This window comes from Patella vulgata, chromosome 4 (assembly GCF_932274485.2).
Source record: "Patella vulgata chromosome 4, xgPatVulg1.2, whole genome shotgun sequence".
NCBI classification, from domain to species: Eukaryota; Metazoa; Mollusca; class Gastropoda; family Patellidae; genus Patella; species Patella vulgata.
The window spans coordinates 11,914,459-12,058,637 of record NC_065882.2 but is presented as its reverse complement, the minus strand read 5'-3'; the positions used below and the strand labels follow the sequence as shown (position 1 = coordinate 12,058,637).

The following is a 144,179-nucleotide window of genomic DNA, read 5'->3' as shown; positions in this document are numbered from 1 at the left end:
CCCATGAAGTACATGTTAGGCTACTCTACCGATGCTCAGTAGTCTTGATTTGATCTCGGACTGAGCTTAATGTCCTAGGAAAGAACCAGTAGTGAATAAGAGAACTGTGTAGCGTAGGTTGGAGAAAAATGAGCCTTCCATTGGCTTAGATTTCCTTAATTAAAGGCATAATCGTGCCCGTTAAGATACAGTGTCCAAAGATGGTAACCATTTATAGACGCATTCCAAAGGTGCTCAGGAAAGATGATTCTTATCGATGATGACCGTTTTCGCAGACAGACATTACCGGAACACAAATTTTATGGCCATATTATCAAGCCAATGATTGATTCTCACAAAATGTGTGTTCTGTTAATATTTTTTGACCTTCTATTTTGTTCTCCATTTATTTCTTTTGGTTGGTATTTTTCAGAAAATGGAGTTCTTGGACAACTATTGGGATATAGCTGATATTACTATACAGGCGATCCTCTCCATGTTGATTATTTTGACCAATTCTGTGGTTGTTTACACTCTTTCAACAACCCACTGTCTCACTTCCAATGCTAACATAATAATTATAAGTCTTGCTGTAGCTGATTTATTAGTAGGAATATGCCGTCCTTTCAGTTTTGTGTTTGAATTACAAATTCTAGATTCAATACCCGGATGTTTAGCGGCGTACATCGTAGTAATTCTACTAACAGAAGTGTCCATGCACCAATTATTTCTAGTGAGTCTTGATCGTTATTTACTTGTAACCCGGCCATTACGATACGAAAGTATCGTTACGTCTTTTAGATGTAAGGTGTGTATCGCTCTGTCTTGGACAGTCTCGACATTCTTTGCTGCCCTGCCGTTAATGGGTGCTGGACTAAAAACTGAATTAGGACGATTGTGTGTTGCGGAAGATCTGTTTGAACTTTGGTACATTTTTATGCTGTATTTGGTGAATTTTCAGACTGCCGTGTTGCTTATTATGTACATGTATTACAAGATGTATATGATATCTAGAAAACACAGACGTCAGATCCAATCAGAGTTTCAATATCTTTCGCCAAATACCAAACTTAATCTCAAATCTGCTAAAATTTTGTGTGTTATGTGTCTTTATTTCTTGTTGTCATGGACACCGTATTTTTTGATAGTGTTTATAAATATGTTTCGAGGTGAATCTCCAAAGATATGGCTTCTTGATCGCCTTTCTATAAGTTTGGCTTTCGCAAACTCACTCGGTAATCCGCTTCTTTACGCCATTTGCAATAAAAATGTTCGGAAAGCTGTTAAAAAGAAACTTTACTGGATCTGCTGCAGAAAATTTATTTAGTAGACCATGGAGGATAACTGTTGGAACAAAACCAGACAGGACAAACAACGGAACACAAACGGCGGTTAGTTCGCTGAAAATCCAAATATGTAATGGGTATTGTCTTGTAGTCTGTTGTGTATATGTTATGCCATAATTGTTTGAAACCTGGTTGCCAGACAACGAAACATATAAATTTGAAACGGTCTTAAATGCATAGTTTAAAAAATGGAACATGACCTTAAAGTAGCTAAGTCTCTAACTCAATATCATCCAAAATCTTCGACATTGAAAACACGATTTATTTGTCGGTTTAAATCAACATTGATGTTGTGATCTTACCGGGAAAAGATGGGCTTCTGATATCCAATATTTAAGACAAAATAAACATTTTACAATTGGTACACAAATCGTGTACCATAATGCGTTTCAGCGCTATTTGTAATAAGGGACTCGAAAACCGAGGCTAGGCATATTCCACAAGTCATGTCAAACGGTGACGCTATATTCTTATTTGGAGAGCATGCCCAATAAATACTATCGGCGTAGACTGGAATAACCAGAAGCTAGAGATTGAAATTCGATTGAGAAAACTCGCGTATTTCGCCGAACCTAACTGATTAGAAATTACAGTAAAAACAGAAACGATTGAATGTAAATCAATGCCGAAAGAATCATCAAACTATGAACATGTTGACTTTTTAATGTTTTATGACGAATATTTTAATCACAGACTGTTATACAGAGGACGGGTATTTTTTGACGTATATTTTAATCACGGACTGTTATACCGAGGACGGGTATTTTATGATGCATATTTTAATCACGAACTTTTATGTGGAGGACGGGTAATTTATGACGTATATTTTAATCACAGAATGTTATACAGAGGACGGGTATTTTATGACGTATATTGTAATCACGGACTGTTATACGGAGGACGGGTGTTCTATGACGTATATTTTAATCACAGACTGTTTTGCCGAGGACTTGTATTTTATGACATATATTTTAATCACGGACTGTTATAATTTAATAAACAATTACTTACTCTATATGGTTAATAACGAAAATCTCCCAACGACGATGTATATTATTATTATGTTATAAATATGAGTATATTCTGTTTGGGGGGGGGGGGGTTGTCACTGGGTCAAATGTTGTTGATTATAAATATATCCAGATTTTCGATTATTATTAATGAGTTTTATATAGAGTAATTATTGTCCATTGCACATGAAATAAATTATTATTATTATTATTAATATTATTATTATAACACCAACCACCACCAACAACAAAGCCATTTTGCGCACAGAGGTCCATAATACTGATTTGTAATGCGGTTCTTCTCCGTTTCACATCTGTCGTACGCACAAAGAGTAAATAAACTTTTTCAATTTTATTAAATGGAGGTAGAATAAATACTTAACAAAATTCTCGATGTATACTAAAAATGTCGGTCAACTAGCTTAGTGTCTGTTCTCAAGCGGAGATAACTATAGACAGGCAGCCCAAGCAACAAAGCCAGTCTAGCCCCCTCGTATAGATCATATTGACCTTTCAAATGGCATATCTAGGTTTAGTATATGGATCGATACCTTTGGGCCATGGTGACTCGGTAGGTATGGCACTGACCCATATTAACCAGGAGGTCCCGGGTTTGATTCCGGTGTTGTCCGAGAAAATTCCTTTTGTAGTGGTACAAAACGGGGGTCCGACAATGAAAAACGCTGGCGTGTGTCCAGAGGGGGCGAGGGGTCAAGGGGGTCCAAAGAGTGGGTGGAAACGCCACAGTCCTTGTAAAATCGTTACTTACTCTTAACACCGTACCAATAATATGTGTCGTTACATCGTGTTTTAAATGCAAGGTGTTTATCGCTCTGTCAATGTCATGGACATATGCAGTCTCGACATTCAGTGGTGCAGTAAGTGGGAAGGACAACTCTCTAGTCGTTCGGATGGGACTGATCGCCGAGAACCTATTATAGCTACGAGAACGTAGCTAAAAACGTTGTATTTCACTACAAAGACCATAGGCGGCAGGTCATGCCTTACTTAGTCTAACGATCATTTGGAAAAAATCGATGAATGTGAACTTCATTTCATTTTGTCATTTGTTTCTTCGTCAGTTTCATTAGGTGACTTTAATAACACTTAAAAATCAAATATCCCCTACTTTTTTTGAATAGTATATAAGCTTATAAGTTTTCCTATTCTGCAGCTTTGAATCACTTCCCTTCCCTCACGCCTTTGCTTAGCCCATTCACTCCCACAATCTATTGTGATTATTGTTCTCATTGTTTGTTTATTATAATAATTTTATTACCACATAATATAAGCTTGTAGATATCTCTAACAGGAGTCAAATGCCATTAGATCTAGATTTATTGCGAACACATCCCTCCCCTTACTCATATGCTTAGTCTTTTATTCCCCATTTCTCTTCCATTTAGTTATCTATAGGTATTATAGTTCCCAGTGTTTATTATACATAAACTTGTTGGCACTTTGCGTGTCCAAACAGATTTTGATTTGTTTTCGCACCATATCACTCACCATAAGTTATATACATTTCCTTGTTTATATGTGAATTTTTGTTTGTTTTTGTTCTACTTTTTTTTATCCTTAATCTGAAGTGTTGCCAAGCTATTGGTCTAATCTATACTGGGCATTGCTTGTATTATTATAGCCCATTTTGTTAATTGTCTTGTCACATGACTTAGCCTCTGCTGTATTAGAAGTAGTGAGTTTTTAGATTTACATTCTGTTACTACATGTAAGTGCATGCCAGTTTATCATTATTATTTGTCTTTATTATTATTGTTGAATGAACTAGTCATGGTGTTAAGTGTAGGGTTCTGGAACATCAATGGCCTCTTGTCGAAGTTAAATAATGACAAAACGCATAATGATCTATTTCAAATGATAAAAAGTTTAGACATAGTATGTTTTGTAGAAACATGGACCAACTTTGAACAAACTGATGTTGGAGTTTTCGATAGTGCTTTCAAAGGATATTCAGGTCTAACCTTTAGTAGGAAAATAACAGGGATAGGGTCAACAGTTTCAAGGGGGGGGGGGGCTGTGCTATTTTTGTTAAAACCTATCTTAAAAACAAAATCCAATTACTAGACCAAAAAGATGGGGACATTATCTGGATTAAAGTACCAAAAGATATTGCAAATTTACCAAAGGATCTTTACATAGCAACTGTGTACATTCCTCCCCAAAATTCCAAAATATGGCTGAGTAAAAACTACAACCCATTTGACATTCTTGAGCAAGATATCTCAAAATACCAAGTTCTTGGTGATACCCTTCTTGGGGGAGATTTCAATGCCCGTACATATAATGTTGAAGACATTGTGTTTTCTGACAGTAATTCATCTAACCTGAATCTACCATACCCAAACATAATCAACGAAAACTCCAACGTCAATTTTCTCAAAATTAGAAATAACAATGACAAAAAAACTAATCTATGGGGTAGACATCTGATCAATTTATGCAATAGTACTAACACGTGTATTTTAAATGGCAGGTGCGTCGGGGATTTACTTGGAGCATACACTTGCGTAAACTACAACGGGTGTAGTGCGGTTGATTACATTCTAACTGGCGTATCGAACTTCGACCAAATTTCAAGTATGCAGGTATCGCCACTAACATATTTGTCTGACCACTGTTTTGTTTCTTGCAAAATTAAAACTAATAATATCCGTCCAACCGAGGTTAAACCGAAAGTGAATAAACCTATTTCTCCCAAAAAGCAAGATTATATAATAGGGAAAAAGAAGTTAGTTAAAAAATTTGTCTGGCAGGAAAACTCAGATCAAGCCTTCTTGATTGAGCTACATAAACCAAACTCCTGTACATCTATTAACCAATTCATGGTGACGGATCTAAAACCTAATCAAGATGACATACAGCTGGCAACCTCCAATATCAATAATATTCTTATTAATGCCAGTAGGGCCTGTGTTAAATTAGTAACCATAAAGAAACGGCGAAAAAAAAATAAATGGTTTGACCGTGATTGCGAACGATTAAGACATGATATGATGACCGCACAAATTAAACTAAACGATAACCCAACTGACAATATATTAAGAAAGATTTACTATAGTAGGAAAAAAATGTACAAGAGAATTACCAAATTTAAAAGTCGCCAAGCCAAAAATAGTATTTTAGAAAAACTTAATGAAATTCAGAGTCAAAACCCGAAAGAATACTGGAAACTAATAAACTCGTTAATTAAAGAAAACCCCGGGGATGATAAGAATGAGGGCATATCCATTGATAGTTGGGAAAGACACTTTAAAACTCTATTCGAAGATAAAACCATGTCAAACAAACAATGTGAAGAAACAGATGATGCTATCAATTTACTTCTAGAATCAAACAAAACTAATAAGGAAATAAACTCAAAGATAACTGCAATTGAAGTTCGAAAAGCTTTTACGGGACTAAAGAGGAATAAGTCTAGTGGGCCCGACTTAATACTAAATGAGATGCTTCTTGCATCATGTGAGTACATGATTGATGTGTATATAAAATTCTTCAATCTAATTCTTGAATCTGGGAGCTTTCCCGAACAGTGGCGCGAATCGTTCATAGTCCCAATACATAAGAAGGGGAGCATAGAGGACGCTTGTAACTATCGCGGAATTGTGCTAGCCAGCTGCTTGAGTAAATGCTTTTTATCCATTTTAAATAACCGTATATCTAAATATATTGAATATAATAACCTTTTTGACCAAGCACAAAGCGGATTCCGAGCGGGCCGTAGGACGGTGGATAATGTTTTCATTCTTAAGACTTTAATCAACAAATACAAGAAACTTAAGAAACCTCTATATTTATGCTTTGTCGATTTCTCAAAAGCATTTGATTCAGTTTGGCGCAAAGGTCTCCTTCTTAAATTATTGAAACATGACATTAACGGGAAAATATTTGAATTGATTAAATCTATGTATAAAAATACATCCTATGTGGTAAAACACAACAACTCCATTTCAAATAATATTGATTCTACCATGGGAGTTAAGCAAGGATGTGTTTTAAGTCCTACATTTTTTTAATATTTACATCAATGATTTAAACCAATACTTAGACAATTCTACAGACAGTGATAATTATCCTATATTAAATACTACTGGTCTATCCCATCTGCTCTTTGCTGACGATCTTGTGCTGATGTCAGCTACCGAAATAGGATTACAGAACAACCTTGATAATCTAAAACGTTTCTGTGATGACTGGAAACTTGACCTCAATAAAGATAAAAGCAAAGTTATGATCTTTAAAAACAATAATTTGTCTTTGGCCACGTCAATTTAGATATTGTAAAATCTTATCTTTACCTAGGCATTTTCATAAATGATAACGGATCTTTTAAATCAGCTATTGTGAATTTGGAAAAGGCTAGGAGAGCCTGGTTTGGCTTAAGACATAAAGTCTGTACATCTAATCGCCTTCCAACACATGTTCTGATAAAACTTTATGAATCAGTCGTGAAACAAATAGCTTTATATGGTTCAGAGGTTTGGGGGGATAATTTAGTGTTCAGTAAGAACTTTGAGATAGAAAATTGGGATAAAATAAATACGAATAAAATGACCATTAAAATATGTAAATCTATTCTTACACAGCCATTAAAATCATCAAATATAGGCTGCTTGGCCGAATTAGGAATTTTTCCTGTTAATATCGATATATTCCAAAGAATGGCTATGTACTATAAAAGACTAAACGAAAATAGCAATAACTTAAGTAACTCATTACTGAATTCTGCATACCAGGAAGACATAAAAATTTCGCAATCAAACCCAAAACTCTCCTGGTATGCGGCTATCCAAAATATCTTCAAAAAATATGACATTCCTCCAACAACAATTTCGAGACAGAATATTAAAAGTTCAATAGAAAGTAAGTTTAACGATCTCCTTGCTGAATCTTGCGGGCCGAACCAAAAACTCAGAACCTTCGGATTATTCAAAAAGAAATTCACTAACACTCCAAAATATCTAGAGGTTGTTAATAATAAGAAGTTCAAAATTGCGATGTCAAGCCTACGATTAAGTACTCACCAGCTTGCCATTGAAAGGGGTAGATATCTTAAGATACCACTCCAAGATCGTTTCTGTAAAAAATGCAATGCAGGCAAAATTGAATCTGAAAAACATTTTCTTATGGAATGCCAAAATTATGAAGATTTAAGAAAACAATATATATATCAAACCCTTGACAATACTCGTCTAACCTTTTCATTTGAAAACCTATTCGACCCACCGAGTATTATAGCCACAAGTGTCGCAGCCTTTGTCTACCTCTCTTTTCTTAGGAGAGACATCTGTTAAATATGCATGATATTTTATTTTCTTTTATGTGCGCACGCTTTGTTTTGTATTTTGATATATTATGTACCCTGTATGTGGGTCTTATACTGTCGAGTTATGTGATTTAATACTTTGTACATTTTGTTCCATATGCAGGTTTCATACTGTTTATTTATGAGTGCTTTAAATTTATGTCCGTCCATATTTGTGTATCCGTCCATTTTTTTGCACCTGTGTATATTGTATGTTGTCCTCAAGGGAGGTTCCGATGCAATATTGTGTGTCTTGTGTAATAATTGTCATATCGTTATAATCTTTATGTACACAATTATATTGTATGCTGTTCTAAATGGATGTTTCGATGCAATAAAATCTTATCTTATCTTATCTTATATAATATAGGCCTAATATATAGTTGCGTCTGACACACTACAATATCTCTAAAAACATCGTGGGGTAATCATGCAGGCAACGCAAAGTTGGCAATCTGCGCACCAGCTAAATCATAAGCGCAGATTGCAACCTGCGCGCGCGGAGTGCAATCTGCGCAGGACGACACGCAGATTGCAATCTGCGCGAGGGATGAAGATTGCGCCTAACATATACATTACATTCGCATGCACGTAAAAGATCCCTTGTAAGGCAGTTGGAATTCAATATAAGAGCTAGTAGGCCATAGTGCCGCTGCTCGGGGAAAAAATTTCCTCATCATGTCACACTGTATGGCGTAGGCATATGCCCGTCTTCATTAGCCCAGTATTATTAATTTATGAGTTTTGGAGCAGAACAGTGGGACGTTAAACCCCATTTTATTTCATTTCCGTACATAGTTGAGGGGAGGTAATTCAAAGTAGTAATTTGGAGTTATTTGCCCTTTGTTTATTAAAAATAATTTAATAGTCGACTAAACCGGGAGAGATTCCAGTTGGAATTCAATGGTTTTAGAAAGAGATGGACGTTCACCTTTTGAAACAACTCCAAAGAGATCAACTGGCGCACATGCTGGAGTCGGTGAGCATAAATTATCACCGTGTCATTATCATGAATGTCATTTTACTCCATTTACTGCCTGAACCATCATATCATTCATTCAATCCTTGGCATCAGTCGACTGATTTCATTACATTAGGATTATGTAATCATAGGTTTCGATCTACTCCAAAACTGTGTAGAATCTTTTTTAAAACACTTGCAACTGGTTATCCCCACAAATCTATAAATTCATCTAATGTGAACGCATACGAAACCAATCTGATTTTCAGTAAAAATAGATGTGTGAAATTGTTTTTTTTTTATTTGTGTGTTTTTTTTTTTTTATGACAATCTGCCCTGATTGGTACATATAGTTGGTAATATTAGACTATTTTTACGAATTTTCAAACAAAGATTTGATATGGAATGAATGTGAAAAAAAATAATGACTAAATACGCAAGATCAGATAAAAGAATACCCGGGTTACACTTACAGTAGTGAACAGTCAGGGAATGAGTCAGAAGTTCTATATACCAGTACCGGTATGTCAAGGAAAGTGATAAGAAGATCTGTTTATTTCCAGGAACCGGGGAAGAAAGATTTTGTGATAGATCCATGTTTTACTAAATTATTAGACAGAATAGCAGGAGCAACATTTCTAAAGGTAAGCCACCACAGTTTATTATGATAGATTGCAATGTAAGTTTATACGCAAGATTGGACATAAGGCACCTGTCACGGGAGAAGGGGATTGACATAAGGAACCTGACACGGGGGAAGGGGGTTGACATAAATGTGTATTGAATTTGAAATTAACCTGAAACAAGGTGAATCTTTTCCCCACCCACAGTGTTAGTTCTATCTACACTGATGACACCAAACATCAGTCAGCTGGACTTCCTGTTTTAACTCAAATATTAACCATAATGTGGGTTATATAACAACACGGGGGATCACGTGGCTAAGTGGGTAAGACGCTGGCTCGCTAGCCTGGAGGTCGGGTGTTCGATCCCTGCATTGGCCGAGAAAGTTCATTCAGATTTTACGGCGTGGTTTCCCCTTGTCAGTGATGCAGGATGGAGGGCCTGACAAGGACAGCTGTCTAGTCGTTCGGATGGGGCGAAAAACAGAGGTCCCGTGTACCCATTTGCGTGCACGTAAAAGATCCCTTGCCAGTTTTAATTTGATATAAGAGTAGGCCGTAGCGCCGCTGCCCGGGCAAAATTTCACTCATAGCACACTGTATGGCGTATGCCCGTCTTCATTAGCCCAGGTTAGGAGCAGAACAGTAGGACATTAAACCCCATTTCATTTCATTTTATATAACAACACTTCCAGATCCTAGTGTAGTAAAGACAAGTAAAACGAAATTTTGAACTAAAAATAAAACGAAACAGAATAGGATGTGTGTTTTAATCAGATTGAAGTGTGATTTATTGTATTTATTATATTCACAGGATCATGGAGTGGATAAAATCTATAAATTGGATCCTTCACAGAAATCATTGGCTGGTACTGACATGTAAGTTTGATTAGATTTCTTGGGTCTACTACTAGGTACGTACATACAGCTTGACGTACAAGGTCGTTAATCTTGAGAGACAGAGAGAAATAGGATTTAACATCAACTTGATTTTAAATACCAGGTCATTTTGGGACTAACATGAGGTACAGTTTTATTTCGATAATTCGCTTGCATGTAGGGACAGGGCTTGCCACGAGCAAATTGGAGGCGAGTAGATGACTACTCACGCAAATATAGACTTGCGCGAGTGAGGCGAGTACATGTATTTACTCACGCAGAATGATGTGCGTGAGTAGCCATTTAAATTTCATGTGCCTAATGGCAATGCTCTTGTCACTTCGGTGGAAGCGGACGTTGAATAAAGCTATTTCACACACAATGACAATGCATACTCTTTTATTTCCTTGGCAGTAATATTATCTGTAAATCGTCTTTCCATGGAACGTTGCAAGAGAAACTGGGCTACCCTTTGCCATCGTTGGCGTGCTGAGGGGATTCGGGTAAAGCTTAGAAAGGTAAAAGAACAGGCAAAACAATTTCAATCCCATCAATTTGCAGAAAAGATGCGGGATCGAAAGAATTGCTATTAATAGAAACGACAACATCCGCTCAATGTTTGATTATCCAGACACGGCAAAGGACATCCGCTTAAAAACCGCCTGGCAGTACGCGTCTCAAAGTATTTTTAGTAACAACAGTTGGCACTGGAAAGACACGCCGCGTGCGCAATAGTGCATCGATATGAAGGCATACAAATTGTTTACGGCTTTTTATATTACGATATTCAATTATTTCTGATTAAATTATTTTTTATATTTGCGCGAGTACTTAATCACTCACGTAAATTTGGTTTTACGCGAGCGTAGCGTGCGCGCGAGTAATTACTCGCGTCTCGTGGCAAGCCCTGAGGGATATTTAGCAGTTGGGGTTGGGACTTCAGGGGAAACCGGAGGACCCAGATGATCACCCCACCCACCCTTGGCCTTGTGATCCAGATCACTCGGCCACCTAAATCCCCTTCTTGGGGATAAGGGTCTGACATAGGCATTTTACCTGTTCCTCAATCTCCCATTCATTTACAGTGAATAAAATATCTCTTGAAAAAAACCCAAACCAAACACCCCTGCATCAGAGACAGTGCGAAAGGAATTATATGTACATAAAGAAGAAATTTAATCTTGTGCCATGTTGTATTTGAAGAAGAACCCAGCAACAATTTTAAAACATGTACTTATCACAGGTTATGTACATTTCTATACCTCGGCCACGCCTTTGTCTTTTCGTTCACCCACTTGTATGTGACAAGGAGTATGGTCGCTTGTCCAACCTCATGGGTTTTCTCTTGATCCTCCGGTTTCCCCCCACTACCCTATGCGCAAATGAATTATTGAAATTAAATTGAACCATATGTTAGTCCCAAAATGACCTAGTTTGTGTTGAGTGGATGTTAAACTCCCTATAGACAAATATTGTATCTCGTACTGTACTCTATTTCAATTTCAAATGTTGTATCTCGTACTCTAGTATTAATGCCTTATCTGTTTTTTTCCAGACGATTTTATTTTGTGCGGCCTGCAATTCCAACAATAAAACTGATAGCTAATCATATCAATGCTGAGAAATCCAGCCACGGTTTGAGGAAATATAAAATAATTATGGTTCCACGCAAGGTAAAGTTTTTCTTTTTAAAATGTAGATTGTAGCATTTTCAGGATGTAGAATGTAGATAATAGGAGATTAGATCCACCGTTCGAAACTAGAGCTGTAAAGGGCAGAGGTCAGAAATACATCCCCAAAATCCAGTATGTAGATCAGTTGTTCTCAACCTTTTTTCACCAACGGCACATCTTGGGACACATGAAAAAAAAATGGCACACCTGGCTAAATATATATGAAAAATATTTGAATTTTGCAAAATAAAAACATGGCAAGTCATAGACGACATGCAACCTTAGACAGAGACTAGACACATAGAATGACTCAAACTAAATAAAGAAAAAACACAGCTATGAACTTATTTTATTGTAGTGTTTCGAATTTCATCAGTCCAATAGCTGGCTTCTTTAGTGAGAAATTTTCTTAGTGTGCCGTTCAAAATTTCTCGGCGCACACTGGTTGAGAATCACTGATGTAGATGCTTTACTTTGGCAGTAGTGGCTTACTTATCATGAGGTTCGAGGGCTCGATCTTGGTTTTGACCGAGACAGTTTCCTTGCATCTTCGAGCTTGGTTTCCCATTGCAATTGGTGAAGGATGGAGGGTCTGGTAAGAAACAGTGTCTAGTCATTCAGATAGGATGGAAAATTGAGGTTCCTTGTATATGTTGTCGTGCATGTAAAAGAACCCTTGACAGTTGAAATTCTGTTGCTGTTATAGCACACTGTGTGATGCATGCCCATCTGCATTAACCCAGTTGATTCCAAAAGTAGGATGTTAAACCCCATTATATTCAATCCTTTGGCAGTAATGGTTTTAGTCCACTGCGGTTTGGAGGGTTGAATGGCCAAATGGTTAGCGCGTGTTGTATCATAATGTCTGTCATTGAGTCAGCTGGCGTTGTACGTGATAAGGAGTAGGGTTGCCTGTCCAACCTTGTGGGTTTTCTCTGGGTCCTCCGGTTTCCTCCCACTACGCAAGCAAATTATTGAAATAAAATTGAACTATTTGTTAGTCCCGAAATGACCTGGTTTGTGTCGAGTGGACGTTAAACCCCACCTCTCTCTCTCTCTCTCTCTCTGTAAAACAGTCCGTGTTTAAAATATGCATCATAAAATACCCGTCCTCTGTATAACAGTTCGCAATTAAAATATACGACATATATTAAACCAATCAAAAAGTAGTTAGATCTTATATACAGTACACAACAATATATCTAAGTCAAAATGATTTTAACAGATATAATATTGAAATTCAGCAATTTTAAGTTGAACAGCATTAATAAATTTGTATTATTATTTTTTATGTAGCTTCATGTTTGTGAAAAGATTTTAGAATCGGAAGGGGTTTATGGATCGATTTCTATAGAAGATTTTAATTTAGAGTTAGTTACTTTAGATAATGACATCCTGTCGCTAGAATTACCAGATTTTCTACGTAATTTCTACTTGGTGAGTTTAAAACTAATTTAGTTTTTTTTATAAAGAGAGACCTACGGTCTCTAACTGAATTCAAATTTCTTGTGGAGGCTGCTCCAGCATAGCTTGGTGTTTAGAATATTGGACTCATGACTTAGGGCGAGCTAACTCAATATATACGTGATACGTTTTCAAACACCTTAAACCTGTCAGTCTTCATCTGGAAATGGAGACCGGTGTCCCAAGCTGTATTATATGGTGTCTGGATATAAAACCAGACTTTTATTTTATAAAAATAATGTGTAGGTGAAATTTACCTTTGTAATCAAGTACAGCACGTGGGTCAAGCACTGTATAGACCTCTAACAGCATGGCAAGAGATTATCAGGTCACCCAACGAAAAAATTGACCCGAAATCTTAAAAGGGTTACGCGTCTGGATAAGCTGATTTGATGTTCACGTCCAAATGACTCAATATTTTGAGCTGAAATTTTAGGACAAGGTTAATACACCATTTTCCTATATTTTGGCATTTAAATTTCGTACATACACAGATCTGAGACTTGGGATGGTCCCTTTAAATGCCACATCACATCACCTACAGATCAATTTTTTTTTTGAAGTATTTGAAAAATAAATAAAGGTGTTGGAAGTATATCTAGATAAAAAATATTTCCTATTTAGTGTAGATTGGTATATAAAATGAGTGAAAGGCATCATTCTGCCCAAACCAGTTGATGTTATGTAAATAATGTACGCCCCCACAAGTAATTGACCGCATGGGATGTGATGTCACATGTAGAATGCATTTGATCTTATAAAGGTCAATCATCTTATACAGAGGTATAGGAAGCCGCTTTCATAACTCTGTGAAACAGATTGGACTCCTGCATGCAACTAATTATTGAAATACACAAATTAGTCCCAAACTGACCCTAGTTTAATTGTGTTTTGTGGACATTAAACCCCATTTCTGTCTACCTATACTCTACAGTCTATGCATGCCTGTACCACTTGAATGTCCGGTGTCATGGGCTTTTCTAGAACATTAGTATTTAAAAATTTTATTTTTCTATTATTTTAGGATGGGGACCAAACATGGCTTCATACCGTTGCTTCATCAATTGTACATTTAGAGAATTTATATGGTAACATTCCAAATGTTTATTGTCTTGGTAAAGGTGCTCAGGTAGGTTGTTTCAGTTACCGTATTATTTACAATTTTATTGTTCCGAGTTCTAGTTTGTTTTTTATAAACAATATTTTATTCAGATTTGTATTAGAATAGGGATTGGGGAACAGGCATAGCCTATATTAGACCCCTCTCCCTCTCTATTTTCTTGACAACTCTGTCTCTGTGGCAAGTAGAAAAAGGAAAATATAAAATTCTTTCATGGTTTTCCTCTCCACTCTTAGCTTCCCAAAACCTAATCTGAGGTTTCTGTTTTCAAAAAGGTGGGGTTGGATGGCCGAATGGTTAGCACCTGCGCGCTGTATCATAAGGCCTATCATTGAGTCAACTGGCTTGGTTTCGAATCCCCGGTTGTATGTGACAAGGAGTAGGGTCGCCTGTCCAACCTCGTGTGTTTTCTCCGGGTCCTCCGGTTTCTTCCCTCTGCTAAGGACCCCTACATGCAAGCGAATTATTGAAATAAAATTAAACCATATGTTAGTCCCGAAATGACCTAGTTTGTGTTGAGCGGACGTTAAACCGCATCTCTCTCTCTCTCTCTCTCTCTCTCTCTCTCTCTCTCTCCCTCTGTTTTCAAAAAAAAATACTTCATTGCCATTTTCAAGGTTACCCAGTAAAGCGTTAAAGGCCAATGATCCCCTTTTTACTTAAATCTATATGTATATCAGTTATCACACAGTTAATTGTGATTGGCTAATAATTAAGCTGGGGTCAAACTGATTCCTAATCCACAAAATTTATTGCCTACAGGAAGCTTCAAAAAATCATTTCACATTGGTAGCAAATAATTATTAACTAACAAAATGACATTGATGCATGATTTGTCAAATACAAATATTTTGATGAATTTGACAGGATTAAGTACATGTACTGTACACAGGCATATTGCCATTTGTAAATAGATTAATATCAACAATTCGAGCCTCTCTCAATGTTGAAAAGATTTACCACCCAATTCAAATCTCTACTTGTTAATTGTAGATGACCTTTGACCTGATAAATCTGTTGTCAGATAAACCAAGAGAAGAGAGTGTAGAGAAGGGAGATAATCAGAATATAGGTCATCTGTTTATAATTGATAGAGGTAAATAGGATATTTGTTTGTCCGTCTGCCAAATAAATATATCCAAAGTCGAGGGTAACCATCACAGACCTGGCCTAGACCACAACAGAAATATGAACATGGGCTCCGAATTTAACTACAATAATACTTATAATACAGTTTATTATAACAGTTCAACGACTTCACAAAGTTACAGTTTACTAGCCTACGTACAGTGGCATGTCAAAACGTGGTTTGCTAATAACCAGTCAACAATTGGGTTTATATACAAAAGTTACCGTAACACTACATTTTACACTGACACAATGTCATCTCTCCTATTCTAACAGGATGGCTAACAGCCGAAAACTACTGCATACCGGTACTATCACAATATCGATAAACATAAAGGCTAGACTGCCTGGCACACGCGCCATGTTTTCTACCCGGAACGCTCCCTTCTCCCTGCAAAAAAACATCATGAGACTCATTATTATTCATTATACCGTTATGATTGCATCATCTGGCAACTAAAAATAGATTAGTTACCGGACAGAGGTCTCACAGTAACCATGATGACTCGGTGAGTAAGGTGCTCGCTTACTAACCCAAAGGTCCCATGCACGATCCTGTTGTTGAGGAAAAGTTTCTTAGATTTATCTAGCCTGGTTTTTCCCTTGTCAGTGCAGGATGAAAAACAGGTCTCATTTACACGTTTGCTTGAACACAAAAAGAACCATTCACAAATGGAAGGCAGAAATGCCTGTGTAAAGTTTCTTCATAGCACACTACATGGCGTATGTCCATCTTCATTATTTTTGTTGGGACCAAAATGTAGATTTTAAACCCCATTTCATTTCCAGGAGTCAAAACAGAGGGTAGGGTTTTTAAGGAATCCTTAAGGAGAGGTGGTGGGGGGGGGGATTCAAATTTTCTTTGAAATACCTTCTTTTGACATGATTGTATTATTTTTCAGATATAGATTTTGTAACACCATTGTGTGCACCTGTGACCTATGAGGCGTTATTAGATGAAATTTATGGAATAGAATGTGGTAAGATCATTGATGTACATATTTTAGATAAATTATTTTCTGAATTCATGACTCCATTTCTGAAAATTTGAATTCTAATCAAACTGGGCAAAGACAGATGACGAGCCCTGGGGAACAACGATCTAAGTCACTTTTTCAACGAACCCCAGTTAATGGCACCATCTGTTAGCAAATTGTATAAGCTTTCTGTGCAGCAATCAATTTCAGGTAAAAATGATTGCAGTCACACGGAACCAGACCCCTTCTGAAATGGCCCCCCGGACAAATACAAGTTCATCGTACCCTTTATTTGACCTTAATTTGGCTGAAAAGTGGAAGTCGGTTGTTGTACTGGTAATTATGATTCGTATTAAACATCATTTTGAAGTTGTAATTAAACCCACTCGTTCTGTTCGCGTCAATCATTCTCATCCAAAAGTCTGTTTTGCCTTTTATGCGAAAAGACAAAAAAGTGACTTAGATCGTTCTTCCCCGGGGCTCTTCAGATGTTTTCCAGTTGGTAAAATATCAGGGATATTGTTACACTGTAAATTCTTTTAAATATGTAATTTATTTGAAATTGGTTTCTTCCATTCTTTTCTAAATTATGAAAAATATGAATCGTCTTGAAATGAATTTGTTGCGAAATAAATGTATTGTAAAACAAATGTTTTGTGAAATGAATTTGTGATATGAAATGAATGTGATATGAAATGAATGTGATATGAAATGATTGTGATATGAAATGAATGTTGTATGAAATGATTGTGATATGAAATGATTGTGATATGAAATGATTGTGATATGAAATGAAATGAATGTTATATGAAATGAATGTATTTTGAAATGAATGTGATATGAAATGAATGTGATATGAAATGAATCTAAATATGAATTTGTCTTGTAATGAATGTATCATGAAATGATTGTTATACATAATATTTATTATGTTTGATATATTTGTGTATTATTATAGAGGTGGGTGGGTGGAGTCTTTCATTAGCTTATTCCCACTTCAGCCAAAACACCCGGTAATATAACAACTCTTCTAAATCCTAGTCTTCTCTCAAAACTTTATGTCCAATCCCCGGTTGTACGTGGCAAGGAGTAGGGTCGCCTGTCCAACCTCGTGGGTTTTCTCCGGGTCCTCCGGTTTCCTCCCACTGCTAAAGACCCCTACGCGCAAGCGAATTATTGAAATAAAATTAAACCATATGTTAGTCCCGAAATGACCTAGTTTGTGTCAAGTGGACGTTAAACCCCATTTCTCTCTCTCTCTCTCAAAACTTTATGTGAAAGATAAACAAGTGTTGAGATGTAACGGAATCTTATAGGATTGGGGCGAATGATCTAATGTGTGCTCTTTAGATCATAAGGTCTTTCATTGAGTCATGTGGCGTGGTGTCGATTCCCAGCTTGTATGTGACAAGGAATAGCGTCACCTGTCCAACCTCATGGGTTTTCTCCGGGGTCCCTCCTGCTGCTGAAGACCCCTACGCGCCAACAAGAGAAAGAGAAATGGGGTTTAATGTCCACTTGACACAAACTAGGCCAGTTCTGTTTGATTTCAATAATTCAGTCGCGCGTAGTGGTCTTTAGCAGTGGGAAGAAAGCGTAGGTCCCGGAGAAAACTCGTAAGGTTGGACAAGCGACTCTACTCCTTGTCACATACAAGCGAGGAATCGATACCATGCCACTTGATTCAATGACAGACCTTATGATCCAACACGCATGCGTTAACTGTTAACCACCCAACCCCCTATGCGCAAACAAAGTATTGAAATAATTGTTATTATACCCTTGAAGACCCCTATACACAAACAAAATGAAATGAAATGGGGTTTAACATCCTACTGTTCTGCTCCTAAACTGGGCTAATGAAGATGGGCATATGCCATACAGTGTGCTATGAGGGAAATTTTGCCCGGGCAGAGGCGCTACGGCCTACTCTTATATCGAATTCCAACTACTAAGGGGTCTTTTACGTGCACGCCAATATGTACACGGGACCTCGGTTTTTCGTCCCATCCAAACGACTAGACAGCTGTCCTTGTCAGGCCCTCCGTCCTGCATCACTGACAAGGGGAAACCACGCCGTAAAATCTGGATGAACTTTCTCGGCCAATACAGGGATCGAACACCCGACCTTCAGGCTAGCGAGCCAGCGTCTAACACACTTAGCCACGTGATCCCCCTATACACGAACGAAGTATTGAAATAATTGTTATACATACTGTTGTATATAATATATATTGTAGGTATTATTGATCTAACTAACCCTGACAGTACCAGTAACACACCTGGTAAATTACTACTTACTGCAGAGAATGAGGTAATTCTTATATACGCCCACATTTAAAGTATTGCAGCATGATTTACATTTTTGGGAAAATATCAAATGCTTAATCCATGCTAATATTGATTATTTAAACATACATTATGCAAGAGCTAAATCTGTCTATTGTAGGTCTTTCTTATGGGCTTGAAATGTTATCTAAATTATTAATTAGACATTAATTAACATATCTAGACCATAATCAACTCTAGATGGCATCGCTAGCCTGCGATCTTTAGCGGATTGTGAGCCGATTTACTGCATAACTTTCCTTCTCGATTAAACGATTAAATAGATAATCGAGACTATGCTGTTTATCGTACTAACTTTAGTAATGATGACCGAGGCTAGGCAGAAATTTCATTCGCTTAGATCTCGGTTCATAGTGGATCAATTTGAATGAAATTTTCAGCAAATTGCCTTTACGTTATCTAGTTTTTAATTATTATAGTGAGAACTGCCAACTCTTTATCGAATCTCCCATAATGTATCTTTAACGTTTAATTAAGAAAACAAAATCAAAATACCAATGCTAGATAATCTCCTGGCTTGGATTCATTCAGATTTAAAACAGGCTCATCAATGCTGTTCACCCACAACAAAATGGTGGTTGGCCTATTACATAACAAGTAGCATAGATCAATGAAATTTCGATTTGTCATACAGCTGAACGGAATTGAACCATTTTTTGGACCGATATTACAATTAGATATTCATCTTTCACATTATTGTAGTTTACAAAGGATTCTTTATATTGCTAAAACAAATGTTTGGTCAAAACTAGTTTTCAGAATATTATGACAGTTACATATTTTTGACTATTATTTGGATGTTTATTGTTGTCACCTTCATCTGTAATTCAATATAAGACCAAATTATTTCTTTGTATTTCTTTTTTGAAGATTTTTCAGATGATAAGAAACCGCCATTTTAGCTATGTTTTTGCATATATCAGTGACAAGGCTAAAGAGCTGAAACTAGTTCATGATGTAAGTTATGATTTTATGTAATTTTAAATTCATTAAAAATTAAGTATTATAACGCGACAGATTCACAATATATAATATTACGGTTCATTATATTTTTATTGAAGAGTTAATATTGCCCGTAAAATCGAATCTTACAGACATTTTGGGTGAAGAAATGAAATGAAATTGAGTTTAACATTATACTGTTCTGCTCCGACTGGGCTAATGAAGACAGGATTTTAGGTGAAGAAACAGTTTGACAAAACGGTTAATCATTGGCAGATGTTAAAGTTTTAAAACTGATCTTTAGTAATTATTGAATAATTGGGAGCCATGGTGGCTAAGTGGGTAAGACGCTGGCTCGCTAGCCTGGAGATCACGTGTTCGATCCCTGCAATGACCGAGAAAGTTCATCAAGATTTTCCAACGTGGTCTCCGCTTGTCAGTGGTGCAGGACAGAGGGCTTGACAAGGGCAGCTGTCTAGTTGTTAGGATGGGACAGAAAACCGATGTCCTGTGAATACATCGGCGTGCACATAAAAGATCCCCTGGCAGTTGGAATTCGATATAAAAGTAGGTCATAATGTCGCTGCCTGGGCAAAATTTTCCTCATAGCACACTGTATGGCGTGTGCCTGTCTTTATTAGCCCAGAATAGGAGCAGAATAGTAGGACGTTAAACAATCCCTAACAAACCCCCTTACATTTTTATAGAAAAAAGATGATTTAAAGAGTGTAAAAGATATGCGACATTTTGTTTCGAATGATTTACGAAGTTTAAAACAACAACAGAAACTTTTAGCACAGCGTAAGTATGTATTGTATATTGAATTGGAAAATAATATTCTCAGACTAATGTCAAAAATTTACTCAACTTTCTATCACTATTTATGATAAATACATGTAGCTTTGATCCACTTTGCATAGTTTCTTATTGATGGATTCTCAACCAGTATGCTGCGGCACAGCCGCAAGATCTTCCTGTGTGTGCCACAAAATTTTGAACGCCACTCTAAGAAAATGTGAAAAACCATGTGATCCCAATTGAGTATTTACTGGTGTCTACTGATAAGTTCATAGCTGTGTTTTTCTTTATTTAGTTTGAATGACTAGTCTCCGTCTACGGTTGTATTCCACCTGACTTACCATGTTTTTATTTTGCAAAATTCAAATATTTTTCATATATATTTAGCCAGGTGTGCCGCAATTTTTTCATATGTTCCAAGGTGTGCCGTTGGGAAAAAAACCACTGCATTAAAAGAACAATGGGCTATATTTTTGTTAAATAATGCGAACAATTTTGAGTAAATACTAAACTTAAGTCTGAGAATTCTTGGAGCCTTGTTCTCCAGTTTCCTCCCACTGCTAAAGACCCGTACGTGCAAGCAAACTACCGAAATAAAATTGTACCATATGTTAGTCCTGAAATGACCTAGTTTGTGTCGAGTGGATGTTAAACCCCATTTCTCTCTCTATCTCTTGCAGATATTGGTGCTTGCGAGTATATAATGAGTACAAAATCAAAAGGCAGCTTTGAAGAGTTTACACATGTAGAACATTGTAAGTAAATACATTTTGTGGAATATAATACAATTTTGTTTTAATTTCACTTGTGTGACTTAAGAGGTCTAAAGCAATGCACTAGGTCTGCCATGGATTCTATTCCATTGTCGCCCGTCTCACATTATCTTTTTTCCCCTGTTAGAGCATCATAACAGTACTGTTTAACTTGATTAGATGATCAATCACATGTCTCATTACTCAATTCTTTCAAAATATTACGCATAATTTTATGAATGGCAGGTTTTGATTGGATGTTTGATCCTGGGGTTGACCAATGACAATCTTTGCTTTATTCTGACCCCTAAGACACAAGAGAATGTATTCTGACCCTTAGGAGACAAGAAAATGTATTCTGACCCATAGAACACAAGAGAATGTATTCCGATCCCTAGGACACAAGAGAATGTATTCTGACCCCTAGGACACAAGAGAATGTATTTTGACCTCTAGAACACAAAGAATGTATTCTGACCCGTAGAACAGAAGAGAATGTAATCTGACCTCTAGAACACAAGAGAATGTATTCTGACCTCAAGAACACAAGAGAATGTATTCTGACCCATAGAACACAAGAGAATGTATTCTGACGCCTAGAACTATCTATAAAGGGTGTTTATTTTTCACATTTATTTAAGGTTTATTACAAGGGAGTGATACGAAGGAATGTATTAATTTTATAGAAGAATGTTTATATAAACAGGTAATTACATATAATCCTTGTGTGTCATTTAGTGATTGAGCACATTAAAAAACACAACACAATTTATATGGGAGAGAGAGAGAGAGAAATGGGGTTTAACGTCCACTCGACAAAAAATATGTCATGGTGGGACCAACATATGGTTTAATTTTATTTCAATAATTCGCTTGCGCGTAGGGGTCTTTAGCAGTGGGAGAAAACCGGAGGACCCGGAGAAAACCCACGAGGTTGGACAGGCGACCCTACTCCTTGTCACGTACAACCAGGGATTCGAAACCACGCCAGTTGACTCAATGACAGGCTTCATGATACAGCACACACATGCTAACCATTCGGACATCCAACCCCCCAATTTATATGGAATACTATCAATGGTTTATACACATATAGCACGATGTTTGTACTTGATGACGATAAGAGAATTCATGTCGAAACTTCGTGCTATATGTGTACACATCAGTGATTGGATTCGAGAAAAAACTATTTAAACATCCTCCAAAATACATCCCTGTAACCATTGTTGTTTGAGAACTCACTGATTTGTACACATACGTCATACGAGCATATAGCACAACGTTATGACATTTGTACTTGATAACGATAAAAGAACTCTTGTCGAAACATTGTGCTATATTTGTACACACCATTGACAGTTCAAATTCAAAGAACAGCAGCCAGAAATGGACGGGGAACAATCGTATGGTAAATAAAACTATCAAAACGCAAAACCAGAGAGGCAAGTCTATATTTCTCGCGAGTTGGCTGGAGAAGTGGCCTAATGCGTGCGTATTTCATTATTCTCTAATTATTTCCTTTTAGCAGCGTATTTTCTGTCTGACTCCATTATGCTTATAATATTATATGGTAGGGGGAGTTGTGGTTGGTAGGGGGAGTGGTCGATTATTGAGAGGGGTTTGGTAGGGAGAGTGGTCTGCCATTGAGGGAGGGATGGGGATAGGGGGAGTGGTCTGTAATTGAGTCAAGTGGACATTAAACCCCATTTCTCTCTCTCTCTCTTTGTATCTTTTATTTGTTTATTTTCAGACAAATTGGTTGACAGTTTTACGCTTAATCTGTTTACTGTCGTTAACAGAAGACGGAATCCAGTCCAAGGATTATAAATCTCTACGCACCAAATTCTTACATGTAAATAAATATTTTATTTTTGTCATGTGATTAACTTTCATTGACATTTTAAAAAGTAATATTGATACGTATTTGAATGTTTTATTCAATTTGAAAAGTTTGCATAGCTTACAGATTTTAGATAAACTTTATTTTGAAATTGAATGAATTAGAAGATGTGAGATGTATTTTTAGCCCATTGACTAGTCCGTTGTCCATTTGACAGAACCACAGATTCTAACCACATGTGATTGGTCAAGACTTTGGAACACAATAACCCTGCCTTTAATTGAGATAGAACATTCTTCACCTCAGTATCTTAGAAACCTTCTCAACACCAATAAACCTTGCAGAACCCTTCGATTACAATCAGACAACCTCTTTATTGGCAAGCAGTCAGTGCTCCGAAGTTATGGAATTCAACATCGAAACCAAAAGCACAAATTCTATTAAAGGTTTTAAAAAGTATCTTAAAACTGAATTTTTTAATCAAATATACAACTGAGAGGAGAGGAGAGGGATAATTCGCTTGCGCGTATTGGTCTTTAGCAGTGGGAAGAAACCAGAGGACCCAGAGAATACCCACGAGGTTGGGCAGGCGACCCTACTCCTTGTCACATACAAGCGGGGAATCAAAACCATGCCAAATGACTCAATGATGAACCTTATGATACAGCGCACATGCTAACCGCTCGGCCATCCAACCCCCCCTGGATTGAGGTGAGGGATATCAGCCCCACTGTTGGCTTGTTTAACATAATATTTATTTTGTAATATATTTTATAGAGCCATGGGTTTGATTTGATGCCTTCATGGTTCAATTTAAAAAAGCTGGGAATTTTAACAGAATATGAATTACCTCAAGTCAATAAACCACTAGGAAAAATGGCATCCATCACTCGACGCGGTCAGTTTAAATCTCTTAGTAAAAGACTCAATTTGGTGAGTAACTATTAAAATATTTCTTGAAAATGTGGCTCAGTGAGTGAGGTGCTGGCCCACTAACCAGGAGGCCTTGGGTTAGATCCTGGTGTTGGCCGAGACATTTTGTCCGGATTTTCCAGCCTGGTTTTCTTCTTGTCATTTGGAATTGGGGCAAAATTTCCTTCATAGCACACTGCATAGTGTATGACCATCTCCATAAGTTCTGTTGGATTTTCCAACGTAAACTGATGTTCAGGAAACAAGAAAAAGTACCTGCAGGTAGTTATTTGAATGGGACCAAAATCCGAGCCACAGTGTACGGAATATTATTGACATAAATTTGAATACCGTAGGGGAATTAAACATGAAAAATAACGAGGTGCACTTATCTTTTATTACGTATGAATTTGAATATTTTGTTGACACATGATTCTTAATTGTGGTTTGAAAATGCCTGCTTAAATAATGATAAGAGTTATGTCCCTTTATTTTCAAGAAAAAATGTCCGACAAGAAAAATTTTGAAATCCCATCACTGGTGTACACTATTATTAATGTGTTAATAAAGATCCTGGGAAAAATTTCTCATATGCCCCATCTTCATTAGGAAGCCACAGTGGCTAAAAGGGTAAGACACTGGCTCGCTAGCCTATGCTACACGGGGATCACATGGCTAAGTGGGTAAGATGCTGGCTCGCTATCCTGGAGGTCGGGTGTTCGATCCCTGCATTGGCCGAGAAAGTTCATCCAGATTTTCCGGTGTGGTTCCCCCTTGTCAGTGATGCAGGACGGAGGGCCTGACAAGGACAGCTGTCTAGTCCTTTGGATGAGACGAAAAACCGAGTGCCGTGTATATATTGGAATGCACGTAAAAGATCCTCTGGCAGTTGGAATTCCATATAAGAGTAGGCGATAGTGCCGCTGCCCGGGCAAAATTTACCTCATAGCACACTGTGTGGCGTATGCCCTTCTTCATTAGCCCAGTATAGGAGCAGAACAGTAGGATGTTAAACCCCATTTCATTTCATTTCATTTCCTATGCTACACAGCTGTCAAGCATGATTCACATTTCACGAGCATCTAAAATTTTGTCAGATGAATTTTTCATGTACTAATTACAGGTGCCGAAAGTATCTGAGAATGTTGATTTACGAACACCAAATGATATGTCGTATGTTTTTAGTGGAGCATACACGCCATTAGCTTGTAAATTAGTTGATCTAGTAAGTACTGGCGAAGTTTTATCTTACGTCTGCTTTCTCATCTCTTTTCATTAAATACACATGAAGAGTCCAGGGGAAGAACGATCGAAGTCACATTTTTGTATTTTTGTATAAAAGGCAAAACAGACTTTTGGGCGAGAATGCTTGGCGCGAACAGAACAACGAGTGGGTTTAATTACAACTTCAATATGATGTTTAATACGATTCATAATTACCTGTACAACAACTGACTTCCACTTTTCAGCCAAATTAGGGTCAAATAAATATGATGGACTTGTATTTGTCCGGGAGGCCATTTCAGAACGGCCTTGGTTCGATGTGACTCCGATCGTTTTTACCTGAAATTGATTGCTCCACAGAAAGCTTATCGATTTGCTACCAGATGGCGCCATTAACTTGGTTTCGTTGAAAAAGTGACTTAGATCGTTCTTCCTCGGGGCTCTTCACATGTGACAATTCTGTTGAATACCATTACTGTTAATTACTGAGCGACATTTCGACTTGGATTCTCTAGTCATTATCAAACATCTGATTGAAACTTCTCTCAGTTATAAGCAGTTTAAAGGAGCTAAATCGCTATTCTTTGGCACCTAAAAATTGTCATAAATGGGTTGCAATGTATACAATAATGTAATATGAATGTATATAAATTGATTTATATTCAACCGTTTCTGTTTTTACTGTAATTTCTAATCGGTTATGTTCGGTGAAATACGCGAAGAGTCCAAATTGAATAGCAGTCTTTGGCATCTGGTTATTCCAATCTACATCGGTAGTATGTTTAGCCTTGTTCATCGAGTCACTTCATACAAGTGGCGCTTGAAAGCATTCTGGCTATAATAGTTCATAAATAGATAATGAAATATGAATTTTATCTGAGATATTCGCCCAACTTGAATTTTTAAATTTTTATTTTCAGATATTGAGTCGTGAAAGTTTGATTAGTTTAGATGATGTTTTGAAACTAATACCAGGCGGTGTCAAATGTGACATGCGTCTTAAACCTGCATCTAAAGGTATGGTTTATTATATATACACCATAGATCATTCATGCGCATTAGATCATAAGGTCTGTCAGTGAGTCACATGACATTATTTCGATCCCACACTTGTACGTGACAAGGAGTAGGGTCATCTGTTCAACCTCGTGGGTTTTCTCTAGGTTCTTAGGTTTCCTCCCACTGCTAATTAAAGACCCCTATATGCACGCAAATTATTGAAATAACATTGTACCATATGCTATTCCTGAAATGACCCAATTTGTGTTGAGTAGACATCAAACCCCATCTCTATTTCTCTCTATAGATCAACATGTTTCAAATTCCTCTTCTACTGCACTAACAGTATATGCTTCGTTGCTGGTAAAAGATCCATCAGCACTTGGCAGTAAAAAAAAAAGAGTAACGTGAAGCGCCGTTGAAGTGTCAAAATCTCCCCCTGACACTGCAAATGTAACTTAAATATACATTATGGGAGATAAGATAAAGTGATGGCAGTTCTCACTATAATAGTTAAAAACTAGATAGTGTAAAGGCAATTTACTGAAAATATCAGTCAAATTGATCCACTATGAACCGAGAATTAAGCGACTGAAATTCGGCCTAGCCTCTATCATCATTACTAAAGTCTGTACGATAAAAAACATAGTCTTGATCATCCATTTCATGATTAAATTATGAATAGTAGTCGAGCAGCAAATGGGATCATAATCCAGTAAATATCACAGGCTAGCGATGCCATCGAGAGTTGATTATGGTCTGGATAAGTTAATTAATGTCTAATTAATAATTTAGAAAGGCCTGCAATAGGCAGATTTAGCACTTGCATAATGTATGTTTAAGAAAAGAAATTACCTATATAAAGTGGTGATGAGACGTTAAACCAGTACCATTCGTTATGGTTGAATTAGCCTCTGTTATTCAGATATATATATGATGCCTATAATCTCTCAATGAATATATAATTCTATAAAGGCGTTAGATTCAAGACTTTCAAACTTTTCAAATAAAACAGTTATAAATTGGTGTCATGGACTAATGATGACAGGAGGTGTCATGCTTTCTAGTATTTCAGAAGCTTTAATTATATGTGGACGAACAGCTTAGTAACCTCTATTTGCGTACTTTGAAGTCTGGCACTCATCAAGGGTGGCGTAAGCGCGATGACAAGGAAAGTGTGAATAGTCATTCGAATGGGATAAAGACCACTGTTGATCTGTGTACACATTGGGGTTTTTAGTGACACCATGGCAACAACTAGAAAAAGTGTATAAACTCATAAATGGAAAGTGAAGATATCATTATCTCACTGTTTGATTGACAGATTTGTCTCAAGTTTTGCACACAATCCAATTTGAATATACCCGATGTAAAAGTATAGTCAAATCACATCAAATCGTAAAAATTGGCAAAGACATTAGTTTTTGTTTCACTTGTAAGTTGAAAATATATATTAATTAATTATGATCCTGTATTTTACAGCCAGGGGAGGTCACTCCATTCCTTCTTCCCCAGCAGCCAAAGTGGTTTTAGTTTATTTTCTGGGTGGATGTACATTTTCTGAAATAGCAGCATTGAGATATTTAGCAAGAAGAGAAGGTAATTCTACAATATTGAAAATAAGAATCCCCTTTTACTGAAATAGTTTATGCGTGTCTCGTATCCTCTTTTAGTGAAATAGTTTATGGGTGGCACATATCCTATTTTACTGATGGGTGGGTTTTTTCTTGGTCCTCCAGTTTCACCCACAGCTAAAAACCCCTACACGCAAGCAAATAAAATTGAACCATGTGCTAGTCCCGAAATGTCCTAGTTTGTGTCAAGTGGACCCCATCTCTCTCTCTTTTTTACTGATGGGGCAATTGGATGGCTGAATGGTTAGCGTGTGTGCGTTGTATCAAAAGGTCGGTCATTGCATCAACTGGCGGGGTTTCGATTTCCCGACTGTACGTGACAAGAAGTAGTGTCACCTTTCCAACCTTGTGGGTTTTCTCCGGGTGCTCTGGTTTCCTCCCACTGCTAAAGACCCCTACTCGCAAGCAAATTATTGAAATAAAATTGAACAATGTGCTAGTCCCGAAATGACCTGGTTTGTGTCAAGTGGACGTTAAACCCCATTTCTCTCTCTTTCTCCTTTACTGATGTTGTCTTTATGGGTGTCTTGCATGATCCCACCTTCATTAGCCAGGTTCGTGCAGAAAAGTAAGATGTTGAACCACTTTTCATTTTGTCTTCCATGATATTGGGTTCTAGGAAATACATAATCTAATTATGTGACAGCTCTATATTGAGATTGATAAAATTGAAATGTTTTCATTTTTTGCATTTAAAATTTGTTTATATGTTTCCAGGATACAAGATCACCATAGCAACCACAGCCATTATTACAGGAAATAGTTTTGTAGAATCAGTGATGGAGAGAAAACCAATATGATGATAAATATGTATTTTATAATTTTATAATTTATTTTTTTTTTATTTTGTAATTTTCTCAATAAAAATATGAGGAATTGTTAAATGGTTGTGGCAGAAATTGAATTGGTTGTCAAATAGTCAATGCAGCTTTAAAAGTGGCTTAGTGAGTATAGTGCCCACTCACTAACCAGGAGATCTCAAGTTCATTCGGGGGATTGGATGGCGGAATGGTTAGCACATGCGCGCTGTATCATACGGCCTGTCATTGAGTCAACTGGCGTGGTTTCGAATCCCCGGTTGTACGTGACAAGGAGTAGGGTCGCCTGTCCAACCTCGTGGGTTTTCTCCGGGTCCTCCGGTTTCCTCCCACTGCTAAAGACTCCCATGGATTTTCCAGCCTGGTTTCCCCTTTTCAGTGGTGCAGATCGATCGGTCTGGCAAGGGAAAGTGTCATGTCATAGGGATGGGACAAAAAAGCAAACTCACTCTAAGGTCCCACGCATACTACTGACAATATGTTCAAGATTCCTTGAAAACTGGAAATCCAATTTGTTAAAGTTAACTTATAGTAAGCCAACATTTCTCTTGCATAGGGGAGGGAAACAAGCAACCCATTCAAAGGTAGTCGGGGCATTGGACACTCCAAATGACATGACATTTTATTTTGTACTTTCTCTTCTACAAAAGTATTTTAATGTTGATATACAACCAAATACTATTTATTTATCAGTAGTAGAGTAAAGCCGAAAATACATATGAAGAATAAATACAGACAGGTAACTGGATTGATCAAACAAAATCAAAGGCAAAACTAGACCTTTTGAGTGAAGCAACTCCATTTATGCATTAATAACCATGTCTGGAAATAAGCCACCTGACACAGACATTGTAAGACACTATCCCCCTGGTGGTCCAACGTGGGCACTTTAGATCCTAAGATCTGTTCTTGATTTAAGTGGGGGGTTGGATGGCCGAATGGTTAGTGCATGCGCATTGTATCACAAGGTCTGTCATTGAGTCAACTGACGTGGTTTTGATTCCCCAGTTGTACATGACAAGGAGTAGGGTCGCCTGTTCAACCTCGTGGGTTTTCTCTGTGTCCTCCCACTGCCAAAGACCTTGACGCACAAGCGAATTATTATAATAAAATTGAACCATGTGTTAGTCCCGAAATGACCTACTTTGTGTCAAGTGGACATTAAACCCCATTTCTCTCCCTCTCTCTCCGACTCAAGTGGCTTGGTTTTGATCCAAGGTTTGTAAATGATAAGGAGCCGATTCCCCTGCCTAGCCATTTTCCTGTAGTGCAAGTCTTCCGATTCCCTTCCACCCTAAAGACTCATACGCGCAAATGAATTATTAAAATAAAATTGCACAAACTGTTACTGCCCAAATTACCTAGTTTGCAGTTCCTCATTTCTTATCTTCTCTCTATTGAGCATCAGGACATGATCAATCAATTAAAATGGTGAGAATCTTCAAAGATGAATAAAGGAAAAAAATAACAAACCACTCAAAATAAATTTTAAGATAAATATCTTTAATATTAAAATACAATTTGAAAAACTTTGAATAATAATTTTTTGTTGTAAAAATTCTTTAACACAGATTTAATACCATTAAATGTAGTAGACTAGCTTATACCGAAAATTTTACATTATCTCACTGAATTATTACATTTTAAGAGACAAAATTATAATAATGGAATAGTTTTGAGCAAAATATAGAATTAATAATTCATGGAAGTTTGAGTTTTCTTACCTATATCATAATCCAAAATGGGAGGAAAATGATTCCTGGTTAGGTACTTCTGAATGTGGAAGTCACACATAGAAACATGTATTTTATTTTTATTAAAAAGTTTACTATTTTTAAAATTTATGTTGAAAATCGGAATTATTAAAAAAAATAAAGAAATATACTTGTGTTTATGGCTACCTGACGGACCCTATATTTTTTAGTCGACCAACCCTGTAAGTAGCCGTAAACATAGGTATTATTTCTTTGGCTTTATATAGTATAGAATGTAATCTGACATTACAGCATTTTAAAACAGAAATCATTTTATCTATTGCTTTCAGTACAATGTACAGGGATCGGTACATTCATTTGTAACAAACTTGACACATAAAACATGAAATTTGCCCTTTTTCCTTAATACCTATATAATATAAATAATTGAGCATCAGAGACAACCTTAAACTTGTAAGTTTTAAAGTGAAAGTAGCATGAGCATCAGACAACCTTAAACTTGCAAGTTTTAAAGTGAAAGTAGCATGAGCATTAGACAACCTTAAACTTGCAAGTTTTAAAGTGAAAGTAGCATGAGCATGTGCTGATTTGTGAGGTAGTCAGTTAATTGTTCACTAGAGTTTAATAGAAAGAGGCCTGGACTGTGTTTTGGACTGTTTTCTAATTTTTGAAAACTTTAGCAAGGTCTGTTGTCTAGGTGGGCTCTCGAATTATTGAACACAAGATGGAGCCTATGGCCTGTTTGTTGTGACTACTTCCACAGATAATCAAAATATGTCGACCTGTTGAAGCCGTCAAAATAAACACAGCTAAAGCCTAAACATATTAACATCCTGTGAAAGGAGGGTTTTTTTTTTCTTGGCTGTGAGATATATGCCACTAAAAATTGTATGAAAAAATACCATAATTTATTTCCCAAATGCATTGAAGCAAACCCCTGGAGTTAATCTACTATTGAAATGAAAGTACAATTTTATAATAATATTATTTAATTTGAAATTTTCTTGTCCAGTCCTCTTAAAAATACTATGTAGTGAAAATACATTTAATTTATAGGAAGTGGATTTCAATATCACTAAAAACTAGGGTTAAATTCTAGATACAGTAACAAAGCCAGCTGGGGCAAGTCTAACACTATAAAAAGAGTAATCACCAATGAATCACCCAAGGTGGAAGCAGACGTGAAACCCCACGAATGAATGTAAATCTACATTTAGACTAAGATACATGGAAGCAGTCAGTCAGACAGAATCTATATTTAATCTGAAATATCATCTTAGGAGGAAGCGAATGTTAACCCCTGATTAATTTTATCTCCTAGTTAATTCTGTATGTGACATAGCTTAATTTAATGTCTGTTTCCACCTAAGTGATATGGTCAACAACCTATGTGGTGTAATTCAACTGTAGTAAGATAATTATAACCAATCAAACAGCAAGTAGCTGGTATGGTTATGGGCACTAAAGTTGCCCAACAAGAACATCAAAGTGGAACAGACTAATACATTATAATTTATGATAATTATTTTAGGAATAAATATTATATATTTAAACTACAACATTAAAGCACTTTTCAATAACTATTGATCTCTAATGTTGAAAACCAAATAAGGCATATCATCTATATCAGATAGTACATACTGGGGCTTCACTATAAGGCTGATGCAGGGCTTTCAAAGAATTTTTAAGCATTATCCTATTCTTATTATGTTCTATATATTTTCAAATATTTTACACATAAACATTCTGACCCTAGCCTATAGAAAGGCATCTTCAATTGAGGTCTTGATCTCATTTTAACTATGTACATCTTATCAAGGCCTTCACGTAATAGCCTGCATATTGCGGCACTAATTTCGATTGGGTACAAGCCCAACTTATGAGCCTATCAGATTCCTCGATAATCGCGAATACCAAGTCTCGCGCTTTCTAGCTAAAATGTCTACCTTGGATAATCGAGTTGCAAAGTTAAAGATTCATTCAATGTCAAGATTTCTGTGGAGGTCGCGATGTCACAACCTCTGATTGGACACTACTGCTCAGGTGTCTGTAGATAACATAGCTATAAGTTTGGGAATTTCGAAGTAAACAAGCAACGGCCAGATGTTTGGCCAGATGTTGTGAAACTCGCAGTCGTTGCTTCAGGAACATGACAGAAAGGTCCCTATATATTTTCACCGCTGGTTAAGACATTCTGACCGTAGCCTTCGAGCGAACTGCCTATAATGAGTTCCCTATATATTTTCACCTTCTGACCATAGCCTTCAAGCGAACTGCCTATAGTGAAGTCCCTATATATTTACACCACTGATGTAATACATTCTAACCCCTGCCCTAAAGTGTATTAATAGAATCCTAGTTGTTAAAAGGTCATAACAGAAAAGAAATTGTTAAAATAATGTTTACACCATACATGTATATATATATATATATATATTAAGTGTTAATTCATTAATATAAGTTTAACCTCAAAGTCTCTGAGTGTCATTTGCATTTTTTGGAAAATATAAAATTAGTCCATGACTTAATTCCTCAAACTGATTATTGAACAACTAATTAAGAAAACAAAATCAAAATGTCACCGGTAGATAATCTCATGGTTTGGATTTAAAGTTACAATTTCATATTTTCTAAGAAAGTCAAAACATAATTATTTCTATGTCTTTTGCTCAATAGGTTGTCAACTCACTATTATACGATCATAGGTTATCTTTCTCACACTTAAAAATCTTTACACTGGAAATACTAACACAATTACCTCCCTTGTTTTCCTATTCTCAACCATGGAATAGCTATCTTCAAACGGTTTTGAAGTTGAAAATGATATTTTTGCTAATTTCTCAACTGGCAATAGTGAATTATAGGATTTATAGGATTATTCTTTAGGGCTTTATTTTAATACATTTTAAAAATATAACTTAAAAATATGAAATTGTAACTTTAAGCGTATATTATAGATAGTACTAGCTTGGTGTTTTTTTTACTTTTTTATACCTTAACATATTTTTATGATCTACAGAGAGGATGTTGAATGTTGAAACATTTTCTGTTCATCACATCTTTGTAAATACTGAATGAAATTGAATCATTTTTGAACTGATCTTACTCTCGGAGATTAACGTTCACAACTATCACTTTGAGGGATTGGATGGCCGAATAGTTGGCACGTGCGCGTTGTATTATAAGGTCTGTCATTGAGTCAATTGGCATGGTTTCGATTCCCCGGTTGTATGCGACAAGAAGTAGGGTCGCCTGTCCAACCTCATGTGTTTTTTCAAGGTCCCCCGGGTTTCCTCTCACTGCTAAAGATGCCTATGCGTAAGCTAATTCATGAAATAGAATTTAATTATATGTTAGTCCTGAAAAGACCTAGTTTGTGTCGAGTGAACGTCAAACCCCATTTCTTTCTCTTTCCCTCATAAATAACACTCAGAGACCTTAATCTTGTTGTAAGTAATAAGTAAATAACTATAATAATCTGTCTATATCTATATATTTATATTTTATAATATCAATCTAGGTAATAAAATAAATATAACTCTAATTTATCAAATATAACTATATATATATTACATACATTTACTATATATGGATATAGATCGCAACAGTTTGACAGTAAATCTTTTACAAATTGGCTTCATATTTCTTGTGGGTAAAAAATGAGCTCAAAGCTAAACACTTTGTTGGTCTTCTCATATGTTTTTGGTTCAAGTTAGTAAGTTTTGAAATCTTAAAGAAACTTCTGTTCTTCAGATTTGAGTAACTATTTTTTTATCAATACCCAGAAAAACAAAAAACTAAGTTATTTTGGCTTTAGCTTGCTATTTTTAAAGATGCATTATGTAAGAGATAAACCTGCCTATTGTGGGGTCTTTCTTTTTGTCTCAAATGTTATAATTAATTAGACAATTATTCACATGGCAAACCAATAATGAACTCTCTAGAACATCCGATGGTGGTGATTTTTTAATGGATTTAAACACAGTCGCCATTTAATCAAGACTTTGTTTATTATCGTAACTATGGTATCAAAGGCTATCGGCTACTTCTTATCAAAACTACAAACATTAATAACTTCGTTCAGAATAAAGTAATTTGACTGGAATTTTCAATATGTTCCTTTTTCATTATCTGTTTTTAAACTATTATAGCGAGAACTGCCAGCTCTCTATCTAAATCTTACATAATGCATCTTTTAAACCCCAAAGAAACAAAAAATTGAAATTAATTACAGCTAAATAAAATGTTATCACCTGAATCCTCCTCTGAAATAATGAGAGAAAAGTGACCTGTGTCATTCAATTTCGGAATCTGCCAGAAACTACTGCTCTCAAGTCTCATGTTATATCTTCTAGATCTGTAGACAATAATTCTGACATCATCATCAGGATTAATAACAATTATTAGTATAATAACATTATATTAAAATCTATTTAATTTATATTTCAATATACAAATAACAAATATACAGCCATAAATCACCAACAAGCTCATCTTCAAAATATCAAGATATTACGACACAATTCTAATACATTTGTACCTTGACTTATTAGCTGACTTCGTTGTAATATGACCAGGCATAATGACTAGTCAGTTTTAGACAGTATTTAATGTGTCATGGTTAATGTCAATCAGGGTAGTAGCTAATTAGTTAAGTATTTAATCCATTATTGTTTATTTATGTTAATATCTCTAGGGATAATCCTGTATAGTAAATGTTTTGATATCAACACTTGAGCTTAGGCCACACAAAATAAATGTCTTGTTTCTCGGGGGCAACTGACAGCTGAAACTGTAGGGAGGGAGGGCGGTTTCTTTTTTTTTTTTACTCATTGATGGTGCAAAATAAAATTTGGCTATTGCTGAAAATTGTTGGGGCGGGAGGGCGGTCTTTCTTTTTTTTTTTAAATGAGAAAGTCATTACTTGTTTACGTTTTTGCTTTCCGTTATATTCAACTTTATTGTACATACTTAAAACATAAACCCAAAATCAAGTCTACTAAAACACTGAGACTGAACACTGACTGAAAGGAAAATAATTTTCCATATTTAATTCACATAATTATATTCTATTCCATTAATAGTTAGAATATAAAAAGGCTAATGTACATCAAAAGGCAAGTCATGAGGTCGCCCGACTTCGTAACAGCTATGTTGGTTGGCCAATGTGCCATACGTGTGATGTACATTGTATGTATTGAATTATCATCATTTGTCATGCATATGTAACCCGTAAGTTCCAGTAATTCAAAGATTGAAGAAATGAAATGAAATGGGGTTTAACATCCTACTGTTCTGCTCCGACGGCGCTAATGAAGACTGGCATACACCATGCAGTGAAATTTTGCTCAGACACTACCACTATGGCCTACTCTTGTATCGAAATGCAACTGCCAAGGGATCTTTTACGTGCATGCCAATGTGTACACAGGGCCTCAGTTTATCGTTCCATTTAAATGACTAGACAGCTGACCTTGTCATACCCTCAGTCCTGCACCACTGACAAGGGAAAGCCATGCCAGAAAATCCTGAGGAACTTTCTCAAGTCAACACCTGGAGAGAACCCGTGACCTCCGGGCTAGCGACCTAGTGGTTATAGTAATACATCAACTTTGGTCATTAGAGTTTGTTTTCGTGATCTTCTTCATTAGCCTAGATCGAGCACAAAAATAGGACGTTAAAATGCCATTTCATTTCATTTTTTCCATGAATACTGTTACATAATGAAGATGCAACAAACTTGGGTACACATAACAGTATTTTGTTATTAAATTCAACAAAACATATTGTACTATACAACCATATGCTAGCCCAAATATTGTTATCACTTAATAAAAACCCCAGAGCTCTGTAAAAGGAGACCACACCCAGTCTTTGCATGGAGTTAAATTAATAAATAAATATTGTCTAATTTCTAGTTAGAGCACAAGCAAAATTTCGATTTGTAAACCAGATTGAATAGACAGAACAGGCCACGAGTTCACAAAGCATTCTCAGACTTAAGTTACGCAAAATTGTTTGCCGTATTTGAACTAAAATATAACCCTTTATAAAACTTTCGTTGTTTTAATGTATCAAATACATCAATAAGAAATTATGTGCAAATTTTTGTATTTCATGGATAAAAGATATTTCTCATAAACAGTGATTAAAAGTTGAGTAAATTATTAACTTAAGTCTGAGAAGGCTTTGTGAACTTGGTGACAAGACATTTGCTGAAGAATATGTGTCTCAGTTACTGGTAATATTAAAAAAAAACCAACACAAAACACAAAGCAACAAATAAAAATGAAAAATGGCGTTGAAATAATAAAATAAAAAAAAAAATGAATATGAAAATGGAAGAACACTGATCCATGAAATATAATATATACATAATGCACAATGATTATTTGATACTGAATGCTCACAAACAACCAATCAAGATTCTACAAGTCTGTTAGTTACGTTGTTTTACATATCTTGCTGTCTAGTCTAAAACAACCAATCAAGATTCTACAAGTCTGTTAGTTACGTAGTTTTACATATCTTGCTGTCTAGTCTAAAACAACCAATCAAGATTCTACAAGTCTGTTAGTTACGTAGTTTTACATATCTTGCTGTCTAGTCTAAAACAACCAATCAAGATTCTACAAGTCTGTTAGTTACGTAGTTTTACATATCTTGCTGTCTAGTCTAAAACAACCAATCAAGATTCTACAAGTCTGTTAGTTACGTAGTTTTACATATCTTGCTGTCTAGTCTAAAACAACCAATCAAGATTCTACAAGTCTGTTAGTTACGTAGTTTTACATATCTTGCTGTCTAGTCTAAAATACAGATCTATATTTCGTTTCGTTTTTTTTTTATACTTTTGATGGCCTCTACTACATGAAGATCTGACCGGTTGTAGTGGAAAGTCTTGTCAGAGGTCATACAAGAAGCTTTTGACCCTATGATATCAGACATTTGATTAACCAATCAGCGTTGATGTTTCTAGTGGGTTAGCCACAGTTCCGTGCACATCACGCCAAAAACATGCCGTAACAGATCGTTTCATTGGCTAATCCCTTATATCATCCAGAACAAGAGTTATATAATTAGTCTTCTAGATCCTAGTGTAGAAAAGACAAGTAGAACGAAATTTTGAACTATAAGAAATGAAAAGAAAAAGGATCTGTGATAAATCGGATTGAATCATCACTTATTTTTACGCATCTTGCCGTCTGTTTTGTTTCTGTGGCTAAGGATTAATGACGTCATGAAAAAACAAAATACATGTACAGTGTATGCACAATCAACATTGAAGGTCTGTAATCTTAAAGAGTTCCAGCTTAGACTAAGATAGAAATGAATACAAAGGAATCTACCACAGTGAAATGTATCTTGGTAGTCACATTTCTATGGAATACAATTACTGCTTATCACTGAGCGGCTCTAGTCAGTAATAAGCAGTGATTGTATTCAATAGAATTGTGACCTGTATACTCCATTTCAATTACTAAATGCCATTGAAACAATTTATCTTGGTAGAGGTTTGACAGTTATATGTACCAAATCTGACAAATCTGAACAACTAACTGTGCTAATTTTCAAATATCAAAATCAGCCGATTAAGATCCCTGGGCTGTATATACCAAAATGAATACCACCATTCCAATTACCCTTATTAAACACTGCAATGAACAAGGGTTTTGACCAAAGTCCAATTTGCTCTGCTGGTCAATTTTAAATCCAGCCCATTAATGACCGGCAAAAGTCATCAAAAGGAGACGCTTGTCCTACACTGATCTAAAATCAGTTGCACAAAAGAGACTACTTTGTATTAGAGTGCAATCCCATAGGCATCAATCGTATGAAATCTGGTTTCATTTGAACACTTGATCCGTCTTCATTTCATTTTATCTTACTTGACTTTGTTTGACGAAGGATGCATTTCAATCGACGCCAGTGAGCCTCATGTTTTACGATAAAATTGATGAATTGAAACAATAAATACAGAGTAATGCCTAGTTGGGTTGACTAATATAAACATTGGAAAGAATGAAATAATTTTGAGGCAGTTAATTGATTTTAATTGAAAAGAAAAATCTTATTCGATCTAGCAGGATTCAATTTATCGAGCGGGAATCGGGGTTTAAGGCCCAATTGCCATAACTTTGTATGATCAAGAAAATGTTTCAAATATCAGACAAAATCAGATTTTCTTTTTAAATCCCATCATAATAAATTAATGTAACACTCCCTTTACTAGCTTTAACATCAAAACCCCCCCAAAAAAACAATCCTTTAAAAAATTACCCACGTATAAATTCACAACCTCATCAGGAAAACAAAAATCGTAAAATTATTGCAAAAATCCTTGGAAATAAACAGATCACCCATGTTGAAATTCACAACTGTATAATTTAAACAAAATTCTTAAAATTATTGCAAAATCTTTGGAAAAATAACAAAATTCACAACTGTGTCATCTGAGCAAAACCCTCTTTTTTCAGCTCCTTGCACTATTTTCACAACTAGAGTAAATCGGTCAATGATAAATTTGGAAGCTGATCACATGTTGATGTTGTATCCAATCGCTATGAATTTGATTCTTTTTTTATCGTGGACACTATTTGTTCATGGAGTTCATAAAGTTCCGTCACTTTGTGACCTAGTTGTTCCTGTAACTTGATTAGATCACTGTTTTCACGATCTTGAGATACGCGAGATTCGCCCAATAATCTCTGCAGATCTTCAACTTTGACTGATAAATCGTGATTTTCTTCTTCAAGTGTCTGAAAAATATAAATATGGGTTGCCAGGCAACAAAACATACGCCCACAGCAGCTAAGTCAACTAAGCCGTCGATAAAGATTGTCTATTTTACACTTTTGTTGGTAGTGGGTGCATTTACAAGACACTAACAAACTTAGGAAAGAGTCTTTTATAATCAACATCAAGTAGTTCATCAAGCTGATGTTGATCTTAAAAAAAGCATTCCTAATCGCTGAAAATCAATAGGATTCTTCATTTCATGACCATCAACACTATATATAAATTTAAAGTCAATTGGGTAATAAATGTAGCCTCTAGAGCATCAACAAACAATTGTGGACGTTGATGGATGTGCAGGGGTGATGACAATGTGGGGGTATAAAACTGAATAAAATCAAATAATAATGTTAAATGTAATTGCTACCTTTGTAGTCTAGTAATTTAAGAGAGAGAGAGAGAGAGAGGAGAGAGAGAGAGAGAGTTAGTTTAACATCCACTCAACACAAACCAGGTCATTTCAGGACTAACATATGGTTCAATCCTATCTCAATAATTTGCTTGCGTGTACAGGTCTTTAGCAGTGGGAGGAAACCGGAGGACCCAGAGAAACCGCTCGAGGTGGGACAGGCGACCCTATTTCTTGTCACATACAACCGGGAAATCGCTACCACGGCAGTTGACTCAATGACAGACCTTATGATACAACGCGCACATGCTAACCATTTGGCCATCCGCGCCCCCCCATCCCCTTAGTATAAGACAAGGTTCCCTGTGATATAATTTTAAAATATCTTACCTGAATACGAGATTGTAACGCTGTATTGCTATCGTCTGTACTACTCATATTGTTGAATTTTAACACTAACTCATCTATCTCCTGAAACATAAACAACAAAAAACAAATTATACAAAAAAAAACCTAAATTTTTAATCCTCCATGTGTAATGGAGATCGAGGCTAGCCTAAAATTCAAAAGCTAATATCTCGGTTCAGAATGGATCAATTTGACTGAATTTTTAAGCATATTCTATTTACGTTATCTAGTTTTTAACTATTATAGTGAGAACTGTCAACTCTTTATCTAATCTCCCATAATGCCCTTTTAACTTATTTTCTCGTTTATCTTAATTACTAACCTTATCTTTCGACTGTTGTATCTGCTGTAACTGCTCAACTTCCTGTTGTAATGACTTCACTTCCTGTTGTAATTTTTGCTGGTGACTTTCTTCCATTTCTAACATCTATAAAGATATAAAATAATTAAATTATGAGACAAATTGTACAAAATTTATCATACTAATTGGCTCACCCACCCAGGCCAGGGGTTCGATCCTGGTGATGGCCGCGAAAGTTCCTAAGGACTGACTTTCCAGCGTAATTTACATGAATCTGATTATCAATAGCCTTCATGACCACAATGATTCACGCCATATTTGAAAAAAAATATGTAAAGTACTAGCCTCCATCACATTCACAAACCATGTTGTTGGATGGACGGACAGGGAGATGACTGTATACACCCAAACTACATGTGTGTGTATAAAAAGTAGTTATTATAAAGTTATGTCAGAATTCATAACTTCAAATGTTTGGAATCTTATAACGAATGCACCATACATAGTTAGATTAAAACTAGTAATTGAATTGCAAATACACAAGGTTGATAAAGGCTAATACACAAGGTTGATAAAGGCAAATACACAAGCTTGATAAAGGCTAATACACAAACTTGATAAAGGTTAATACACAAGCTTGATAAAGGCAAATACACAAGCTTGATAAAGGCTAATACACAAGCTTGATAAAGGTTAATACACCAGCTTGATAAAGGCTGATATAAAAACTAGTATGCAATCAAATCCTGGTGGAAGCGGACGTAAAATACAACTAACTAACAACAACAACAAATCCTGGTGGAAATGTCAATCAGTATAGAGACACTAAGGGTGATATCGTAGACAAAAGCAAGCATTAATTGTCAATTTCATCATTAAATACTGCACCCACAGAACCACAAACTCTTTCTTTAATACATGTAGAGATAGATTAAGAAAAAACTAGTTTAAAATTGTTTCAATGTAATTTCATAATTGAAGTGCAAACACACAAGCTTGATAAAGACCAGAGAATCCTAGTATTATAAACATTAATTGTATTCCATGAAATTATGTCCTAATAAGTTAAATGTCAATTTCATCATTAAAAACTCCCCACAGACTCCCCCCCCCCCCAATAACTTTCTCTTTTATAGATTAAAAATAACTAGTTTAAAATTGTATTCCATGAAAATGCATCCTAATAATTATTAATAAGCTAATTGTCAATGTCATCATTAAATACTCCCTACAGACACACACAATTTTTTTTTCTCTTTGATAGATTTAAAAAACTAGTTTAAAATTGTTTCCATGTAAACAGCAAATATACAAGCTCCATAAGTACTACTTGAGAAATCAGTCGTTTGATAAAGGCTAGAGAATAGAGAAGCCTAGTCGAAACACGGCTCAGTATAATTAACAGTAATTGTACCCCATAGAATTGTGTCCATTGTATAAAACAAACTGACAAGCTTTACAAGATAAAAACAAATTAGAGCTACCCACTAATTCTCCCCACGAACTGAAAAGATTTACGCGACAAAAACAAGTTAGACCACTCACCTACATCACTAATGCTATAACTCCATGTGAAAAATTAACACCAACTTCCCAAAAGTTTACACGGCACTGAGGACATGGTAGTTAGTTAGTGAACTTGTCGATCAGTAACAGGGTTCTTATAAAACTTTCTGACACATCGGCTAAAACTCATGTTCGAATCGAGTCTTTGTTTTCCAGTATGATCGTTCAATATTTCATTGTTTGTCTCGCTGTTGTCAGTGTGTACCTCTTAACTCCTAAACCCATTCACAGACTCGTTGAACTGTTTACACACTTCTATGTTTCGGTCGGAAAACAATCACCTCTTGTAAAACTCAGGTCTTAAATCCCGTGGTTTTAAATCAAAACAAACAACTTTTCTTGTTTTATTTATACTACCGAGGAATGTTTTGAAAACTAACTCCCTCAAAAGCCGACAAGATTAAAACCATTCTCTGAAGTTATCTTGCAATTCTCTCAAAAAACAGCTTTTAGACTTTTAAGCAAAGATAAAAACTGTTTCCAATCACTTAACGCAGATACAAGTAGGCCTAGAGTATTAAACTCAAAGTGTTAAAAAATATCGCGAAAATGTTTAAAGAAATTCTAGACACAGTCTTATGGTACATGTAGATGCGAGTCAAATGAATGGAATTTGCTTTAAGGTCTCGTCAGGACTTTATCAAGGTTATTTTGAGACTAACATATGGCAATTTTAGGCAGCCATTTGTAAACAGGTTAGTCCACTTAAAGATATTTTAACCGGTCATTTTATATCCGGGTCAATTACAAACCGGGTAGTCCACTTAACAATATTTTAACCGGTTATTTTATACCCGGGTCAATTACAAACCGGGTGGTCCACTTAACAATATTTTAACCGGTCATTTTATACCCGGGTCATTACAAACAGGTTAGTCCACTTAACGATATTTTAACCGGTCATTTTATACCCGGGTCAATTACAAACCGGGTAGTCCACTTAACAATATTTTAACCGGTTATTTTATACCCGGGTCAATTACAAACAGGTTAGTCCACTTAACGATATTTTAACAATAACCGAAGATTTAAAATCAAATGGGGTTTAAAGTAGCTAAGTCTCTAACTCAATATCATCCAAAATCTTTGACATTGAAAAAACAAATTATTTGTCAATTTAAATGAACATTGATGTTGTCATCTTACCGGGAAAAGATGGACTTCTGATATCCAATATTTAAGACATAATAAACATTATACCATTCAGAATGCGTTTCGACGCCATTTGTAACAAGAGACTTGAAGAACGAGGCTAGGCATATTCCACAAGTCATGTCAAATTCTTATCTGGAAAGCATATTCATATTCTTATCTGGAAAGCATGCGCAATAAATACTATCGGGGTCAGCGCTCACGCTGTCGATCGCCATTTCTGCCAATTGCGATAAAAATATAATTTTGGCGATAAAATATTCAATTTGGCGAAATTTTTGGCGATAACTTTTTGCTGTATGGCGATTCTTTTTTACTCGTGGCGATAAATTTTTCTTGTCACAAAGCTTTGATTTCCACACTGTGCATACGCGTTACAGTCTATTGCACTTGGCTGAGACAGTTATCAATCAATTATAGACCTATCTTTTGTCTCTTGGTCAATCTCGGATTAGTGTTGATAAGTATTTGAAGTAAGAGTAGTAATAAACTAATTAAGAGACAAAAGATTTAATTATTTGTTTTCAAATACGAATCGGTTTCTCTTTTGATGGTTTCTATATATTCATAATGGCAGACACTGTGAACACTACTCGATCGATTTGTTTGGGACTATTGGATTATGACGGCTGTTTAGGTCTTTTGCTTACTAAAGTTGCCGGTATAGTTAATAAATGAAGCCAGGTATATGTTGTTACAGTTTATAAATTGCGTATATAATCTTGGGGTTGTCCTAGAAAGTCAATTATTATCAAATCGTATGCCATGGGTCGTAAGCGAAAAATTGAACAGTCGTCGTCAACGTCCGATAGAAGATTATGCGAATTTGTTGAAACTCGATACTTGTACCTTGTCCGAAGAAGTTATGGCATTTCGAAATTATGTTCAATTGTCTGACTTAGGTGATGTTACTATTACTGCCATTTGTAAATTTGCCGTAACCAAAGATGATTCCCAAGTGTTTGTGATATCAGTAAGCGCTTGCTTACAATTCCCGTGGCAACTGCGGAGTGTGAAAGGGGATTTAGTAGGCAAAATATTATAAAAAACAAATTCCGAAATTCATTAAAAGCCAATACATTGTGCAATTTAATGGTACTTAGTATTGGAAAAGTGGTTATCCTTGATTTTGAAAAAGTGTTCAAAAAATGTTCCTCTGCAAAGCAGAGAAGAGAATTGTAAATTGTAATATTTATATTGTATGTATTTATGTAAATAAAAAAGTTTTTAAAAAAAAAACTGATTTTTTTTTTTAAATTTTGGCGGAAGAAATATATGGCTAATAAATTAAATTGAAAAATTGGCAGAAAAAAAATGGAACCCAGAGTGAGCACTGATCGGGGTAGACTGGAATAACCAGATGCTAGAGGTTGCCATTCGATTGAGACTTCTTGTGTATTTAGCCGAACATAAATGATTTGAAATTAGAGTAAAAACGGAAACGATTGAATGTAAATCAGTTTATATACATTCATATTACATTATTATATGCGTTGCAACCCATTTGTGTCAATTTCTAGGTCCCAAATATTAGCGATTCAGCTCTTTTAACGTCCTACTTTTCATATTAACGTGTACATGGTACAAGAGATTTATTTTGTTCCATCCAATGGTTTAGTCATACATATATAAATTACACAATGTCATCAGACACTAATGAACTAAATCCAGACAATTTGGACTTTGTGCCAGAAACGTATAAATAAATCATTAAAACATGGATAAAATACATATCCATTATTCCATGCCGTATAAAATGACAAACATCAGATTAAAGATACATTATGGACGATTAGATAAAGAGCTGGTAGTTCTCATTATAATAGTTAAAAACTAGATAATGTAAAGGCAATTTGCTGAAAATTTCAGTCAAATTGATCCACTCTGAACCGAGAATTTAGCAATTGAATTTTAGGCCTAGCCTCGATCATCCTTACTAAAGCCGGTACGATAAAAAAACATAGTCATGATTATCCATTTTTTGATTTAATCATGAATGAGCATTGAGTAGCAGATCGGATCCTAATCTAGTAAAAATCGCAGGCTTGAAATGACATCAAGAGTTGATCATGGTCTGGATAAGTCAATTAATGTCTAATTAATAATTTAGATAACATTTCAGGCCTAAAGAAAGACCTGCAATAGACAGATTTAGCTCTTGCATAATGTATGTTGAAATATATAAGAATATAAATTAGTCAAGTTATTTCATTCACTGCAAGTGGAAATGAATAATAGCACCATTTAAATCTGGATAAAACATGAAAAATAGCGCAACCATTTTAGTAACCAATTGTTTAGTCAATGGTTATCTGGTGTAACCAAAGAAAATGGTTACGGAGAGCATAAACCTGCAACCATTTTTCTGGTTACGCCAAAATTTGAAATTTCGTGGCCTGTGTTTAGCTGTGCCTGACATTGTCTGTGACAGGTGCCTTATTTCCAGGCTTGATTATTACACATCTCAAGAGAATCCTGTATAGGAAAATTCAATTTTTCAATAATTCTTCAGGAAAGAAGTCGTAACCCATACAATATTGATATCAAGTGCCTAGAAGCATTTATTGGCACACTTCTAAAAATGTTTCCCCATTCAAACATGCTTGGCAAATGTTTGTCTTTCTATTGTGGATCATGTGGTATGTTTTTTTTTAATTTCAAGTTACAAAGATTATAAATTACCCCAAAACTAACATGGTCTCTTCAGGTCTCCAGGTAGACTGGCCTATTAATAAAATATTAGTTCAGCGATTTTTTGTCTTTCTTTGTCTTCTTTTGTTTTTCCTAGTCATTTTTTTTTTGTGTCTTTCTAGGTAATTTTTTGTCTTTCTTTTCACAGTTTTAGACTCGATCAAAACAATAGAAATCAAATCCATAATTGGTTAACATTCTGCACGTGTCACTTTTCTGTGAGCAGCTCGAGAATTTTGTAAGGGGGGTTGGATGGCGAAATGGTTAGCAGTGTGTGTGTCGAGTGGAGATTAAACTCTCTCTCTCTCTCTCTCTCTCTCTCAGCAATAACTGGGGACAGCTATGCAGGAAGTCGCGATTTAGATTACTTATAGCCTAGCAATTGGTATTTTTTTCTGTATAAATAGTATTAAATACAGTTAGGGATTTTTGAACTATATTGATCTACAATCGCTCGTTAGATCTGATTGACTTTAAAAACTGATTTTATGATTCCTAGCTTATTAGATGCTGGATTCCAGGCCTATCATATCAAACTGACAACATGTATATGCCCAACAGAAAGAATTTTAAAAAAAAATCAAATATCTTAAAGCATCTACGTCATAAATGTCAGGGTTCCATGGTAACCGATGGTAACCAATGGTGATAATCAATGTTATGAGAAGTTTAAGCTTTCGTAAACAATCAACTCAGTAGATATTTGATATTTTTTTCAATAATCATTTAAAATAATTTGTTTTGTGAAATACCGATTGTTATTCTAGAGAAATAATGTTTAAACAAGACAATGACAGAAGGCCAATAACAAATTTCATTTTTATATTAAACAAAAGCAATGATTGTAACCTTATAGAAGATGAAATCAAAGTTTAATGTTCTATTTTTCTGCACCAACTGGGCATGCACCATGAAATGTGCTATGATTGGGGAAATTGACTAGAACCAGGCATTGTTGTTTTAATGTATCAAATACATCAATAAGAAACTATGTGCAAAGTTTTGTGTTTCTGGATCAAAGATATTTCTCATAAACAGTGACTGAAAGTTGAGTAAATTCTTAAGTCTGAGAATGCCAGTTCCTTACTCCATCCCTTACGAGCTGCACCAATGATAAGGGGGAAACCATGCTGTAAAAAAATCTTCTTGGTCAACCAGCTAGGGCCTTACTCAAGGAGCCACGGTGGATCCTATGGTATTAAGAATCAATAAAAAGCCTATTTGAAGAAATAAGATTTAGATTTAATAACAAATTGTGATTTCCGAATAAAATGAGATAATTTGTTCAAGAATAGAGCTGCGAAGATGGTTTGTTCTCGGAGTGCTGGCCGACTGTTAATACATTGATTAATCAGAAATCTATATCTGGTTAAAATTTGTCGCTCAGGTATAATAACGAGGCCAGAGGGCGTTAATTAGATCAATCCTTACTAATAACTGTCAATAATTAATGAATTCAATTTGTATTTTGCGAATTATTTTAGTGTTATTCAGATCCATATATTGTATCGTTTTTTTATACTTTCTATGAACTACACTACATGAATTTCTGACAAGTTGTACTAAAAGGTGGAGTCATACGAGCGGTTTTTGACCCTATGACATCAGACATTGATTAATCAATCAGCGTTGACTTTTCTAGTGGTTTACCCACAGTTCCGTGCATGGTACGCCAAGTAGTCACCGTAACAGACAATTTCATTGGGTTTCTCAACCAAAACGCCGGTAATATAACAACTCTTCCAGATCCTAGTGTAGTGAAGACAAGTAAAACGAAATTTTGAACTATAAAAACAAAATAGGATCTGTGTTTTAATCAAATTGACTGTTATATTTGTTAGAATATTATGTGCAGTTGTGAATCTCTAATAATATTTTAGTGTTTTGTTTAAAGATACATTATGGGAGATTCGGTAACGAGTTGGCACTTCTCACTATAATAGTTAAACACTAGATAATGTAAAGGCAATTTGCTGAAAATTTTATTCAAATTGATCCACTATGAACCGAGAACTAAGCGACTGAAATTCCCCCTAGCCTCGGTCATCATTACTTAAGTCAGTACAATAAACAGCATAGTCTCGATTATCCCCTTAATCGCTAAATCGAGGAAAAAAGTTATGCAGTAAATCGGCTCACAATCAACTAAAGATCACAGGCTAGCGCTGCCATTTAGAGTTGATTATGTCCTTGATAGGTTAATTAATGTCTAATTAATAATTTAGATAACATTTCTGGCCTAAAGAAAGACCTGCAATAGACAGATTTAGCTCTTGCATAATGTATGTTTAAGTAACTATGAAAAAAAATAGACTACAGAAATATATATATGCCTAACACATTGGTTGTTTTTGTGAATTATTTTATTTATTATTTAAAGTTGCTTTCAAATGTACAAACTGGGTGATTTGATGATATATTTGGACTAAAAACATATTCAAACTAAATAATTGATCAAACATTTGCTCCAAATCCCTCGCAAAACATTGTATTCTCGAGGAAATACCCCAAGCTATAAAAAATCTATTTAAAGAAGCCATGTTTGTGTCACTGGCAAGCTGAAGGAGAATTCATTGCATATAAACTACGAAGATGTCTTTAATCGCTGTCCATCTACCATAAATATCGAGGCCAAAGTAAATTCTGGGATTATGCCCTGCCCTCATAATCTGTTGTATGTTTAAGTCTCTCACTTTTTCCACGTCCACTCACAATCAGGTTTATCAACATATACATTAAGCACTCCCTAATGAAAAGAGATCAGACGATCTATGCATGTAACCTTTGACATCACTCAAGCAGACAGAAGTAATTGTCAGACTGCCAATTAGTGACACCCTGTGCGCGCTCCAAGAATGTTTACCAGGGAATCCAGTATTTTTCTAGAAAGATTGGGTGCCTCTACTTTCCATATCTCAAAATTGCCATACTTTTATTGGAAATAACTACCCGATATATACTTTTGTGGGAATGTCTCTTTAATAAAAGCTACATTTGTTAGAATCTATGCAGTTGTAAATCTGTAAAAATCTAAAGCTTTTTGATTTATAAACAGAGAACAAGCTAAAAAGTATTACATGGTTTAACACTATTTGCATAAAGTGGAACGGCCATTTTGAAAGGAAGTTTCAGTCTGATTTTCACAAAATTTGAACTCAACTGTAATTACGGTGTAACTGTGATATATATGAATGATTTTTAAAACCGGATAAAAATTGTGACCTCCATTTTCACGAAATTCGAACTCAACCATCATTAGGGTGTAACGGTGATATATCTGAAGGTTTTTTTAAAATTGGGTCCACATGCCAAAATGCTGTTTTTCGTATAATCAATTAAGGTTCGATACCCCGATATGCACCAATAACAAAAGGAGCTGAGATATTTGGGTTATAAACATACATTTTAAGTTTCGTCAAAATTGGATAAAAAGTGTGACCTCTAGAGTGTCCACAAGCTAAAAACATGATTTTTTGTTACATGCCAATATTGAAAGGAACTAAGATCTTTGGCATGTAAAAATATATTTCAAGTTTATCAAAATAGGATTAAAATTGTGACCTATAATAGAGTGTCCACAAACAAAATATGAATGGACAGATGTCCAGACGGACTGGGGCAACAACAATATACATCCATATGAAAATGTGATATACAATAATTAATAGAATACAATATCCAAAAACCAAACACTGGATAAAACAATGTTTTTTTGATATTGTATTCTAGTAATTATTGTATATCAACTTACCTAAATATCAAATGCATCATTTTGACTTAGTCAAAATTGATCCCATCAAACCGTCTGTATTTGGTTTGTGTTTCCTGTTTCTATTGATTGGAAGTTTCACATGAAAATGTGGGCGTATAAAAATAAACTATAGTTTTTAACACCATTATTTGTTAGTTAATAAAGGCTACATTTGTTAGAATCTGATCAGTTGTGAATCTGTAATAATCGAAAGTTTTCTGCTTTATAAAAAATAAACTTTTGTTTTTTTAACACCATTGTTCTTGGATTAGGTAAGGATTAGTGGAAAATACAACATCAAAGGCAGTCGGCCAGCACAGCGAGAAAACACTGCGAAAATTTAAGTATGATAGTATGACAGAAGATATAAAAAAAAAAAAAAAAAATCCCTCCTGCATGTGATTTTTTAGAAGTATTGTCTGAGAGTCAGAGAGAGAGAGAGAGAGAGAGAGAGAGAGAGAGAGAGTTTAACATCCACTTGACACAAACTAGGTCATTTTGGAACTAACACATGATTCAATTCTATTTCAATAATTCACTTGCGCATAGGGGTCTTTAACATTGGGAGGAAACTGGAGGACCCAGATAAAACCCACGAGGTTGGATAGGCTACCCTACTCCTTGTCACGTAGAACCGGGGCATAGAAACCACGCCAGCTGACTCAATGACAGACCTTATGATGCACAGAGAATCAGAATATTTATTTTTTTGTATTGCCTTAACATAAGCACATCTTAGGATTTATCTACAAGACCGAGGCTTTAAACACACATAATATGTACATGAATCAATCATGTAAATACATGATATCCTAACATTGTTTAAGCCATTCTTTCTGTTTAATTTATAAAGTTAAAGTATTTGACCTCTTTTTAAATTTGTTTTTAAGCAAATTGTTGATCTGGCTATTGACTGACATCCTAACACAAACAGATCTAAACAAAGGTTGTTTTTTTTCTTAAGAAAACATCATTGTGGTATAAAAAAAAACCCAACTGAGTCAACTAAAGCTTGCCAGTACAAGGTCATTATATACTTCATGATTAAATGTGGTTTAAATGTCAAGAGTGAGATGTTTTAAAAGTAATATATTGATTCTGTACAAGGACATAGCCTTTTTATCCACCCGGGTTGACCCCATTGTTTAAATCCATCAGTGTTGAGGCCATTTTTTTATCAACCCCTGTTAAATCCTCTCGTCCACCCCTGTTAAAACCCTTTTTTCTCTAACGGTGTTAACCCTATTTTCTCCACCCCTGCTAACCCCTTTTTTATCCACCCCTGTTAATCCTTTTTTCTCCACCCCTGTTTAACCCGATTTTATCCATCTGTGTTAAACTCTTTTCTCCACTGGTATTAAAACCTTTTTTCTCCACCGGTGTTAACCCTATTTTCTCCACTCCTGCTAACCCCTTTTTTATCCACCCCTGTTAATCCTTTTTTCTCCACCCCTGTTTAACCCGATTTTATCCATCTGTGTTAAACTCTTTTCTCCACTGGTATTAAAACCTTTTTTCTCCACCGGTGTTAACCCTATTTTCTCCACTCCTGTTAAACCCTTTTTCTTCATCCCTGTTTAACCGTTTTTTCTTCATCTGTGTTAAGCCCTTTTTTCTCCACCAGTGTTAACCCTATTTTCTCCACCCCTGCTTACCCCTTTTTTATCCACCCCTGTTTAACCCTATTTTATCCATCTGTGTTAAACTCTTTTTTCTCCACCCCCGTTAAACCCTTTTTCTCCACCCCTGTTAACACCTTTTTTCTCCACCCCTGTTAAACCCTATTTTAATCGTCTGTGTTAAACCCTTTTCTCACTATTTTATCCATCCAACCCCTTAAACTCTCTATATCCATCTGTATCAAAACCCTTTTTACCCACCTTTTTCAATCAACCCATGTTTAAAGCCTTCTTTATCCAGTCTGTTAAACAATTTTATTATCCATCCGTGTTAAAAAAGGTTAAACCAATTTTATCCACCTATGTTCAGGGTGGAAATTAAATGGTGAACAAGGCTTGACTAATCTTCTATGGCAGGAATTAAACCTAAGACATTCTAGTCGACTACCACAGTTCCTCTTCCTATTAAAATATCTTCATTTATTGACTTACCTTAGTTTTAAGGCGATTACAGTCTTCTTTATAAGATGCTAGCTGTTTCTTCCACTCGTCAACATTAGACGTACTTTCTTGTAACGCTGCTGTTAAACGAGCGTTGTTATTTTTTAAAGTTTGTAATTCTACCTCCCATTTCTTAGCATTCCCTGAACTAAAAACAAAACAAAAATTGATAAGTTTCTTCCATCTTCATTAATTTATTTTTATGTTTCTATATTTAAATAACAATAGGCCATACTACAAAAGTATTCCGGGTTTCAGACAATACTTCTAAAAAAAAAAAAGGCTACACAAGAAAAATATTCTGATTTTTACTCTTAGACAATGTTTCAAAAGAATCTGATGTGGGGGGAGGTGCATGCTAGGCTGAATACATGATTATTGATAAGCACTACAGATAACTAGGAGCCACAGTGGCTCAGTGAGTAAGATGTTGGCTCGCTAACTTAGAGGTCCTGTGTTCCCCCTTGTCATTGGTGCAGGGACAACGTTTAGTCATTCGGGTCGGACAAAAAAAAAAACAAGGTCCTGTGTACACATTGCCGTGCACGTTAAGATCCCTTGGCAGTTGGAATTTGATAATAGATACATGTAACTAGAAAATAAAATAGTGTTTATGTTCATACTTTTCTCTACCAACCATGCTAATGAGAGAGAGAGAGAGAGAGAGAGAGAGAGCAAGAGAGAGATGGGATTTAACGTCCACTAGACACAAACTAGGTCATTTCGGGACTAACATATGGTTTAATTTCATTTCAATAATTCGCTTGCACGTAGGGGTCTTTAGCAGTGGGAGGAAACCGGAGGCCCTGGAGAAAACCCACAAGGTTGGACAGGCGACCCTACTCCTTGTCACGTACAACCGGGGATTACCATGCTAATGAAGACCGGCATTCATTATGCAGTGAGTTTATAAATCCTTGCCAAGTCATCCATCCTTCACCACTGACAACCTAGAAACCAGACTGGCAAATCCTGAGGAACTCCCTTGGTCAACACAAGGATCAAACATGCAAAGAAAATTGTAGTCCATAAAAACACTATAAAATCAATTGAATGCTGGATCTGAAGCCATACAGGTACACTTCCTTACCTTTGAGCAAGGGCGAGTTTTAATCGATCATTTTCATACTTGAGTTGAACTTCTGTTTGACTATTGGATGTTGTTGTTGCATTCTGTCCTCCCTGAGTTAAAGAGTTCCGTCTTTCCCGCAGACTACCACTGTCACTAGACTAAAGGAATAAACAAATAGCTATCAACAACAGGGAACACTATAGAGTTCAATCACACGAAAATCACAATCACTCCCACAAAATCCAATGAAAAATGACAATTGATCCTTGTTCTTGATCAATTAGGACCTCATGTATCTTCAAATATTAATATTATATAGAATATGAAGAAATAAAAAGATGATCTACAACCTTGTAATATACTTAAAGAAGTCAGTGATATATTCCAATCACTAGAGTTATTTCCCTTCACATGTTGGTTTCATAGGTAGTTTCATAGGTAGTGTCACAAACAAATTTTTGAATTAAAACTGAACCATATGTTAGTCCCAAAATGACCTACTTTGAGTTGAGTGAATGTTAAACATCATTTCTCTCATTCTCTTATTGAAATATTTGATATTTACCTGAATTGATGAAATACTGCTGTTACGTGAATGATGAACTTTATGGTTAATGAGTGGTGATCCTGTCTGATTGTCCGAACCACCATTTATTTCCTGAATTAGCTGTGACGAATTCTGTCGAGTTAAGTCTTTAATTTCTTTAAATTTTTCAATGAACTGAAAAGGAGAACAGACAAAAATTACAATAGAATCAAAACCGATATTTAATTTTTAAACGCTCATAATATCCTTCGTCTATACCAGTGATTCTCAATCAGAGATCTTCCTAAGTGTGCCGCAAAATTTTGAACGGCACACTAAGAAAATGCGAAAAGCCAATTGATCCCAATTGAGTATTCACTGGTGTCTACTGGTATGTTCATAGCTGTGGTTTTTTTTTAAAATTAAATTTGAGTCATTCTAGGTGTCGATGACTAGTCTGTGTCTACGATTGTATGCTGTCTATGACTTGCCATGTTTTTATTTTGCAAAATTAAAATATTTTTCATATATATTTAGCCAAGTGTGCCGCTGTCTTTTCATGTGTTCCAAGGTGTGCCGTTGTCAAAAAAAGATTGAGAACCACTGGTCTATTGGCTTGTTAACGTGATACAGGATACAGTTTTTTAACTAAGTTACATGTACCCCTTCTTTTTAGTAAAAATTGTTAATGTGACAGAGTTTTTAGCAAGATTTTTTTTTCAAATTTGGTGTCAAGCATTAGGGTCAAGGTCAAGAAAGGATGAACCCTATTGATTTTCAGCATTCAGCAACCTTACATGTATCTTCTGATACAGATTTATTGAACTATAAGGGAAAAATGCTTATCAAATTTTGTCTACATCATGTTATCCTTTCGGATGTAAGTTGCTCTCCATAGTTATCCTTTTTTTTTTTCTCAAGACATGGCTGCTGTGTCCGCATAGATCATATCATGTGGGTTACTAGCAGAATCTACTGATAGGGTGACCCACCATAAATAAATATCTCCATATATCTCGACAATTACGCCACAATACTTATATATATGCCAAGCCTCAAATCAGTTCCACACAATTATAGTCACTAAATAAACGATCATGTTGTACTTAATAAGCTATGACCATTAATCACGTATAAATAATAGACTGAAAACTGGTTCCAAGAGTCGTCCATAACATCCAGACACTTTTGAGTAAAAGATAGGTTACGTGCCCTTGTTTTGAAATTAGTCTCGCTTAACCAGTCTATCGACCATTCTACGTCTGATTGACAGGTCGGGATAATCAAGACTACTTTTTTACGAAACATAACAGAAAGCTAGAACAAGAAATTGAATTTAGAAATAAGCACGTTAGGTAGCTCAACAATCGTTTTAAGAAGCTTGTAAAAGTAAAATGAAACTACTGCTAGTATCATGTTCTTGCCTAACCTGAGTGTTTCAGAGATATTATTTGTACTAAACCAAAAGATGCCGCTCTTAACGGTACAGTTAATGATAAAGCGATTTAAAAAATGAAACGAACGTAATTTCTAAATCTGCTGTAATAACCAAGAAGCTTAATTTTACTGCTATTCAAAATCGTCAACAATAAATTTTTTACGGCTGTAATAGTTGATAGATTTGTAGAGAATTGCACGTGCCATGGCTATTTATAGTATCATACTGTCAGAAAGTTGGTCTCGGCACGGCGAATGTGCACGCTTCAGTGGTAGTCTCGAACTATCAGCGGTGGACTGTATTTCTGTGAGTACGTGGGCCACCCTACTACTGATTCAAAGAATTATAGTCCTATAATAAACCATATTTACATGAATTAAATTATAAAAGTTTAAATACTATTAACTCTAACTTGTATCTCATTTCTGTAGGAAATAAATTATTATCATCTAATTATAAAATAGTCAATCAGGGATTTTCTTAGGTACTTTGGGATAAGTCCAGGGTTCTGATGATTTGTGAAATTTGCACGTACCGAAGTTAAGAAAATTTAACATATTTTTCAGATTTAAGTTAACATTGATTTGTGGAATTTTTGCATGCACATGTAGACTCTACTAGCCCTGAAATTACAAAAATTCAACGTTGGTTTCACATTGCCAACTTGTGAAATCTTTGCCTATTATCTATTTCAGATTTAACATTGATAATGTAATTTGTCCCTTAGAAATATCCTCCAACTACCTCGCAAGCTCTCTCACACACTATCCACAGGAGAGACTCTACATGTATGTTACACTAAATATGCATATTCCACAAATTTTCTAGTCAATTTTCTCTGGTAATATTTAAAATCCTGTGAAACAAAGACAAGGTGGACATACACAATTCTGATCATAATCAATGCACATCCCTGGACAATCACTGCATCCATACATCAGATTGTAAAAAAATACCCCAACCTATCCATTCCTTCAGATTAGAATACCTTTTTCCTAAACTCTCAAACTAATTCATAATCAAATTACCTTAGATTTGGACATTTTCCTCTGATAAATGAAAACTTTAAAATAAATCCAATCGTCCGTTAGCAGTTGATGATGTGTAAATGTAACTAAACTAAGAGGTACATGTATAAATGGGTGTGGTTTGGTTATTTTGACCTTTTAGTTTAGGTAAGGATGGAGTTAGGTATGTAACTGGGCTATTACCACTAAAACTATATACACACTGTGTATTCACAGGATTGTCTATTTCTCTCTACTTAGGTAAGCAAATATTATACGGTAAATGTTACAATCGGGTATACAAGCTCAAGAGTTAAAGATACATTATGGGAGATTAGATAAAGAGCTTGCAGTTCTCACTATAATAGTTAAAAACTAGATAATGTAATGGCAATTTGCTCAAAAATTTCAGCCAAATTGATCCACTCTGAACCGAGAATTTAGCGATTGAATTTTTGGCCTAGCGTCGATCATCATTATTAAAGTCGGTAAGACAAAAAACATAGTCTTGATTATCCATTTCATGATTAAACCATGAATGAAAGTTGAGCAGCAAATCGGATCGAGAGATGATTATGGTCTGGATAAGTTAATTATGGTCTGGATAAGTTAATTAATGTCTAATTATATTAGATAACATTTCAGGTCTAAAGAAAGACCTGCAATAGGCAGATTTAGCTCTTGCATAATGTATGTTTAATTGTCTCCTTAAAACAGCTGATTGTCGTTTAAGGGATTTTGTTGTTTGAGGGATTTTGAATCTCCAATCTGATCTATATTTCGTCCCGGTTTTTTTATACTTTCGATGGCCTACACTACATGAATATCTGACAAATTGTACTGGAAGGTCGTGTCAAGGGTCGTACGAGCAGCTTTTGACCCTATGATGTTAAACAATAATTAATTAGAGTTGACGTTTCTATTGGTTTACCCACAGTTCCGTGCATGCATGCCAAGAACTCGCCGTAACAGACTGTTTCGTTGGCTAATCCCTCACTTCAACCAAAATGCTGGTAATATCACAACTCTTCTAGATTTATAATTATAAAAAAAAAACGAAACGAAAAATGAGAGAGAGAGAGAGAGAGAGAGAGAAATGGGGTTTAACGTCCACTCGACACAAACTAGGTCATTTCGGGACTAACATGATGGTTTAATTTTATTTCAATTTTATTTCAATAATTCACATGCGCATAGGGGCCTTTAGCAGTGGGAGGAAACCGGAGGACCCAGAGAAAACCCACGAGGTTGGACGGGCGACCCTACTCCTTGTCACGTACAACCGGGGATTCGAAATCACGCCAGTTAACTCAATGACAGGCTTTATGATACAGCACGCACACACTAACCATTCAGCCATCCAACCCCCCAAACGAAATAGGATCTGTGTTTTAATCAGAATGTTTAATCTCTTGCAAACTACTTAAATATTGTTAAAGTCTAATCTGTAAAAGAGATATCTGTGGCCAATTTGGTTCAACACTGTTAAATATTTATAAAGAAATGATGACTTGGACATTTCGCAACATTTGACATCCTCTATCTATGGATGACATAAACAACCTAGTGTTAGGTAAAATCTTTTGATGAGCCTCTTTTTTAAAATACAAACAAATCCCAAACATAGATATTTTGGCATTCTTGACATCCTCTATCTGCGGATGATATAAAGAAACTAGTGTTAGGTAAAATCTTTTGATGAGCCTCTTTTTTAAAATACAAACAAATCCCAAACATAGATATTTTGGCATTGTTTACATAATTAATGTTTAACAATCAATTTAAGTACATTTTATAGGGCTGTGTATTGCGGCCAAAAATCTCACTGCAATAAATTGCGATACTTGACAAAAAGCATTGCAATATCTTGCAGTATTGCAATATTTCGATAAAGTCGGGGTTTATCACAAAGCACAGTTTTATTTTGAATAGTTTTATTGTTTTTTATAACTTTGGTCTTTGACATATAACGGCGATTTCATCAGGAATTTGAATTTTTTCTCGTTTTGTCATGAACCGCGGGCCCCTCAGGCCCATAATAAGCTGGGCTTTGGGCGACTTTAACAGAATGAATATTTTCTTTTCAAGAAGACCCTCTTGAATTTCAGTTTAATTAAATTTTCATTCCAATACAGTGAGTTGAAATCAGTTTCTTTCCTTATTTGAGATTCATGTTTGGCTGTTTACCACTCAAGTTATATCTCAAAGTTGGATCAAATTGTGGATCTAACATCTTAAATATGAACCCTAAATCCACACTTTCATATATTACCCAAATCAACGATGTTTTTTTACCTGTTAAATTGTTATGTTGAAAGCAAGAAATAATTTAACTGAACAGTGTAACTCTGACAATGGTACTCTGACAAGGAAAATCATTTGGACTGTGGCTATATCAATTCAAATTTCTTTCCTAAGGAACAACTATTAAAATTCTGCATCCAAATAAAAAGTACTTTAGTTGCTCTTTTCAAAAAGCTTTTTAGTAATTCCAAATATTTAAGTTTTAAAAGTTTAACAAAATACTGTCTAGAAGTAGAATTGAAGAATAGTATTTGAAGTTAACTGAATTTGAGGAATCGGATCATGAATCAAACAGATATGAGTGAGAGAGAGAAATGGGTTTTAACGTCCACTCAATACAAACTAGGTCATTTTGGGACTAACATATGTTTTTTTTTTTCATTTTATTTTTTTTAAAATTATATTTCAATAATTCGCTTGCTGGAGGGGTCTTTAGCAGTGGGAGGAAACCTGAGGACCCAGATAAAACCCACGAGGTTGGACAGGCGACCCTACTCCTTGTCACATACAACCGAGGATTCGAAACCACGCCAGTTGATTCAATGACAGGCCTTATGATACAGCACGCACGACGTGCTAACTATTCGGCCATCCAATCCCCCCAGATCTTTTAGAACTTATACACCTGGTTGAAAATTAGGAAAATCATTATATATTGCTTTGATCAAACCCCATTCAAAACTTATGCTGGGCTCTTTAAAGTTATAGTTATGTCACAGGCCAAGAGGGAAGAGGATAACTAGTCTGAGTCCTGAGATCTGCTAAGAAAATTCAAGTTATCTCCCATTGTATAGAATTAAGCCCTAGATTACACCACTTGTCACTGTACACACTATGTTGTTATAACTGACACGACTTGAGGTGTAGTTCAGTGTCCAGCGTTATTTGTTTTGATTAGAGTACGAGACCCAGTCGCCACTTGCTGGACAAACAAACGCTGTCAGTCTCGGACAAACAGAGATTCCATAACAAAGAACAACGTAAACCAACCTTGACCTCTATAATAGTATGACAGACGTTTCCTCACACTTCTCAAACAGAAAACCCCTCATTATTTTAATGACATAAATTCCTTAAAGTTTCAGAGAAATGTTTGGTTGACAATTTTGTTAATTATCGAGAATTTAGAGATCAGTTTTGCCCAAAAAGCCAGGAATTTGCAATAAAACAAATATACACCATATTCAGACCATATTATTTAGATTGCAATTTGGTAATGAAATGAAATGAGGTTTAACATCCTACTGTTCTGCTCCAACTGGGCTAATGAAGACGGGCATACGCCATACAGTGTGCTATGAGGGAAATTTTGCCCAGACAGCGCCACTACGACCTACTCTTATATCGAATTCCAACTGTCAAGGGTTCTTTTACGTCCACGCCAATATGTACACAGAACCTCGATTTCTAATCCCATCTGAACGACAGAGACTGCAATTGGGTGAAGCGGTATGGCACTAGGTTTGCAACTTGGTCTTTGGTTTGGATCCTTTGGGATTTTCAAAGTGCGATTCTTTCTTGAAATTGATTAAAACAATAGAGTATCAATTGGTAGGATTAAGACAATGGGTTTTCATTCGAGAAATAGCATCAACATGTTAAAGCTAGGTTCTCACTATCATGATTCGTGCTATGATAGAAATTCTGGTTTTAATCGTGGAGTTATCGAGGAGTAATTGTGGTGATCCTATAAGGTCTTATCATATTCATATATTGAGGATAGTCAACCCCGAATTCACAAAGCATTCTCAGACTTTCGTTAGGTATTTACTCAAAATTGTTCACTTTAATTTAACTAAAATATAGCTCTTTACAAAACTTTTATTGTTTTAATGTATCAAATACATCAATAAGAAACTTTGCGCAAAGTTTGGTATTTCTCGATCAAAAATATTTCTCATAAACAGTGATTGAAATTTGAGTAAATTCTTCAGGGCCTTATCATATTCATATATTGAGGATAGTCACAGCAATCGTATCGAAATGTAGCCGAATGTATCTGTACGTAGCGGATTGTGGACTTAATAGGGACAATCCTAATGTAACACATCGTACGATAGTGGGAACCTGGCATTATTGATAATTTCTAAATAATTTGTCAAATCGAAAATCTAATTGTTCCATTGTCATATTCTTTTGCCATTTGTAATTTAGATGATCATGAGCGCCAACCCTTGTCCTTTGAATCTATATGGTACTCACCTTCGTTAAATCCACCTCTGTAGGGAACCCGAGACCGTAAACTATATTAGCTCGTGGATCCAACCACTGACCAAACTTCTGGGAGGTTTTCGTAAAAGTCATATTTGGTGTGATGACACTGTTCACAACAGCCTGCAGAATACAAAAAATTTTAAAACACTGAGAATATTATTATTACTGTTGGACAAGAAGTTTCTTCAGGACACTCCAGTGTGATTTCCTTTTGGAAAGAACAATGGAAGAACATTAAATCTGATTTCATTTCATTTTGAAGGCTGGGCAAAGTTCCTTCCCCCACAGGACACTGCATCTTCATTAGACTGGTTGGAGCTACAGTGAGTGGATCTGTGAGTAAGGTGGTGTCTCATTACACTGTAACCCAGGTATCATTTAATCTTGTGTATCTAGCACTAATTTTTCACATTCCTTAAATATCAAATCTTTGTTTAAAAATTCATAACAACTGTTTAAAATCACCATAAATCATTTAATTTGTACTTCTGTCCAGTTTAAAGCTGACCATTCAATTTTGATAATGAGTGTCCAATTAACAAGTGTTTAATTTCTCAATCACTGTTAAAAAATAAACAACCCAATTGATTAATGATGTATAATGATTAATTTTTGAACAGTGGTCAGGTAATTAAATACTTGTAAATTGAACACTCATTATCAAAATTAATTAATCTTAAACTGGACACAAGTAAAAATTAGATGATTTGGGGTGATTTTAAAAGATTTTGTGGAATTTTTAAACAAAGGTTTGATATTAAACGAATGTGAAGATAGTGCTAGGTACACAATGATGCCTGGGTTACAGTGTTACCCAGGAGGCCCCATTACCCGGAGGGCCTGAGCACCTTCCAGCCAGGTTTACCATTATTAGTGATGCAAGACAGTGAACAAGGCCCTCAGTTCACAAAGCATTCTCAGACTTAAGTTAAGAATTTACTCAAAATTGTTTGCCTTATGTTAACTAAAATATAGCCCTTTATAAAACTTCTGTTACTTTAATGTAAAATACATCAATAAGAAACTATGTGCAAAGATTTGTGCTTCTGGATCAAAGTTGACTCGGGGCCTGACAAGTACAAATAACAGCATCTAGTCGGATTGGATAGTATGTACATGTAAACCCAGGTCCAGTGTATACGACGGCATGCCCATAAAAGAACCCTTGGCAGTTGGAATTCAATGAAGCGTACGCCACTGTCTGGGCAAAATTGACGGATGCCCTTTTTTATTAGCCCAGTTGGTGCAGAAGAGTAAGATATTTATTTCTATTGTAAATATCTGTCCTACCTTTTGGCCATCTACTCCAATAATTCTGTATGAGTTACGAGAATTGTCATAGTAATACGAAATGTTGGTCGCTTGTTTTGTGGCCGGAATCCAGTTTTTCTTTGTATCTGGATCAATTTGGAAGACATGTGCCTTCGTTGAAAACAGGGGCTGCTCCCTGAAATGACAAAACATCAAAATAAACATACAAGTACATATTATTAGAATTTGAGAATTTTCAAACAATAACTTAGAATTAGTACTGAAGTTCACTTTTCAACAAATAACTTTTATAAATGATATATATAACATTTGCCACTAGCAATTCAAAGTCGTCATTTTATAAACATAATGTTTATTAGTTATTTAATATTGTTAGTAATCAGGAAGAAGTCATTAAGTGGGCGTTATGTCTCTAAGGTGTTAAAACTGTGACTGTTGAATGATAAACACCACTATTGTCCGGGGGTCTGTTTCACGAAATTTTAACTGAGATAAAATCCAAATTTTAGTAATTTGATTGGATAATATTAGATTGATTTTAGTGCTTAGACAATCAAAATTGAAGTATCTACTAAAATTTGGATTTTATCTTTAGTTAAAATTTCGTGAAACAGGGCCCAGGTTTGTGTATTCAATAGTGATGGATGTTATAATTTAAGTGTGCTTTTACACCAGTAGTGACAGCTAGTTAGTACACACATGCTAATTAAAGACATATGTATAATTTCTAACCATTTTCTATATATAGCAAACATTAATTTATAATAATTATCACTTATACGATTTACTGTAATGACAAAAATGGCCATTACTAAAAGGCTCAGGTTCATAAGTCAATGTTATTTAGACCAGTTGCAAGTAAAATTTGTGTCAGTTTGTTAGTTTAATGGTGCACTCACTCAATACACTATATTACTTGACATAATAAAACCTATAAACATATTAAAATTCCACTTCGCTACATCAGTTTATACCAGTGTCAGTATTTGAGCAGTTAAAAGTAGCAATATTGTTTTTAATTTATAAATAAAAACAACCACATCCATTTTATCTTAAGTATACATGTATTCTGGTCATCTACAAACTTTCTCAAATCTAATGTTTGAAAACTCAATTCTTAAATTTGTTGGCTATAACATTTTCTTACAGTAGGTGATGTTATAGAGCGACAAACAATGGACATTATTCAAGAATATTCCTAAAAGTTTTAAAACTGTTACAAATTTCTAAGCTACTAACAATTAGTATATAACAGCACATCAATTGACTTGCAGAGATGTATAGTTAACTTGATTCATAAATCAGTGGTACACTGACGAATTTCTACAAAAATAAATAAATAAAACCAATTCATCCAATCAAGAGAGCAACCACCATTACACTCTTTAAAAACTGTACCTGTAGAAATTTATAATGTCGGTCTCATAATAACAGATCCAATGTTGTTTCCAACAATATTCAACCATTGTTGACATCAATCACAGACAGCTACTTTGTTCTCCAAGCCAAGACCAGCATGTGGTATAAATGACCAAGCAAATACACATATATATGTATATAAAACCTTGCAAAGGGGGGGATGGAGGCAGAGAGAGTCAAGAGCTTGAGTGGATAAAGGTATATACTATTATAGAAACTTTCAAAGGGGGAATAGAGGCCGAGGGAGCCCAGAAGCTCCAGTTGATAAAGGAACATCTTCCACTGTTATTAAACATACATGTACACATACATATATGTACAAATTAAAACCCTTGCAAAAGGGTGCATGGAGGTGGAGAAAAGTCTCTACATACATGTACATATCTATACAAATATTTGTGACTGTCATATGTTTGTTTGTTTGTTCAGGGCTCGCGGCTACACTAGGGCTATTCTGAGGCTGAAATTTGGTGGGTAGGGGTAGCTCTTACCGTGAAATAACATAAGCTAGGTGACGTTGGCCTACCGCATTATGCAAGAGCTAAATCTGGCGATTGCAGGTCTTTCTTTATGCCTTAAATGTTATATAAATCATTAATTAGACTTTGTTTATTATTGTAACAACAGCGACAATGACAAACATGGCAACACTTATTGTAACACTGATAACTTGGCTCTGAGCATAGTAATTTGACTGAAAATTTCAATATATTCCCTTTTCATTATCTACTTTTTAACTATTATAGCAAGAACTGCCAGCTATTTATCTAATCTTACATAACGCCCTCTTTAATCTATGGACAATTAGATATTGTCCAAAAATGCCAATGATGATCAGTGACATTAAGTACCTGTACATATAACTCCCTCTCCCCTTTCTCCAGTCACGCTATCGTTAACCCGTAGGTGTGCCTACTTTAAATACAGCTTCCAATTAGTGGTTTTATTAGCAAAGATTTGTTTTGTTTGATTAAGGAATAGCAGAAGAAAACTGTGTGTGCTAATTAAGTGTACTGAGGTTTTTGTCACATGTTTGTGTGTACTACCACACACACATTCTTCAACTTGTGACCCTGATTTCAACAAACACATAGTTTGGGTTTCGAGAAAACATAAAGTAAGCTCTCTTCTTCAACTTTTAATCACTTGACTGATTACTATTCAATCTCTTTAGAATTAAAATCAAAAATAAGTTAGGATTCACCTTATTATCAAAAGTCAGTTTCTGGCTTAGCCCATATATCTATTTAGACTTACAGTAAAGCAATTTCCATGAGCGAGGGACCAGGGGTTTAATGTCCACTCAACACAAACTAGATCATTTTGGAACTAACACACTATCTCATTAAAGGTTGGACAGGCAGACCCTACTCCTTGTCACAGACACAGACCTTATGACCATTCACACACCCACCACACCCATTTGCTATTAGTATTGGTATAAACAGTAGTAGCTATTTCCAAGATATTGTACAATTTCCAAACATTAAAGTCTGTGTGCATCATTCACATTTTTCAGCAAATATCACATTTTCCACAGATTAATCCAAATTGATTATTCAAAATTTAATCAAATCAAAATTAATAGTAGATAATCATCTGGATTGTATGTGGAGTTGGCTTACTTTTACCATTTTTTATTTATATCGTCTCAGAGGATGCTGAATGTTCACAAATTTTCAATTCATCATTTCTTTGAAAATACTGAACGGAAATGAATCATTTTTGGTCTAACATTCATTTTATAGTCTCAACTTTCAAAATACTGTAATTTGTAAGGGATTAACAATGGACATGACGATGAGAGACTTCAGTTACTTGAACTAATGTGTAAATTGTAGATACTGCACCCAAGGTACATGTACGTGTACAAATGAGAATTGTACAATTACTGAAAAAAAATGACTTTTCCTTATATACCCCAGTGCCAAACATAATATCAGCAAAGGAATCTATAAGGAAGTTTTTACCACCTAAGTTACAATCATGTTTGGAATTTTTCTAAACACCTGGATTTCTTTTATTTTTGAATATGTATTTAAATCTAAAATTAAAATTTGTGTTATTGTGCTGTTAATAATATCAAACTCAATAGATCCTTCTATTGGTGAAATGTAACTAGGGCATATGATATGCCGAAAGGCATTTGAGATTTAATTATGGTTTGTTCGTATAAATTTGTAATAACTACAATCTAAGTACGATCTATCAAAAGTTATACATTCAGATATTTTGTTTACATTTACTAATATGTAAAGTGCATAAATGTTAATTTGGCCCATGATTGCACTGAGGTATATGACCCAATTTACATGTACACCAGGATTATTGAAAATCAATTCCTGTATTAACAATCTATTCTATATTTGTAACAATTAGCTACATGTATTTAAATTGTTTTATTTTTGTAAAACATATGCCTATCTATGTCATAAAGAGTTAGAATTGAGCTATACAGTAACTATGGAAATGACATCAACTGTAAGCTGATCAACTCCAATTTCCTTATGTCACCAGTGTCACTGAGTACATGTAAGGAAGATCAGTCATACTGTAAATATTATACAATATGCAAATTTTTGCAAATTATATAACAGATATAAGGTCAGTAAACTATAAAACATGCTTATGGAAGAACAATTACAAATTTAATTTTGTGACATTTTGAAGAGTATCTCAACATTTTCAAGCAAGTACAGTATAGACAAGCAATTTAATAACAACAAATCACAATCCAGATGAGGTCAGGACCAGTTTCTGGTAAAAAAAAAACCCAAGAAACAATCAATCACCACACAGGAAAACTTTATCACCAAAAATAGCCCAGACTTAAAATTTTATTGCCAAAATAACATTTTTATAGGAATCGCATCGCAAACCATTCGGCCATCCAACCCCCCACACAAGCATTGGTTTCATCACTGATTTTTTAATTCCAACAATCTTACCTATTAAGGAAACACATACATGTACAGGCCTTTAATTTGTGCATCTTTCCACTAGTAATAGGTCAGTCAATCTAGCTCATTTTACAGCTTGATCCACTGTAAATTGCAAAAGAAATGACTGGCTACATGTACATGTAAATCTATATAAATCACTGACTCAAATCTTTCTACCAGTACTAGATTTTACATACAACTACCTTATATAGAAACAAGTTCTATGTAGAAATAATGACGCTACTTCGGACATGAAGCACCTGTTGTTCACAAACAAATATCATCATGATTTTTAATTGATTACAGTGTATCTACTGTACCAGAAATTCATTGATAAACTTCAATTTATAAACCTCTCATACATGTACAAATACAAATGTACTGTATATAAAGATATATACATGTACAGGTCCTGTGAGAGGTGAGGTAAGGGATTCTGCCACAGCCTTTTGCCCCTGGGGACAACTGACGATCTGCACAGTCGGTCAAAATGAACAATGTTTTTCTGTACAAGTATAATCAGCCCTATTCAATAATTCATGTAATATAAAGAGAGATATGGGGTTTAACGTCTACTAGACACAAATCAGGTCATTTCGGGACTAACACATGGTTCAATTTTATTTCAATAATTTGCTGCATGTAGGGGTCTTTAGCAGTGGGAGGAAACCGGAGCAACTGGAGAAAACCCACGAGGCTAGACAGGCGGACCTACTCCTGGTCACATACAACCGGGGAATCGAAACCACGCCAGTTGATTCAACGACAGACCTTATGATACAAAGCGCATTTGCTAACCATTCGGCCATCCAACCCACTATTCATGTAGTATATATTATAGAACTCGACATAATTGGCTCAGTGTGAGTGCTGGATTTGATACCGGTGTTTGTAGAAAAAGTTCCTTGCAGTTTTCAGGGAGTTTTCCACTTGTTAGTCACTCAGAGAGAAAGAGATAAAATTTAACATCCACTTGACACAAACTAGGTCATTTTGAGACTAACACATGGTTCAATTATATTTCAGGCGACCATACTCCTTGTCACGTACAAGCGGTGAATCGAAACCACGCTACTTGATTCAATGACAGTCCTTATGATACAACATGCACACGTTAACCATTCGGCACCCAACCCCTTTATTCAAAATTGTATCTGAATCGGGATTGGGGAACAGTCATAGCTTATATTAAAGCGCTCTCCCTTTATCATTGGTATCACCCCTGTTAAAAATTGTCATGGTGCTTGATTCTCAGATGGGAAAGCACAAGACCATTTTAAATTTATTGATGATATATTATTATCATGCAGTAAATATATCCATATTATTTGAGATAAAACTACAGTATAGATTTTAAAACCTGAACAAACAGTGTATTTTTTGGCACTGTCTAAACTTGTTCTATCTCTATAGCAACACAAGTTTAAATAAATGTTGTTTTATTCAAATATTATTACTGACTAAATATAGTCGTTATGTTCATAATGGATGACAAATTTCAGTTCAACTTCGGTTTGAAAAGCATTTAGAATTGTTACATTATCAAGAATTTCAACTTTCTTATAAATGTATCATTATAGTAAATTAAAACAGTTCTACCCCCGAAAGGCTTTAAGACTTTAACATTTATTTTGAATTTTTCAACAATTTGCATTCAAATTGATATGCTCATCCTTCTAAAGAGAGAGAGAGAGAGAGAAATGGAGTTTAACGTCCACTTGACACAAACTAGATCATTTTAGGACTAACATATGGCTCAATTTTATTTCAATAATTCACCTGCGTGTCAGGGTCTTTAGCAGTGGGTGGAAAATGGAGGACTTGGAGAAAACCCACAGGCGTCATCCTTCTAGAACACTTGATATTATCATTATCATTATTGGATGCAATGAAATTTTTGAAGGCGCCAAACATTCTAGATCAAAATAAAATATTGAATTGGGTTTATTTACATTCTTGATGGGACAAAATCCAAATGATTAAAATTTTGATTCGACATATGCAAAAGCCATTTGCACGGCCGGTGTGGCGGGTGTGGGATGGGGTTGGGGTGATGGTATTGGGCTGCAGCCAGGTGCCCTATTTTAAATGGATGCCTCAATTAGGTCTTAAAAATTTGAAACGGGACCCTTTTGTGTTATCTCTGCAATTTTATATAAAGCATATAAATTATAATTTTACGATTTTATTTATATGTTGTATATCTTTTTGCCATATCAATCTTGCACAAATTGCACTTGTGTGAGTAGGACAGACAATGACCAGATTATGCCCTAATTAAAAAACAAAACTCAGCTAATTGAAGAGATTAAATGGTAAGCTTTTAATCTGTTTGATATTAATCCTCAGTTGATTCTGATTAGAGCAATATACACAAGAATAATTAATTGGCAGTGGTTTCCATTCGTGGACTACTGAACACTGTTAATTTTATTATACCTGATCGCTTACATCACGACACGCACACAGAGTTTCTTCGTATCCCGTGATTTTATGATTTAGCACAAAATATGCTATTTTTCCGCAGTGCAAAATGACCTACAGGTCTGATCCAGTTTCGGTCATTTTCCAGAGCCCTCGGTTCCGACTGGCATATTCAGCTGACATGGAACCCATGGCCCCTATGTATATACACTTTTGATGCAACAGGCCCCAATGACAATTTTTTCAGCCACGGGCCCCATGCAGTTTTGGTTTGCTCTGTCAAAAATCTAACATAAATGAAGACCTATACATACTACAGAAACCTGAATCAGCACAACAACGCAAATAAATCCCATCAGACAAACCTACGGACAATAGGACCCAAAATGAAATGGGGTTTATCATCCTACTGTTCTGCTCCGACTGGGCTAATGAAGACGGGCATACGTCATACAGTGTGCTATGAGGAAAATCTTGCCCAGACAGCGGCGCTACACCCTACTCTTATATCAAATTCCAACTGCCAAGGTATCTTTTACATGTACACCAATATGTACACAGGACCCCCCCCCCCCCTGTCCTGCACCACTGACAAAGGGAAAACACTCCGGAACAATAGGACACACAAATTACACAGACATTGTAAGCAACAAACAACAATTGTATATATCATATCAAGTAATGAATAGATCAATGAGTGAAATTGTGCGACATAATTTTTGTCTCAATTTTATCAAATTTAAAATCAAATAAATATCTATTATTGACATGAGTCATTATCACAATCTAAAGGCATATACGGTGAAGATGTGCAAAAAATATATATGATCACTAAATACTCATTGGTGTAGCAAATATTACAGACAGGTGCTAAATTTTAAGTGATTTTGAAAAATCAATTGATGTAGGCTGCAATTGATGTAGGCTGTGTTTTTATATTCTTACACATACTAGCTGTGCAAAAAAAAAAATCAGAATAATAGAATTCTTACTACATTAGTATAGTAAGTGCAGGAGGACAGCACTACACGTAAAACAAAAATCTACATGATAAACCTGAGGACAAGACAGAAAATAGAAATTGCACCAAATAAACAAATATCAAATCAAGTGAATGGATCCGGGGGCCAGCCGTAAGCGTCCACTGTGCTGTACAGTCCCAGGCCTGTAGTGACACAGACTTCACTCAAATTTGAAAACAATCAGGAATACAAAAAAGACGTAACAGAAATAATGCGACCAATCTTGACAGTGGTCGTCTCCTCAATGGCGATAGTCTGCCAGTTAACGTCATGAGTTAGAACGTCAAACAATTTTAACAATAAGGGCGATAATCCGGATAGAATCTCGGTAAACGCTAAAATAGTAAGTATAGTGAGCATGTATGTGCTTAAAAACTCATAAAATTTGTGAGTTATTTTGAATGTTAAAAAAAAAAAAAAATAAATCTAAAAATTCAATGACATTGATCGGCTTATTAATGCACTGATTTACAAAATAATATAATTATTATGTTAATAAAAAAAAATACATAAAAATAAACTATTTGCAGTGTATATCAATGATCAGTACTTACATTATGAGCAGTTTCTACTGCTGTATTCCTATACAATATTCAAATATCCCACTATTCTACATATATGGTATATATTACAATAACCCACAGTTACATGTATATATGACACCTATATACCATACTTATAATACATACTATAAGCAATTAATATATTGTAGTACTCTTAAACAATGTATACAAATTATGAACAGTTTCATTGGTTATGTGGTTTAACTACTGTACTGCGATTGGTCTATGGGTTATAAAAGTGAATGGTATGTACAATGTATAAGAAAAGTGGTTGATATAGGTATGAGGAATGTGGACAATGTCTATAGACTTACCTGTACAGGTGTTTTAACGACTTGATCTTCAGATTTAATAAACCTGTCCTTGCTATTACTTATAATATATGGACTTAAGACTTAATCACAGGTATTCATATCTATATGACAGTTATCTCGTGAATATGTCTACTCATGAAATACATGCAGGAACAAATGTCAAAATCTAATCCCTTTATTTAAAGGAGCTAAGTTGCTAATATTTGGGATCTAGAAATTGACACAAATGGGTTGCAACACATATAATAATGCAATATGAATGTATATAAACTGAGTTACATTCAATCGTTTCTGTTTTTACTGTAATTTCTAATCAATTATGTTTGGCGAAATGCGCCAGATGTCTCAATTAAATGACAATCTATAACGTCTGGTTATTCGAGTCTTCCCCCGATGGTATTTATTGTGCATGCTCTCCAGATAAGAATATAGCGTCACCATTTGACATGACTTGTGGAATATGTCTAGCCTCGTTCTTTGAGTCCCTTGTTCCAAATAGTGCTGAAACGCATTATGGTACACGATTCGTGTACCAATGGTAAAATGTTTATTTTGTCTTGAATATTGGATATCAGAATTCAGAAGCCCATCTTTTCACTATAAGATCACAAGACCTATGTTGATTTGAATTGACAAATAATTCGTGTTTTCAATGTCGAAGATTTTTGAAGATATTGAGTTAGAGACTTAGCTACTTTAAAGTCATGATAATAAGAACTAGACTTGCTTGCAAGACTGAAGGCTTTCACCGTAGCCAAGGCGTCACACGGTCGCCAGATGCATGACAAAAGACTATTCCCACCACTCCCCCTCCTCCTAAATAAATACACACATTTGCATAATTCAGATATTGAGCGTTCTTTGCATGCGCATTACGATAGAAGGAAAGTGAAAAATATAGTTGAACAATTCACAACATGATAACCCTAGATTGGTAGAATCGAACAGACGCCGGCAATCCAAATATGTAATCGAAAACTCAAAATTCCAAGAAATAACAATTTTAGTAAATTTTCAAATTTTGAAGAAAAGATGAGAACGACATGGTCAAACAACTTCATGCCTTTTATCACATGTGCAATATTCAATACTACTGTGCGATACTACTGCAACCTCTCCTCAAATTGGACTTTCTTATAAACAGCGTGAGCCGTCGATTTCTGTCCAGATGATTACCGTTATAAGATACTTTTGACAAAGAAGCAACAATATTAATTCAAAGACTAATTATTACACACAGCAATCAACTATTTCTGTTACAGGGTCACTAAACCCATATTTTGGATAGAAGAAATCACTCATATTTAAAATAATTTCATTTCAAACATCATCACTGATAAAAGCACTCTTGAATAGGCTCTATACGTTGACAAAACAAACAGATTGTATCCCCCCTTATGTTTTGCTTAACAATGAAAGGTGCCGTGTTTAATTTTCGATCCCTTTGTTCTGCTACTCCTGAAATTTTGAACTGTTGTACAATGGTTTTATATATAACACTACTGATAGGACTCTCTGTAGAAGAAGTTCCCCAAAAAAATTATGTTGACTTTTCGAGAAATAGGCCTCTAAAAATGCTCGAAATTGTAAAAATACGTTTTCGTTTTTCGTTCTCTTTTTTCGGCTACCCCTGACATTTCAAAAAATGATACAGTGGTTTCACAAAACAGAGTACCCATTAGCCTCTCGATTGAGAAAGTTTTTAAAAAATTGTTGGGGGCCTTTCCGAGAAACATGCGTCCAAAGTTGCTCGAAATCGTAAAAAACGTTACTTTTCAAAGTCACATAACTTTTTTATTTTTGGATAGAAACTTGTCGCTGTGGTACCATCTGATAGACAATTCAATTGGCTATTAAACGATATAAAACTTTAACTAATCGGTAAAAACACAATTGGTACATCGCATTTTCCGCACAGGCACCCATTTTTCTGAATTTTGTCCAAGTTTGGGCACTTTTTTACCACTTCCGGTGAATAGACAATTTTCATTTTTACTTTAATGACTAGTTTCATCCTTCGACTTCATATTCCCGAAGTTTCAGAAAAATCCTTTATGTCTTTTTTTTATAAAAATCCAGTAATAATTGACTATTTCCAGGCAAAATATGAAAACTTATACAAAATTGCCCATTTCTAGGCAACTGCTTATATTACAAACTAATTTTAACATACATTTTCTTCGTATGGATTATAGTTACAAGGTTATAAAAGTTACGTACATGTAGATATATTTTAAAATTTGAAAAGCCTGAATGGGTTGTAAAGAGGTTAATTTTAGACCTTTTTTCACCTCTAAATCGAATTTGCTCTAAAATGAAATCGAAATTAAAAAAACTAAGCTCAGCGTTTTTTGTGCCTTTAAAGGGCACACTCTTTTAGGTATATCAGTTTTAAAAAAAATAATATTTGCTTTTGAAAAATGGTACCTAACTGTCAAAATTGTAGTTTTTGGTAAAATTATGCCACTTCCGGTGCCGACAGATAACACTATCGGTAACAAAAAAAATGACCATTGAGACAACAGAGCATATGAACTTTGTTTTATACAAATCGAACAATAATTAATTTCCGCACAGGCACCCATTTTTCTGAGTTTTGTTAAACTTTGGATACCTTTCTTGACTACTTCCGGTGATTAGACAATTTTCATTTTTACTTTAATCACTAGTTTGGTCCTTCGCCTTCATATTCCTGAAGTTTCGAAAATATTCTTTCAGCCGTTTAAAATGGGTACGATCTCTACGTTTTGACTAAAATGCGAAAAAAAGTGAAATATCAAAGTTAACTTTGCAGAAAAATATTTATATCGTTGGAATCGGATCGTCGCCAGCTATCCAAAACTGTAATCAGAATTTAAAAATTCCAAGAAATAATTTTTTTTAGAAAATTTAGAAAATTTTGCAATTTTCACCTAAAAAATCAAAGCGACAAGGTTTCTAAATTCGATGATTTTGAACTGCTATCTGCTCCGAAATGTCTCCAGCTATCGAAAAATGTAAATATGAGAAAAATCGGTTGAGAATTAGCAGAATTGTGGCCGCTTTTCAATTAGCGTGCACGTTAAAGATTTGACGCATTTCCGCTATGCGCACAAGTTTGATTTTACATTTAAGCACTAACCACCACCCATTTTCCCGAGAGAAAACCAAACTTCAGACCTCTATCTCTTATAGTTGCTGAGATCTAACTTCCCCCAATAAAAAAAATAATAATAATATTAATCTTAGTAATAACAATAGTCTTTCACCAAAGGTGAAAGCCTAAAAATGCCAAAATTGAAATATAATCCTCAACTAAAAATAATATGGTAATCTGAAATTAGTTTTTTTTTTTATTACGTTGTACATTGTCAGTGAAAGAAAGGAGTCACAGATTCCTTTCTTTCAATGACAATGTGCAACGTAATAAAAAAAACCATGAAAGGTTCCACGAGAGCAAAAACTGAAGATCATAGTCTAATAACCTTTCTTTTACCACCCCGTTCACCAAAGAATTCAATTTTGAAGACATAATCATGTTTATACCTTACAGAAACTCAAACATATTTCAAAGACAGAGTGTTGCTCAGTGAGTAACGCACTAGCTCAATAACATGGAATTCAGGGGTTCAGTCCCCCGGTGTTTCCCTAAATTTCCCAGCGTGGTTTCCCCTTGTTAGCAGTGCAGGATGGATGGCCTGATAAGGACAGTGTCTAGTCATTTGGATGGGATGAAAACCTAGATCCTGTGTACATGTTGACATACACATGTAAGTAAAAGACCATTGACAGTTGAAATTGAAAATCAGACTAGGCCATAGCATGGCTGTACTGACAAAATTTTCCTCATCATAGCACAAGGTATGGCGCACACCCGTCATTCATTAGCCCTGTCGGAGCAGAAAAGTAGGATGTTAAACCAAATTTCATTTCACTTCAAAGACTAAATGTAATCAATATTGGCTGTATTTTTATATTGCATGGGTATAATTTCATCTCCATTTATGTAACATTCATAATAACAAAACAATCATTAAAGATACTTTATGTGAGATTAGATAAAGAGCTGGTAGTTATAACAATGATAGTAAAAACTAAATAATGTAAAGAGGATTTGCTGAAAATTTCAGTCAAATTGATCCACCCAGACTCGAGTATTTAGTGGTTGAATTTTGGGCCTAGCCTCGATCATCATTACTAAAGTTGGTATGATAAAAAACATAGTCTCGATTATCCACTTTTTAATTTAACCTGAAGCAGCAGACCGGGTTCCAATCCAGTAAATATTACAAGCTAGCGATGCCTGGATATGGCCTGGATAAGTTAATTAATGTCTAATTTATAATTTAGGTAACATTTCAGGTCTAAAGAAAGACCTGCAATTTGCAGATTAAGCTCTTGCATAATGTATGTTTAATTGTCAATTTCGTCATTAAATTTTAAATACTGTATCAAATAAAAAACAAATGTAAAAAAAAGAACAAAACAATGGTTATGAAGTTATTATAAACCTGCTTAATTTCCATAACAAGGGCACAAAGACCATAAACGTCTTGTGCCAACTGGAAAATTTATACGACTCAATTTTGCAAAATGGAATTTTTTCCTTTGAGTACTCTGGGGAACCATTTTCTTGGATAGCGGACACAACTGTCAATACAAATTGTACTTGTGAAATACAAAATGAAATGAAATGAAATGGGGTTTAACATCCTACTGTTCTGCTCCGAACTGGGCTAATGAAGACGGGCATACGCCATACAGTGTGCTAGGAGGGAAATTTTGTCCGGGCAGCAGCACTATCACCTACTCTTATATTGAATTCCAACTGCCAAGGGATCTTTTACGTGCATTCCAATGATTGAAATACAAAATAAATAGCACCATTAAATTCCTTGTAAAAAAAAAAACAGGCTTGACTTCCTATAGTGATCAAACACATATACAATTAAACAAACTTCTATAGATATCTAAAGATAGCTTGCCAGGCAATGATACACGCCCACTCAGCCAAATCGTCCGGGCGGTCAACAAGAGTTGTCACATATTTTTACTTTTGTTAGTCATAAAATATTTATAATACACTAATTTCTGATTAAGGGCAACAACTCATTAGAAAATCATTAGAATTTGTTTGGCCCATGCTAACGTTTTGTATACAAAACATTTAATATCATGGATTAGCTGTTCAAGTTATTAAAAATCATTGAAAATCAATATACTTGTTCGAATCAAGACCTTAAACTCCATGTATTAATCTAAAGTCAATTGAAAGTCGAGATGTAAACACCGTGTATAAATATAAAATCAATCAGATGACAACTATGGTCTCTATAAAGCACCTGCAAGATTTTTCAAAGTGATCGAGGGTCCTAACTCTGGCAGTAATTATCGGAAATCAGTGAAATTCAATAGACTTCTTCGTCTCATGACCTTAAACACTGTGTATAAATTTAAAGTCATTCAGATATTAACTTTAGCCTCTAGAGCAATTGTGGACACCGGACCGACCTACGGACGGGGGCGATGACAATATACGACAACATGTCAATGTGGGCGTATAAAAACATAAAATCGAATGCAACTTGCCCAACATCATCTGAATAAACCAAGCCAGCTCTTTCTAAGGCTGGTGAATTCAAGGGACTGATTGCTGGTTTCCCGTATTTTTGAGCCCAAGAATAAGCTGAATTATCTTGAAATGTTTCCAGTCTGGTTTCACGACAACTGCTTGATCTACGCATCTTTTCTAAGTCCTTTGCTCTTTTTCGTAAATCCTTTTCTCCCAACTTCTTAATAATATTATTACAGGCACTTTAAAACTATTTAATCACAGGCTGAAACTTGAAACAACTTACGATTGTATATGTACATGCAGTCTGAGCTTTTTGTTATTCGAAATTACAAGAATGATTATCAGATATTATAATAGATGCAAATATCTGAATTCTCTTTCAGAAAATTATGGTTTACATCTGTACAAAAAAACCACAAAGTTCACCGGTTTGAGAATTTAAAATCTTAAATGGTTTGGAGACACATCAACAGAACTTGCCCATCTGATGTTTAAGTATAATATATCATTAGTATATTATTTAATTCCTGGCTAATATGAATAACAGATGGAAACCGTAATGAAATTCCTGCTCTTACAAATGTTACGACAGAAAACAAATTCACAAAAAAATCAAGTATTCGATGCTAAAACAAATCCAAAGTTTTGGAAATGATATAATCACAGTTTCTCGTTATAATTCACTAAGAACAGACAATTCAGGATAACTGCACAGCCAATCATAAACAGAACATACAATACACTAGTACAGGAGAGGCAGTTCAACTAATTAGACAATTCCAACACTGCTAGTTTCTTGATTGAAAATAAAACCAGTGTTTCACATTTGATTTTGTATTTAAATGTTAAAGTGTTTAAAAAACTAATTTAAATGTTTCTAAATTCTAGAACATTATTTTCCACTCTTTTAGCACCAAATCAAACACGGATCTAAGCCCTACAAAATCTTCAACCAACATTTCTAATCTAGTTTTTTAATTTAGAAGTTATGGAAACCTAACAACTTTAAAGTTTACGCTAGATGGCTTGCGTTGGGTATTAAGTTTAAGACCCCTTCACGACCAAACTCTGTGTGGTAGGGACATTTGTTTGTAATAAAGGGGAGGTCAGACTTTTATCGATTAAAATTGAACTTCGATTTCCCTGTAAAAATGTACCCTGAGTCTAGGAAACAGATCTCTCTGATGGGCACAATTTTTGTATCTGAGAAAAATAATCAAAATTAATACATTAAAATTTTTGCAATTCAAAATAAATTTAATATTTTCAAGTTTTGTACATTTCATTATTCCTATAATGTAGCAATATTTTTGTGGGTAGAGGATGAGGGTGTGGCTTGTGGAAGTAGTTTTCCGGTGTGGTTCTTCCTTGTCAGTGATGCAGGATGGAGGGCCTGACAAAGACAGCTGTCTAGTCGTTCGAATGGGACGAAAAACCAAGGTCCCGTGTACACATTGGCGTACACGTAAAAGATCCCTTGACAGTTGGAATTTGATATAAGAGTAGGCTGTAGTGCCGCTATTCGGGCAAAATTTATCTCATAGCACACTGTATGGCGTATGCCCGTCTTCATTAGCCTAGTTCAGAGCAGAACAGTAGGACGTTAAACCCCATTTCATTTCTGTGTTAAGTAGTTGAGCTAGCTATAGGGTGAAAAATAATCTGGAGTCGTCCCCGGATGCACATGTACATATGATAAGGCAACAACTAGGCTGATAATTCCTGGGAAGCTTAAAATGCTACTGACTGACAAATATCTGCTTATAAAGAGATAAATTCGGTTTTACTTCTACTCAACACAAACTGGGTCATATTGGGACTAACATATGGTTCAATTTTGGGACTAACATACCCATGTACATGTATAGGTGGCTGTGAAAGGTAATCGGGGGATCCAGAGAAAACCCAAGAGGTTCGACAAACAACTGTGTTCCTCTTTAATTAAATACCAGTAATAACCAGGTAGATATAGATATATAGGTTTATGGTATGTATACGTAGATATTAATGGAACTGTTATAACCTAGATTAAAGATAACATAGTAATTTAAATGATAGATATTTACACTTAGTCATTAAAGCTTATTAAAGGAACACTAGCCTCAGGTCTTACCTTTCAGAGAGAGAAGGAGGGAGAGAGAGAGAGTCATTTTGGGACTAATTCTTATTTCAATAAGATTATATAATAGAGATAACACAATAATTCAAATGATTGATGTTTATACCCGTCATTTCAGAGTAAGAAAAGTTTGTCAAAGGAACATCAAATCCTTGATTTGGTGGGGACTGTTCGTTGCCCTTAAATACTAAAACACCTATTAATGTCATATGAATGTATAAAGTGATTTACATTCAGTTTTTAAATTATATTGTAATTTCTAATCAAATATGCTGGGTAAAATTTGTGAACAGTCCAAATTGAATGCCAGTCATATATTATTCTGCTTTAATTGTCCATTCTATTTCTACACGCCTTTCTGTTAATTATTACATGTATTTTGTCGTTTGTGAATCAGTCATTACTAATTACTCCTGCATTGTCTTGTAGTCTTTGTTCATACCATATGGCACCCGTAACTAAAGATTACACGACGCTGTGTACTGATTTCAAAATGTCAATTGTGTCTTAAATATTGGATATTGGGATCTACCATTTTCACTGTAAGATTATAACAACATCAATATTGATTGAATTCTAATTCGAGTTTTTAATTTCGAAATATTATGGATAATTTTGAGTTAGAGGTTGAGCTCCTTTAATCCTAATAGTAGATAGTTTATGAATGGAACAAGTCAAGACAAGATAAGTAATATATAAGTCTGTTTTATCAGTGATAATATCAGTTAGAAGGATTGAATATCAAAACAAATATAACATATAGATTAATACAAATATATATATACATGGTCTACTGAAAGCCTTATAAATCTACAGAAAAGGGTGTCAATATCACTATATAGTTTGAATTCTATTTCTCTCATGTATTCCATTCATTTTAAAAAATACTATCAAGAGAGAGAGAGAGAAATGGGGTTTAACGTCCACTCAACACAATCTAGGTCATTTCGGGACTAACACATGCTTCAATTTTTTTATTTCAATAATTCGCTTGCGCGTAGGGGTCTTTTAGCAGTGGGAGGAAACTGGAGGTCCCGGAGAAAACACACAAGGTTGGACAGGCGACCCTACTCCTTGTCACGTACAACCGGGGAATCAAAACCCCGCCAGTTGACTCAATGACAGACCGTATGATACAGCGCGCGCGTGCTAACCATTCGGCCATCCAACCCCCCATACTATCAAGAATATAAGCAATTATGTAGTAATAAATTTATATAGTTCATAAGAATGTTGTCAATTTGTACCATACTTTTATTAGAAATAACTATCCTATAAATACTTCAATGGGAATGTATCTTTAAAGGTGTTGATAATCATTGAAAGAAAATAATCAAGATATTGATTTTAGATGAAATTTCAATAAATTGGTATTAAACATGCATTATGTAAGAGCTAAATATGCCTATTGCAGGTTTTAATATTGGCTTCAAGTGTTATATAAACTATCATTTAAACATTTATTAACATGCCAGGCCCATATTTAACTCTCTAGACCAGTGATTCTCAACCAGTGTGCCGCCAGATCTTCCTAAGTATGCCGCAAAATTTTGAACGGCACACCAAGAAAATGCGAAAAGCCACTTGATCCCAATTGAGTATTCACTGGTGTCTACTGGTACGTTCATAGCTGTGTTTTTCTTTACATGTATTTAGTTTGAGTCATTCTTCTATGTGTCTATGACTAGTCTGTGTCTACGGTTGTATGCCATCTATGACTTGCCATGTTTTTATTTTGCAAAATTCCGATATTTTTCATATACATTTAACCAGGTGTGCCGCTATTTTTTCACGTGTTCCAGGGTGTGCTGTTGGCAAAACAAGGTTAAGAACCACTGCTCTAGACCATTGGATGGATGGATGGATAAGATTTAAAGGAACTAGAACACCTGTGAGATTTAAAAAGAATTAACGATAAAATGGATAATCGAGACTTCGTATCATTGGTCCAGTTCTGTTGCTACTATAATAAACAATCTATGCTACATGAACATCTTCATATTTTTATAACTTCGCCCAGAATAAAGTAATATGAAAGAAATAATCAATATACATGTACAGTTCTCAAAAAGAATCGCCAGTACCGCAAAATATAATCGCCAAAATCAAATTTTAATCGCCACTTACATATTTTTATCGTAAATTGCGACCGACAGTGTGAGCCCTGTACATGTGTATTTATTTTCAGAGATCTATTATTGAACTATTATAGCAAGAACAACCAGCTCTTCATCTTAATCTTACATAATGTAGCTTTAATAAACTTGATATCAATCTCTAGGTACGTGCAGTTGGTATTCTTCAACTCCATTGAGGTTGTGGGGGGGGGGGTAGATGGCCGAATGGTGGATGCTTGCACGCTATATCATAGGGTCTGTCATTCAGCCAAAATGACCTAGTTTGTGTTGAGTGGACGTTAAACACCATTTCTCTCTCTCTCCAACCGAGTTTGACCTACATGTACCATTTTAAGCTGGTGAAACAAAATTGTTTGAATGGAATTACGTTAAATGAACTGGAAAAGAGAGAAACCTTGTTGAAACATTTCTGAGTTAAAAACATTATTGTATTCCATCCAATTGTGTCTTGTGAATTACTAGTGAAAAGAAGCTATTTTTCTTACAATCTACTTACAATAGCAACTAGGGATAATTCTGAAACATGTGTACGTGCATTTATCAAGGCACAAGTTTTTTAAGTTAAATATAACAATATTTAAATCTTGGAAACAGTTTGTTGGTACATCTTTAAATCAAACTTAACACCATCCACATTGTCATGTATTATACATAATAACAGTTACACTTAAACCTTACCTAATCCTCATGTCAATAAACAACAGCTGCAAATAAAACTAAAGAATTACTCTAAACAATGTCTATAATACATTTTCACTAATTACTAGTACAACCAAGTAACTCCTGAGGTTAAAATAACAAAACTACACAAATAAGACCATAGAATTTATTCTATGTATCCTTTCACTAATTAACTACAGAGGTTAAAACTACACAAATAAAACCGTTGAATTATTCTATATCCTAATCCTTATAAGACATATAGAAGTAGATTTCACAAATTAAAAACACTTATATGGATATACTACTTCAGAATTTACATTCTACATTTCAATACACATACAGATATCGTTATCTTTTATAATTATTAGTTTGATCTGCTAATTGTTATCAATAAATTACAGTCTTTCATCTTGTTATCCATATTATTACTTCTCTCATCTTGTTAATTCTTAATTAATGATTAATCTGTTATATGGTTTCCAATATTGTTATCTATATATTGCACCACATTTTTGTTAAATATCACTATTTGTTTGATAACGATATCTGTATGTGTATCGAAACGTAGCATGTTAATAAATTCACAAGTAGTATATCCATATAAGTGTTTTTAATTTATTCTAATTCTATAACATTTTACTAATTAATTACAGAGGTTAAAACTCTTTAGCACTTGGTACATGTTGATCAGCCCCTTGAAGAAAATTAGAGAAAAGGGACATATTATGTACCGGTAGATCCCTGGGCTGTCTGAAACTGATGTTCCTTAAACATACATTATGCAAGAGCTAAATCTGCCTATTGCAGGTCTCTATTTAGGCCTGAAATGTTTTCTAAATTATTAGACATTAATTAACTTACCAAGACAATAATCAACTCTTGATGGCATCGAATTTGTCTGATATTAAATAGATTAGAAAGGTTCAGCCATATTTTGACTTAATTTAAAAATGGAGGAGCGAGACTTCGCTTCGAACAACCAGTACGGTGGTAGAAATTGTTACACACGTTTTGTCAAACCTTCAAAGGCTAATATCTTCGCTCGCAATAGAGTAATTTGAATGAAATTTTCAAATTATTAATTTTACCTCATCTATTTTCGACCTATAATAGCAAGAATGGTTAGCTCTTTATCTAAATCTTACATAATGTATCTTTAAACCTCCTCAAACCATCTAAGATACACTGTATGTGAATAGCTTTCCGTATTAAAAGACCACCTACTAGTTCGTGGGGCATGGGGCGGGGCGGTCTAAGGAGCCCTATTTAGGTTAAAATACAAAAGTACACAAAACCTTTTTTTTTATTACAATTTTATCATTTGATCTGTATAATTTGATCTAATTTGTAATCATGTCTAGTTTAAAACTGACCATTCAATTTTGATAATGAGTGTCCAATTTACAAGCGCTAAGAACTGTTGGCCGCTTATGATGAGAGCCAATAGTTCCTCAACACATAACATATTGTGGAATAATTGAAATTATATATATGTAGATCTCATGGTGATAAAACATGAATTAAGCCAAGAAATCACTACAACAAAGCAAATGGTTACTACTGTGAACTTAATGCTGATACTGTTTCAAAGGGAAATAACTACATTTTACTCATTATTATTGTTCTGCCTGGTCATACGCGACAAAGATATGTCAAGCGGTGACGATTCTATCTTCCAAACGAAGTTGATTGATTTTCGAAATCTTAGTTTTGGTATGGAATGCTATTATTATATTGTCAAGTCAATGAAATAAATTCTACATGTATACACAATGATAGCCTATAGCATAAACTCACATATAATTCATTACAAATTATGAATGTTTTCAAAACATATTGTAAGTAAAAATAATTTGTTGATACTATCGATTATTGAAAGCGATGGTCGGTAATTATCTATACTTGAAACCTGTATTGATTGCCAGCCCTACTGTGCACTAAACCCTAGTAACTACACCTGAGATCTTAGGATTTTCCGGCATGGTTTACCTTTGTCAATGGTGCAGGACAGAGGGCACTGCAAGACAGTGTCTAGTCATTTTGATGGTATGAAAAACTAAGGTCCTGTGTACACACTGGCGAAGTTCTTAAATTTATTTGTGCGTTGCCGTATATTTGGACTATATGGCGGCTGCCTAGCCAACTAATAGGAGGGGACGTATCTTTAAGAGTGTGTTGTGTCGCTAGCAAGGTAAGCAGTCTTATTTTCTCACTAAAATGTTCCATTACATTGTACAGGCATTTGAAAAAGTTTTGACAATGGGTCAATTGGCCCCTTACTGAATGTACAGGACGAGTGTAACGAGACTTAGTTTAGAGCTGAACTACATGTAATCATGTATGTATAATATGGGCATGCACTGTCATTGCAAATCAAAAGCCCCAAAAGATTTTTGACAAGTCACTTAGTACATGTAAGTCAGTGTTACAGAGCGAGCTCCTTGGGCTCAGCAGATTTCAGCCATTCATTCAGCACTCTGCCCTGGCAGAGGAGAGGAGAGCAGCTAGACTAGACACAGTCACGGAGCTGTCATTTTGAGAAAACAAGTTGAAGTTGAACCACATAAATATTCTCAAGCAAATTCTGCGTTTTCTTTTATTTTACAAACTTACCCAGGATTCATTTTCTTTGTTTATTCAATCATAACACTGTCATTACAAAAAGCAAACAAGTTATTCATCAATTATGCGTTATGCTGTTTCGGCTTGATTACTTTTAGTCTACTTTTCACAACCGGAAGTTATCGCTTATTTTTTCTCGCAATATCTCGTCAAATCTCGTGCCACCCCGGAAGCTTTGTCTGACTTGAGAAGTGGTTTTGATGAAGAGATTTCTACTCGGATAAAAGTCAATTTAGTTGTTTTCTTTAGCGATTAATCCTATCGAGTTTTACTCACGGAGTTTGGTAAAAACTTTAGGAGCATGGCGGCGGTTACTGTTTCACCAGGACCGTCGGGATCAGCAGGTAATTGCCACTAGGCCTAATTGGTGGTTGAAGCGAGTGAATGGAAGATGTGAAATTGACATCACGGCGATGTTGACAGTTTGTCACGATTTGACCTACTTTTACCCACCTTGGCGACTAATTATAGAATTAAACAAGTATAGTGCTAATTAACAAGGCCTTTGAAGTTGATAACTTATCTAGACTTTTGATTTGATCAGTGATGTTAAATATAGACCTACTAACTTTTAGAATTTTATAATTGAATCTTGTGCTGCCTGTCCAGTGTGTAGTGTAGGTTAAAAGTAAAATCTAAAATGATAATAATATATATATGGTCATGAACAATGAAGTGTACTGTAATTCACACAACAGTGTCTGAAACACAGTAGAATGTTGGTTCCATTCAAAACAACCATACATAAAATATATTTGTTAAAATGACCCTAGTCGCGGCTAGTCAAATAAAAATTTTAATTTTTAGTGTAGTAATGAAGTATTAAGTTAGTTAATAATATAGTGTATAATGTAGTAAAAATTGCAGTCAAATTATTCAAGATGACCAAGAGATTTATTTTTAAAACAAGGAAAATGTTGGGTTTTTTTTAAGTGGCATTGAACATTTTAATTGGAGATGTTCACCAGTGGGTTAAAAATGAAGAAAGTCACCAAAGGCATCATTTGATCATTACAAATCATATAAATTTTTGTGGGTTTCAAAGAGTCTAATGAACACTTGTCACCCCCCCCCCCCCCTCCCTCACCCCCCAAAAAACCCTTATTATTGTCTTACTTGGATTTTTTATATTTCTGTTTGGATTTATATTTCAGTGAGTCTTAAAGATATTTTAATTGTAATGTTATTCAAAGTTGATTAGATTCATTTTCTTGATGACAATTTCCTCTTAAAGTTATTAAATGTGAGACTTAAGTCATAAGTTTCCTTGTCTAATATTTTCCCAAAAAATTCTGAGAAAAAATTTTTTTTTTTTTTTTTTTGTGGTTGTTTGTTTTGTCGTACTTGTATAGTTATACATTGTAACTTACTAAGCCATCATAACCAATCTCATCAAAATCCACTCAAAAGTTAATTTGACATAAGACGATTTTGGTCAGCGTTTAATGTGTATAGCAAGCTTATTGTAGTTAATTCGTAACCAGGATCTTAAGATTTGACATTTACTGTCCTACTTACTGTACATGTACATTTGTACCAAGGGGTTAGATGGCCGAATGGTTGGCGCATGCGCATTGTACATTGTTTCAGAAGTTCTGTCATTGAGTCAACTGACTTGTACATGACAAGGAGTAGGGTTGTCTGTCCAACCTTGTGGGATTTCTCCAGGACCTCCGATTCCTCCCACTGCTAAAGACCCTTACGCGCAAGCGAAATATTGAAATAAAATTGAACCATCCCTCTACATGAGTAACATACACTGTAACTAAAACAATCACATTCAATCATATCCACATTAAAGCCCCAACATTTCAGAATAAAAGAATAATATAGAGTGTTAGACCATGTATAATTTAAAATATTATGTACAGGGTTTTTTTTTTATGTGGATGTGCTTAATTACATAAATTAAACAACAGGCCTTGTTTCAAAATAGTACATATTTAATATTATTTACTTTTGAGATATGACGTAAACAAATGAACTTATTCTGCCTTTTTACAAATTGCACTCGGGTACACAAAGAAAAAAATTCATATGGTTAGATAGTGTCTTTTTTAGAAAGTATATTGTTATGTAAATGTTCAATTGCTGCATGTTTGTATTATATTCCAGGGACTCCAGACAGTGGGAAAGGGTCTGGAAGAAAGAGAAAAACAGGAAATGGTAGAGAGTAAGTAGTGTTGACTGATTTCACTAATATACATGTACCAGGCCTGGAAATAATGGTTTGTTCCTGACAAAATGTCAGACACTTCTGAAATAGTACCTGTCATTTTCAACTTAGTGCCAGATATGTATTTATAATATTAATAAGAAAGACAAATCAGTGCCAGACAAAATGACAGGAACCAGGGGTTTAGCGTCTGACAAAGCCTGAATCAGTGCCTGACATTTTCTGTGACAGGTGCCTTATTTCCAGGCTTGTGATTTACTACTAAGTGTACCTCAGTAAGAGAGAGATTTTGCCCAGGCAGTGGCTTTTGGGTGTCCTCTTGATCAAATTTGACTTGCACAGTGTCATTGTGGGCTACTACATCAAATTCCTACTGTGCTTGATAATGATTCATGTATAAGCGAACACTTGTCAAAACGTCGTGCTATAGAGATGTGCAACATCTTAAACTAAATGGTAGATTATTCCATAAAACAGGGGCTTGAAAACTAAAAGAGCGCTGACTCTAAGAGACTAGTTGAACAGTTTTTGGCTTTATATGTAGTTTATCTGATGTACGTACTTTTCAACCAGGTGTATAAGTTCTAAAAGATCAGGGGGGGGGGGGGGATAGCCGAATGGTTAGAAAAAGCACGCTGTATCATAATGCCTGTCATTGAGTCAACTGGTGTGGTTTCAAATCCCTGGTTGTACGTGACAAGGAGTAGGGTTGCCTGTCCAACCTCCTGGGTTTACTCCGGGTCCTCCGGTTTCCTCCCACTGCTAATGACCCCTTTGTGCAAGCAAATTCTTGTAATAAAATTAAACCATATGTTAGTCCCGAAATGACCTAGCCTGTGTCATGTGGACATTAAACCCCATCTCTCTCTCTCTCTCTCTCTCTCTCTCTCTCTGTAACCTGTAACCTGGGTATCATTTAATCTTGTGTATTGTTTTTTTTAGGTCTGATGATGAAGATAGTCAAGGTGCATCCTATACAAACAGTGCTGACCAGGCAGACAAAGATCGTTATGCTAGGTGAGAAAACTGTTGTACTATTATAATTATAAATAGACATTTGAATTATATTTAGGTTAGGTGGAGGCGTGATATAATGCATGTGCCATAAATCCCAAGGTCTGTTAGTGTCGGCGAGGGTTGGGTGGCCGAATGGTTAGCACATGCGCTCTGTATCATATGGTCTGTCATTGAGTCAACTGGCGTGGTTTCGATTCCCCAGTTGTACGTGACAAGGAGTAGGGTCGCCTGTCCAACCTCGTGGGTTTTCTCCGGATCCTCCGGTTTCCTCCATCTGCTAAAGAAAAACCCCTACGGGCAAGCGAATTATTGAAATAAAATTGAACCATATGTTAGTCCCGAAATGACCTAGTTTGTGTCGAGTGGACGTTAAACCTCATTTCTCTCTCTCTCTGTAAGTGTTGTGGGTTTCGGTCCAACACTTATTGTACATGACACAATCTTTTTGGGTTTTCTCTGGGTACTCTGATTTATTACTTGTTTTATCCGGCGTGGTTCCCCCTTGTCAGTGATGCAGGATGGAGGGCCGGACAAGGACAACTGTCTAGTCCTTCGGATGATAGAAAAACCGAGGTCCCGTGTATACATTGGAATGCACGTAAAAGATCCCTAGGCCATTGGACCTAAGCTTATTTTTTCCAGGAGCCACAGTGGCTCAGTGGGTCAGACGTTGGTTTGCTAAACTGGAGATCCCGTGTTCGATCCATGCGGTGGCTGAGAAAGTACATCCAGATTTTCTGGCTTGGTTCCTCCTTGTCAGTTGTGCAGGACAGAGGGCCTGGCAAGGGACAACGTATAGTCGTTCCAACGATCGGAAGTAGAACCAAGTTTCTGTGCACACATTCGCATGCACGTAATAGATCCCTTGGCAGCTGAAATTCAGTATAAAAGTAGGCTGTAGCACCACAGTCAGGGCAAAATCTCCCTCATAGCACACTGTATGGCGCATGGCCGTCTTCATTAGCCCAGTCGAAACATAACAGTGGGACTTTAAACTACATTTCATTTCTTATTTCCTCCCGTCTGGATGAGTGTGTCTTCATTGTTTTGATACACGGTTGATGTGTTTTAACAAATCTCATGACATGAGATTAAATGGGTAGCAATTTGATTAAAATACAGATGTATATTTCGTTTCGTTTTTTTATACTTTCGATGGCCTACACTACATGAAGATCTGACAAGTTGTAGCCATAGGTCACGTCAGGAGTCAAAAGACCGACTTATGACCCTATAATGTCAGACATTTGATTAACCAATCAGCATTGATGTTACTAGTGGATTACCCACAGTTCCGTGCAAAACACGCCTAAAGCTCGCCGTGACAGACCGTTTCATTGGCTTATCCCTGACACCATTCAGAACACGAGTTAAATAACAACTCTTCCAGATCCAAGTGTAGTAAAGACAAGTAAAATGAAATTTTGAGCTATAAAAACGAAACGAAATAGGATCTGTGTTTTAACCAGATTGAATGGGTAGGACTGTCAACAGGGTCTAATCTTTTTTCAGTCATGAGCAGGTTTTATGTTTTTTTGTTTGTAAAATTAAGATTTTATTTGGTACGTGTATTCATTTGCTTTACTTATTATTTTGACTTGGATGCTGCTTTTATTAAAATTACATTGTACCTGGCATAGTATTATATCACCCACTCAATGAAACCATGTGTTATGTCTACATGTACTTGATATTGAAGGATATCTGAGCAATTTTTGTCCCTCCATCTTTCAGATAAGGGAGGTTGGATGGCCACTGTATCATAAGGTCTGTCATTGAGTCAACTGGCGTGGTTTCGATTCCCCGGTTGTACGTGACAGGGAGTAGGGTCGGTCGTCTGTCTCTAATTGAGGTAGAATGTTCAAAACTATATTAGGTGAACTTCTTGATTTCGATAATGACCAGTTTCTTTTGAGGCTAAAAAGAGATAAGCAATTTGATTTAGTTGAGTGAGAGTGATGAAACTTGGTGTATAGTTTCATGTGCAAGTAATTTATGAATGTCATGTATTTTGGGATTGAGGCAGGGGGAGGGGGGGGGGGGGGACATCAGCCTCACAGTTTGTTTGTCATCAATCTGATTAAGATACAGATCTATATTTCATTTCTTTTTTATTATACTTTCGATGGCCTACAACGAAATTTTGAACTATAAAAAAAACAAAACGAAATAGGATCTGTGTTTTAATCAGATTGGTTTGATGTTTGTGATAATCAAATACATCAACACTTGTGGATAAAGTAAAACTCAACCGCAGAGTTTTTTTATTGTATATTTTACCATATCGACATGTGTTGAAGTATTTGATTTAAGTAAATACTCAAGTTTTTATATTATTATTATTATCATGCATTTTATTATTTTGGACTTTAAAAGGAGATGGCTCATTTGTTACCATATTCTCATGACAAATACATTAGATAAGCACTATCCTTAATTAAAGAAAGTGTTAGCAGTGCATTAAGATCGTTCGTATCGTCCCCCAAGCTTAAAATTGACAACGTTTTTAGCAAATCGGTCAGCTGGAATTAAATTGTTAATTGTGTTTCTAAACTTTCCAATTGGCAATAAAGGGAGGTAATTATGTAGAGTGCGCCACATGATCTACATGTAGCAATTGCTACTTCTGGTTTTGTGGAGTTTTAAAAGAAAATTTGAGTCATTATTTATACATGTATCGTTTGTTTGAATATAGAAATGAGTGGACCATCTCCTTTAATATTAACTTTAATAAATAACTCTAATCATGATGTTAAAAATATTATCTAATATTTTAAAGCAATAATTTCTCTAAATTCTTGTTTCGCCTTGTGTGTGGTCAAGCTAAGAGATTTACTAAGAAATGATCTAGGATTTGATGGAATATGGAATAATTCAATTTTCAGCCTCTTCTGAAACTTATGAATATTTTTTTTGTTTTTTTAAATAATCTTATTTTTTTGTTTTTTTTAAATAATCTTAATACTGGTTCTTCGTAGAACTTAAAAGGCCCACGCTGCTTTTTAACAGTGATAATTCCTTTCACAGATTAGTCACAATTTTTCAAGAGAAGATATTGAAATTAAATGTTCTTGTATTTACAGGGTTAACTTCGCGATTGTTTTAACATAATATCTCAAACAAAAAATTTAGATTTTCACTTCCATATTTATAAAGGGGGACAACAATTCAAGAGAAATATTATATGTTGAACATGCATCAATATACTTTCCATTAAGAAAGAGAGGTAATTTTTTAAGTGGATACACTTTTGGTAATGGAGATTATTTAGCAAAATAATTTCTAGAAAAGAAATTGGGGGAAAGAATCATGCAAGAAAAAAATTGGTTGAATCTCAAAAGTTCAGTATAAAAAAATTTAATTTACAAATAACAAAATAGAGAAATAGTTGTGGAAATGTTCGCTTCCGCAGTGGCATATCTTATCCATCATAATAAAAATAATCTTGTTAGTTCTAAAATTAATTAAATAATCCTTTTAATCCTAGATCATTTTTTGTGTAATACACTCAAAGCATGGCCTTTTTACTGCCATTAATTACATATTCTTGTTTTTATATGAATTTCTTCAAAAGTGGAAAATCCAAAGCCATGTTGTAAGTATAGCCTAGTTAATGTAAATGTTTCAGAATATCATTATGAAAAAATGTCGGTATTCTATGGTCTGTGCAACAAAATATTTGATAATCTAAATCTGAAATTATCAAAATTGATATCCAATTTAATTTTCCACGACGGAAACCTTTCTGAATGTTATAGAAAATTGTGCTTGAATGATTAAATGCTATTATTTCTGCCAGTAATAAGAATTTGTAGAATGCCGTTTAAATACATCTGAAAATATTAAAATTAATATTCAATTTTCATTCGAAACTTCCTGAATTTTTATATAAAATAGTCGTTTGAATAAATACACAATTAGTAACTTAAATATTGATATTTCTGCCAGTAATAGAAAAGGAGGATTAATATACAGTTCATAGGAACAGTTTTATAAGAAATATACAATAATATTTTTCTAAATACGAATTAGATGTAGCATCAGTTTGTGACAAAGTGTCCATCTTGGACAACCATAGTTTAGACACCTCCTGCTGATGGCATCTATGCCTTACTGTCTCTGTTATATAGTTAACCAATGAAATTGTTGGTTTTATCTCAAATATGAAAATAAATTTCTGAAACAATTGATTTAACCATTGATAGAAAACTAGGCTGTGATTGGTCAAAAATAATTTGCCTCTAATCAGATGAGCAAAGAATTTATCCGCAAATTGATAAGCCATATGGCAGGATAGCATTGCATGTTTTAGCAAAGGTGTTGTAGTATTTGGTGACATTACCATATTGGGTTTCATCTTTGTATTTCAAACTGATAGGGTAAAAGTTCAGTTATCTCGTTTAAAAATTGTGTGACTGATTAATAACAAACTAGTCTCCAGTTTTCTTTTTGGATTTACACACTTATAAAACTAAAAAAAAGTTGCTTGAAATTAAGAAGGAAAGAATTTCTTGTTGCACAAATCATTCTTAAGGTGAAACAGAATTTAGTAGAAATATAAAATGCTTTTTCTGTATGTTTTAATAATAATTTGTAATTTTCAGCTTTTTTAAAAATAATTTATTAATAACACATTTCACATGTCTCACGTTATGCTCACGGGGCATGGTAGTGTGATCCTTTGCAGATCATCTGCCAATCATTTAAACATTATGCTCACGGCGCATGGTAGTGTGATCATTTGCAGATCATCTGCCAATCATTTAAACATTATGCTCACGGCGCATGGTAGTGTGATCCTTTGCAGATCGTTTGCCAATCATTTAAACGTTATGCTCATGGCGCATGGTAGTGTGATCCTTTGCAGATCTTCTGCCAATCATTCAAACTCTTATGGTACATGTACATGTGGTTATTTGGTTATATGGTCTTGACATAAGAAAAATAATCTTAATAAATTTTTCTGTATCGCCAAAACTCCACAAAAATTGTGCTTGTAGCGCTTGACAGCGATGCTGATGTAAAACGCAGCGGGTGGGGTGGGGGTATAAATGTCTAAACTCACAGGCCCAATGGTCTTAAGTGTGCTATGAGGGAAATTTTGCCCGGGCAGTGGCACTATCGCCTACTCTTTTATCGAATTCCAATTGTCAAGGAATCTTTTACCTGCATTCTAATGTATACATGGGACCTCAGTTTTTCGTATCATCCGAAGGACTAGACAGCTGTCCTTGTCAGGCCCTCCGTTCTGCACCACTGAAAAATCAGGATGAACTTTCTCGGCCAGCGAGCCAGCGTCTTAACCACCCAGCCACCGTGGCTCCCAAAGGTCGCGGGTTTAATCCCAATGATGGCTGAGAAAGTTCATCATGATTTTCCAGCCTGGTTCCCCTTGTCAGTGGTGCAGGACGGCTGGCCTGACAAGGACAGTTGTCTAGTTGTTCATTTGTGACGAACAACCAAGGTCCCATGTACACATTGGCGTGAATGTAAAAGATCCCTTGGCAGTTGGAATTTGATATAAAAGTTAAGCTGTAGCGCTGCTGTCCGGGCAAAATGTCCCTCATAGCACAACTGTATGGGGTATGGCTGTCGTCATTAGGCGAGTCCGAGCAGAATAGTAGGATGTTAAACCCCATTTCATTTTATTTTCATTTCTATTCTCGGCAGGGGTGGTGGGTGGTCGAGTGGTCTGACATGGACGCTTTCGATCAAGTGGAAAATATTGAAATAAAATTGTACTATGTTAGCCCCTAAAAACCTGGTTTGTGTTCAGTGAATGTTACCGGTAACTCTCTTAAACCCTGAGACTGCCACTGGTCCCATCCTCTTGGCCAACAGCGGGTCTCAAGGCAGCCACATGAATGCACTCAAGTCACGACAAAACTTGTACGGCCGGAGATGCAGTAAAGCCAGTTATTACTGGCCTGTTCCAGGCATCTTTCTCAAAATCTGAGTCACGAACTCTCCTTGCAGGTCTCCTGTTGGTAACTCAGAAGCAAACCTGCAGCTGCAAAGCTTTTATAGGCTGCAGCCTAGAAAGGCAAAGACCATTAGACCATTTGGAGAAGCTTGGTTTTTCGTCTCATTCAAACAAATAGAGGCTGTTCGTTGCTAGGCCCTCTCTCTCTCTCTCCATCCTACACCACTGACAAGGGGAATCCACACCGATAAATCCTGAGGAACTGTCTAAAAAACATGATTAGTCTCATTATTGTGTTGATGGGACATCAAAGCCCATTCTATATAATAAGTATTATGATTTTATAAATCAGAGAATCAATGGCCGTCCTCGCTAGAGATAAAGGGGCACAATTTATAGGTGATACAGTACTGTTGGCGGTCCCACTTGACCTCGTTGTTTTATAACTGGTGGGGGGTTTGGATGGCCGAATGGTTAGCACGTGCGCGCTGTATCATAAAGCCTGTCATTGAGTCAACTGGCGTTGTTTCGAATCCCTGGTTGTAAGTGACAAGGAGTAGGGTTGCCTGTATAACCTTGTGGGTTTTCTCCTGGTCCTCTGGTTTCCTCCCACTGCTAAAGACCCACACACACAAGCGAATTATTGAAATAAAATTAAACCATATGTTAGTCCCGAAATGACCTAGTTTGTGTGGATGTTAAACCCCAATATTCTCTCTCTCCATTCTATATAATAAGTATTATCTTGTTAATTTTATAAATCATAGAATCAATGAGCGTCCTCGCTAGAGATAAAGTAGCACAATTTATAGGTGACACCATAGAGGAGGCAGTCCCACTTGACCTCATTGTTTACTTTACAGCAATGTTTTCCTGTACATTCATAACGAACTGACAGTAGGGACAGGGTATCATTCAGATTTGATGAAAAAAGGAAAGAAACTGAGCTTACCATCTAGAATCTAATACCGGTATCCAATAGATTGCCATCTAGAAAGTATTAAATGCCATCAAGATTCAACAAAAAACCGCCTAGTTTCTGCTACCATGTAGTTTAAGAAACACTGTTTAGTTTTGACATTGGTTGTCTAGTTTATGACAATTTAGTTTAGTTTTGATATTGGTCGTCTGGTTTATGACCATTTAGTTTCATAAACTAGACGACCGATGTCAAAACTAAACAGTGTTTCTTAAACTACACGTAGCACAAACTGGACGTTTTTTGATGAATCTTGACGACGGCATTTAACACTTTCTGGATGGCAATGTATTAACTGGATACGAGTATTAGATTCTACATGTAGATGGTAAGCTCAGTTTCTTTCCTTTTTTCGTCAAATCTGAATGATACCCGGTCCCTAGTGTGATGTGTTGATAAACATTAGTTTTTGTCGTTAATATGGAATTTAATCTTGATACTTCGAAATACGGTTCTCTTACCATCGATCAGGTCACATGGAACCGAGTTTTTACTAGCGACGCCTGGTGGGAATTTCTTCAGCGAGGACAGCCATTAAACCTCAATACACAAATCCTACTGAACTAATCTTCTTTTCAAAACCAGAGAGCAATGTTTATTACAGGGGCCCCTACGAGCAGACCAAAGATAATTCTGCCTTCGACAATTTTTGCAATTTACAGTGTAAAGCACATATTTCAATGTTGTGTTTTGAAAATTGAATTAATCATTACAACTAAGGTCATTTTCTTTCTTTTTTAAAACAGAGAGAGCCATTGTGAAATCGAGAGAAGACGAAGAAACAAGATGACAGTGTACATTAATGAACTGTGTGACATGGTCCCAACATGTAGTACGTTGGCACGGAAACCAGATAAACTAACGATTCTGCGCATGGCAGTGTCTCACATGAAGACACTTCGAGGTACACAAGGTTTGATCTTTCTTTCTCTGTTTTGTTTTAAACAGACGTTTAGAAGCTCAAATGGCAATCTGAGTAAAGCACAGATCCTATTTCGTTTTGTTTTTTTATAATTCAAAATTTTGTTGTACTTGTCTTTACTACACTAGTATCTGGAAGAATTGTTATATAACCCGCGTTCTGGATAATATGAGGGATTAGCCAATAAAACAGATTTTAATGTGAAGTGCACAGAACTGTGGGTCATCCACTAGAAACATCAGCGCTGATTTGTTTATCAAATGTCTGACATCATAGGGTCAAAAGCCGCTTGTATGACCCCTGACATGACCTTCCGCTAGAACCAGTCAGATCTTCTTGAAGTAGAGGCTTTCAAAAGTAAAAACAAAAGAAATGAAACATAAATCTGTATTTTAATCAGATTGCTCAAATAGAAAGAAAAAAGTCAGTGTATACTTAAACATACATTATGCAAGAGCTAAATCTGCCTATTGCAGGTCTTTCTTTAGGCCTGAAATGTTTTCTAAATTATTAATTAGACATTAATTAACTGATCCAGGCCATAATCAACTCTCGATGTCATCGGATTTCTCTGATATTAAATAGATTAGAACGGTTGTCATATTTTGATTTAATTTAAAAATGGAGGAGCGAGACTTAGCTTCGAACAACCAGTACGGTGGTTGAAATTATTGCACAAATTATTGCACACGTCTTGTCAAAACTTCAAAGGCTAATATTTTCGCCCGCAATAGAGTAATTTGAATGGAATTTTAAATTAATCATTTTACATAATCTATTTTCGAACTAGTATAGCAAGAATGGCTAGCTCTTTATCTAAATCTTACATAAAGTATCTTTACAAAACTGTCTCCCTCCTGAAGACGATGTTGTAAAACATGATAATATCCAAAATCATTTCAGATCAGTCAAAATAAAGTAGAGTTATTGTTGTTAGAAAAAGTGTAAAGATGCTTTATATAAAAGCTAAATATGACTTTTGATTTGTCTTTTTTCTGGCTTCAAATGTTATATAAATTATTATTTTAACATTTATTAACATGACAAGCCCATAATCAACTCTCTGGGCCATGTCATGGCTCCGATTTTAAGTAGATTGGAACACCTTGGCCATTTTAATTAAGAGTTTAACGATAAAATTGATGTAGCCTTGATTGTCAAGTACCATTGCTAAGCTAATAAACCACTTAAGCTATATTTTGTCATAATTTCTCACAGAATAAAGTGATTTTACTGAAATTTTCAATATATTCATCTATTTTTGAACTATCATTATAGCAAGAATGGCAAACTCTTTATCTAAAGCCTAGCTCACCACGTGTTGTAGGTGCTACTACGGTCAGTCTACAGGTTAAATTTTAGTAAACCCTTGGGTGAGACTTGTGCGTCACATGCGTATGTGAGCTACCAAAACACCTTTGGCGAGTTATGAGCTAGGCTGCTTTAAGGTGACATCAATTTGAATTTCTATTCTGTGGGAAAACCTATTAAAAATTCTGCCTTCAATTTCCTTAGAAAAAAAATCTAATTTAAGAAACAAACACCACTTAGTTGCCCTTCTCAAAAACTTTCAATTCAAGATATTAAAGTTTTAACATTTTAACAAAACGTCGCTCCCAAATTTTAAGTGGGTTACTTATTGATCAAAACTCCCCAAACTGAAAATTAAATTTGTTTGGCCTAAGTCTTGGTTGTCAAGTATTGTTAACATACATCATGTTAGTCTTTATTATTTTGTCTTTTGTGTCCTGGGGGGGGTAGGTGGCAGAATGGTTTAACACATGTGCTTTAGATCATAAGGTCTGTCATTGAGTCAAGTGGCATGGTTTTGATTCCCAGCTTGTATGTGACAAGGAGTAGGGTCGCCTGTCCAACCTCCTGGGTTTTCCTTAGGATCTCCATTTTCTTCTCCTTCTTTCGTGACTATTATAATGAATTTGTCCATATTTGAGGACATTTTAACTTGGTTTTAGTATTAAGCTGTGGAAATTTATTTTTTCCGAAAATTTTACAGGATGTTCAGCAATTTTAATTAGTTATTCTATAAATCAGGTACTGGTAACACAATGCAAGATGGACAATATCGACCTTCCTTCCTCACAGATCAAGAACTCAAACATCTTATATTGGAGGTAAATATTCCATGGATTGGGTGACCAAATGGGCTTTGAATCGCTGTAAGGTTTTGGGTTGTGGCTTGGCCTCAGTGCAGCTGTAAGGGCGAAATTCCCCTCATGGCATACTGCCTTACATTACTTGAGCTGAACTTTTCACTTATTAAAATAAGCACAGTGGCTAAGTGAGTAAGACGCTGGGTCACTAGCCTGGAGGTTGCTGGTTCGATTCTGGTGTTGGCAGAGAAAGTACATCTGGATTTTCTGGCGTGGTTCCCCCTTGTCAATGCTGCAGGGTGGATGGTCTGACATGGACAGTTGTCTAGTTGTTCGGATGGCACGAAAAAAAACAAGGTCCCGTGTACACATTGATGGCGAATGCAAAGCTGCAAATACTATTTTGTTAATAACACCATCAGATAAGCTCTGAATGAAACAAACATTAAGAAAACATAGTTTTTGGATAATTTTTTTTTTTATTTGATCAATGACACATTTAAATGCATTTTTAGCATAAAAACAGTTATTTCTTTCAACTGCAAATTTTCCGAGATATAGATATTGTCAACCATTTCGGTATCGATTGCCAGCCCTGCATTAAACCCCATTTAATTTATAATTTAATTGCAAGAATTCTCATTAGTAGAAGGCATAGAATCAATAGTGAATGATATCAGTTTCACAGTGTATGTTTAGTGTTTTTGATGATGAAATTTAATTGTAAGAATTCTCATTAGTAAAAGGCACGATATCAGTTTCACAGTGTATATTTAGTGTTTTTAATGATGTATGTTTGTTTTCTTTCAGTCAGCTGATGGATTTTTATTCGTTGTACAATGTGATACTGGACGTATAATTTATGTTTCGGATTCTGTTACACCTGTTCTTAATCAAACTCAGGTAAAATAAACTATAACAAAGTGAAAAAGGGTTGAGGTGTCCAAGTTCAGATTTGTGGTCGATTCCATGATGTAGTAGGGGTTTTTGAATGTGTAATACAGTATAATTCAACATGGCGCCTGCTGGTATTTAGGAATAGAAATTTGGTGTATACGGGTAGCTCGGATCGGGGAGTAACATAGGCTAGGCGACATTGGCCTACCGCTTCCAGAGTTACAGGCACAACCCAAGCAGCACCGGGTTATCCGCTTGTCTCTTATAAAATATCTGCCCCGTTCTCTTATAATGGTTCAGGGAGGGTGGGGTGTGTGGCCGAATGGTTAGCACATCCGCGCTGTATCACAAGGTCTGTCATTGAGTCCACTGGTATGGTTTCGAATCCCCGGTTGTACGTGACGAGGAGTAGGGTCGCCTATCCAACCTCATGGGTTTTCTCTGGGTCCTCCAGTTTCCTCCCACTGCTAAAGACCCCTATGCGCAAGCGAATTATTGAAATAAAAATTGAACCGAAATGACTTAGTTTGTGTCGAGTGTCCTGTAAATCGGGACTTTTAGTGCACAAGTTCATGCATTACCATGACAACTGAAGTCAAATTATGTGCACAAATAAGGCCATGAACACCCCTAAATAGACTAAATATAGTATATTGTTGTCTTGTTTTTCCAGTCTGATTGGTTTGGTAATGTTTTATATGAATTGGTTCATCCTGATGATATAGAGAAAGTTAGAGAACAGCTTTCTACCACAGAATCTCAAAATACTGGACGCATCCTTGATTTAAAAAGTAAGTTTCAAAAACTGAACGTAATCCCTACAATTAGATCAGCTCATTTAAATAAATTAAAATCTTTAATTATCATTTAACGGATATCTAATTCAACACAGGGTACAATTTTATGGATACACAATTACTGAGTTTAATATTAAGGATACTCTCATCTTTATCATAAGGTCTGTCATTGAGTCAACTGGCCTGGTTTCGATTCCCCGGTTGTATGTGACAAGGAGTAAGGTCGCCTGTCCAACCTCGTTTGTTTTCTCCTTGTTATTCAATTTCCTCCCACTGTTAAAGACCCCTACGTGCAAGCGAATTATTAAAATAAAATTGAACCTTGTTAGTCCCAAAATGACCCTCCCTCTGTCTGTCTCTCTCTCTCTCTCTCTCTCTCTCTCTCTCTCTCAATCTTACATAATGTATCTTTAAATGTTAAATTTGAATAAGTAGAAAAATTAGTTATTATCTGAAAGATGTGGCTTTAATACATATAATTATTATAATTTCATTTTTGTCCCCCGCCTTTCGAAGAAAGCAGGGGACTATTAAAATGGGTTCGTCCGTCTGTCTGTCTGTCTGTCTGTCTGTCCGTCTGTCTGTCCGTCTGTCTGTCCGTCTGTCTGTCCGTCACACTTTTTGGGACACAATAACTCTCTTCCTAATTGAGCTAGAATGTTCAAACTTGGTGTATGTGTTTATTAGGTCAATGCCTTGATGGAGTGCGAAGATGAGCATTTTCCGCTTAGGGTAAGCAGAGATAAGCAATTTGATTGGTTGATGCTTTGGGACACGATAACTCTCTTCCTAATTGGTGTATGTGTTGATTAGGCCAATGCCTTGATGGAGTTCGAAGATGAGCATTTTCCGCTTAGGGTAAGCACGATAACTCTCTTCCTAATTGAGCTAGAATGTTCAAACTTGGTGTATGTGTTGATTAGGTCAATGCCTTGATGGAGTTCGAAGATGGAGTGCGAAGATGAGCATTTTCCGCTTAGGGTAAGCAGAGATAAGCAATTTGATTGGTTGATACTTTGGGGCACGATAACTCTCTTCCTAATTGAGCTAGAATGTTCAAACTTGGTGTATGTGTTGATTAGGTCAATGCCTTGATGGAGTTCGAAGATGGAGTGCGAAGATGAGCATTTTCCGCTTAGGGTAAGCAGAGATAAGCAATTTGATTGGTTGATGCTTTGGGACACGATAACTCTCTTCCTAATTGGTGTATGTGTTGATTAGGCCAATGCCTTGATGGAGTTCGAAGATGAGCATTTTCCGCTTAGGGTAAGCAGAGATAAGCAATTTGATTGGTTGATGCTTTGGGACACGATAACTTTGAATTGAGCTAGAATGTTCAAACTTGGTGTATGTGTTTATTAGGTCAATGCCTTGATGGAGTTCGAAGATGAGCATTTTCCGCTTAGGGTAAGCAGAGATAAGCAATTTGATTGGTTGATACTTTGGGGCACGATAACTCTCTTCCTAATTGAGCTAGAATGTTCAAACTTGGTGTATGTGTTGATTAGGTCAATGCCTTGATGGAGTTCGAAGATGAGCATTTTCCGCTTAGGGTAAGCAGAGATAAGCAATTTGATTGGTTGATGCTTTGGGACACGATAACTTTAGTTCTAATTAAGTGAGATTGATGAAACTTGGTGTATAGTTTCATTACAGTAATACCTTGTTATCTAAATTATCCCCCTTTGGTGATACAGTTTTTAGCATATAAACTAGATAATAATTATTCGGTTGACACACAATCAACGGCATAGAATACACGATGGCACAAGCTATAATAATTATTGATATAAAATATTATTTTATCGCAATTTAGCTGATATATAACTGGATAGCCCTCATAAATAAGTAGTGGAAGGAGGGAATCGATTTTCATATTCCGTTTTCCTGCAAATGTTATTTAACTTCTTTATTATATAATATTTGTATTTTTGTCCCCCGCCTTTCGAAGAAAGCAGGGGACTATTAAAATCGGTGTGTCTGTCCGTCCGTCACACTTTTTGGGACACAATAACTCTCTCTAACTGAGCCAGAATGTTCAAACTTGGTGTAGGTGTTTATTAGGTCAATGCCTTGATGGAGTTCAAAGATGAGCATTTTCTGCTTAGTGTTAGCAGAGATAAGCAATTTGATTGGTTGATGCTTTGGGACACGATAACTTTAGTTCTAATTAAGTGAGAGTGATGAAACTTGGTGTATAGCTTCATTACATCAATACCTTGACTAAGTTCGATAATGAGCATTTTCTGCTTAGGGTAAGCAGAGCGATAAGCAATTTGATTGGCCGAGACTTTGGAACACAATAACTCCCCTTCTAATTGAGGTAGAATGTTCAAACTTGGTGTAGGTGTTAATTAGGTCAATGTCTTGATGGAGTTCGAACATGAGCATTTTGTGCTTAGGTTAAGCAGAGATAAGCAATTTGATTGGTCAAGATTTTGGAACACAATAACTCTCATTCTAGTTGAGTTAGAATGTTCACACTTGGCGTAGGTGTCTGATAGGTGAATGCCTTGATGGAGATTGAAGATGAGAATTTTCTGCTTAGGGTAAGCAGGGATAAGCAATTTGATTGGTTGATGCTTTGGGACACGATAACTTTAGTTCGAATTAAGTGAGAGTGAGGACACTTGGTGTATAGCTTTATTACATCAATACCTTGACTTAGTTCGATAATGAATATTCTCTGCTGTCATGTCATGGCTGAGTTCAATGATTTACATTAGTCGATGCTTTGGGACAAGATAACTTTGATTCTATCTGATGGAGAGTGCTGAAACTTAGTGTATAGTTTGATTGCTCGATACTTTTGAAAAAAATAAATGTGCGATTAATAAATATGTGTCATCTATTTATTTTTGGATTTCGGCGGGGGACATCAGCCTCACTGTTGGCTTGTTAAATACATGTATGGTACTACAATAAGGTTTTAGTTTGGAAAAACTGCACAAAAGAACATTGATGGAACAATAAATAAATAAAAAAACAGAATAAAACACAAGTAAATTCACTAGATTATTGGATTTTTTCTCCTCATAGCATTTGTTATTTTGTGTTTATTTTGTAGCTGGTACAGTCAAGAAAGAAGGTCATCAATGTAAGTTATATTTAATTGTGTAATTACTTTAATCCTCCAGCACCTGGGTTACCTGAAATACCTGAAATTTTCAAGTGAAAGCCCAGGGCCGGATTCCTAGAAAATTCTTAGATTTTAAGTAGATGTTCATTTAAGTAAACTTACCTTATTTTGTGTTCCCAGAAAATTCTTAAGAACGTTCTTGTGCTTAGATTTTAAGCAGACGACAAATTTATGACGTAATTCGCATACGAAAGTTGTTTTTATGACGTTAAAGAGCATCGTAGTCTCAGTTTATGGTAAACTTTACCAGTCACAATGTGCTTAGACTTATACTTGACTTGTGCTTACATAAGAATGGTCTTACTAGGGACGGTATTTTTATAAGTTTCTTACGTAAGAAAAAGTGAAGCATAACTTTGTGCTTACTTTAAGAATTTTCTAGGAACTGGGCCCAGGTCTGACAGCAGGTTAAATTGTGTAATTTGATGCACCTTTAAGTGAAATGGCTAGTGTTTGTTAAATGTTAAACCTATGTATAAAAAAAATTACGATAAGGCTAAAAGTTGAAAAAATATCTTGTTAGTCAAAAATTGATAGGCTGACAAAATGTCTTAGGAGAAATCCCTGGACTGAAAGCAAGTTGAATGGCACAATTTGAGTGATTTGGCTGGCGTCGAGTAGACATTTAACTCATATTTTTGGATTTATTTCAGCATCAGTAATGATGACTTCTATAATTAATTGGATTTTGAAATAAGGATAGGCTGTAGCACCGGTGTCCTTGTGTCTAGTATTACTAGTAGTAACAATAAACTCATATTTTTGGATTTATTTCAGCATCAATTAGATTATGTATGGGATCTAGACGAGGTTTTATTTGTCGTATGAAGATGGGAAGCGCTCACGTTGATCCTGTAACAGCCACTCACACAGTACGAATACGACAGCGCCAGACGTTGGGTCCGTCTCCAGATGGAAATCATTATTCTGTTGTCCATGTCACTGGTTACGTTAAAAACTGGCCCCCATCAGGTAATTTTGAACGTTAGATATATAAATTATTAAACACGAGCCAATCAAAGGTTGCAAGATTTCTACTGACAGATAATTATATTATCAACGCATATCAAATTACATGTATTACTCATAAAAGGGGACCTCGTGGGTTTTCTCCGGGTCCTCCGGTTTCCTCCCACTGCTAAAGACCCCTACGCGCTAGAGATGGCTCAATAACCTGGAGGACCTGTGTTCTCTCCCTGCGTTGGCCGAAAAAGTTCATCAGGAGCTGGGGATCACGTGGCTAAGTGGGTAAGACGCTGGCTCGCTAGCCTGGAGGTCGGGTGTTCGATCCCTGCATTGGCCGAGAAAGTTCATCTCGATTTTCCGGCGTGGTTCCCCCTTGTCAGTGATGCAGAATGGAGGGCCTGACAAGGACAGCTGCCTAGTCGTTCGGATGGGACGAAAAACCGAGGTCCCGTGTACACATTGGCGTGCACGTAAAAGATCCCTTGGCAGTTGGAATTCGATATAAGAGTAGGCCGTAGCGCCGCTGCCCGGGCAAAATTTCCCTCATAGCACACTGTATGGCGTATGCCCGTCTTCAATTAGCCCAGGTTAGGTGCAGAAGAGTAGGACGTTAAACCCCATTTCATTTCATTTCATCAGGAGCTTCCAGCACAGTTCCTCCTTGTCACTGGTGCAGGACTGAGGGCCTAGCAAGGGATAATGTAAAGTCATTCGGATGGGACAAAAAACAAATCAAGTGTACACATTGGCATGCACGCAAAAGATCCTGTGAAATCTGGAATTTGAAATAGTGCCACTGTCGGCCGAGCAAAATTTCCATAATAGACACTGTGCCTTATGCTTGTCTTCATTAGCCTAGTTGGAGCAGAACAGTAGGACGTTAAACCCCATTTCATTTCATTTACTCATAAAATGTGTATGATTTATAAGAGGATGCCACATTGCCAACCATAGAAGTTTTCAGTATGTTCAGACTTTATTTCTACTTGACACATCACTGGAACCAGGATCAGGGAGCACATTAAACTGTCATTAAGAGCCCATATATCAATTGATCAAATTTAAAATTGTATTACTCACTTTAGTCAATAATCAAGTGCCACAATATATTCAAGATCTACTCACACGGTACTCGGTATGAATTCATTATTAGTTGTTCTTTGAACACAAAAATTATCTTCTCTGGAGTTGTAGCACTTTTTCTCTGGAGTTATCTACCCTTAGACATCAAAAAAGTTTTTGTTGAGTGGACATTAAACCCCATTTCTTTCTCACTTCTGACAGTTGTGGTTTAAGTCCCTCTCATCAGTCATGAAAAGATACATATTGTTTTGAAAATAACCACTTGTCATTTAATTTGATTGGAATAATTTGTTTGGAATTGTTTGATTGTAATAATTTCTTTTTATATTAGGTGTACAGATGGATCGTAATGAAGGAGATGATCAAGGAGGCAGCCATTGTTGTTTGGTAGCTATTGGTAGATTACAGGTAACCTCAACACCTAACTGTAGCGATCTGATGGGACCTAACTCTGCTACAGAATTCATCTCACGGCACAGTACTGACGGAAAATTTACTTTTGTCGATCAGAGGTTCGTAGATTTCATGGTCTGTTTTATTATAAAACAATCTGGTTAAAACACAGATCCTATTTCATTTCGTTTTTTTATAGTTCAAAGTGTCGTTTAACTTGTCTATACTATACTAGGATCTGAAAGAGTTGTTATATAACCCACATTCTGGATGGTGTGAGGAATTAGCCAATGAAACAGTCTGTTACAGCGATTTTTTTGTCGTGAGGTGCTGGAACTGTTAATAACCCACTAGAAATATAAACGCTGATTGGTTAATCAAATGTCTGATGTCATAGGGTCAAAAGCCACTTGTATGACCTCTGATGCGACCTTCCACTACAAATGGTCAGATCTTCATGTAGTGTAGGCCATCGAAAGTATAAAAAAATTAAAATGAAATATAGATCTGTATTTTAATCAGATTGATTATAAAATAGCCTGATGTCAGAATAAAATTTAAAAGTGTGTCAATTATATAAGTGAACCAACTTTAGACATTTGGTCTAAACAGGGTCTTGTTGTAAATTTATTATCTTAAAAATATTCTTATCAATGTTTTGGTAATTTTTAGCTTCTGATTGTCATTTGCATTCTTTGGAGAATATCATTATGGAAGAGCTAGATCTGCCTATTGCAGGTCTTTATTTGGCCATAAATGTTATCTAAATTATTAAATAGACATTAATTGACTTATCAAGACCATAATCAACTCTCGATGCCATCGTTAGCCTGCGATATTTAGTGGATTAGAATACATTTTGTGATGGATAATATAACGTAAAAATGAATAGTCAAGACTTTGTTTATTATCGTACCAACCGTAGTAATGACGATTGAGTCTAGCCTAAAATTAAATTAAATCAAAGTAATTTGACTGATATTTTCATCATATTCTGTTTTCATTATCTATTTTTTTAACTATTATAATGAGAACTGTCGGCTCTGTATCTAATCTTACCTAATGTCTCTTTAAGTATGTGTTTATCTGTAATATGTTTATTTACAGGGTGACCCCAGTGTTAGGATATCAACCACAAGATTTATTGGGTAAACCAGCGTTTGATTTTTATCATCCAGAAGATCAAGCCCATATGAAGGAAACGTTTGATCAAGGTTTGTTTTTATGTGTTAAATATCTTTTTTCTGAGCTCATAATGTAGCAAAGTATCTGATTTAGGAATTTTCAGCTTGTGTTGGACGGGAGGGTGGATGTCCGAATGGTTAGCATGTGTGCGTTGTATCATAAGGTCTGTCATTGAGTCAACTGGCCTGGTTTCGATTCCCCGGTTGTAAATGGCAAGGAGTAGGGTCGCCTGTCCGATCACATGGGTTTTCTCTGGGTCCTCCGGTTTCCTCCCACTGCTAAAGACCCCTAGACGCAAGCGAATTATAGAAATAAAATTGAACCATGTGTTAGTCCCGAAATGACCTAGTTTGTGTCAAGTGGACGTTAAACCCCATTTCCCTCTCCCTCTCTGTGCCTGGCAAGCTATCTTTTATTTGTTTTATAACTTGGTGGAGCTTAGCTTAGAAATAAAATTTGTTAATGTTAACCTCAAAATATGTTGCACCTTAAACACCTTGTCCTTCCTTCTATCTGCAGGTTCCCTCATTGTGATAATTTATATTTTCAGTGTTAAAGTTGAAAGGTCAAGTGATGTCAATCATGTACCGTTTCCGTGCATCTAATCGTGAATGGGTGTGGTTACGAACCAGTAGTTTCAGTTTTCAGAATCCCTATACAGATGAAGTCGAGTACATAGTTTGTACCAATACTTCAGCCAAGTAAGTCAGTTTACTTTATTATTTCCTTTTGCCTTCTATGGGGGAGCCACAGTGGCTAGGTGAGTAAGACGCTGGCTCGCTAGCCTGGATGTCGCGGGTTCGATCATGGTGTTGGCTGAGAAAGTTCTTGATTTTCCGGCGTTGTTTCCCCTTGTCAGTGGTGCATAATGGAGGGCCTGACAAGGACAGCTGTCCAGTCTTTCCGATGGTACGAAAAACGAGGTCCCGCGTGTACGTAAAAGTTCCCTTGGCAGTTGGAATTCGATATAAGAGTAAGCTGTAACGTTGCTGCCCGGGCAAAAGTTCTCTCATAGCACACTGTATGGCTATGCCCGTCTTCATTAGCCTAGTCGGAGCAGAACAGTAGGCCATCATTTCATTTCATGTTGCCTTCTATGGGTGTGGGGATGTGTAGGCGAGTGGTCTAATTGCTGTGCTTTATATCATAAGGTCTGTAATTGAGTCAACTGACTTGGTTTTGATTCCCAGCTTGTACGTTACAAGGAGTAGGGTTGCCTGTCCAACCTCGTTGGTTTTCTCCCCGTCCTCCTGTTTCCTCCCACTGTAATACGAAGTGATATCTGATGTTCTGGAAAAAAAGTAAGCATGCATACTTTGTGCATAACATCTGTCATGTTATCAAGTTACATCATTTAATTCTTGCCCTAGTTTTGTTTTTCTTTATTTGTAGAAGTTTTTATTTCTTTTTCTTCTGAATTATAGAAGTGTCCAGCAGAGTTCAACTGGTCAAAGTTTGTCTGATCCATCCGCTGAACCCCAACCTACAATCAACACCTATCCTGCCCAGAGGACCTTGGCGCCAGAACATATAGGACTGCCAGGAACACCTCTAAAGTCAGATTACAGAGTCCCAGAAAATCCCCACTACGCTGATGTCTATCATATGGCAGGAAGAACAGTCCAACCTGACGTTTACGGAGCTTACCCACAGACAATAAAATATCCGCCACATTCTGCTTCAAACCCCATGGGATTGTCACAGGGTTCTGGTTCAGGTTCATTGAGTATGAGACGTAGTCCGGCACAGAGTGGTTGGGCTCCTCAAGGTCCCTACGCAAGAAATGAGGTAAATAGTGGTGTAATCTTTTGAATGGTGGTGAGATCGGGTGGCCAAATGGTTCTAATGCTTGCACTTTGGATCATTAGATCATGTCATTGGGTCAAGGGCCATGGTTTTGATCCCAGGTGTGACACAGAATAAGGTCATCTGTCTACCCTTTCTCCATTTTATGGGGTCCACGGTGGCTGAGTGGGATTTTCCGGCGTGGTTTCTCCCTGTCAGTGGTGCAGGACGGAGGGTCTGACACGGACAGCTGTTTAGTCATTCGGATGAGACAGAAGACTGAGGTCCCGTGTACACATTTCCTCCCACTGCTAAAGACGCCTGTCCAACCTTGTGGGTTTTCTCCGGGTCCTCCGGTTTCCTCCCACTGCTAAAGACCCCTACGCGCAAGCGAATTATTGAAATAAAATTGAACCATATGTTAGTCCCAAAATGACCTAGTCTGTGTTGAGTGAACTTTAAACCCCATTTCTCTCTACCACCGAAAGCGTTAAAAACAATGAAAATATATACAAACCTTTAAACAGAATAGAAAAACAGAAGTCTATCGGCAGTCATATTGTTGTTTTTTTGTAATTTGTGCCTATGAACAACCACTTTGTTTGAATTTAGCTATTATTATTATATATATATTTTTTTTTATCAGGGTACAACAGATTATCCATCGTCAGGAAGTGCTACTTATAATCAAATTAGTCCGAATACCAGCTCACCTGGTAAGTATTTCATTTGTAGAATCAAGTGGTGGGTTTACTATCAGAGTAAATTGATTTAAACACCCCTTGGGGGTAATTTTAAAAGCTGACAAACTGGAACGCATGCTTTAGTTGTTTTATAGATATTTTTATACGCCCACATTGAAATGTGGTTGTATATTGTTGTCACCCCCGTCCGTCCGTCCGGCGTCCACAATTGCTTGTGGACGCTCTAGAGGCTAAAGTTAATACCCGATTGACTTTAAATTTATACACAGTGTTTAAGGTCATGAGACGAAGAAGCCTATTGATTTTCAGCGATTTCAGATAATTACTGCCAGAGTTATGGTCCTTGATCACTTTCAAAAATCTTGTGGACGCTCTAGAAGCCAAAGTTAATATCCGATTGACTTTAAATTTTTACACAGTGTTTAATGTCATGAGACGAAAAAGCCTATTGATTTTTAGCGATTTCCAATAATTACTGCCAGAGTTATGGCCCTTGATCCCTTTGAAAAATCTTGTCGACGCTCTAGAGGCTAAAGTTAATATCCGATTGACTTTAAATTTATACACAGTGTTTAATGTCATGATAAGTTCTGCCAGAGTTATGGCCCTTGATCACTTTGAAAAATCTTGTGGACGCTCTAGAGGCTTAAGTTAATATCCGATTGACTTTAAATTTATACACAGTGTTTAATGTCATAAGACGAAGAAGCCTATTGATTTTCGGTGATTTCTGATAAGTACTGCCAGAGTTATGGCCCTTGATCACTTTGAAAAATCTTCTGACACTCTAGAGGCTAAAGTTATCATCCGATTGACTTCAGATTGATACACAGAGTTTAAGGTCTTGAGACGAACAAGTATATTGATTTTCAATGAATTTTTATGACTTGAACAACTAAATCCATGATGTTAAAAGTTTTCTATACTAAACATTAGCATGGGGCAGAACTTTATAAAAACCAAACAAATTCTAATGGTTTTCTGATAATTACTTAATTAGTTGTTACTCTTTATCAGATTTTAATGTATTATAAATGTTTAACTACCGAAAAAAGTAAAAATATGTGACAACTCTTGTTGACTCCCCGGACGATTTAGCTGCTTTGGGCGTATGTTTCGTTGCCTGGCAACCTATCTTAGTATAAATTACGAAGACAGAATCACCCATTTCTGATGTGGTATTGGCAAGAAATATTCACTTTTCATTCCTGTTTGTAAATGTATCTAGTGCAATACAAGATAAATGTGTGACTCTATTCAGTCTTGCTTGATAAAACACACACCCTGATCTGACCTCTTTATTGGTATTCATTATTGTGCATTGACTGTACAGTGCAGTGGACACTTACGGCTAGCCCCCCGGATCCATTCACTTAATCTGATATGTACGTTTGTTTGTGATTTCTGCGTATTGTGTCTTGTCTGTAAATTTGTTTTGTGTAATTGCTTGTGTCTGGTGCAGTCCCCCTGCACTTAATATTAAGAGTTCAAGATTGTCAATTATTATATGTTCCCATTCACGAAAAAACAAGGTCCCATTAACACATTGGTATGCATGCAAAAGAACCCTTGACAGTTGAAATTTGATATAAGAAGAGTAGGTCGTAGTGCCGCTGTCTGGGCAAAAGTGCAGAAATGTAGGACTTTAAACACCATTTGATTTTGATTTTGTGTAATAAATTTAATATGATTTATTTTTAAACAGGTAACCCTAACATGTGGCCACAATGGCAAGGTGCCCAGACTGACGGAAACCCACAGACCAACCCTCAAACTACGGCCACCCAGCCCCAGTCTAATACAGAAGAATTTGGTGATATGTTCCGGATGTTGGACCAACCTGCCAGTGAATTTACCGATTTATCCGGCATGTTCAACACATTTACAGAGTGATGTGCTTGGGTTCCGTTCTGATTTTGGTGCATGCATTTATTGCTATCAAATTTGGTGCATGTGCATTTCATGTCTAATTTATGTATGTATGTTTCTGCCTTTGTACTTATGACGAATGGGAAGTATGACTCGATACGTTTATAAAACGTATCTGAACGAAAGAGAAGATATTTGTAGTTGTTGTCTTTTTCCTTATAAGCGTCGGTATTGGTCAGTTTATACGCTGTCGTATATTGGTTTATCGATAGCGAGTGATTTAGGTCGATCATCGATCGAATCTCAGACGCAACTCTAATGTCAAAATGACTATTTTGTTTTGTTGAACATCATATTTTCATCATGGTGCTGGCCAGGGTAAGAGAAAGGGAAATCAACACTTCTCCCATAGTATTGGATTTATTCCACGTTTTGTCGAAAAAAGATTCCAAAAATTGCGAAAGAATTGGCATATGCTTTTGTATACACCTACATTAAAATGTGGTCATGTATTGTTATCATTCGAGTGTGATGAGCTTATTTTAGTGCTTGGATGAATTTGCAGGTTGCATGCATGTTTTGATTCCTGGCAACCTATCTTTGATAAATGCAATCATATGTAAGATTTATTGTTCATTGATTTGATTTACAATTTTTGACTTTTTTTCTTTTAATACCAAAGTTTTTTTTGTGCCATTCCACTTGAAATGACAAGACCTTTAAGAAATTTTTAGTCTTATGTCAATCTTTTTAAATATATTTTAAATGATTACTATGAAGAGTTACTCCCCTTCCCTATTGAATTATAAATGAATATATTTGTATAATTCAGTTTTTGATAGAAAATAATTTTACCCTTTCTGAAAACCCCAAAGTAAATTGTCATTCATTTACAAACCATTAATGTTTAGAGTAGCGTCATATTGTTATGATCGATTCCGCGATCCACATCATCATCTGATGGACCTCCATTATTAGTCAATCTGATTCAAATACAGATCTATATTTCGTTTCGTTCTTTTATATTTTTGATCGTAGCCTACATTACATGAAGATCTGACAAGTTGAATAGGAAGGTCGTGTCAGGGGTTGTACGACCGGCTTTTGACCCTATGACGTCAGACATTGATTAATCAATCAGCATTGATGTTTCTAGTGGTTTACCAACAGTTCCATGCAGGAAATGCCAAGAAAACGCTGTAACGGGTGTTTTCATTGGCTAATCCCTAACTTCGGCCAAAACGCGGGTTATATGACAAGTCGTCCAAATCCTAATGTAGTAAAGGCAAATAAAACGAAATTTTGAACTATAAAAAACGAAACGAAATAGTATCTGTTTTAATCAGATGGATTATTGGTATAATGTTTATGATTTTGTTAGTTAAAGCATTATTGATGATATTCAAATTAGTACTCATGCTGTACATTTGACTAAATGTATTTAACTCCACTGATCGTCATTTGGATAATATTTAAATTTTTATACTTAATCCATGCTAAAATATATATATTAAAGATACATTATGGGAGATTAGATATAGAGCTGGCAGTTCTCACTATAATAGTTGAAAACTAAATACTGTAAAGGAAATTTGCTGAAAATTTCAGTCAAATTGATCCACTATGAACCAAGATTTTTCGCCTAGCCTCAATCATCATTACTAAAGTCGGTAGGATAAAAAACATAGTTATGATTATCCATTTCATGATTAAATTATGAATGGAAGTTGAACAGCAAATCGGAACCTAATGTATAGCTCTTGCATAATGTATATTTAACATTTATTGCGGCACTGGCTTATGTATGTCGTCTGCTGAGGATGTCCAAGGTTTTGGAGCATTTTCCATTAATCATATCTTTGTAAATACTGAACGGAATTGAACCATTTTTGGACAGATATTCTTTTTATAACCCATATTTCATAATCCTGTAATGGCAAGGGATTCCAAGTCCTTATAATGATGATCGGGGGTATGGATGGTCGAATGGTTAATACATGCGCGTGAAATCACAAGATCTGTCATTGAGTCAACTGCCGTGGGTTTCAATTCACCGCTGAACATGATAAAAGAACAGTATCGCCTGTCCAACCTTGTGACTTTTCTCCGGGTCCTCCCATTTCCTCACACTGCTAAAGACCCCTACACGCAATTGAATTATTGAAATAAAATTTAACCATATGTTAGTCAAGAAAGGACCTAGTTTGTGTCAAGTGGATGTTAAACCCCGTTTCTGTATAATGATGATCAGTGGTTATAGTAAAGAAGTTTTATATAGTATGAGGGCTTTAATGAGTTATAATCTCTCATAATCATTTATTTGTCAGTGAAATGTACATTTTTTAAAAAAAGGAATTCACAAAAATGGAGAAAAAAAAAACGTTTAAGAATTGTTCTAGAAATGTAATTGTAAAATCTTTCATTTATACTTTTTACCGGTATGTTGTTTTAAGAATAAAACATTGGTTATTATGATTGTGTTTTGGGTCATTCCATGTCTAATGGACCAAAAATTCGCAGATAGTTGTCAGGTGACCCCTCAGAAAATTATGAAAAAAAATATGTTATAGTACATACAAACTTATGTAAAAGTGCAAAGTTGTATGACTCTAGCATTGATAGTGACTGGATATGTATGACCTTTTGAATTGGGTCTACCCAATATTCTGTTATTCAGTTTTGGTATGATACAAAACTTTGTATGTACTATAACATATATTTTTTTTTGTAATATTCTGAGGGGGTCACCCAGCAAGCACTGGTCTACTTGACATAGAATGACCCTTTTGTGACAGATACAACCCCACAGATTTCTAGAGTTTCTTTTTGAATCTGTAGTTAAAAATGCATTATGTAAGAGTTACATCTGCCTTTTTTTTTCTGGTTTCAAATGTTATATAAACTATTATTTAGACATTTATTCACATAAGCCCATAATCAATTTTCTAGACCATCCGATGGCAGATCTAAATGGATTAGAACACCTGCGAGATTTAAAAATTTTACGATAAAATGGATAATCAATACTTAGTCTCGTTTGTTCAGTAGCGTTGCTATGATAAACAATCAAAGCTACTTCTTCCATATATTTCCATATATTGATTTTGCATTATCTATTTTCGAACTATTATAGCAAAAATAGCCAGCTCTTTATCTAAATCTTACATCTTTAAAGGGCATTACGGGAGATTAGATTAAGAGTTGACAACTCTCGCTATAATAATTAAAAAATAGATAACATAAATAAAACATGCTGAAAATTTCAGTCAAATTGCTCCACTCTGAACCAAGATATTAGCTTTTGAATTTTAGAATGGCCTCGATCATTATTAAAGTTTTTGTTATCTATTTTTACGTTTAATTATTTTTCAAAAAATGGATTCCAATCTGCTAAAAATCGCAGGCTAGCGATGGCGTCAAGAGTTGATTATGGTCTGGATAAGTTAATTAATGTCTATTTAATAATTTAGATAACATTTCGGACCTAAAGAAAGACCTGCAATGGGTAGATTTAGCTCTTGCATATTGTATATTTAAGTTTTATGGTTTTGTTTTATTTTTTTAAATCCTGGTTTTTACAAGTCAGAATATCAATATATCATTTTCTTGTGTTTTGTTCAAGAAGCGATTTATTATAGAGAAGTCTATATTATCATTGTAATTGTAAATATTTGATTCTATATTATACAGTATATATTATATATATTTTATGTGATGAAACCATTAATTATAATGTATTGTGTCTTATATCAGCAAATTGTATGGTCAATTGTATGAATGTGTTTTAAATTGAATTTGTCAAAATGAATTTGTTATGGAGTTATTCGAAGCATTCAGACTCTGTCGTCTATGAATAACCCATATTATCTCATGTTGACCTATATACTGGTTATCTCGTGTTGACCTATATACTGGTTATCTCGTGTTGACCTATATACTGGTTATCTCTGTTGACCTATATACTGGTTATCTCTGCTGACCTGTATATTGGTTATCTTTGACCTATGTACTGGTTATCCCGTGTTGACCTATATACTGGTTATCTCCCATTGACCTATATACTGGCTATCTCCTGTTGACCTATATACTAGTTATCTCATGTTGACCTATATACTGATTATCTCATGTTGACCTATATACTGATTATCTCTGTTTACCTATATACTGGTTATTCCATGATATTCTACTACTTCCAGGGCTGGATTAAGTTTGCATGAGGCACCTGGCTGAAAATGTCACTGGGGCCCTTACATCAACAGTGGAAAGGCCATGTTAGAGTATGGTTGAAAGATGGATTTATTTGGTACAAAGATATACGACATCTTAAATGACATATTTATTTATGGTACAAATTTTTTTTTTAGAACTAATTACGGGCCCCTTCTATATTGGGGCTGCCTTCAATATTGGGACTGCCTTCTATACTGGGACTGCCTTCAATATTGGGACCGTCTTCTATATAGGGAGCGCCGTCAATATTGGGGCCCCGGTCTATATAGGGGTCACCTCGCTGCAGCCTAGTCAGCCTCCTTCTTATTCAGACCCTGGATACTTCAGTCTATGGATACAACATCTCATGTTTTCTTTTATTATTTATGAACACTTCATTTCACACTATTTAAAGTTTTAAATCTAGTCAACGCAAGGTTCTCTCTCTCTCGCTTTTGAAATGCACAATCAGGTACATTTGGTTTTTAAATAAGTCTTTTTCCAGAAAAAATAATTGGGAAAATGTTTAGCGTTGGTCCCGAAGAGCAAAGAATCGAATGAATGTGGCTTGATCGACTTGTTCGGATAAAATGATTCTCCTTGTTTCTATTGGTCTTTCTAATATCCCAATCATATTCAATAGGGCTTTTGGTTTTCGACTGGTCTCGAAACTGTTGAGTTCTTCCTTTGGTACCTCATCACTTCGATATCCCACACCTTCAATCTAAGGTACCTTTCTGATTTTACAAAAGCGAAGAACATTTAATGTATGAAACCAAATTTAACCATTATATTGGCGTTTATGATAAAATCTATGTTATTGATAGTACCTCTATTAAAGGCATGTGATTAAGTATCATAAAGTATTTTAAACAATATTTTCCTAATGATGTCTCTAAATGATTTTAAATTAAAACAGGTAGAGGCCAGAGGGATAAGATTTATGTTAGTGATAAAAGTATTTTACATACCTTGATCTGAAATATATCATTAGTACCCTAATATATCATTTTTATACACCCATATTTTCATATGGATGTATATTGTTGTCGCCCCTGTCCGGTTGTCCGTTCACATTTTGTTTGTAGACACGCTTCGTCCATTTTTGATGAAAATTAAAACCTATGTTTATATCTGAAAGATCTCCGTTCCTTTTGTTGGACTGTAACATCCTGGATTATATATCCCCTTATTGTACGAAAATCGCATTTTTAACTTGATCTCTGTCCATCTTTTGCAACATGTGGGTGTATCTTGCAACCGCTTCTTGTATTCTAAAACTAGTGCCAAGCCCACTTAATGGTATGTTATGGATCAAGCACACCAATGATAAATGAAGGATGATGGTTATAACAAGATGGTGATAAGATATGTGAAATCAAATGTATAATAATGATTTTGTTTTTTTGTGTATATTTGTTGTTTGTTTTTGTAGAATGTATTATTATAATGATATACACATGGTACTTTATTAAAATCACCATATCTTTAATACTTGATTTATTTATTCATAGGATACCTGGCTTTGTCTGGGGCCCAAATTCATTGGTCTAAAACATTCAAGGGGTAATGCTGGTTAATATGATCCCACTTATGTGGGGGTGGAGGGCCTCGACGAAGCGTTATTCGCCAAAGGCCCCAAAATTTGTAGCCTAAAACATTTAAGGTGTCATGCTGGTTAATCTGATACCACATATGTTGGGGTGGAGCGCCTTGACGAAGCGTTATTTGCCCGGGGCCCAACAATTCAATGGCCTAAACGATTCAAGGGATCATGCTGGTTAATTTGATACCACATGTGTGGGGGTGGAGCGCCTCAACGAAGCGTTATTCTCCCAGGGTCCAAAAATTTGATGGCCTAAAACATTCACAGGCTCATACTTATTAATTTGATACCACATATGTTGGGGTGGAGCGCCTTGACGAAGTGTTAAACATTCAAGGGGTCATGCTGTTTAATTTGATACCACACATGTGGGGTTTGGAGCGCCTCGTCGAAGTGTTATTCACCCTAGGCCCAACAATTCGATGGCCTAAAACATTCAAGGGGTCATGCTGTTTAATTTGATCCCATTGATACGACATATGCGGGGGTGGAGCGCCTCGACGAAGCGTTATTCGCCCCTTGCCCAAAATCGATGGCCTCAAACATTCACGGGATCATGCTGGTTATTTTGATGCCAAATATGTGGTGGTGGATCGCGGCGGCGAGACGTGGTGGGCGAAAACACACAGAAAAATCTTTGATTGTTTTTATAGATTTGGCCTGGATGATGGGGTCTGTGCAAGACTAACATGATCTGGATGACGGGGTTTGTGCAGCACTAAACATGAAATGATTTAAAATGGCGTCTAGCTCCTACTTTTCTGCATCAACTGGGATAATGAAGGTGGGCGTACGCTATACAGTTTGCTGTGAGAGAAATGTGCCCAGCCTAGCTGCAGTATGGCCTACTTGAATTTCAACCGCAGGTTTTCATACCATCCGAAACCTAACATGACAAGAGTTTTACAGACATTCCAGCAAAGTGTAAATTCATGATTGAAAGGAAGAATTTCAATATTATTCTGCATTTGATTCAACAGTGACCTTTTTTGTCTGCTAAGGGGGTGGGGGTATTGTGATGGGTCTTTTGTCGCCTAGTAGAAGGGGGAGTCTCATGATTGACTGCCGAACTTTATCAATCCAAATATAATGCTACTTTACGAATATTTAACTCTGCATTTGGTTCAACAGGGACCCTTTTTTATGGTAAGTGGATGGGGGGCATTGTGATGGGTCTTTTGTCGCCTAGTAGAAGGGGGAGTCTCATAATTGACTGTCGAACTTTATCAATCCAAATATAATGCTACTTTACGAATATTTAACTCAAAACGTCCACTAGTATTTTTTTTGTTTTTTTTGTTAAGATCTAGATCGATCTCGGGAGGGGTATATACCATGGTGGTGTCTCAAAGAAAGGGGTATTCGCAATACTGTCATGACTGATACCAGCCTCAGAGAAAAGAGCTTGAATGCGAATCCCGAATGATGGAATAACCTTGGTTTTCAGTAAATATAGATGTTCATGATAGGGTCTAAATATGGTGTTTAATGAAATATGATGAAACACAGATGCATACTGCCGACTGCCAGTTTATCACGTCTGTCGTGCAATGAGGGCTTGTGCGCCTTGAAGTATAAACTCTTCACTGGAGATGTACGGAATGCTACTAAACTAAATCCTTGGTTGTGTATACCTGTATGGTGTCGAGCTCATTGGGATAAGATTCTCGGGCAGACCCATACACAATACACCCATAATCGAGTTTAGATCTTATCCCTGCTCGATATAATCTGAACAAGAACTTAAGGTCTGTGTTTTATAAGACTCTCAATATATTGAGGGCTTTCAGACATTTCTTCTTCAGGGTATTTATATGAGGGATAAATGATAATTTCTTATCAAATATCAAACCCATCGTTGAATAGAAATCAAGCAAAGCTGCAACTGACGTTCGATTGTCTGCATACTTGTCAATCCGTAACACATCTGAAAGTCGTCAACATAAAGAAAGCCGTCGATCCCACGTTTAAGGTACGTGGGTATCGTATTTATTTTGATAGAAAAAAAGAGTGGGAGATAATATACTTCCCAGGGGAACTCCCATTTTCTGGGGAAATGGGTCAGAGAAAATTGATCCTAAACGTACCTTAAACGACCTATCTTTTAAGAACCTTTTATTGAAGATAGATAAGCGACCCAGCAGACCGAGGTTATGCAGGTCGCGCATGATACCATGTTTCCATGTAGTATCATAAGCTTTCTCCAGATAAAAAAAATATAGCAACTAAATGTTGTTTCTGGAGGAAAGCATCCCTGACAAACGTTTCAAATCTAACGAGATGATCAAGAGTGCTCCTTTGGGACCGAAATCCACATTGGAGAACTGTAATGGGGTTCTTAGCCTCAAGGTACCAAATAAGCCTTCGATTGATCAATCTCTCCATGGTTTTGCAAATGCAGCTAGTTAAAACAATCGGATGATAACTGGTAGGATTCGTAGGATCTTCACCCGATTTAGGGATGGAAATTATTATGGCTTCATGCCACGAGGCAGGGAAATTCCAATCAACTCAAATCCGGTTATAAAGATCTAATAACATTAAAAGTGTAGAAAAGGGTAGATGTTTTAAAATCTGGCAGTAAATTTCGTCTGGACCGGTTGGAGAACCACGGAGAAAGAGAGAGAAATGGGGTTTAACTTCCACTCGACACAAACTAGGTCATTCCGGGACGAACATATGATTAATTTTATTTCATTAATTCGCTTGCGAGTAGGGGTCTTTAGCAGTGGGAGGAAACCGGAGGACCCGGAGAAAACCCACGAGGATGGACAGGCGACCCTACTCCTTGTCACGTACAACCGGGGATTCGAAACCACGCCAGTTGACTCAATGACAGGCCGTATGATGCAGCACGCACGTGCTAACCATTCGGCCATCCAACCCCCGGAGAATCACGGAGTTCAGCAATAGAAAACTTATCATTATAACATTAATCATTACGGGACTTGAAGCCAAGTCGTCTATCTTTATCAATCCAAATATAATGCTACTTCACGAATATTTAACTCAAAACATCCACTCTATTTATCTAAGACACGATCCTCCCTATGGAAATCGTGTATGACACTGGGCGGCCATGCCCTCCTCTTTTGTGCATCAACAATTTTTTGTCCCAAATGTGAATTCTATTATAAATCTATAATAAAACAAAATCCATAAAAAAAACTCTACACAAGCTACACCGTGTACTATATACAGTGTACTTCAAAATCTCAAAAAGAAAATTTGAAAATTAATTTCATCTAAATCTGTGAAATGAAATAAAATGGCATGGAGAGAGAGGAGAGAGAGAGAGAGAGAGAGAGAGATGGGGTTAAACGTCCACTCGAAACAAACTAGGTCATTTCAATAATTCGCTTGCGCGTGGGGGTCTTTAGCAGTGGGGGGACCCGGAGAAAACCCACGGGGTTGGACAGGCGGCCTTACGTACAACCGGGGAATCGAAACCCCGCCGGTTGACTCAATGACGTGCATCCAACAACCCAAAATGGTGTGGATTTAACGTCTTACGCTTATTAAAGGCTTAATATACGGCATGTAATGTTGCTAAGAGGAGGGCACAACGAAGCTACATCACGTAAAAAAAAGAACCCTAGAAATTTGGAATTCGGTATAGAGTAGGCGAAAATGACACCGCCCGGGCAAAATTTCTCTGACAGCACACAACATTACGTATGCCTGTCTTCATTAGCCGATTTAGTCCGTTGGTGCAGAAAAGTACATTTCATAGATTTGTGTTATTAACTCACCATATGTGAAGTTATAATCCTGAACTTTTCACTTATTAAAGGGAAATCTTTGCCAAATCATTGAATTAATCCATAAATCAGTACAAACAATAAATCGATCTTTTTGTTCGGATCCTTTTTTTGTTTTTGCACAATATAGCCCATACCGTTAAACACCATTTCATTCCGAGAAGATAATTGTTGCATTGCAGTTCGGATGAGACCAGAAATCGAGCTCCACCGACAGCAGAAATAAAAACCAATTGTTAGAATTCGGACGCTTCTTTTTTGTCAATTACAGTTTAGATAGTAGTGGTCATTTCTGAAATTCTCAAATGAAAAAGTGTTCTTGAGCAAAGACCAGAGAGAGAGAGAGAGAGAGAGAGAGAGAGAGAGAGAGAGAAAGCGAGAGGGAGAGAGAAGGGGGGGGGGGTAAAGTCCACTCGACACAAACTAGGTTATTTCGGGACTAACATATGATGGTTCAATTTACTTTCAACAATTTATAAAGGAGCAAACGTGAGGACCCGGAGACAGTCGACCCTAATTCTTGTCGTGTACAGATGGGGAATCAAACAACGCCACTTGACTCTAACCCTAACCCTAGACCCAATGCTTACCCTAACCCTAACCTACAATCTCGCCAACGATCACCTGCCCTAACCTTATTTACATCTCAGGGACCTTGACAAAAATTGAGCTGGCCTTAACAAATAAATTTAGCCGTAAATCCGACACTGATGTTCTAAAAACAGTATCCGTCTTCATTAGCCCAGTTCGGAGCAGAACAGTAGGGCGTTAAACCCCATTTCATTTCATTTCATTTCTAAAAACAGTATACACAACTTTCTCAAAACATTCTTTTCTTGTTGAATTGTCCATTATATTCAGGGCTTAGCCTTCAACTATTAATTGACATGAAATGTTTTTTGGCTGGTAATCAGGTCGACGAGAATGAAGTCACCCGTACAATAATCCAATTAGATTGTTTTAGTCTTACTGAATTAAACCAGTACAATTTTTACTTATAGAGTATAGGGATTGGTTATTGACTGGTCTGTCACCGTTTCTATCAAAGTTCCAGCTACATTATTGTTTATATTCGATAGTATAGGGATTGGTTATTGACTGGTCTGTCAGTTTCTATAACAGTTTCACCTAGATTATTGTTTATATTCGATAGTAGAAAGGTAAGGCGACGTTAAGATTGTATAAAATATATTAATAACAATCTGTTTAAAGGAGCTAAATCGCTAACATTTGGGAACTAGAAATTGACAAAAGTGGGTCGCAACGCATATAATACTGTAATATGAATGTCTAGTTCTTAGGATGAGACGAAAAACCGAGGTCCCGTGTATATGTTGGAATGCACGTAAAAGATCCCCTGGCAGTTGGAATTCGATATAAGAGTAGGCGATAATGCCGCTGCCCGGGCAAAATTTCCCTCAGCCTTTACTTATTACTTCCACGTTCTTCATCGGGATTTACCGGCGTGGTTTCTTATTGTCAGTGATGTAGGACGTGGTGGCGGGTGGCAAGGAACAACGTATAGTCGTTTGGATGGGACGAAAAACCCGAGGTTGTGTGAAGACATTGGCGTGCAAGTAAACAATTGATGAAGAATAGGGTGAAACGTCGCTGTCCGGGCAGAATTCACCTTCCTAGTACTGCACACGTGACCACCAGCAAAATTATTCACGAGTTATTCTCAAAATGAAAACAGTATAAATTTGTTTGACAAAATGTTAAACTCCGAAAGAGGGTAGGAAGACCAAACTTAGGACACTTTAGGGGGCAGCGCCAGGAAATTTTTGGTTCTGTGGTACATGCTAGAATCGATTTGGCGTATATATCTGAGCCATAGATACCATACATTGATACTTGGTTTAGGGGTTATGATTATGTCCTGAAGATCTGAACACGAACATAGTTAGCAACAACCAAGAACTAAGCGAAATGAGGGCACTTTTTCAGAAGAGAGGGCGCATAGTCACACACACCCTATGCCTTACCTACGCGCTCAACACGTCTCTGGGTCACGCTTACAGACTCTTTGATGGAAATTTATCTACTTTTGTTTTAGCAATACAAAATGGGGAGTGGGGCATCAAATGGGACACAAGAAACGCCAGAAGAAGAAGGGACAAGGAAACGGAAGTTACAAGCCAAGGTGAGGACTGTGGGATTCCTGTCGACATTCTCCAACTGGAGACAGCGCGAGAAAGATAGGGCGGAACTGAGAAAAAATATGGAACAATTAAAACAGGAGAAAAAAGTTATGTTTGAAGAAATCGATGAAATGAATTCGACTATCGATGATGAGGATCGATTCAGGCGAAAATCAACAAAGGTTGCCGTGTTTAATCGAAACACACGGGATTCGGACAAACCCATGTGGGCAGCTGTAAGTATGTCCTGTAGAACTAAATAACATGCACTAATCTCAGAGCACTGATAAGAAATTGGCGGACCAAGAGCGTAGTTCGTGAAGCCTTAACATTTGAGAAATTGTCATTGCTATATACGTAACTTATGAAATTGACACACATACGAATTTTAGTTCTTAGCGCACCATGTATTAAAGTTACAATTTCATATTTTCTAAGAAAGTCAAAACATAATTATTTCTATGCCTTTTGCTCAATAGGTTGTCAACTCACTATTATACATACGATCATAGGTGTCATTCTCACACTTAAAACTCATTCACACAATTACCTCCCAATTACCTCCCTTGTTTTCTATTCTCCACCATGGAGTAGCTATCCCCAAACTTTTGAATTTGAAGAGGAAAATGATATTTTTGACAATTTCTCAACTGGCAATAGTGAATTATACGATTATCAGGATTATTCTTTAACAAGGTAGGAATGTTTATAGATACCATCTATTTTAAGGCTTTATTTTAATAAATTTTAAAAATATAACGTAAAAATATGAAATTGCAACTTTAACTCTTAATGTTGTAGGGGGTTGAATAAGATATCACAAGGTCTGTCATTGAGTCAGCTGGCGCGGTTTTGATTCCCCGATTGTACGTGACAAGGAGTAGGGTCGCCTATCCAACCTCGTGGGTTTTCTCCCACTGCTAAAGACCTTTTTACGTGGAATCGAGTTATTGAAATAAAATTGAACCATATGTTAGTCCCGAAATGACCTAGTCGGTGTCATCAAATCCCAATTCAACAATGAATATTCATATGCATAGCCATTTCTCATTACGGAAGCGTCTTTATGTTCATGGGGGTCACGGTGATCAAGTGAGTAAGATGTTTGCTCGCTAACTTAGAGGTCCTGTGTTTGATCCCGGTGTTGGCGGAGAAAGTTTTTTTTGACGTGGTTCCCCCTTGTCAGTGGTGTAGGACGAATGGCCTGGCAAGGAAACAGGTATACTCGTTCGTACGGCATAAAAACCCGATGTTTCGTGCACGTAAATGATCCCTTGACAGTTGGAATTCGAAATAAAATAGGCGCAAAATTTCCCTCATAGCACACCGTGTGGGGTATGCACGTGTTCATTAGCCCGTTCGGTGCTGAACAGTAGGACGTTAAACTCGATTTCATATTTCATTTCCATACTGTCAGGCCTTCCAGGAATCTTAGCAATAAAGTGAGATTTACTGCGGACCGGTTGGAACAATTTTAATAAAAATGGTGCCAGATGTGCTTTTTAATGTTTGTATACATGTGGGGGGGGGGGGTGGATGGCTCTATGGTTAGCGCGTGCGCATTGTGTCGTAAGGTCTGTCATTGAGTCAGCTGGTGTGGTGTCTATTCCCCAGTAGCCTGTCCAACCTCGTGGGTTTCTCCGGGTCCTCCGGTTTCCTCTCACTGCTTAAGATCCCTACGCACAAGCCAATTATTGAAATAAGAAATTGAACCACATGTTGGTCCCGAAATGACCTAGTTTATGTCGAGTGGACATTAAACCCCATCTCTCTCCCTCTCTCTCTTGTATACATGTATTTTTCAAATCTGTTTTTTTGTTTTTTTTTTAATTTTTTTTTTTATTTTTAGTTTGAAAGTGACGCTAAGTGTTTTTTATGCAGAGAACGTGTGGATATAGAAGTGGGGTTTCCATGCCGAGTTTGTACGAAGATATTTCACGAGGAATGTTTGCAGGACTGTGGCGAATGTAGAAAAATAGACAGGGATTTATGTCATCGTGCAAGATCTAATACAGGGTGGAGTTGCTATATATGTGTAAGTTCGAACCCACCTTAGTCACTCTAATACACTAAGTGGGCCCAGTGGTTGGTGTAATTAAGTAGGGTTTACAGTAGCGTATGCAAGATTTCCGAATTGTGGGAGTGGTGGGCGTGGTGGCACATATATATAAGCATTACTTAAATTAATATAAAAGGGGGAGCAGTGGAAGGCGGGAGATCAAATACTTCTTGAAATAGCACTATCATGATAGATTTAATATATGTACCTGGAAAACAAGCTTGGCGACGTTTAGAACGTATTATAGCTTACAGCGAGCTTCGTCAAATAACAAACCCGTAGTTTCTTCGCCAGATAACAAACCCATACTTTCCAGCAAGCTTCGCCAAATAACAAGCCGTAGTTTCCAGCGACCTTCGTCACAAATACAAAGCCATGGGTCCCAGCGAGCTTCGTCAAAGAACAAAACCATAGTTCCCAGCGGTTGTCAAGTTGCCGCCATTACCAGCCTGTTTCCCCAACACTCCACCCTTAATAAGCCACCGTGGGGATGAAACTGAATGAATAATTAATAATGAATTAAATGATTTCGAAATTGTCATTAGAAACTATGACAATTAAACCGAGCGACTTCACATCAACAGAAGATTATGCCATAACCCAAAATATAATTATTTTGTTGATTTTGAATTAGGTTTTATTCCTGTATTATGACCCTAATCTCACAGACAGACACAGAAATGGGGTTTAACGTCCACTCCACACAAACTAGGTCATTTCGGGACTAACATATGGTTTAATTTTATTTCAATAATTCGCTTGCGCATAGGGGTCTTTAGCAGTGGGAGGAAACCGGAGGACCCGGAGAAAACCCACGAGGTTGGACAGGCGACCCTACTCCTTGTCACGTACAACCGGGGATTGATCCTAATCTGATAACCTTATACATTTTAATCAGATTTTGAAATTTTACAATTTTTTTTATCAGATTTTGAAATTTAGGTTTGTTGCTGACAGTTTTTGAATTTTAGGTTTGTTGCTGACAGATTTTGAATTTTAGGTTTGTTGCTGACAGATTTTGAAATTTTACAATTTTTATCAAATTTTCAAATTTCACAATTTTAATCAGATTTTGAATTTTTTCAATTTTAATCAGATTTTCAAATATTAATCAGATTTTCAAATTTTAATCAGATTTTTACAATTTTAATCAGATTTTACAATTTTATAATTTTAATCTGTTTTTGAAATTTTATAATTTTAATCTGTTTTTGAAATTTTATAATTTTAATCTGTTTTTGAAATTTTATAATTTTAATCTGTTTTTGAAATTTTACAATTTTTAATTAGATTTTAAAATTTTATAATTATCAGGGAAATTTAGGTTTGTTGCTGACAGATGAAGAAATGGGAAAGGTGGTGAGAAAATTTGAAAAATATGACATAAATCAAGGTAGAATACAATTTCAATTTATTTTGAGATACCAATGTCGGTAATTTTAAGGTTGGACATATTCGTGACAGGTCATAGACATCTTATTTATAATGATTAGCTCTGTCAAAATTGAATTGATCACAGGTGCTAAGTGAGAGGAATGCAATGACAAGCTTTGCGTCATGGTTTTGAGTTTTTGTGCCCTCTTGCGTTTTTGCGCCCCTTCGCAAATGGCAAAAAATCACGCTCAGCCAGTGTCAAACATATACCGTGGGTCCGATATGCTACAAATCGACTCTAGCATGTTCCAGAGAGCTCAACATTACCCGGCGGCACTGGGAGGGACTCCCCCCCCCCCGCACACAAATGTAAATATTGTTTTTCTTGGGGCTCCGGTGGGATCTTGTTCCTCATGCAAAGTCATGGGTCACCACGCCCCCGATTCATCATCAACGTCTAGGCAAGGGTCAGAGGTAGGGCTGAATTTTAAAAATAAACCCATAATTTAAACAATCACGAATTACTCTATTTTACAGATACCATGGTGTCGGAGGATGAATATTGTAAAATCAGAGAAGAAGAATTTGAAGAAATTGAAATCAAATCTCCCGGTAGATTCGATGTTCAACGTTTCTTACTGGATTTCCGATTGGCTGATGTTGATTGCGACGGCAAGCTTGATTGGTGGGAATTTGTAAACCACGAAGCACAGCAAGTGTTAATTCATAGGTCAAAGGTGTGTTTATTCTCAAATTATTGAATTAGAAAGGCGACAGTTATAGGTTACATTGAGTTTTGCCTCGTGTTGTGGAGGACAAAAGTCGCTAGTGGGGGTTCCTGGGGGGGGGCTGTTTGATTTGTGAGGCTTCCAGGGCGGGGGGGGGGGGGGTCTGTCTGATTTGTGAGGCTTCCAGAGGGCTACTGTTTGCTTTGGTAGGCTTCCGGGGGGTTATGTTTGGTTAAGTGGAGTTCCGGGGTTTCTGTCTGGTTTGTTGGCGGTTGAGGGGAGTTTCTGTTTAGTTTGGTTAGGGTTGCGGAAGTTTCTTTTTGATTAAGTGGGGTTCCGTCGAGGTGGGGTGCGGGTGCTGTTTTATTCGATGGGTCTTTGCCTTTAGACATGATATCAAATTGTAACGAGAACGAAAACAGATTGGACACGGAACTTGAATTCTTTTTGCGCTGATATATTTTATGATTAATTCAACAACAAAACGTCACAAATGAACATGCACTGAACCTCAATTTGGCAGCATCGGCTTGTATAAAAGCAACAGAAAAAAAACAATTAAAGCAGCAGCCATTCAAATGTTTCTGCTGTGATTTGCCAATAACCACATGTTGGCAGCAACATTTTAGGTTGATTACAAGATCAAAAGTGCCATTCGATGACCGAGATATTCTAATGATTTGAAAACATGAAGAAGGTCACCCTTCTGAATTGATACGTTTGACTGGAGCTCGTAACTTGATCGACTTTTGCTAAAGGTGTCTAATATAGCGTTTATTGGTGTCTGTTGTCGTTAAATCAGACTGACTTAGATTCGTACTTTGAATGGGAGAGAGAGAGAAATGGGGTTTAACGTCCACTCGACACAAACTAGGTCATTTCGGGGTCTTTAGCAGTGGGAGGAAACCGGAGGACCCGGAGAAAACCCACGAGGTTGGACAGGCGACCCTACTCCTTGTCACGTACAACCGGAGATTTTAAACCAGGCGTACTTTGAATGGAGTTTGAAAGAAGGTATGTTGTAATACAAATAAATGTTCAATATTTCTATTCTATTTAACATTCACCAAATCAACTCTCCATTGACTTGTCCCGTCCCGCCACCACAAAGGTAATCCGGCCCTGTCCTCTGTCTTAGCACCTTATCGAAAGGCCTTTCCGGAAAATCGATCCTGGGGAAAAATGGGTAAACCATGCACTCCCATGTGCGGCTAATATTCGGGGAGGGTGAGGGGGTGGTGGATGGCCGAATGGTTAGAGTGGCTGTATCATAAGGCCTGTCATTGGTGGTCAGCTGGTTTGGTTTCGATTTCCCGGTTGTACTTGACAAGGAGTATGATCGCCTGTGTCCAACCTCGTGGGTCCTCTAGTTTCCCCCAACTGCTAAAGACCCCTATGTTAGTCCCGAAATGACCTAGTTTGTGTCCTGTGGACGTTAAACCTCTCTATCTCTCTCTCTCCTCTCTCTCTCTCTCTCTCTCTCCGCTAATAATGCACCACACCGCACCTGTGGACCATAGAACCTCGTTCGTACAAGCAATCGTACACCAATGCCAGTGATATTTAGAACTTGTGGTAATAAGGCTTTATTTATTTTTGTATTTACAGGACGAATTGGTTGATTTATTAACAGAGAAAGAATTATTGAAAGCTAAATCATTATTCCGTACATTTGATAAAGATGATAATGGTTTTATAACGGAGATCAGTGCAAAAGAAGCTTACAGACTTTGGTATCAAAAGCTTGAAAGTACAAAAAAGGCGAAGTAAATATTGAAATTCCCTCTTCTAGATCTTGTGGTAGAATGCACTGTAACCCGGGTATCATTTAATCTTGTGTATTTAGCACTAATTTCTTTCACATTGGTTTAATATCAAATCGTTGTTGAAAAGTTCGTAAAATTACCAAAAGTCATCTAATCTGTATTTGTGGTGTCCAGTTTAAGACTGACCATCCGATTTTTGATAATGAGTGCCCAATTTACAAGCGTTTAATTTCTCGATCACTGTTAAATTAATTATTACTGTATAATGATTAATTTTTGAACAGTGGTCAGGAAATTAAATACTTGTAAATGGAACACTCATTATCAACAATAATCAGTCATCTTTAAACTAGTACAAATTAAAAAAAACACTTATATGGATATACTACTTCTGAATTTATTAACATGCTACGTTTCGATACACATACATATATCGTTATCAAGCGTTATCAAGAAAATATTGATTTTTCAAAAATGTGGTGCAAATTAGATGATTTTAAACGATTTGTAAGCAAATTAGATGATTTTAAACGATTTGTACGAATTTTTAAACAAAGATTTGATATTAAAAAGATTGTGAAAGAAATTAGTGATGGATACACAACATTAAATGATACCCCGGTTACAGTGATAATACATTCTTGAATCTCAGTAGTTTTAATAAATAAATAAATAAATATATATGTCCTTGACGAAAATTGAGCAGCCCCGATTTCACGATTCTGCTCATTTTGCAGTGTGGAAATGAAGTGAAATGGGGTTTAACGTCCTGCTTTTTCAGCTCGGAACATTCCAGATTTTACAATCGGGCAACCTCCTGATCATTGACGGGTGCGGGAGAGGATTTTAGCTTGCGGTAATCAAGCCAACTGAAGCTATAGATTTGTACGCCTAGAATGGCTAGAAATATTTTTATCAACGGGTTAAGTATATATGTCTTCATGATAGTCACCAGTAAATTCTTTATCGAAACGAAATAAAGTAAAATGGGGTTTAACGTCCCACTGTTCAGCTCCGACGAGGCCAATGAAGACGGACCTACTTTATTTTGCCTGGACAATGGTGCTACGGCCTACTCTTATATCGACCCCCAACTGCCAACGAATCTTTTACACGCACGCCAATATGTAAACGGGACATCGGCGTTTCGTTCCATTCGAACGACTATACCTTTTCCCTTGCCAGGCCCACGGTCCTGCACCACTGACAAGGAGGGGCCACGCCGGATAATCCCGATAAATGACATGAAATGAAATGGAGTTTAACGTCCTGCTGTTCTCCTCCGACTGGGCTAATGAAGACGGGCATACACCATACAGTGTGCTATGGAGAAATGTTGCCCGGACAGCGGCACTACGGGCTATTCTTATATCGAATTCCAACTGTCAAGGGATCTTTTACGTGCACGCCAATGTGTACACGGGACCTCGGTTTTTCGTCCCATCCGAACGACTAGACAGCTGTCCTTGTCAGGCCCTAATCCCGATAAACTAAATCGGCCAACGCAGGGATCGAACACGGAACCTCCAGATTTGATGTTTTGAACATTTTGACACGACTGTTTTGTATTATTGTTTTCTAGAGGTAAAGGCGGCAAAGGAGACGACATGTTAGAAATTCACGTCAATCTTTGTACCAACATGTTGATGCAGATGAACGATCGTGAACACGAGTAAGTCATATTTCTGTTGCCCTGAACAATCGTGAACACGAGTAAGTCACATTAATATTACCGTGAACACGTGAAAGTCATATTTCTGTTGCCCTGGACAATGGTGAACACGAGTAGGTCATATTAATATTGCCCTGTACAATCGTGAACACGAGTAAGCCATATATAAATTATGCTCTGAACAATGGCAAACACTAGGAACTCATGTTACTACTGTGCTTAACAATCATGAACACGAGTGAGTCATATTATTGTTACTCTTAACAATTGCAAACACGAGTAAGTCATATCAATACTGCCCTGAATAGTATAAATTTAAATTTTGAAGCAGTATCCCTTTGTGTGACGTACTTTCATACTAGATAGAGACTATTTTTCTGCGCGAGTACACCCGCCTCCGATCCCAGGTGACAATAAATTACAATATTATGCTCTTTGTTTCAGCTGCATACTTTGGTCTGATTTCCTGGACGATCAGGCATTGTATCTTATTACATCCAGACCGAATCAAGCAGACATATTCAGAAGAGCATAATCATGATAGAAGATTCGCCGTGACTCTTTGATCCAGAAGCTCCTCAACGGTCCCACTTCGCGGTCCTGTCCCCGCGATTGATATCTATAAAAATATTCATTAGGTTCACCTAGCCATTGGCACATGCATATAAAAACTTTTAGTGTAACTCAAGTTTTAGTCGATTATCACCCCCTTTTGATATTTCTTTGGCAATTAAATTAAAACTGTGGTGAAATGAAATGGGGTTTAACGTCCTACTGTTCTGCTTCGAGTGCGCTAATGAAGACGGGCATACAGTGTGCTATGACGGAAATTTTGCCCGGGCAGCGGCAACATGGCCTAATCTTATATCGAATTCCTATTGCCATGGGATCTTTTACGTGCATGCCGATGTATACACGGGACCTAGGTTTTTCGTCCCATCCGAACGAATCCACAGCTTTTCTTGTCAGGCCCTCCATCCTGCTCCACTGACGGAAAACACGCCGGGAAATTCCAAATGAACTTTCTCGGCCGAAACTGTGGTATTTGCTTTCCGTTTTCTTTGGTTGGTCACGCATGCTTTAAGGGAACCTTTTGCCTAGACAGTGGCGTTTGCACATACTCTTCGCCGAATGTGTACCCGGGTTCTCGATTTGTCGCACCATCTACAAGACTAGACAATTTTCCTGGCCAGGTACTGCGTCCCTCACAACCGATCACGGTAACTGGCCTGGAAAATATGGCTGTGACTACGACAGGTATGGAAATTAAATGAAATGGGATTTAAAGTCATACATTTTTGCACCGACTGGGATAATGAAGACAGGCACACGCCAAACAGTGGGCTGAGGAACAGCTTGCTATGGCCGACTCTTACATCGAATTCCATCTGTCAAGGGTCCTTTTATGTGTACACCTATGTGTACATGGGACCTCGGTTTTTGTCCCATCCGACCGACTATAAGTTGTCCATTCCCAGGTCTTTGTCCTGCACCACTGACAAGGAGCAGCCACGCTAGAAGGTTAGCGAGCCAACGTATTACTCACTGAGCCACCGCGACTCACTCAAACTTAGGAAACAATCCGCTTAATTCTGGAAACAAAATTCAACTGGATAGAGTTTGTCCCACTCCTTTTCGATACAGCACATCTGACCTACCCAGTAAAATGAAAGATGTTTATCTCTTAGTATTTACTGAATTACTTGTTTTGTTTTTTTTTAAATGGAAGAAAAAACAACCGAGTTATTTTTTCAATAAAACGTTTATATGGTTAAAAACAAATAATACAATCTAAAAACAAACTAAAAATCATTCCTATTGTTGTGGATATTGCTTTGCCCAAATCAATAAACCCTGATCCCTTGTTAAAGCTTCTATTTCTATTAAAGTCCCTCCTACTGTTATTTTCGGTTTATACCCGGCCTTTAGTAAAATATCTGCTGTTTCCAACGTCTCCACCTTACTCTCTTCGTGGGCCCAATGCATAAATATAAACGGAACATCAATGGCGTTTAGGAAAGTTTTAGAAGATTTGAACATAAGATGTTCCGAACCGGATATGTCGACTTTCAAAATGGCTTTCTTGAATTTTAAAATTTTCACGAGGTCATCTAAGGTTATCGTCTTTACGATCTGTCTGTGTATATCCATACTATGTTGCAGGGCTTCTTTGTAGTCGACAGGAACAACGTACGCTGAGCCCAAATTTCCCAGAGGTTTAGGGTATTTTACCTCGGCGTACCCACGAACATCCGAGATTGCGTTTCGCAACAACGTGATGTTTTCCGTAAATTCGTTTAGTTGGATAGATTTGTGAAAAGGCCCAATACTTTGTAAAAGTGGCTCCACGGCAAGCACCTGTCTACCGTAGACTGCCGACGTCAGAGAATAGACTCCGAGATTGGCACCAAGATCGATAACTCCACAATCATGACAGGCTTCCAAGGCTCGCTGAAATTCCTGTAGGTTTTGGGCTTCCCACACCCCCTTCCTAGCTAAATTCTCGGAGATCGGTTTATCGAGAAGGGGGTCATTCACGCAGATTTTTGTGCTGTTAATGATCAATTTTAAAGAAACACAATTGAATGTCAGATCTACGTTTTGGTGAGTGTCGTAAACGTTGAAGGCTTCGTTATCTACCCCTTGTGTTGCGACAGGAGCCGCTCTTGTCGGCTTTAAAAAATCAATCGGTGGTAAAGCCGGTGGTAAAACGGATGGGGGTTGTGGTTTGTTTCTAGAATAGTACTTCATTAATTCCATTGCGGCTTTACCTTTGACCTTTCCACTGATTACAAGATTCATGATTTTATTGTCATCTAGAGGACCATCTAACACTAGATTCTTCAATATATTCTCGTCTTTTGACTGTTCCGCACCAACTGCATTGCCTGAAATAAAATAATATCATTAGCTTTAATAGGGTGGCGTTGGGTGGTCCAGTGATCTAAAACATGTGCTTCAGATCACCAGGTCTATCAGTGAGTCAAATGGTCGGGTTTCCATCCCAAGCTTGTACATGACCAGAAGTGGGGACGCCTGTCCAATCCCGAGGGTTTTCTCCTGGTCCAACGATTTCCTGCCGCAACTAAAGACACATTCTTTACGTAGACTGTTTCACACTGGTCATGCAAAGAATGCGGGGATTCCAAATGACACGAGAACTGCCCTGAATGTGAGAGGGTCTACATAAGTTTTAAACTGTGGTGCAGGACAGATGATTTAGCAACGAAGCCGTCTAGTATTACGGATTTGTCGAAACCCGAAGGTTAACCTGTGAACTCATTGCGGAGAACATAAAAGAACCTTTCACAGTTGGAGTTTGATGCATAGTAGGTAAACACATTAATAAATCAATTTACCTGCTACTTGGGGATTATTCTGATCAGCGCCCACATTTACTCCAGAATCACCTTGTCCAACGACCCCTCCTACACCCGGAACAGCTTGTCCGATGGCCCCTTCTACATCCGGAACAGCTTGTGCGACGGCCCCTCTTACGCCCGGAACATCTTGTCCAATGGCTCCTCCTACACCCGGAACACCATGGCCAGCCTCTAGAAGGCCTCCTTGTGCAGCAGCTCCATCTGCTCCAACTACCTGATTATTATTCCCTGTTTTTATCATCTTGTCTTGATACTTCTTCATCAATTCGTGAACCTTCTTCAAGGCGTCTGATTCTTGGGGCTGAAGCTGGTCTAACGGAAACGCAGACTTTTCCACGTCTTTAACGATGGTCTCTTGAACTCGTTTGTCAGCGTCTAAACTGACCTGTTCTGGCTGAAGAACATTATTAGCGCCTTGGCGATTAATTTGGGGATTGTTCAAAGACGCTGCCTCGCCGTTATGTTCCACAACAACTTCAACACCTCCAATGACCTCTCTCTCTTTCTTGTTTTCGCCTTCCGACTCGAGGTTTTCTATTTGGTGCGGAATGGGTGGATCTTGTAGCCCCTGATCATGGTGATTGGGTTGTGGGTCTATGGGTGGATGATGATGCTCATGACCGTGATGCCTCTGGAAGGCATATGGATCATCATCGGGGATTTTGTTACCATGATCATCTACATTTGGGTTCCAATTTTTGTACTTATTATCAACATTGATCCCATCATCGTGAACAGCATTATTAACGGGTTCTTTTGGATCCTCGTGTTTTTCATCGATGAAGAATTCGACGCCATTGACGACCTCGTGACGACCTTTAACCTTATGGCGTTGAGCTTGATATTGATCGCGGCCATGTTTTTTCAAAAGGTTTTGCAGTGACTGATGCCGATCGTATTCCTCTTGTTCTTTCAATAAACGAGAATATTTGTCATATAGAGTTTTAAATTTCATTCCGTAAACATAATATACACCCACTAGTAATAACACAATGAATATTATCACACACAACTTCCTAAATTTGCTTCGACGCATTTTTATCGATTCCATGAAATACTTCTAATTGGATATTATTTTGAAATCTTCCGACATAAATTAATGAATAGAACACCAACAACAGAACTAAGTCAACTGTTGTTACATACACTGGTATAACGTCACAATTCTTGCAATCCTCTGACAACGTTATAAACAGACTTTATTGCGCGTTTTTATCAATTCCATGAAATGCAGTTAATTGGGTATTAGTTTGAAAGTACGCTGATATAACGTCAAAAATCTTGCATTCCTCTGATAACGCTATAAATAGACTTCACTTTTAAATTATCTATAGATCTAAGCCAAAACACACACACAAAAAAACCCAATTCATTTAATTTCGTTTGTAACGTACACTGATATAACGTCAAAATCTCAGTAACGTACACTGATATTAAGTCAAAATCTATGTAACGTACACTGATATAAAGTCAAAATCTTGCAATCCTCAGATAACGTTATAAACAGACTTTACTGTAAATTGATATATAGATATAAATCAAACTGAAACATTCGTTTAATTGTGCTGGTTTAACGCAAATTACGAAACGACCTGCATCAAAAGTTATTCCATAATTTTAGTATCCGTTTCCACTTTAGAATACAAAACGGTTGGCGAATTGTCGTCTCACCGTTAACACATTAAAGTGAGACGAACTTCCATTTGTAGGCCACGTTTACATCGCAAGGTCCTGACAATAAATTTCATTTTACAATTCTAGCAAATAGTTAAACTTTTGCGAACAATATTTCAGTCACGGATATAAAAACATCTTGTATATTCTTGAAATAATCCCAAGATTTTCTGTAATTCGTTGCTGTGAACTAAACAAAAGAAACACTTCAATGCTTAGTTTTTCTCTCCTATTAATAAATGCATGCAGCCATTTTTATCCTACCTCTTAAGCAGTATATTATAAAATATTCACCGAAATTGATCGTAGTTTGGTGACGTGAAAAATGTTCATCGATTCACAAGGCCGTGAAATATTTATTAAAACATCTGGTTACAAGATTTGTCAAGCTGTCACATTCTTAAGGAATTTGAATGGAATACAAATATCAAGTATTGGTTGAAGGATAGGGTCAATCACTGAGTTAATGCTACACGCTGGTCATTTAGTGTAATGCAATGAATTTTGCCAGGGCAGTGGAAATGGCGTTCTATGTCTGTCAACACTACAAACTCCATTCATGGTCGAATGAATTTGAATGAACTACAAATATCAACTATTGGTTGAAGGAAAGGGTCAGTCACGGAGTTAGTGCTACACGCTAGTCATTTTGTTCAATGCAATGAATTTTGCCAGTGCAGTGGAAATGGTGTTCTATGTCTGACAACACTACAAACTGGTCATTTTGGGCAATGCATGGTCAAACGAATCTTGCCCGAGCAGATGAAATGGCGTTTAATGTATGTCAGCATTACACACTCGTGATTTTATGCAACGCAAGATCTAATGAATTTTGTACGGGCAGTGGAAATGGCGTTTAATGTCTCGTCAATGCTAAACACACGAACATTTTGTGCAAGGGAAGGACAAATAAATGTTGCCTGGGTAGTGGAAATGGCGTTATATATATCTCGCCAATACTACACACAGACCATTTTGTGCAATTAAGAAATCTTATGAATATTGCCCGGGCAGTGGAAATGGCATTTAATGTCTCGTAAAAGCTACACATCGTCCATTTTGTGCAAGGCAAGGACGAATGAATTTTGCCCGGGCAGTGGTAATGTGATTTAATGGCTCGCTACACACTGGGTAAGACGAACATTGGGACTTTAATCCCAGTTTCAACTACACAGTAATCATTTATGTACATTATCTATTAATGCAAAGAAGTCGGTCTTGAGCCATCTTACTCCTTCTTACATACAAGTGTTGAGTCGAATCGATAGGGGTGGGGGCTGGTGGGGGTGGGCGAATGGTCAACGGTTTCGATTTCCCGCTTGCATATGACAAGGAGTAAGGTCGCCTGTCCAACCTCTTGGGTTTTCTCCAGGTCTACCAGTTACCTCCCATTGCTAAATACCCCTGCTCGCAAGCGAATTAATGAAATGATTTGTACCATATGTTAGTCCCAAAATGAAATAGTTTGTATCGAGTGTACGTTGAACTCTCTCTCTCTCTCTCTCTCTCCCATCTCTTTCTCTAATCGGTGACAGATATAGTGATCTAACTCGTTCGAGATAGACCACACATATTTTGTGTTCGGGGTAGGTAAGGTAGCCCAGTCCAGTGTCTGTGATTCTCCTAAATCGGCGAATAACGACACGAAAATAAAAAGAAAAAGAAAATAAGAGGGATAATGCGACTTGATGACCGGGATTCCTTTATTCCCCGCGTATTTTTTTTATTCTGCTGTAAAAATCAGCACATGGCTGTGAATTTTTATAGGAGAATAAAAAAAAAACCGCGGGAAATAAAGGAATCCCGATCATCAAGTCTGGCGTTCGGCGTTTTTTGGAGAACCACAGACACCGTAGCTCAGTCTCCTTCCCTAGATCCCTTGTAATTGAAATGAACGTGTTCAGTAAACTCCTTTTATTTCAGTTTTATTCCGTTCAGCGGCGTTTATTTTTAAAGTTGCAATTTCATATTATTAAGTCATATTTTTAAAATTTATTAAAATAAAGCCTTAAAATAGATGGTATCTATAAACAGTCCTACCTTGTTAAAGAATAATCCTATTAATTCTATAATTCTCTATTGCCAGTTGAGAAATTGGCAAAAATATTTTCATCTTCAAATTCCAACGTTTGAAGATAGCCACTCCATGGTGGAGAATAGAAAACAAAGGAGGTAATTGTGTTATTATTTCCGGTGTAAATGAGTTTTAAGTGTGAGAATGACACCTATGATCGTATAATAGTGAGTTGACAACCTATTGAGCAAAAGACATAGAAATAATTATGATTTGACTTTCTTAGAAAATATGAAATTGTAACTTTAACATAAAAATGTCATACGTTTTCAAACAACTTAAACTCGTCAGTCTTCATCTGGAATGGAGACCGGTGCCCCAAGCTGTATTATGCCATGTCTGGATTAAACCAGGCTTTTATTTTATAAAAATAATGTGTAGGTGAAATTTACCTTTCTTTATCAAGTACAGCACATTGGTCATTCACTGTATAGACCTCTAAAGGAACGGGAATCGATTATCAGGTCAGCCAAGGAAAAAAATTGACCAGAAATCTTAAAAGGGTTACGTGTCCGGATAAGCAGTTTTGATGTCCACGTCCAAACGACTAAATATTTTGAGCTGAAATTTTGGGACAAGGTAAATACACCATTCCTCCATATGTTGGCGTTTAAATTTCATACGTACTCAAATTTTTAATTTTGAGACTCTGTTCAAATCGGGATAGTCCCTTTAAGGCCAACTCAATTTTCGTCAAGGTCGCTAAGATGTAAATAAGGTTTGGGCACGTGATTGTTGGCTCTCGGGTGAGAGTCACATTAATGCGTTTCCTACTCTAAGGATTGGATTTTCTAGAAATGAGGTTTTTCCATTATCCCTGGGTTAGAGCGAGGTATTCTTATAACTACAGGTAGTTGATTTTATTTACTAAGGGTTAGTGCTTGGGTTTGATATATTGTTTGCTTTGGGTTAGGATGAGGACTGGTGTTATTAAGTCCAATTTACTATGCACTAACATGTCGTTCAGATTTTTATTTTTAGAATATGCAATTATAAGTTTCCGTGTGAAGATTTTCGGGTGATTTTAATGGAGATCAGTATAGTGTTTTCTGATAATTTTGCATGCACTTGATGGGAGAGAGAGAGAGAAATGGGGTTTAACGTCCAATCGACACAAACTAGGTCATTTCGGGACTAACATATGGTTTAATTTTATTTCAATAATTCGCTTGCGCGTAGGGGTCTTTAGCAGTGGGAGGAAATCGGAGGACCTGGAGAAAACCCACGAGGTTGGACAGGCGACCCTACTCCTTGTCATGTACAACGGGGGATTCGAAACCACGCCATAGTTGACTCAATGACAGTCTTTGGGGGTAATCGATTGAACGTTCCGGAATTGAATTCTCTCAATCCCAAAAATAGTGACAATCGAGTGAAAAGTTGGAGTTCGGGCTACAACTCCTGCGTCGACTGAATAAGTAAATATCTCAACCAACCATGCAGCCGAAACCTTTTAATTACGTCACGATTCTACTCACACCACCTCCGTTATCGGGACTGACAGAACTGTGACAGAACTGATTTCCGCGGTACTCGATTGCAATTCTGTCAATTCGGGACGTTCTGGACTGTGAATCGAGCATCCCCTTTATGATACAGCGCGCACGTGCTAACCATTCGGCCAAATACCCCCCCCCCCCGCACTAGATGGGACTACATTGCGCTAGCCGTATGAATATTCAAACCTAAGAGGGCTGTTGTTTTCAATTTGTCAATCCAAAACGTTTTAATTTCTTCTGTAGTTTCAAAGTCGCTCTTAGTCTTTTCTATTGGTGTGACAATGAGATCAGAAATGTCATGATTTGGTTGATTGAAGTGAACCGAGACCGGTTTGTCTTTGATGGTTTCTATGTCTGACGGGTGACCGTTAATTCTTTCACAAAGTGCAATTTGGGTCTCCCGTACGTATTATTTGTCACATTGTCTAAATTATGTTTGAACTACTGCATGAAAATTGGTCTAATATTGGAAATTGTGTGCCAGATGTTTTGTTATGGAAATGGTCGGATATGTTTAGGATTTGGTATGTTTGACATCATGGGTGGCCACAAGTTTTGGTTTTAACTGCTGACTGCATATTATTTGTGTCTTTGACGGCAGTTTCAGCTAGGGTAAAGGTTAGAGCTAGGTCTAGAGTTAGGGTTTGGATAGACCTAACCTAATATAGGCCTACCATGTTCCTCAATCCTTTTGTTTGAATAAAATATTGTTTATACAAAAAAATGCCCGTCGCCATATCGGCTTATACCCAATGTACAACATACCGGTCTAACCATGACACGAACAGAATCTTGACAACAGATTAAAGATAAAATAAAACGATCCCGCCCTGATCTCGCTGATTTAACAAACAAAACAACCTTAATAAAACCTTTATCTATTTATTTGTTGCACAAGACCTCCAAACTTACAAAGTCTTCCGTTCTATGAGATTTCAACATAATTTATCTTGTTTTTTCCTTTCTCTCCTCTTTTTCTGTTTCTCTTTTTTTTCTTTTTCTAATTATCTAGTCCTTTGGATGGAACCAAAAACCGAGGTCCTGTCTACACATTGGCGTGTACGTAAAAGAACCCTTGTCATTTGGAATTCGATATAAGAGTAGGCCATAGCGCCGCTCTCAGGGCAAAATTCCCCCCGGTCTTCATTAGCTCAGCTGGAGCAGAACAGTAGGACGTTAAACTCCATTTCCATTGCATTTCTAATCATCTCTTTTTTTCGCTTTTAAGTTTAACGACTGCTTTCACAATAGTGGTGGGGGATTGGATGGCCGAATGGTTAACGCGTGCGCGTTGTATCATAAGGTCCGTCATTGAGTCAACTGACGTGGTTTCGATTCCCCGGTTGTACGTGACAAGGAGTAGGGTCGCCTGTCCAACCTCGTGTGTTTTCTCTGCATTCTCCGGTTTCCTCCCACTGCTAAAGACCCCTAAGCGCAAGCAAATTATTGAAATAATATTGAACCATATGTTAGTCCCGAAATAGTCTAGTTTGTGTCGAGTGGACCTTAAACCCCATCTCTCTCCTCTCTTTCTCTCTCTCTCTCTCTCACTCTCTTTCTCTCTCTCTCGCAACAGGGGTATCACTGATTTCACAACTAATGAAAAAAATGAAATGAAATGGAGTTTAACGTCCTACTGTTTTGCTCCGAACTGGGCTAATGAAGATGGGCATACGCCATACAGTGTGCTATGAGGGAAATTTTGCCCGGACAGCGGCACTACGGCCTACTCTTATATCGAATTCCAACTGTCAAGGGATCTTTTACGTGCACGCCAATGAGTACACGGGACCTCGGTTTTTCGTCCCATCCGAACGACTAGACAGCTGTCCTTGCCAGCCCCTCCGTCCTGCATCACTGACAAGGGAGAACCACGCCGGAAAATCGGGATGAACTTTCTCGGCCAATGCAGGGATCGAACACCCGACCTCCAGGCTAGCGAGCCAGCGCCCTACCCACTTAGCCACCGTGATCCCCCCACAACTAATGTAGATCAGGACGGTCACACGGACAAAAGATAACAAGGACAGATTATTGCTATAGGTATATAAATAAAAACAGAGAAGATATCATGACACATAATCATTATAAGTAATAATAACATATTATTATACCTATATCAAGGAATGGGGGTATATGTACTGATATATTATATTAACAAATCCTATTGATATTAATTCAATATTAAGTTCGCTCGTGATTTGGAAATATCAGCTTTCTTTTATCTCTCAGGACAACTCACCGATAAACACTTAACTGATGAAATGAAGAGGGGTTTAACGATTACTTTTCTACACCACTGACAGGACTCCCCCATCCCCGAGGGGGGTTGGATGGCCGAATGGTTAGCACGCGCGCGCTGTATCATACGGTCTGTCATTGAGTCAACTGGCGGGGTTTCGAATCCCCGGTTGTACGTGACAAGGAGTAGGGTCGCCTGTCCAACCTTGTGGGTTTTCTCCGGGTACTCCGGTTTCCTCCCACCGCTAAAGACCCCTACGCACAAGCGAATTATTGAAATAAAGAATTAAACCATATGTTAGTCCCGAAATGACCTAGTTTGTGTCGAGTGGACGTTAAACCCCATTTCTCTCTCTCTCCCCCATCCCCGCACCCCGCCGGATCAATCTTAGGTTTCAAAAAGAAATCCTACGCGATAAAGATTTAGATATAGTTTGTTCTTTATTTAAGTCAATCAAAATTCACAAATAAATACTCATGACATATTAATTTCTTATATCTAATCAGAATGTCTCGTGAAGTAGTATGTGTCGCAATATTTATTATTGATAAGACAAGCACGTGAATGGCTACGTCATTAATCCGCAGACGCAGGATTGGGAATACTGTTCTATATAGTGGTTGATCTTGGTCGAGGCTGTAGATAGTCTTAAAACATTCCGGATATCATAATTCAGAAACAGGACGACATATTCACTGTAAGTATACGGTATTCAACGTATTCAGACGGGGGCTTAATCATAAGGTCTGTTTTTAGGTAAAATTGCTTGGTTTCGATTCCCCACTTGTGCGTGACATGGAGTAGGGTAAACTGTCCAACTTCGTGGATTTTCTACGGATCCGGGTGTCCTCCCACAGCTAACGTGAATTACTAAAACAAATTGAACCCTATGTCCCGAAATGACATAGTTTGTGTCGAGTGGGCGTTAAACCCATCTCTCTCTACTCAGTGTCAGTAATGCACGGTAGGGATATTAACTCTATTCAGTGTCAATAATACACGGAAACGATATTCAACGTATTTAGCGTGGAGGCAGGGATGTACTGAGAAGGAGTCTGCTAGTATGGTAGGTTCGGGTGCCCATTAAAGATACATTATGAAAAATTAGATAAAGATCTGACAGTTCTCGTTATAATAGTTAAACAATAGATAATGTAACGGAATCATGCTGAAAATTATTTCACTTTAAGCCGAGAAATACTCATTTTAATAACATTGTAAACTCGATTGTCATTGTTACCATTGTAACGATAATAAACAAAGTCTCGATTATCCATTTTTACGGTTAATCATCAATGGCTGTTGAACGGCAGATCGGATTTAAATCTAATGAAAATCGACAGCATCAGATGGCATCGAGAGTTGATTTTAGGGTCTTGCCATGTTAATAAAATGTCCAATTCATAATGTAGTCAACATTTCAGGCCCACAGAAAGACCGGATATAGATAAGTTAATTTTCTCACGTAATTTAGGGACCCTTGTTAGTCTTGTAAATAGTTTATTGGTGAATTGATAAGACTACTACACGCTAAATTTGTGCATAAGCTAGAAATATATGTGTGTACTCTGGAAAACACAAATAACATATAGTTTTTCAAAAAATGCCTTGAGTGGGGGGGGACCTGTGGAGGCCCTGGGAAATTCCGCATGTGACCCTATTTTCGATCCGGAGCTGGTACACGGGCATGGAAAATGAAATGAAATGAGATTTAACGTCTTACTGTTCTGCTTCAAACTGGTCTAATGAAGACGGGCATACGCCATACAGTGTTCTATGAGGGAATTTTTTTCCGGACAGCGGCACTATGGGCTGCTCTTATATCAAATTCCAATTGTCAAGGGATCGTTTACGTGCACGCCAATGTGTACACGGGACCTCGGTTTTCCATGCCATCCGAACGACTAGACAGCTGTCCTTGTCAGGCCCTCCGTCCTGCATCACTGACAAGGGGGAACCACCCCGGAAAATCTGGATGAACCTTCTCGGCCAATGCAGGGATCGAACACCCGGGAATGGTGAAGAATTTAAACAGAAGGAGCTTTCTTGTAAGCCACATTTCTTTTTTTTATCTTTCAGCGAGAATCATGGCGTCAACTACCATCGGAGATCCCACAGCCATCGGTGCCTTTCGTGTTCTGTATGCAATTTTTGGAACAATTTTCAACTGTGCAGCGATTGTAACTATTCTTTCCAGTCGTAATCTGAGATCTAAAGGAATGTATATAATAATTGTAGCTATATCCTTTGCTGGACTGCTACAGAGTATCTTCGTAAATTCCGTATATGCCCATTTTTTTCTTGATAGCACGCCTGGTTATGACGATATGTGTTCAATATTATTTGGTACAACGGTAACATCGTTAATCTGCCTCACCGTAATCATGTACTGTTTGGTCTTGTTATTTGTGAACCATCTAATACATCGACGTAGTCCAAATGAAACTAGAGAAAGAAATACGGGAATCGTCGGCACGATCTCAATCTGGGTGCTATCTGTAATCGTACTAGTTCCGGTCATAAAAACACAGTCGACGTCAAAATGTTTCATTATGACCAATTATAACTTGCTTGTTGGGTTGTATGTACTGGAATTTTTCCTACCCACTTTTATCCTGTGTGTCGCGGGGATTATACTTATCATCAGCCACGCATCCAGTCGTCAACCTCGAGTCATGGTTCAGGATGGTCTAACCTACCAGAGAGCTTCCATATTTCCTACTCATATTGTAGTGGCTGGGTTTGTAGCCGTAGTCATGAACATGCCTTCGAGCATACTGAGTGTGGTGAAATTCACCTGTTATGGTACCGTTTGTAACTGGTATTATTGGTTACAGATCATATTTGGGATGGTGGCCGCGGGATATTGTGTCGTTTTACCATGTACCTGGCTTCTGGATAACGATTTCCGACAAGCTTTTCTACGAAAACTAACGCCGAACAGAAATATGGCGCCAATGGCGGCTGCTTACAACAACTACCCACAACAACCAAATCAAGTTATGTACAACAACCAACAAATACCGTTTTCGCACAGTGTACCGTACGTTGCCCCCAACACAGAGTCTTCAGAAAAACCTCAACAACCACACCTATAATGATCTTATTTATTCATTTTTCCTGCTTACAGATTATTGTATTAAAAGGCAAAAAAACAATCGGCATTCCTCGAACATTTGGGCGGGTTTGAATTTATTATAAGGTTTATGTTTACGCATATATTGTAGACATTCGGCACACAGAGATCCATCTACTTCATGCTGCGACATTATATCTCTGCCCTAAATGGCCGCCATGTCCAAAAATAAGTATATTGTTTTCTATTTCGTTTCACATCTGTCAAATACACACAAAGACAAAGTAAACGTTCTCAATTTTATAAAATGGAAGAAGAATAACTACTTTAATAAAATTCTCGAAGTATACTTAGTGTTTTCGACTAGAATCGTCAATTAAAATGTCAGTCAATAACTGAGTGTCTGTTCTCAAGCGGAGCTAACTGTAGACAGACAGTCTAAGTTTAGTATGTATTGTATAAATTACGACAAAAATTAACTTTGACGATCACCATTAAAGATTTTTTATTTCATCAGGTATTATAGTCTTTAGCGGATTTTATTTGTGAACCACGAAAAACCATTCGGCCCTCCTCGATATTTCATGCGTTTATGTGGATATATTTTAAATGGGGTTTAACGTCCTACTCTTCTGCGCCAACTGGGAAACTGACGACGGACATACGCAACGCAGAATGTCATGATTAAAATTTTATGGAACATCGGCGTTTCCGCCACTCTTAATCGAATTCTATCAAGGGATCCCTTACCCGTTTTTGTTCCATTCGAACTACTGGGTACACCTTTATTGACAGCCCCACGACTAGACACATCTACCATACCAGGTCCTCGGTTGTTTTCCACATAGAGGGGTGATATTACAATGTTTATCTTAATATTGTATAACGTGCCATAAAACTATATTGTTAATGTTAGTTAAAGAAAATATTTCAAATTGACAGAGGGCCTGACAAGAACAGCTGTCTAGTCGTGTGGATGTGACGAAAAACCGAGGCCCCGTGTATACATTGGAGTGCACGTAAAAGATCCTCTAGAAGTTGGAATTCGATATAAGAGTAGGCCATAGTGCCGCTGCCCAGGCAACACTTCCGTTATAGCACACTGAATAGCGAATGTCCGTCTTCATTAGCCCAGTCGGAGCAGAACAGTAGGACATTAAACCCCATTTCATTTCATCTCAAATTGAAAGATATAACTGATTGTTTTAGATATGGGTAGTTGCCGGACATATATTATGGGGACACCTGCAGTGAATTGTTTTAATTGATTTATGAATTAAACTTAGCCCTGCTGTCATTCAGAATAAATCGTATATCAACTTCAAGGGCACATGACTCTATTCTTTGAAACCATAATATAACCGAAAGTGTGTCTAAAAGCACATATTATTGTGAAAAAAATGTATAAAAAGTGCTTTATATTAAATTTTTAAAAAAATATATTGTAATGTCTTATCTCTTATGTTCGGCGTCTACGTGAGGAGTCCAAATCGCACCACACTCGTTTAAGCCTGGTTAGTAAATTTTACCCGTTTTATTATTATTATTTTGTCGATTTGTTTAATCTCCCCATTACTAAATATTCTGCACTTTCTTGTAGGATATGTTTTGCTTTGTTCGTTATCAAAGAAACCATAGAACACACGACTTGTGTACTGACTATAAAATGTTCATTGTTTCTTAAAGGAGCTAAATCGCTAATATTTTGGACTTAGAAATTGACACAAATGGGCCGCAACACATATAATAATGTAAT

At 36.5% G+C, this 144,179-nt stretch overlaps 6 protein-coding genes across 9 annotated transcripts in view; 4 read left to right on the top strand and 2 right to left on the bottom strand.

Moving 5' to 3' along the window:
* LOC126817793 (beta-2 adrenergic receptor-like) overlaps positions 1 to 4,006 on the top strand; it is a gene marked incomplete at its 5' end in the record, with an annotated part of 6,986 nt that extends 2,980 nt beyond the window's left edge. Inside the window, 3 exons of the mRNA XM_056100184.1 lie at positions 464 to 502; positions 710 to 845; positions 3,978 to 4,006. Of these exons, the coding sequence (XP_055956159.1) occupies positions 464 to 502; positions 710 to 845; positions 3,978 to 4,006 (204 nt within the window). The remainder of the gene's footprint in view (positions 1 to 463; positions 503 to 709; positions 846 to 3,977) is intronic.
* A 4,492-nt stretch (positions 4,007 to 8,498) lies between these two features.
* Positions 8,499 to 28,776, top strand: LOC126819494 (vacuolar protein sorting-associated protein 33B). The gene is made up of 19 exons (XM_050547598.2): positions 8,499 to 8,637; positions 9,183 to 9,263; positions 10,057 to 10,121; positions 11,677 to 11,794; positions 13,091 to 13,231; positions 14,283 to 14,387; positions 15,372 to 15,474; positions 16,409 to 16,486; positions 18,724 to 18,797; positions 19,703 to 19,789; positions 20,482 to 20,575; positions 21,253 to 21,327; positions 21,966 to 22,030; positions 23,075 to 23,176; positions 23,942 to 24,097; positions 25,200 to 25,301; positions 26,221 to 26,317; positions 27,782 to 27,898; positions 28,651 to 28,776. Exons 1-19 carry the CDS (start codon positions 8,578 to 8,580, stop codon positions 28,731 to 28,733), a joined length of 1,803 nt encoding a protein of 600 aa, XP_050403555.1. The 5' UTR covers positions 8,499 to 8,577; the 3' UTR covers positions 28,734 to 28,776.
* An 8,961-nt stretch (positions 28,777 to 37,737) lies between these two features.
* Positions 37,738 to 83,377, bottom strand: LOC126819521 (homer protein homolog 2). Its single transcript, XM_050547649.2, has 9 exons — positions 83,205 to 83,377; positions 61,452 to 61,608; positions 60,150 to 60,281; positions 53,238 to 53,393; positions 52,691 to 52,830; positions 51,592 to 51,748; positions 40,342 to 40,446; positions 40,002 to 40,082; positions 37,738 to 39,225 (listed from the first exon to the last, which is right to left on the bottom strand). Exons 1-9 carry the CDS (start codon positions 83,213 to 83,215, stop codon positions 39,028 to 39,030), a joined length of 1,137 nt encoding a protein of 378 aa, XP_050403606.1. The 5' UTR covers positions 83,216 to 83,377; the 3' UTR covers positions 37,738 to 39,027.
* Positions 83,378 to 83,383: 6 nt separating this feature from the next.
* Positions 83,384 to 114,860, top strand: LOC126819492 (aryl hydrocarbon receptor nuclear translocator homolog). 4 transcript variants are annotated; one of them, XM_050547594.2, is made up of 16 exons: positions 83,384 to 83,557; positions 85,329 to 85,386; positions 86,332 to 86,406; positions 89,981 to 90,001; positions 94,055 to 94,212; positions 96,283 to 96,362; positions 97,152 to 97,244; positions 97,912 to 98,029; positions 101,103 to 101,132; positions 101,952 to 102,146; positions 103,555 to 103,735; positions 104,724 to 104,830; positions 105,352 to 105,502; positions 106,226 to 106,589; positions 107,233 to 107,302; positions 108,996 to 114,860. In XM_050547594.2, exons 1-16 carry the CDS (start codon positions 83,515 to 83,517, stop codon positions 109,181 to 109,183), a joined length of 1,932 nt encoding a protein of 643 aa, XP_050403551.1. In that variant the 5' UTR covers positions 83,384 to 83,514; the 3' UTR covers positions 109,184 to 114,860. The 4 variants fall into 4 exon arrangements, with proteins under 4 accessions (XP_050403551.1, XP_050403550.1, XP_050403553.1 ...); XM_050547593.2 differs by having other exon boundaries at positions 94,055 to 94,221; XM_050547596.2 differs by lacking the exon at positions 89,981 to 90,001.
* Positions 114,861 to 120,851: 5,991 nt separating this feature from the next.
* Positions 120,852 to 126,807, top strand: LOC126819549 (PHD finger protein 24). The gene is made up of 5 exons (XM_056100183.1): positions 120,852 to 121,112; positions 122,726 to 122,875; positions 124,250 to 124,328; positions 124,847 to 125,046; positions 126,646 to 126,807. Exons 1-5 carry the CDS (start codon positions 120,957 to 120,959, stop codon positions 126,805 to 126,807), a joined length of 747 nt encoding a protein of 248 aa, XP_055956158.1. The 5' UTR covers positions 120,852 to 120,956.
* A 3,411-nt stretch (positions 126,808 to 130,218) lies between these two features.
* Positions 130,219 to 133,800, bottom strand: LOC126819486 (uncharacterized). The gene is made up of 2 exons (XM_050547588.2): positions 131,835 to 133,800; positions 130,219 to 131,363 (listed from the first exon to the last, which is right to left on the bottom strand). The coding sequence occupies exons 1-2, from the start codon at positions 132,907 to 132,909 to the stop codon at positions 130,291 to 130,293; spliced, it is 2,148 nt and encodes a 715-aa protein (XP_050403545.1). The 5' UTR covers positions 132,910 to 133,800; the 3' UTR covers positions 130,219 to 130,290.
* Positions 133,801 to 144,179: the final 10,379 nt, after the last annotated feature.

What these genes read in the sequence shown, in the direction of transcription:
- LOC126819494 (XM_050547598.2), top strand. Translation starts at nt 8,578, where the DNA reads ATGGACGTTCACCTTTTGAAACAACTCCAAAGAGATCAACTGGCGCAC. An exon ending in TGGCGCACATGCTGGAGTCG is followed by an intron (nt 8,638 to 9,182) that starts GTGAGCATAAAT and finishes GTTTATTTCCAG; the next exon opens with GAACCGGGGAAGAAAGATTT. An exon ending in CTTGTAAATTAGTTGATCTA is followed by an intron (nt 25,302 to 26,220) that starts GTAAGTACTGGC and finishes TTTTATTTTCAG; the next exon opens with ATATTGAGTCGTGAAAGTTT.
- LOC126819521 (XM_050547649.2), bottom strand. An exon ending in CAGAGGTGGATTTAACGAAG is followed by an intron (nt 53,394 to 60,149) that starts GTGAGTACCATA and finishes TCTCCTTTTCAG; the next exon opens with TTCATTGAAAAATTTAAAGA. An exon ending in TACAACAGTCGAAAGATAAG is followed by an intron (nt 40,083 to 40,341) that starts GTTAGTAATTAA and finishes TTTATGTTTCAG; the next exon opens with GAGATAGATGAGTTAGTGTT.
- LOC126819492 (XM_050547593.2), top strand. Translation starts at nt 83,515, where the DNA reads ATGGCGGCGGTTACTGTTTCACCAGGACCGTCGGGATCAGCAG. An exon ending in ACGCATCCTTGATTTAAAAA is followed by an intron (nt 98,030 to 101,102) that starts GTAAGTTTCAAA and finishes TTTATTTTGTAG; the next exon opens with CTGGTACAGTCAAGAAAGAA. An exon ending in TGTACCAATACTTCAGCCAA is followed by an intron (nt 105,503 to 106,225) that starts GTAAGTCAGTTT and finishes TCTGAATTATAG; the next exon opens with AAGTGTCCAGCAGAGTTCAA.
- LOC126819549 (XM_056100183.1), top strand. Translation starts at nt 120,957, where the DNA reads ATGGAACAATTAAAACAGGAGAAAAAAGTTATGTTTGAAGAAATCGAT. An exon ending in ACAGGGATTTATGTCATCGT is followed by an intron (nt 122,876 to 124,249) that starts GCAAGATCTAAT and finishes TATAATTATCAG; the next exon opens with GGAAATTTAGGTTTGTTGCT. An exon ending in AAAATATGACATAAATCAAG is followed by an intron (nt 124,329 to 124,846) that starts GTAGAATACAAT and finishes TCTATTTTACAG; the next exon opens with ATACCATGGTGTCGGAGGAT.
- LOC126819486 (XM_050547588.2), bottom strand. Translation starts at nt 132,909, where the DNA reads ATGGAATCGATAAAAATGCGTCGAAGCAAATTTAGGAAGTTGTGTGTG. An exon ending in GAATAATCCCCAAGTAGCAG is followed by an intron (nt 131,364 to 131,834) that starts GTAAATTGATTT and finishes ATTTTATTTCAG; the next exon opens with GCAATGCAGTTGGTGCGGAA.